The sequence below is a fragment of the Cupressus sempervirens genome, chromosome 6 (assembly GCF_028749045.1).
Source record: "Cupressus sempervirens isolate cs-2001-9-10 chromosome 6, ASM2874904v1, whole genome shotgun sequence".
Lineage (NCBI taxonomy): Eukaryota > Viridiplantae > Streptophyta > Pinopsida > Cupressales > Cupressaceae > Cupressus > Cupressus sempervirens.
The window spans coordinates 21981533-22125711 of NC_143123.1; the positions used below are offsets into that span (position 1 = coordinate 21981533).

The window sequence follows — 144179 nt, forward strand, 5'->3', positions numbered from 1 at the left end:
ATGGAAAGCTTTGGCTAGGCCAGAGTAAGTATGTTGGTAATATTATGAGAAGATTCAATATGTAAAATTTCAAACCATTGAGTGTTTCTGTTACTATGGGAACAAAAATTTCTAGCTCATAGTGTCCTTCATCCCCATTAGAGATGGAAGAGATGAGTCGAGTATTGTATCAGAGTGTTGTTGGAAGTTTGATATATGCTATGGTCTATATAAGACCAGACATTGCCCAAGAAGTGGGAGTACTTTCCCATTACATGTCTAATCTAGGAAGAGCACATTGGGATGCAATAAAAAGAGTTTTCAAATACTTGTGGGGTACCTCAAGGTACTCTATATGTTTCTATGGAACAAGAAATGAGCATTCCTTAGATATTCAAGGCTATGTGGATTCAAACTGGGCTAGCGATGTTGATAGAAGAAGATCCACCAATGCATATGTGTTTACATTATTTGGTGGTGCAATCAGTGGGATAAGCAAGCGACAAGTTATGGTTGCTTTGTCCACCACAGAGGCAGAGTATATTATAAGAATTCTTTAGAATAACTGATGAGGGGGGGGGGCGGGGGGGGGGGGGGGGTGAATCAGTTATTCAAGGTACAAATGCTCTAATAATACTTTTTCACTACTTTTAATGAATCCATACACTTTTCATCCATCCAAACTTAGTTCAACCATATTAGCAAGTTACAGTAAATCAACATGCAGTAATAAAATATGCAAGATTAACACATGACACAATGATTTACGTGGAAACCCAATTTGGGAAAAACCACCAGTAACATGCTACTTGATTCTCACTCTTCTAAAGTGATGCCCTGTTAAAGACTTACAACACATTGTTAAATGTGACCTTGTTAGAGGATTTCACCAAACTGTTAGGAATGGACCTAATCAAAGGACTTTAGAACATTCACTTGGAATGTCACCCTATTAAAGGATTTATCTCATGGCTATTAAACCAACCTAAGTCCATAGGATTTGAACTAACTGTTACAATTGCTAGAGAGTAACAATAATGGAATATTGATCTGATACAACTTACAACATACTTTGCAGATTTCAGATCACTCTTCAATTCTATCCTTTTGCTTGGCTTTAATCACTTCAGCTCTAACAGCTTGTCTTCCTCTCAAGCTTCGTCTCCTTGAGTCTTCTTACTCATCATGCCAATGCAATCATAACTGGGGTCTTCTTATCGAAACAAAGTAATTGTGCTCTCTTTCTCCGTAGCACCTCCTTCAGCACTTCATGCTTTTATGCTCGACCACCTTCTCCTCTCACTTTGCTTCATGACCTTATGACTTCTTAAATAGAAATCGGGTTTGCCTTTGTCGCTCGATTCTCCCTTTCCAACTTTAGGGTTTCAAATGGATTAGGTAGGATACAATGTATCTACCCTATATCTTGCTCTTATCTAAAAACTTCGTCTAGACTCCAGTTGTAATCTCCAAAAATGTTCTACATGGTGTTCTGTGCCACCAGCTCATCATTCTTATCTTCCATTTAATTCACAGATTTCTAGATAACAACCTTGTCGGCTTGGATTTAGTGAATCTTCGATTTTCAAAATAATGCAGCAACTCGGCATTATTGATTTACTAATGCTCGGCATCTCTGTGTTACTCGGCACTATTGGTTTTCTGATGCTTGGCATATGTTTCTGCTCGGCACTTGTATCTACTCGGCACTTGATTTTACTCGGCACCTAAAGTTCACTCGGCATCTGAAGTTTACTCGGCACTTGAAGTTCACTTGGCATCTGAAGTTCACTCGACACTTGAAGTTTACTCGCTTGACTTTAACTAAGAATCTGTTCGGCACCTACTAGCTTGCTCGGCTCCCTCTCTCTAATGAACTTTAGTTAGGCTTTACAGATGTCTTAGCTAAAACCTTACATCTTTGATATGTTTCAGTGTGCCCATCCTCTATGTCATCAATACACTATTTTATCAATGACTTAGCTGATCCTTGTACTTCATTACAACATCATAACTTCAACCTTTCTCTAGGTGTTCTAGTTACAACTTATTGATTGCCTCCTCCTTGTCAATCAACCACTTGACAGTATTTGGATCGCTAAAGCAATTGCCATTCCTGCAAGTAGTAAGTTTGACATCAATGACAAAACAATGATTGAGAACATTCTTTACCAGTTCCATATGATCATTCCAACAATTTTTCTAATGATCTTTTCAATCATTTCCAACATATATGGCAGCTACTCATGCCTACAAGGAAGCTATCTGGCTAAAGAGACTGTGTTAAGATATAGAGTTCAAACAAGGTGTAGTGACAATTTATAGTGATGATTAGAGTGCAATCTATTGTTGGAAGTTTGATGTATGCTATGGTTTGTACAAGACTAGACATTGCCCAAGCAGTGGGAGTACTTTCTCGTTACATGTCTAATCTAGGAAGAGCACATTGGGATGCAATAAAAAGAGTTTTCAGATACTTGTAGGGTACCTAAAAGTACTCTATATGTTTCCATGGAACAGGAAATAAGCATTCCTTAGATATTCAAGGCTTTGTGGATTCAGACTAGGTTAATGATGTTGATAGAAGAAGATCCACTAGTGCATATGTGTTTACATTATTCAATGGTGCAATCAGTTGAATGAGCAAGCGAAAAGTTGTGGTTGCTTTTTCCACTACAAAGGCATAGTATATTGTAGCTAATCATGCCTGCAAGGAAGCTATCTAGTTAAACAGACTGTGTTCAGATATAGAGTTCAAACAGGGTGTAGTGGCAATTTATAGTGACAGTCAGAATGCAATCTACCTGGCGAAGAACTCGATATTTCATGCCAGGACCAAGCACATTGATGTACAATATCATTTTGTGAGAGATATGGTTGCGGACGACAAGGTGAAGCTAGAGAAGGTGGAGACTTTGGTGAATGTTGTCGATGCATTAACTAAGCCTTTGAGCACAAAGAAGTTTAGATGGTGTTTAGAGTCTATAAACCTCTCGACCCCTAGTAATTAAGTCCATGACATTTTGGATCCCCCGACTCTTGCAAGGTGTTTGACAAGTGGGAGAATGTTGAGAATTGTGTCTCAACTTTGCAAGCTTTTTCTGAAAAATTCTAGAATTTGTTTGTGGGAGTTTTCCACATGTTTATGAGTTGGAAAAAGGTGTATGAGTTGTTAAAAGTGTGTCTTGTCCCTAGCACAATAAAGGAGGGCTATTTTTAGAGTATAAACAACTCATTATATGAATTTTATGGGGGTCTAAACTAGAGGACAAAATTATGGACGAAAATGTTATTCTTTGAGTTACAAATGACAAGTGGGTAACATGTGGCATCGTTGTTTTGCCCATGGTTATGTAAGGCCACAAATGGTTTCCAAGTTGTAAATTACTATAAAAAGAGGGCTTGGGGAGGTCTTTGTATCATCGAGTTCAGTTTGCAAGACTAGGTGTTAGAAGGAGTCTCTTTGAGTTCGAGTTCGAGATTGAGTTGTGGTGATGTGCCCTATAAGAACTTGCATTGCAAGTGCATTGTAATCTTCTTGATTTGAGAATACATTGTGCGGGTTTTGGAGGGTGGAATTTTTTTCTCTTGAAAGGGTTTCCCCATGGTAATCATTGTGTTATGCGTTTATTGTTATTATTATGCATTTCTTGAGATCTTAGCAATAGCTAGTTGAATTTGCATAATCGTTCTCTCAAGATTAGTGTAGGAAGTGATTTTGCACATCTTTGCTTCCTTACACTTCATACCTTGTGTCTTGCTAGTTTGAGTTCAAAGATCAATAAGGTAAAATTCAGTCAAAGTCACACGAGTCAGGTATGTTGAGTGTCACGTCCCAATATCATTGGCGAATGGAACTTGAACTCTGAACCAATTATTTCATGGTTCAAAAGTTTGAAGTTCACAAGCTTGTAGCTAGCCCCCCATAGACACGCGATGTTATAGAAATATTCAATTCCTTCCTAAAAAGGTGAAAGGGCATGTATTAAATGGTGATTGAAAATTGTGGTAGCGGATTGAAATTTAGTATGTGTGAAGGTAAATTCTCTCATTAAAGATTATGACACCTTGTCAAATCGATACTTTTCCATATCATTCATCGAGCATGTTGCCCAGACCTGAGTTGTCATAAACCCCTTTTCTGGTAAAGTTGTCATGATTGTATGAATGAGGTCAGCTCACTATGTCTTCTAGGAGCTAAAAGGAAGGGTTGAAGTAGTGTTTGCATCAGAAGATTTTTGTGGATTTGAATACGGTAATAAAAAAACCTGAACCCAAAGCTGAACGCCCTATGCAGAAACTAGTCAGGTTAAAATTCAACTTTAACTGTGGATTATCCATTCACGGAGCCAAAGGAAAAAAGGGCAAGAAATATTTATGGTAGACCTCGACAAGGAGCAAAGTAGAGGTGAACGAGTTGCAAAATCTACTACAAGAAGTCCTACAGAAGCCATGGATTAAGGGAACAAGAAGAAAACTGATGACGTCAACACTTTGAGCTCGATGGTTCCCTTCAGAGCTCCAAACACCTCAAACCAAAGGCGACTCCCTCGCACCTAATTGATTCAACTTTTATGTCAGCAAAAAGAGGAGCATAGTGCATGTGACTATTCCGGTAGAAGACATGGTCAACACGTGTTTAGGTAAAACAACAAAAAGAAAAAAATGCCAAAGTTGAAGCTATGCTCGAGTTAGATGAAAAAATTGGACATTGGGTGGCCAATGTATATAAGCCAGCTAGAAACAAAAGTCGAGATGAAATTTTGCCACAAGACTATGCAATTGAAAGAATTGACCTTGGGCTCGCAACTAGGGCAACAAACATGAAACTTTTCAATGGCAACAATAAGACTATCACGAACAAGATTTGGAAAGATTGGAAGGATAAGAGGGACCTAAAGCAACCTGTGCAATTGATGGTTGAGTACATCCATGCCCTTCAAAATCTTGATCCATTGGCCTTGCAAGATGTTACTTATGTAGTAGACATCACATCCCCTGCTAATAAGAGGTGTTTAGATCAAATGAAGAGGGATAGATATGTTGCTAGGGTGTTCAACAATTCGGTAGAATTAGTAATGACTAATGGAGCAAGGGCCAATTTGGAATAGAGAAATGTGGTTATTAAGCAAGGCTTAGATGAATCATTGGAGCTCTTAGAAGAAATAGAGTGCCTCAAGTAGATCCTGGATAATGACATCAAACACATTGATGTTAGGATAATGGAGAATTAAGGTTGGATTGAGCAAGGAACTAAGGAAATATTGACCTCTTTCTAGGATAAGATGAAAATTATGAAGGAAACTAGAGAAATTTCAGGGAAAGATTTCACTATCATCACCCGAGCTGACTCCATGATGATCATTTGCAGAGACCATCTGAAGGCACATGAAAGGAAAATGAACCATGTTCACAGGGTAAAGGACATATGGAAGCTGAGGCTAGAGCACTTGGGAGTCTCATAGCAAAATGAATTGATCGGATTCATGGCCGCACACAAGGAGTGTAAGGAAGCAGGTGGAGGTCTTGTTGCAAACCAGGACCAACAAGCTAATCCCCCTACCACAACTAACAATTTAGATAGGTTAGAGGCTAATAGCCAATAGGGTGCTTCTTTATTTTAGTTAATTGTTTTAAAAAGTTATGCTAAAATCGTGATAGTTTACCGACTTTGGGAGGAGTTAGTTATCAAAACTGAATTTTGCAAACCTACATGTCTATTTTAGTATGTTTCTAAGACATTGAGAGGGTCGACTCTTTGTTTGGACGAACAAACATATATTTTAATGTTTGTTTTGGATATGTTTGAAACTATATACAATGCAACAAATATATGGAATCCTATTGTTTTATATGCAAATCATTTGAATAGTAAATCTTGTGGTTTGTGAAATGCATTTTGTTTGTCTTCTTATGGAAATGAATGACATGTGAAGCTGGTTCTCTTCTCATTATACGATATTCTCCTATCCAAAGTAGCAGAGAGCAATCATTTGAGTTAACCGAACTTGGTGATTTCATTGTGGTAATTAGTTGTGTGAATTACTATTATAGCGAGGTTTGAATGGTTCTTTAATCTGCACATTCTCTTCATTTTATGAGTTGAATCTTATTGCCTTATACTTTCTGATTAAAAGTTCTATTTTAAATTATTCTTTCATAATAAGAATTAATTGCAAAATCTTTCAAGGAAGCTACACCTTGTAAATGTAGTGAGTTTGCTAGTAAAGAAATTCATTTGTTGGTGTATTAGTTTTTCTTAATATTGCGAATAAAGTCGTGAATTGATTGAGATTGTAAAAAGGAAAAAATGTTCACTAACAAGTCAATTGAACATGAGCAATATTGTTGGCTAAAATACTTTCATAACATATATATTCTTGGTCTTCATATGAGTTGCAACAATCACTTTTGAAACCATTAGATGTGATCCTTAACAAAAGTTAGGACAAATTCATGAGCAAGGGATAAAAGACAATATACTTGATTTATTTTCAAATATCATGTTCTCTTCCTTCTGAATTTTGTATCGAAGAAAAATGAGTTGGAAAACATGGTATTCACTGGATATGAGTAATACACATATATCTGATAGGTTCATCTATATATTGCATTCCATAGACAAGGGAGGCATTATTATTTTCTACCTATATTACTACAGGAGATTACACTACCAATGAAACAAATAGGAGGTTATGTGCAATGCATCCAAGGAGCATCCGTTTAATGTATATATGTACAATGCTCTATTGACTCACGAGAGAGGACAAGCTATTTTTGTGTCAGCAAGGAAGCTACAAAAGATGGAAATGCTGGTTGGGCCCTTCACTTATAGATAGAGTTTCCTTGGAATAGCTATGACTAATATTTGTTACATGTTGTTATTGAGGAGACATGAGAAGACTCAAGCAAATCACTTCTACAACTAGGAACTACAAACAAAAATGCTTCTACAATGAACCAAGATTATATGACATTGTCCTTACAAATATCAAAGTTGTTTATCATATCAAAGTTGTATGTATCCCAAAATTGAGGATCAAGTCAACATAAATCTTTAAAAAAATCTGATCCTCAATTGCAATAAAATCCACGATGAAAATTAGAATAACATCTCTGCATCAAAGCAAGTATTGACATCATGATATCAAGTGGTGCAATCTAGTAAGGAAGAGGCATCACCTTTCACAAAGGGATATGTGGATACATTTAATCATGAGACAAGAATTGATTGAAGGGAATCAAAGGTTTTGTTTTAATTTTTATTGTCTCGATTTGGATGGCTCTACATGAATAGAAGTCAAAAACTCAAACCAATTTATCACCTCTGCACATATTATCATTTTGGGCTCTGTCATCAAATCAATTCATCTGGATAGTCCGAAGTGAAGACTTTTATTATCGATGTTGCATCATAGTGGACCAGGCAAGATTGGTTGTGGCTGGTTTATAATATTGTCTAAAGGGGATTACAGAAAGCATAGGATTTAAGAGGAAGTCATAGGATTGACAACAATTAAAATCAACTTTCCACAAAAAAAAAAGCACTCCCAAAAATAATAAATACAAAGCAGTTTAAAACTCTGGGTATGATGCTAGATATTGGGTCCAAAATTATAGTCAATGACTCAGTAAAATATCGTGCCAATCAAAGAAGATTGATGAATTTGAATCAAACAGAGAAGTGCTAGCAACCAGTTCCTATGATATTGATGATTCATAAAATATCATGTCCATACAATGGATATAGATAGGGCATTAGAGACAATATATATACTCATTATTGATTGAATATAATTCGAGTCTATCCACAATGAATTGCACAGATTGATCAATATAACAATAGCATTACATACTAATAGCCATAGAGCCAACTCACAAGATCAAGATATACATGTGTCTTTTAACTATTGGAGGAACCAAGCTCATTACAAATTTTACCTTTTGAAATAAACAATATAATGATGCATGAAACATAGGAGCACATCACCTATCTGATATTTTGAATTAAGCGAATTAAGATTTTGGTGTACGACTTGGTGATAGGCCTATTTATACATGAACACTATTCTATCCTCGAGCACTCTTCAATTTGTGAGATAATATAATCAGAGATTCAAATCTTTGTGTTCGTACATAGTAATTCTATAAGAAATTATGGTCAAAGCATGTTTTCCACACTAACAAATTTTCTTGGCTCTAGAAATAAGGATAATTTGGTTAAGATCCTTATTTTATATCAAAGATAGCAATGATAGATGTTTATATAGTGTTATGGAATAAAGGAAAAAAAATAGACCAACAAAACATCATCCCCTATAAAAGTAGAGGGATAATGTGTTAGAAAGTAAAGTCCACCAAGATAACTGGTGGGGGTGGGGTGTGAATCAGTTATGCAATTAAAACAACTCTCAATATCCTTATTAATTCTGAAACATGTAAAACGATAGATGCAACAACCACAGAAAGATCGCCATATACAGTAACACAAGATTTGTTAACTAGGGAAACCCTTAATTAGAGGGAGAACCCCAGTGGGGATGATGCCCACAAAATGATGTACTAATATATAAGTTCCTTGTAAGATGATGGAACCTGTTAGAAGTCAATGAAATACATTTAGTACATATCAGTCCCTCTTAGGAGACTTTGAATTCTTGTTAGGAGATTCCAACCGTGTTAGGAGTTGTGCCAACCTTGATAGGAGGTGAATGGAAGACATAAGCTCCCACTATCCAAATAGCTCCAGGGCAAGACCACTGAAGTCACTGTCCAACTGGCCTTAGTACTATCCTTCTCAAACTAATACTAGTATACAACTATCCAACAACTTCTTGCTAAATACAATCACTATGTAAGCTCACTGTGCCTTAGCTACACCAAACACTTCTCTGATCAAAAGATATTCGTTATTAGGTTCACTGGATCTCACATACAAGTTCACATACTCATATTACACAATATCTGCACTGGATGATTACAACCAAAGAAATCATACTTCCTTTATACCAAGTCCTAAAACAAATTATTGAGTCAGCTTTGAGGCTTTCCCGATTTACAATAATAATATAGGACCATCTTAAGATATTACATTTACATGTTACATTACATCTTTACACCTTTCACAATTACAAACTGTCAGCTCGTAGTCTTCAAAACTCTTCACTTGATGGTCATCAGGATGTGCGCGCTTGACCACCACATCTTCATCATATCTTCTACCTATGTCCAAGTCCACATAACCATATTCTATCTCTATTAGGAGATATAATCAAAACATCAGTATTATCCATAAACTGTTTGAACACTATCTTCACTAAATCCATCATATATTTGTCCAATCTTCATGTTTCCATAGCCCTCTAAAATGTAGCATCTAGAAAATCTATAGAACATAAATGCAACTGCATGTAAACTCATCCACAATCCATGAACCTCAAAAAACCAAGCTGTGTTTGTTACTTTGTCAGTTTTCACATAATAACCAAGATGTTGACATCAATGACAAACTTTGTCATGAGTGCAACCCACAACCTCTAAATCATGTCTCCAACAATGCTAGGATACTCCCCCATAGGAATACCATCAACATTCATGCTAACATAAGGCCCAATAGAAACATATCAAGTTAAACACTATTAAACAAAACAAAACAAAATAAATGATCATCATCGATCATAGAAGTATAACCACCACAAGGAAAATTGTCTATAAGTGACACTAGAGAAGGTAAATTTTAGTGAGACAATGAAGCAGGCTTGATTCATCCCCCATTGGAGGTGATTTCTCTTCGGGGACTACAAGGAATTTTGCTAGGATTTAACCTTATTCTCGAGCACCACAATTTGGGAGAGATGTTCGTAGATTGTTGATTTTTATGGTACAATTGACATCATTCTTTGGAGCAACAAACACTTCAGACTCGAGTGCACCCTTTGAGCAAATTTCCATTGTCTTCAAGAAAAATAAATTGGTTGTCATAAAATCAATAAAGAGAAGTATTTCATGCTCTTGAACAATGTTCATAATTTTCTTACGTAGTTAATTCATGCTATAACATTAGGACAACAAATCTTGTATGCTTCTATCATTGATATTTCCCTTCAAGATGGTTTAGTTTTATGAATTATTTGAAAACTCTCTCTGAAATGCTCTTAGGACGAGTCAAGAAGCATAAGAGATTGCATTTAAGGGAGAATGAACTTGATGCTTGCAGTCCTGGGATTGAGTTGATGGCTGAAAATGTTTCTTTGAAACATTCAAAGGGAGTTTGATAGAAATTTTCAGAAGCAACCTTGGATGAGATGATCAAGAGGTTAATGCAAGAACTTGATCTTCAAAGAAAGCAACTAGAGGATTTGCTTCAGTTAATAGTTGAGGATCTGGATCATATTGGTTCGAGAGGTTAAAAAAACCATGTGGAGATGGTTTCTCTAGTGACCAAGAAGTTATAGCACTTAGAGGACTATGATTCATATGATGAAGTTCCATGCATGTAGGCTAGAAGGCCTTTGTACAAATATATTGGTCATGTCATTCCTAGGTAGATGGACACTTGTTGGATCAAGGAGCATTCAAGAAAAGAGCTTGATGTAGGCTAAAGAATAAAGACACAACTTGTTGCCATGAGGTAGAAGGTTGATATCAGATTTAGAGAAAATTTGATAGTTCATTAGAAGCAACCTTGGATGAGGATGTCAGAAGGTCGTCATTAGATTCAGAGGGAGTAAGAGAAAACATCAAAAGCAACCTTGGACATGGATGTCTAAAGGTTGATATCTTCTTAATGAGTTCTTCTCTATGAGGAAGAAGTTTGTGGTGCAACCTCTTGTTGATGAGTTCTTCTCTATAAGGAAGAAGTTTGAGGTGCAATTCCTTGTAAAGCATTCTTCTCCGTGAGAGAGAAGTTTGAGGTGAAAGCCCTTGTTCCACCCTCTTATATGGTTTATGGAAGATGTTGTGTGTGTGACGCTTTGACAATGGTACGTGAGAGAGTCTATGGTGAATTTCTTTGTAAATGTGAAATGAATGTCTTTGTGACGTGACAACCTCACCACGATAAGACATTTGTACACTGTTACCTTCATTCTAAGGCGACTATCTCATAATGATGGATGATATCTACACATGTAACGGATATTCATTACTTCATGGGATATTTTAAAATTCTTTATGGTGGGTAACACATGTGGTGGTATCCAAGGACATGCCATAAGGTAATTTTCTAAATCCACTATGGTGGTTATTTGAGGAAGATGCCATGTGGTAGATATATATTGTTCAATATCACTTGAGGTGGTACTCGATGAACTTAATATAATGGTAAATATCTATTGTTCAATATCACTTGAGATGGTATCCAAGAAACTTAAAATAATGGTGTATATCTAATGTTCAATGTTAATGTTTGGTAGATTCTATCGGATAACTCTATGGTTTTATATATATATAAAATTAAGTTTGTATTATTAATCATTTGTTTATTGAATAGACATGTCTATTCATTCACCCATGCTCAATATAAATGAGAGGATGTTGCATATGAAAAATATATACCTGATTGCAAAGCAATGCCATTACATTTGTAGTAGATCCTGGAAACTTAACATGGTATTAGAGCCTACTGTAGACGTATGGAAGAAGAAAAAAAATTTGATGTCACTTTGGCTATTAAAACCTTTGAGAAGTTGCTAAGACCAAGGAATGCTCAGACTTGTTTGTGTTCAATTGTACCAAAGTCAGAAACGCAAGGTTCCATGGAGGATTCCAGTAAGACTTCATTGCAAGTAATGTCCCAACAGATCATAAGCGTGATGAAGATACACTAAGGCATGCAAAATTCCTTGCTCGAGCTTGTAGTGTATCGTCCATTGTAAATTTCTTGTCTTTTTCACTACACAAATTATGTCGTAAGCTTTCGTCTTCCACATAAACATTGGAAAATATCTAACAGCACATTAAGATACCTTGATAAGAAAAGGTCTTAGAATGAATTCATTAAAAGGTAAGCGACCTTTCATTGGCTCGATTGGTTCCCGCAAGTGAGAAACATGCTTAAAGACTATGCTCATTAGTGGAAAATAAATTAATGCTTCGTATTGGAGGCTCATGCTATGGATAGGGAACTCAAAGGCAATATTATGCAGTGAATTGAGCCTCTGCAATAACAATGACATTCATGATTCAATATGACCAGCCGATGATATTGTTCCTAACGATGCATTCAAATACCTATATCTCTGGTGTATCAAATGTGTCGCAACATCATGGCAATTCAAATTAGATTAGTGAAATGAGACAACACTCCTATTATAAATGAAGATATTGTATTTGTGGATATTGCACCTCTTTGAACTGGTGCCATGAGCTACTTTGTAATGAATTATTATCATGTTTTTGAATGCATTATCATATATGGAGCTTAAAATTTTGGAGTATCGTGCTATCTCCTGGGAGGAATTTTCTCCATTTGTGACTAGCAACTATGATTTTCGTGTGCGAACCCTGCTTGACGTAGAACCAAATTACCAGCACAAATGTGTAAATTCTAGAGAAAGTCATTCATTTGAATGAGCGATGAATGTAGAATTTAGTAAAATCAATTACGATTAAGGGGGCTTGAATTGACAACGATTTACAAGCAAAGCAGAGGAAGATATTAAAAGTTGAAACATCAACACTTTATTGGTGCATCCCTCAAACACATGGAAAATACTTTGTTTGATGTCGAGTATGATGGGACATAGTAGAACTTTCAACCAAGCTTGCCAATATATGGAGTGACTATAGCCACTACCTTGGAAAGGTATGGTAGTTTGAAGATCAGTATAATATTAAATGTTGAATTTTAAATTCTAATGTTATTATGAGATATAAATAATATTAGAAATAAGAATAAGATAAAACTACTAATATTCTTATTTGATTTTTCTATGAGTTATTTGCCTTGATCTTTTCCTCTAAGAATGTTCTTGCAAGAAAAAGAGGGAGATTAAGATTCAGAGGGAGAAGACTGAGGATGTGATTTGGTTAACCTTCAGTGAACCCGACCTTATTGATTAAGAGGGATTATACCATGATGAGATGGTTTCTCTAATGATTAATAAGTTGTTACAGTCAAAGAGGATTGTGACCATGTGACATATATATGGGCCTATCCCCTGTGTGTATCATGAGGAAGTGACGACTTCCAAATGATCATCACTTGTATTTGGGAAAAGTTGTTGTAAGGTGACAATCTTACAATCAACTTGTATAATAAAATGAAATAAATTGAGAAAATGGTGAATATCTTGCATCTCAACATTCTGGGAGACCATTACTCTTAAAGTACTTGGTGAATATCATTGATATTCTGGGAGGCCAATACTCTTGATATCAAATGTGATATCTAAACGTTTTGAGTAAGTGGTGAATATCTTTGATATTCTGGGAGGCCAATACTCTTGATATCAAATGTGATATCTAAACGTTTTGAGTAAGTGGTGAATATCATTAATATTCTGGGAGGCCAATACTCTTGATATCAAAAGTGATATCTAAACCTTGTTTTGAAGTACTTGATGAATATTGGATGTCAATATTCTAGGAAATCAAGACTCTTGATATCAAATGGGATATCTTACCCTTTGTTTGAGTAATTGATGAATATCGTATGTTGATATTCTAGAGATCAATACTCTTGATATCATATGCGATATTAATTGTGGAAAACTTCTAAGATATTCTTATATTACCAATGGTGTAATATTTGTTTTGTGTTTATCCTCCCTTACTAAGAGGGAGTGTTAATGTTTGGTAGCTTTTGTTGGATAACTCTATGGTTATTCATATAATTATATATGAGATATATTATTATGTGAGGTATAAGCTTATTATATATATATATATATATATATATATATAACATAATTAAGTTTGTATTATTAATTATTTGTTTTTTGAATAGACATGTCTATTCATTCACCCATGCTCAATATAAATGAGAGGATGTTGCATATAGAAAACATATACCTAATTACAAGGCAATGCCATTACATTTGCAATAGATCTTGGAATCTTAACATTCAATATCACCTAAAGTGGTATTTAAAGAACATAACAAAAATTTAATGTTTAATATTACATAAGGTGGTATCCGAAGAACATACCATAATGAAAAATATGTAATGTTTTGCATCACAAAATATGACATCCGAAGAACATACCATAATGCTAGATATCTAATGTTCACTATCACATGTGGTGATATCCAAGAACATAATGTTCAATATCACTTCAGGTGATATACAAGAACATAAAATCCATTGTGATGTTTATGGTGAACCATAATGATGCAATCATTATGATTCAACCTAATATGAAAGTATCCCTAGTTAAGAGGGAATGTTGAAGTTAGTTTCAGGAGCCTTACATATCCAATTCACAATGATGTCTCAAATAATACAAATTACTAATTGAGACATTAATTAATTAATAATATATATTATTATAATATAACAATTATATTTATTATTTTAGTATAATTATTATATTAATAATATTATCGAATACTATAATAGCATTGTGCTATAATTATTCTAATTAACTAAATAGGGCCAAGAGTGGTGACCCTTTGGTGAAGGGGCACCAACAATGTATAAAAAGGAAGACCAAATCTTCCTCTTAAATATGTTAAAAAGAATATACATACATAATCTGAAAATAATCAAAATTTTAACAGCTCAAAAAGGAGAAAAGCTTCCAACAATCAACAAGAATCAATGTAAACATGCTAATAAAGCAAAGTAGACCGCTCAATGAAAGGCAATTCAAGATTTTTGATAAAAATGAAATGCCAATTGTATTGACCACCTAGAATTCATGAAGACACAAATTGATGCCTCTGTAATAAATCTCTTCTCTAGCAACTTAATTCTCCAATATGGGATGTAATCTCCTTGGTTCAGGCTTTGGTACCATGAAGAAACACGTAGGACACCATCATGGAGCTGCAAACTTAAGGGATTGAACCAATAAATAAACCACTACCAAAAAATGCTCGAGCAAGAACTCGAATAAAGAGAGAGATTGAACGATAGAAGAGTGCTTCAATAGATGTGAAATTGATATAGTACAATGTACAACAACCTTCTTAATGCAAGCAAGATGTGGGAGTAGGTAGGGTAACTACCCAAACATAACTAAAAAAGACCTAACTACTAAATATTGGTTACCTAAGGAAAATTAGTCAAACATAAACAGGTAAAACCTTGATAAGTAGGAGACACTTTCCACAGCAAGTCAAATTGTGATATTGCTATCAAGATTTAACTATGTAGCATTTAGGTCAAACTCATTGACCCATGTATCATGAGTAGCGATTCACACATGAATCTGTCTCTCATGAGAACAAATGGAACACTTAGTACTCAGACCTTCTCCTCTGTGAGCGTCACGTAGATCCAATGAATACTAAGTGTTCCATTTATTCTCATGAGAGACGGATTCATGTATGAATCACTACTCATGATACATGGTCCCGATGCTTCACCTCTGTGAGCATCACCTAGATCCAATGAGTGCTAAGTGTTCCAATTATTCTCATGAGAAATGGATTCATGTGTGAACCACTACTCATACATGGGTCAATGAATTTGACCTAAACACTACACGGTTAAATCCTGATAGCAATATCATAGGTAAAACCTTATTTGCTCCCGCAAAATGTTGCCTTGTAGTTTTTATAGTCATCTGCTATTTCAGGTTTTTTGTCTATGCCTTTGACAAGACTATTGGCATGTAGGACACATTTTTAAACAGTCAATGTTTCCCATTGAATTTCAAATGAGGTTAATGTATTTCACTTGTGTCCATAGTCACTGTAATTCCAAACATCTATTAAATGTTTCATCTTGTTTAACTTAGATATACATCACAAACATCTTGGAGCATCTGCACCAGATAATGAATATAGCTTAATGACCTGTTCCCTGATTATTTATTTTTAGCAACACTTTGATAAATTACTGTTTTCAATCCTTTTTAAAACTTGTCATGCTTTGCATGAAGCATCATGTTTTTCAATTGAAAAGGAACTTTTACTGGCTAATTTGCAATATGCAATGTAATCAGCAAGTTGCACATCAACAATTTTTTGATTTGATGGATTTCTTTGTTCAAAATATCTGAAAATTTGGATACACTGGGACCAAGGTTACAGATTGCTCTGAAGAAAAGGGAAGCGACAGATGCAACCAAAACAACTTAGCCATTACTGATTGCAAACTGGTCCATTATAAAAACAGCATTTGATCATAGAATGGTAGAAATGAAGGTGACTTTTAGGCCCTGGTCTAACCAGCAAGCCAACTTGGAGCATGAGAAACCCCTTTGAAAAAGGAGCACAGAGGTTTTTAGTTTAGCCTAATGACCAAACTCTGAAGTAACCTGGGGGTTGCCAATCCACCTGCACCATGCAGAGAACTACAACTTTAAGAATCTTTACAAAGGTGCCAACGTTGGGCTATAGATATATCTCACCCATCAAATATAGAAATATTGCACTCATCAAATTTGGAAATTGTTAGAAAAGTCTATATGGTTTTGCAAAGTCTTGATATTGTTAGTGTTACTGAAGCAGGAAGTCAGCATGCAGGTGGCACCAAATTGTGTTCTCTCTGGTTTTAATTGTTAGTATATTGACTTGAAAGGGATGAACTACTTTATTAATTCCCCAATCCAGATGTGATTGAAGCAGATTCAGTAGGCAGATCTTGAAATAGAATCTTTTCATGTTGTTGTCAGCTCTTGAGACCTTAGTAATGTCAAAATCCACATCCGAGTCACAAGTCACCATTCCATAAGCATGTTCAGGTTCTGGGAGTTTGGAATTTTGTTAACTTATTTTTGGGATTCCTGACTACGCTGCCTCGTTTCTTGAGCCTTAACAGGCCTTCTAATGCAAAGCCATTTCCTTGAGATTTGAATTTCATCTCCCCCTGTTATGGGTATGTGCCATGATCCTCTTTCAGACTCCTATATCACAATTGGAAAGGCTGTTATAGTACCAACTGGAAACTGAAATAGATGTTAGAAAGCTCATTCATAAATATAAGAAGAAACTACACACTGAATACTAAAATAGTCTACCTCTTTCTACTGATATCTGAAACATACCTGAATCACAACTGAATACGGAGGTGGCATGTACAACTCTGGACCTTGTGTGGTGAAGGAGAATCGAACCTGAACACTCAACCATATGAAAACATGTAGGAACAAATGGTCACAAACAATATTAGATGTAGAATTAAACACTCGTGTTACATCCTAATATTTGGCTCAATTTTAATAGTTACTCTATAGCCATTGAGGCTTCATGCAAAGTTGAATGATAGGTTAAATTAGTTATTCATTATGGTTTCATGTGAAAATAAAGTGTTGGTTATTCGTTATCATTTCATGAGAAGATGGAATAGTGGTTAATTGTTACGATGATATATGAATTGGAAATGGTTGGCTAATATGATCATATGCTATGATAATTTTGATTTCATAAAAAGATGAGAAATATGTTATTACCATGATAAATTTCTCTTGTAGGAAGTGACGAAGGGGGGAAGCATTGCCAGAAAAAGAATGGGCATGAGGGCACCACCTACCATTGAGAAAAAAGGTACGAGTCCTAAAACACCATGGATAGGAGAAAATCAGACTAGGCAAGCAAGAGTATACCAAGCGATCACCATGAGCTAACCGGGACAACACATTTAATAAGAAAATAAAAGTATTCACTTGAGCATGATATGGACTAAGAACAATTGTAATATATATTAATTATCATTATGATTATCATTAGGAGTAAAATTATTATTCCCTGCAATGCCAAATATTTTTATTGTTACGTCCACCCATTTTGGCATTGTTTTAATATTGTTATTTTGTGCCATCGGCCCTTTGTTTTTCCAGCGGCCTATATTTAAATTCTTCTGTCAGGCCTTTATATTTCTTTTCTAGTGGCCTTAATTGATATTGTTTCCGTCGGCCATTTGTCTTTCAGCCCATTTAGTTCTATGACTCTAAAAAATTAAGCCAAGAAACATAACTCATTTTTTTGTCACTTTTCCGCTCCTTGCTCATAACTCCATTCTTGAATCGAGCATGCGATTAAAATGGTAAGCACTCTCCATTTATGTGATTCTCCTTCATACTAGCAAAAAGGCATTCCATGTCTGAGTTTGTTATGTTGGTGACTATTTTCCCTATTTGTGTTTGCTTACATATTGCCGTTTAATTCTTACCTACAATTGCAACTCGCCATCATTCCCTTTCAGTAATTTGCATTCAGGGTGTTGTTGATGCCCCAATGAGAATTGCATCCATACCAGGTGGGTTTATAACTGGGATTCATATTGCTACCTACGATTTTCAAAATGGGTATCTACATATTGCTCCATATTGAGATTTGTGATTGCAATTGCCATTTTCATATCAGTACCACCGCATCCGTAGTGCCATTGACACATACCTGTGTCTTGCATTTTATATTTGCCAAAGTTTCATTATAGAGAATTGCATACATAGTGTTGTTGATTTATATGTGTATTGCATCCATATGGAGACCTACAATTCGTAGGAGGCCTGGTATACTAGAGTCTGGGAGCCGTGCTAGGCAGTGCAAGTTTCCACTAGCACTTGAGGATGATAATACCTCTATTATGTCGTGCATTCTTTCTAAGTTTTTCTTGCCACTTTGTTATATAAGGCTATGGAAGTTCTAGTTTGGTATTATGAAATAAACATTGCTATATATATTAGATAGAGCCAAATGGACTAGGTCCAAATTGAATGTCTTGATTTCATAAGACAAATTGATTAAATGCATGTGAGATGGGTCGGAATTTATCTATTGATTACTATTATGATTATTCTCTCTGAACTTAAATTAAATTGGAAGGATTCCAACTTTGTGCAACTTATACAGGGGCATCATCTATATGCCCTTAAGTAAAAGAGAAGGCACACTCAGAGTCAAGTAACTGCTCTGAAAAGTCAACATGAACTTTTCTTTTATGAATCTGTTATAAACCCAAGTTGGGTGAGAAAATCTTGATTGTGGTAAACAGAGTTTAATCGAGAATCTTAGACAGCTACAGTAGGATTCATTGGGGATGATCAAAAAGGTCAAGATGAAGGGTGTGGACTAATAACAATTTTTTTTGTGATTATAAATTGTAAGACCAAAGGGTGGTTAATCGGTTTTGCATGAAGAAGGAAATGGAGTTAAACAAATAAACCAAACCAATTCAGCTCATGGTGGTCTAAGGGTATGATTCTTGTTCTTAAGCCAGTTGTGGAATGACACTCTAACACCGGGATGCTTACTGGTAGGACAGGGGTGTCTCATGCCTAATCTCGGGTAGGGAGGGCCTTTCTTAGTAGAAATTGTGTGGGGGTACTTAAGGGTTCATGGTTGGGAGGTTAAGCCCCTGACAATGCTTCTCCTCCCCACCAGATGCCAAGACTTGCACAAAAGAGCGATATGATCTGCATTCAATCATCTTCTATTAACATGTATTTTACTTTCATGAAATTGCAATTCCAGTCAAAGATATGTTTAGACGATTAATATCGTTAAATCAATTATTTTCCTTTTAATTGTTTAGGATTCAGTTATTCTGTTGTAGCCGTTGATTCTCTTTCATTGAAATATGTAAAGTAGCTGTTGTAACTGCCTTCTCATGCTCATGAATATGAAATGTAACTGTATTCAATGATATGATAGTTTTTATTTAAGGCTAAGGGAAATGGGTTGTTACATCATGAGTGCATAATGTATAAATACATATGCAGTTACTACACCTAGATTATATCTGGACAGATTCAGGTCTAAGCAAATCACTATTAGTATCTTATGAAATGAAAATATGTTCGTGACAACTTACTAAACAAATCAACTAAAAGAAAAAGTTCTAAAACTATCAGAAAGCGGAAAAAAAATATTCATGGAAAAATCTAATCATTGAACAATGAAAAGCTATTAGAAATCAAACAAATGACAAGTCAAACCAGATAGATGCAGTTTTCATTAATAGGTTTCTAGCTTAGATTTTCAAGAAAATAGACAAAGTTTAAAGCAGTAAGATAGAAGCTGAGAATGAAAATAAAAGGGTTGTGCTGAAATGCTTGAGCCAGTTCTTTCTGAAAAGTCATGGCTTCTTATGCATGCAAATTGTATCCTGCAACTCTAGAGAAAGAACTTCAATGTCTAAATTTTCAGGACGTTAGGCCAGTTCAGATTGACAAGGTAAAACTCATGATCAAACTATAGACAATTATGTGTCAATTGACAGGAGTAGGCACCTCTTCTATGCTTCTGCCTCTGTCAGGCCAAGGAGAGTATTCCTAGAGAACTTGATAGGACAATTGAAGAGAAATGAAAAACAATTCACATGTCTTTGAAACACCTCATACATAAGAATATCCCAAAAGAAATTCATTAAGCACCCATTGTGCTTGATTGCAGGTCTTGCAGACCAAAGATTTCTTATTAGCAGATTACCATCAGTATCAGGTTACAAATTCAACTCAAGGTGAAAAGTTGATTCATATTTTCAAATACAAAACCCTTTATGGTTTCTCTTCAAGTGGAACTTAGAACCCCAAAACATACATAGCACAAGGAGGACGATTCATTGGTATGAAAGCTTGAAGCCTTACCTTATCCCCACCCATTCATCCTCCACTAAGGCTGACACAGTCTCTAGAGGAGGCATTTCAGCCTTATAATCTGCTGTGGTATTTCATATGGGCTGTTATACTTTCAAAAGGGCACTGTACAAAGCTAGAGTGAGCAGAGGAAGGATTTTTGATTAGCGGTTGACTAGTCTTTAGACCAGGTGAGCAATTATTTAATTAAACATTAAGTTTTCATTGTTGGGTGCAATTTTGACCTCGTGGAGGAATTTTGGACACTAGGTGGAATTCCTTAAGCATCAAGAACTAGCAGTCTAGAGTGCATATGAGACTAGATGAAGTATTTTTATAGATTTGCAAAATCCCATGCTATGATGGAAATGGTGTTCTTGGGAAAATATAATGGTAGGTAGTAGGTAGATTTTGCGACTTTGAAAAGAATCCTTACCAGCACAGGATTTGCACTGCAGGGCACATTTGAGGCCTTGTCAAGGATTTTTACATTTTTCAAATTTTCTCTAATTTAGTGGAATCCATGTGCAAGGGCACACTTTAGCCTTGGAAGGAATTTTTTTAATTTGGAAACCACTCCTTGCCCGAGGAGGAGTTGCACCCAAGAGAACCATCTAGCATGTGTGGAGGAATTATCATTTACTTAACCATTTTCTTGCATCCCTCCACATTCCTGAATCAAGACTTGGTCATTTTCTCATTTTCACTCAACTTATACCCTTTCCAACTTGGCCCCACTTGAGAAGGTGTGACTGAACCTTTTTTTTCTGCCATTTTCACCTCCTCTCAATCAATGTGTGGACGATTTTTCACACTTTCAATCTTGGGCATTTATGATCAAAGACTTCTTCATACTCTGATTTTTCATGCCCTTCCTCTTTTGGGTGCTTTTACAATGATGTTCTTCAGACTTAGCCCTTTTTTTTCCTTTTCATGCCTTTCCACTTTTGGATATTTCAAGGATGTTCCAGAATTACTGCATTTTCAGGATTAACTGCTTGACTTGTTCAACTTTTCATATTTAGAATCAGACATTGCCCTGCTTGTTTCTCTGCTAGTGTCCATTACCCTTGATTGTTTCATCATTCTCAACATCACCGATGACACTTCCCCACCACTTTGGGCTCCTTCAGAAGCCTCTTCAACCAAATCAATGTTGTCACCATGACTTATGCAATTGATAATATGACTTGGGTCTAATCAGACCACCCACTTCAAGTAATTGCTTGTCAGATATATAGATTCAAACTGTAACAAATGAATTTTCATAACCAATTTAAAACACCTAATAATCTGATTTAATAACTGATTCCATTTCACATGATAATGACTTCTATTAACTATGATAAAGTAACTGCTTTCTATTCTAACTGTAATTCATGTTCAGCTGATATAACGAGCTAAATAAATAAATGCAATGCTAACATTTTATCCATTTCTAATTGATAACATATTCAGCTGAAAATAAAGTAACGACTAACTTCTATATCAATGAATATATTCATTCAAATTATGCTATTAGAAAACTAAACTATCTTATTATTCTACTAAGGATTAAAGGTAAAAGTGTAAAGAAACATACAGAAATAACGGAGGAATACCTTTATCTTGTTGTTCAAGCCTCGACATTGGTGAGAGGAGAAGCATTGACATAGGCTTAACCTCCCAACCTCGGACCATACTTATCCCCACACATTCTATCTTAGTAGAATGAGCATCCCTACCTCAGGATCAGGCTTGGGATGTTCTTAAGTCCAGCCATCCAAGGTACCCGGTGGCTTGAGTGTCCCATCAGTTATACCTATATAACTGACGTCTATGGACAAACAAATGATCTCAAGATTGGCACATATGCCTATAACTACCTTGGCCAAGGATTTCAGTTGGGTTTGTGAACCCGATCACCACCACTCGACTTGTCAACAAATTCCATTACCAGGACATGCACAAGTTATTAAGTGTTTTCGTTACATAATTTTTCATATCCGATTTCATTCTTGGTTCTTGCAGGTTAACTCCACCTCTTCACCATTCATGGCTTCTTTGCCAGTGAATCCTAGGTGCTTGAAAGATTATGATCATTCTATTTACTTTACACCTCTTCACCTTTCATGGCTTCTTTGCCAGTGAATTCCTTGGTGTTTGTAAGATATGAGCATTCTAATATTATTCACACCTCTTCACCGATTCTATGGCATACTGTCGGTGAATTCCTTGGTGTTACAAATACTCTGAAAATGTTTTGGAAAATTCTACTAACACATGCATTAATGTTGATTCATGCAATTCAGTTTAAGTTTTCTATCATTGAAATTCATAAATGAGATAATCTAAAAGATACTCGTAATAAATCAGAAAGGATCTCAATGTATTACAGGGAAAAGTAATAGCAAAATACCAAAGATTTTCTCAGTCTACATGTAAATCTGACTAAGGGTGGATAGAAGGGAGTTATGCTCTTGAATACACATTTAATCTCAGCCTATTTGCTTATTCTATAGGCAGCAATATTATAATCAGTGGTAATCCGAACTATGATTGGCATTACTTCTTTGATATATTATTCAGCAAAAAGAAAAGGAAAAGCTGACCACAATCGGTCTTAGACTTAGTCGAGAATGTAAGACACGTGACCTGTGATTTTATGTGGCTCTTCCTCCTGCGGCTAGAACTCAGGTTCAATTGCTAGCTGATATTACAGTCGTCAGAAGAAATAAGCAAAGTTGGGAAGTCGGGGATGATAGAAAATACTGAAGATGTCTGGCTAAGATCATCCAAACTAGTCTTAGAATTAATTCGCAGTAGACAGAGAAAAGGAGAGGATAGCCGAATGGAAAAAGGAATGATCTCCAAAATCGAATCATGGCATTCTTTAATGGTTGTCCAAGTCTCCTCAGCTACCATCAGTTATCAAGATGACCATTCGAATACATCATAAATTCGAATTTGAAAAGGAGAGAAATAAAGAGGGAAAAGAAATAAGGAGTTGAAGAGTTTTAAACTTATTCAATTTATATAGGAAGAAAAGAAATATTCAGTTTCCATTTTCAGAGAAAAGATGGGGGAATTTTTGAAAAATGTCATGATAATCCTCCCAAGTGGCATTATCCTCAACATACTCGTCCCATTGGACCTTGCACTGACTCACCTCCCGATTTCGAAAGCGTAGCTTACGCACCTCGAGTATTCTGAGTGGTCTTACCTATACCACCCCTAGTTCTCGTACCTACAATAATTTCCAATCAATCATATGATCATGGTGGGTAATGTACTTTTAAAGATATGACACATGGAAGACATCATGCATCCTGGCAAGGGCTGGTGGTAAAGCAATCCTATAAGCTATTGGGTTCACAAATTCCAGTACTTCAAGGGGTCCCACATATCTCAGGGCTAATTTAACATTCTTGCCAAACTTGATAGTACTCTTCTGAGGTTTAACTCTTAATAATACCTTGTCCCCTAATGAGAATTCTCTAGGTGTTCTTCTGGCATCAGCATAACTTTTCTGTCTGTCCTTAGGGTCTTTTAATCTTTGACAAATCTGGATTACCTGCTCTTCCATCTCTTGAAGCATTTCAGATCCCACAATGATTCTATCTTCCAACCGATTCCAACTCACCGGAGTTCTACATTTACGACCATACAAGGCCTTAAAGGGAGCCATTTTAATGGTGGACTGATAGGAGTTATTATATGCAAATTCTACCAAGGGTAAGTATGTTTCCTATTGGTACTGTCGGTCCATACAGTATACTCTCAGAAGATCTTCTAGTACTTGATTTTTCCTTTCCGTTTGACCATCTGTCTCAGGATGATAAGCTGAACTAATGTTTAATTTAGTACCCAAGGCTGAAAATAATGTTTGCCAAAATCTGGAAGTTATCCTAGCATCCCTATCGGAAATCAGAGAAAAGTTAAAAGAATCCTTCAAAGAAAAGTACACCTATTTAAAGAATTATCAAGATGTGTTTCCAGAAGAATTTCCTGGACTACCCTCTTCCCGAGCATTTGATTTCACCATAGATTTGATACCAGGAGCAGAACCCATATCTCGGGCACCATATAGGATGACAACTATAGAATTAATGGAATTACACATCCAACTTCAAGATATGCTAGATAAAAAATTGATCCGGCCCAGTGTCTCACCATGAGGAGCCCCAGTACTGTTTGTGAGGAAGAAGGATGGAACCATGAGATTATGTATAGATTATAGAATGCTCAATAAAGTCACCATCAAAACCGGTACCCATTACAAAGGATAGATGATCTCTTTGATCAAATGAAGGGCGCGATAGTGTTTTCAAAAATTGACTTGAGGTCAGGGTACCATCAGCTTCGTATAAAGGATGAAGATATACATAAAACCGCATTCAGAACTAGGTATGGACATTACGAGTTTACAGTATTGCTATTCGAGTTAACCAATGCCCTAGCAACTTTTATGAACTTAATGAACAACATATTTCAAGACTGCCTGGATAAGTTTGTATTGGTCTTCATAGATGACATTTTAATATATTCTACGAACGAGGAAGAACATTAAAGGCATTTAGAAATAGTTCTGCAAAGATTAAGAGAACATAAACTGTATGAAAAACTATCTAAGTGTGCTTTCTATCAAAAAGAAATTTAGTATTTAGGGCAAATTATATCAACTCAGGTTATAGCAGTAGATCCATCAAAAATAAAAGTAATTAAGGAATGGCCTATACCTAAAAATGTATCCAAGGTTAGGACCTTTATGGGATTAGTAGGGTTCTATAGAAAGTTTGTCAGAAATTTCTCAAGGATAGCCTATCTGATCACCTCGCTTTAGAGGAAGGGGAAGAAATTTATCTGGACAGAAAAATGTCAATCAGCCTTCGAGTTTCTAAAAGAAAAACTAACTACAACACCTATACTAAGGGTACCTGACCCACAAAAGTAGCTCGTAATTATAATAGATGCATCCGAGAAGGATTAGGTGTGTTAATGCAAGATGAATAGGTTATTGCTTATGAATCTAGGAAGCTGAAAAACTATGAGCAGCATTACGCACCCCACGATCTTGAATTAGCAACAATTGTGCATGCCTTGCAAATGTGGAGACATTACTTAATCGGAAAACCTTTTGAACTTAGATCCGATCATCATGGTTTGTAGTATATTTTCACCCAACCAAATCTAAATGCTAGACAAAGGAGGTGGCTAGAATTTTTAGCAGATTACGAGTTCGATATAATTTATATTAAACGCAAGGAAAACAAGGTGGCAGATGCCCTAAGTCGGAGAAGACGCATCTCTGCAATAACTACTGTAAACTTCAGGTTAAGGGATCAGATTTTACAAGACTTAGAACGTGATGAGTTTTATGCAGAAGTCAGCCTAGGTCTTATTAGGGACCCACAAGATCCCAAGTATTCAGAGTTTAGCTTAGAAGAGGATGGATTACTAAGATATCACCATAGGATCTATGTACCTAGCAAACCTGAACTTCGAAGATTGATTTTAGGAGAATTCCATTCGGCCCCATATTCAGGACATCTGGGAGTAACAAAAATGTTATCTAATATAAAACTTCTATATTTCTGGAAAGGGATGAAAAGGGAGATAACAAAGTTTGTCACAGGTTGTTTGGAATGCTAGAGGGTAAAAGTAGAACATCGGTAACCAGCAGGTCTGTTACACCCTAATGAAGCATCCGACTGGAAATGAAAAGTAATATCCATGGATTTCGTACAAGGATTAACTATGACACAAAATCGACACAATACCATTTTGGTCGTGGTTGACAAATTGACAAAGGTTGCTCATTTTATACCAGGGAATTTAATTGATGGAGCACCAAAGATTGCCCATAAATTCGTTTGTTACATATGGTATCAGAGCGCTGGGTTCAACATTGAACCTAGGGCACCCTACCTTCTTTGAAACTTGAAAGATTTTAGACTGATTACATAGGATGCAAGTACGTAAAACAGCCCGCAAGAAGACTTGACACCCCATCTTTCCTTATCTAATTAAAAACATCCCAAAATATGACTAAACCTGTTGTTCCATGCCCTGAGACAATGAAACTCTAAACCAGGCAATATAACGGATGAAGAAAGAAAGAGTCAAGTGGACTCCTGCTAGCAAAGCAGCATACAGAAACAAGTTGATCCAAAACTGGAACGCTCGGCAAAGCAATTCTCTTTTACAATTCCATATGGTGCGAGACATGTACCAATCTGAGCCAAAATCAAGTGCTGCAAAGCAAGACTAATTAACTTTGATGTAAAAATCCTTAGTAGAGGAAATTTTGTAAATAAGGTTGCTCTAAGTGAAGCAACGAAGTATTAAGTTAAAATAAGTTGTTAATTCTTGCGATTCATGTGTTTGCAAGACTCTTTCTTTTTGTGAACATTTCTTCTTTCCTCCACTTAATTGACACAATTTGCAAATTAATAGGTGGGAACAATAAACATAAAATGAACAGCAATGAGAACATTGTAGATCAAGACATAATTCGTGAGAACACCCAATCTTCTAATGACTTGTTACTTCAGATCTTCCAAGAAACGCAACTAAAGTTAAAAAACATGGAAAGAAGAATGAATGAAATGCAGCCCAAATGGGGCAGAACCATGAGGAAACTCAATCCTCACCACCTCCTAGAGAGGAGACAGAAGTCTCCGAGCATAACAAGAAAAACTCCTCACCTAAACAATCAGAGAAACAAAAGAAACAAGAAATAGTGGTTGATCTATCAATAGACATTAAGAAAATAAAACCACCCAAGTTTTCCGATTCTGAGTCCGAGAAGGAAGCAGAAGCTTGGTTAACTGAGATGGAACAGTATTTTGAAATTAGAAATTTCTCTAAAACCTCAAAAGCAGTTTGGGGAATATATCATTTTACCGGAGAAGCTGCAACCTGGTGGGGAAACAACAAAGTTGAGTAGAACATAAAAACCATTGACATCACCTGGGAGAAATTTGCGAACATTTTCCGGAACCGTTGGCTGCCTCAAACCTTTTATGATCAGAAGCTTTTAGACTTCCAAAACTTAAAGCAAGGAGACATGTCACTACATAAGTACTGGGAGAGGTTCACCTGATTGTTAAAATATGTACCACTGTATCAGCAAGATACCAATCTGAAAGTGAGGAAATTCATCATGGGTTTGAACAATAGGATAGGAGGAACTATTGATGTTCTCGCTCCTCGAACCATGGAAGAAGCTCTAGAGATAGTTGTTCGGCAAGAACACAAGATCAGGAAAGATGACTCCATCCGAGACAACAAGAGAAAGACAACCTGGAATTCAGAGGGTGCTGATTTCAAGCCCCAGAAAAAACAATTTAAGGACTACAAGTACAGCAAACCAGAGACAGGGTAATGGAGTTAAGGATGTTAAAAACAATTTCAATACCAATAAGAATGACAAGAATAATGAAAAGAAGGGACCATTGGGAGGATGTTTTACCTGTGGAGGAGATCATTATGCTAATAGGTGCCCTAGTAAACCCAACACCAACCAGCCACAACAACCACCTTTACCACAACAACAACAAGTCTTTCAGTAGAGGATTCATGCGGCCCTGGATAATAGACAGGCAAAACAGCAGATAGGCCCCATTGAAACTTTGGGTAAGATCTACAGAAACCCTGTATCCATTTTAATTGATACTGGAGCTTCTAAATGTTTCATATCACCTAGACTGTTAAGTAGGTTTCCAAAAAGATCTAGCTTTATGGCAAAACCATGGATAGTCAGGTATGCAAACTAGTCAAGGGCTAAGGTAGAGCAATGCCTGTTTGAAGCTCAGGTTGATTTTTCGAATTTTTCAACAAAATTGAACTTATATGTAGCACCTCTTGGATCTTACGACATTATCATAGGAATCAACTGGCTCAGTGAACATAAGGCCAAGGTAGATTGTCTTGCTAAAATTGTAAACTGTGTGGATGATTAGGGTAGACCCACAAGCATTATAGGGATTAAACATGAAATTAGATCAAAACATATTTCTGCAATGCAACTTAAAAGATATGGAAGAAGGGGCTGTGAGATTTTTGCAGTTAGGATTGAGGACACAAGGGAACCTCAACCCACCACTTATGGAGATGACTATATCTATGAAGATGGGGAAATTAGAGAAAAGTTAAAAGAATTCTTCGAGGAAAAGTACCCCTATTTAAAGAATTATCAAAACGTGTTTCCAGAAGAACTTCCTAGACTACCCTCTTCCCGAGCATTTGATTTCACCATAGATTTGATACCAGGAGCATAACCCATATCTCGGGCACCATATAGGATGAAACTACAGAATTAATGGAATTACAGATCCAATTTTAAGATATGCTAGATAAGAAATTGATTCGGCCCAGTGTCTCAACATGGGGAGCTCTAGTACTATTTGTGAGGAAGAAGGATGGAACCATGAGATTATGCATAGATTATAGAATGCTCAATAATGTCACCATCAAAAACCGGTACCCATTACCGAGGATAGGTGATCTCTTTGATCAAATGAAGGGCGCGACAATGTTCTCAAAAATTGACTTGAGGTCAAGGTACCATCAACTTCGTATAAAGGATGAAGATATACATAAAACCGCATTCAGAACCAGGTATGGACATTATGAGTTTACATTTTTTCCATTCGGGTTAACCAATGCCCCAACAGCTTTTATGAACTTAACGAACAACATATTTCAAGACTGACTGGATAAGTTTGTATTCGTCTTCATAGATGACATTTTAATATATTCTAAGAACGAGGAAGAACATCAAAGGCATTTCGAAATAGTTCTGCAAAGATTAAGAGAACATAAACTGTATGGGAAAATTATCTAAGTGTGCTTTCTATCAAAAGGAAATTCACTATTTAGGGCACATTATATTAGCTCAGGGTATAGCAGTAGATCCATCAAAAATAAAAGCAGTTAAGGAATGGCCTATACCTAGAAATGTATCTGAGGTTAGGAGCTTTATAGGATCAGCAGAGTTCTATAGAAAGTTTGTCAGAAATTTCTCAAGGATAGCCTCCCCGATCACCTCACTTCAAAGGAAGGGGAAGAAATTTATCTAGACAAAAAAATGTCAATTAGCCTTCGAGTTTCTGAAAGAAAAACTAACTACAGCACCTATACTAAGGGTACTTGACCCACAAAAGTAGTTCGTAGTTATAACAGATGCATCCGGAGAAGGATTAGGAGGTGTGTTAATGCAAGATGAACAGGTTATTGCTTATGAATCTAGGATGCTGAAAAACTATGAGCAGAATTACGCACCCCACGATCTTGAATTAGTAGCAATTTTGCATGCCTTGCAAATGTGGAGACATTACTTAATCGGAAAACCTTTTGAACTTAGATCCAATCATCGTGGTTTTAAGTATATTTTCACCTAACCAAATCTAAATGCTAGACAAAGGAGGTGGCTGGAATTTTTAGCAAATTACAAGTTCGATATAAGTTATATTAAAGGCAAGGAAAACAAGGTGGCAGATGCCCTAAGTTGGAGAAGACACATCTCTACAATAACTACTGTAAACTTCAGGTTAAGGGATCAAATTTTACAAGACTTAGAGCATGATGAGTTTTATGCAGAAGTCAGCCTAGCTCTTATCAGAGACCCACAAGATATCAAGTATTCAAAGTTTAGCTTAGAAGAGGATGGATTACTAAGATATCACCATAGGATCTATGTACCCAGCGACCATGAACTCCAAAGACTGATTTTAGGAGAATTCCATTCAGCCCCATTTTCAGGATATCCGAGACTAACAAAAATGCTATCTGATATAAAACCCCTATATTTTTGGAAAGGGATGAAAAGGGAGATAACAGAGTTTGTCGTAAGTTGTTTGGAATGCCAGAGGGTAAAAGCAGAACATCGGTACCCAGCAGGTCTATTACACCCTAATGAGGTACCCGAGTGGAAATGGCAAGTAATATCCATGGATTTCATACAAGGATTACCTATGACACAAAATCGACACAATACGATTTTGGTCGTGGTTGATAGATTGACAAAGGTTGCTCATTTTATACCAAGGAATTTAACTGATGGAGCACCAGAGATTGTCCATAAATTCATTTGTTACACAAACAGAGATATTTTTGGTGTAGTTCCTAAATGATGTCTTTAGATATGTGCACCACTTTCCCTTGACAAGGCTAGTGCTCAATTAGAGTGATGCAAATATGGATGAAAATATGAAACAGAAGTAATCGTGATGCTGACTGGAATGATATCGATTCTCTTACATAACTATAAAATCAAATGGATGTATCTTTTTCATTCTATCCCTTGATCACACCTCAAATGACTAATCAATGATTAGTTATTGTCAATCCCTCTTCTTTCACATTGATAATGATATGCCAATAGATTATGTGCTGATCGATGTAAACATATCTTCTTCACATCACATCTTTATTGAGAGACTCTTCAGCACACACCTTGCATTGAATAACTAATCTGCCTTAGTCTTAACAATTGATTAACCATTCTTGGCAACACGACTTGCCAATCGAGATTAATCATTCTTTTAGAACAATAATAATATAGTGATTTTAAAGATCATTCTATCATACTACCCACAGTATGTCCGTGATTACAATTATCTCTTTGGCAGTCAATAATTGGTATGCTTAACATATAGTTCAGTTATTATGTCATTATCTCTTGCTACGGTGGGCTCATCAGTCCTGGACACTGTAAACATGTATGTTACTTCTTCATATCTGTAGAGGATGATAAGGGTATTGATTGCCTTCGTATATGGTCAATACAATAGATGGATACTGCATGATTATAGTGATTACTCTTAATAGAAGAGTTCATGCTTAATGTAATCGTGACTATCTGCTATGATATATATGTTCATGGCATTGATATTATGATCTCTGATTATTGCTAGATCACTATCATATCTTCAGTATTTTGTCTTGATCATGATCGATATAACTTTATTATTGATTTGTGGGATGTCATCTCATGGAATTGGAGGATATGAATTTACCATTTATTATGTAGATCACATTGGTTCGATGCAATCAATGTTAAAATCATGATCTTCATGTTGATTAGGTTGGTAAATACTAATTGCTATACTGTGAAGGGTTCCAGATCACACTTGCTTATTGGTTAAGCCATCACAATGGCAAATCATTTAACTCATTGGTGAAGGTTTCTTGTTTGGATGGGATGGCAACAGCATGCCCCCATCCCCAAGACATCCCAAAAATGGGGAGGCATCAAAAAGGGCTTGGGATGCATATATGAATAAAATTGATAATATGTTCACAAATTTTGCCAGCTATTCTGCAGGTTTTCGTCAAGTTCAAGTTTTTGAATTTTTTAGGGTCAGCTGAGTTATTGACAACTGACAAGTCTATTTTTAAAATATGGAATATACTAACAACCAATTACATACCTGATGCCTTTCCTTCCATTTGGGAAAAAAATCATTCCCAAGCATTGCAAATATGTGGTCTCTCATCTCATCACAAGTTACGATCGAGCATTTAAACTTTACAGCTGCATATAACCAGTACCTGTTAAAAAAATAAGTGATGTAGTAAGCAACCGAGGAGCTTAAAAAGAGAATGTACAAAAAATAATAGTACAGATAAATTTATCTTGAAAATTCACAAACAACCAAACTCTAGGGAATTCACCACTAATACAAGGAAAGTTCCTTATGCTCTATGAGTAATGTATAAAATATAGAATGTAAGAGAGGCCAATGCAGGTAAATAACCGAAAAAAGACTAAAGGTGAGTAGGAGATATTTTTCCAAATAAAGTCAACTTTTAAAATTTTAATATTTTTCAACAAAAAGACTAAAGGGTAAACTTTAAAAAATTTATCCAAAAAGCAAGAATAAGATGCATTCATAAAAAGTGATCCATATCAAAGGATATGGAAAGTATCTCGTAAATTGTCTCAGGAGGCAGCATTGGGAAAACTCAATAGCCTGCTACAACCATTAAATTGTCAAATATATCTTCAAAATGATGGAACACAGTATTAGAATGAAGATTGAGGAGAACATTCAAAACAAAAGACAGAAGAAGACAGTAACATGTCTATGACAACACTCAATCATTTACAACATTAAATGATCAAATTTTGACACCCTCAAAGTCTACGCCAAAACAGAGAATGTCAAAACCAAAATCATTTCTCTCTTAATTGAGCCACATGGAATTTTCTGAATTTTTAGTTTATACCTTCTTGACTGAGATGATCAGCATGACATCATCCTCGCTAACTTGGATTAGTTACTATTAGTTGGTCAACTAATCAACCTATTAGTTGAAATTCAAAGTTCTGAACACCAAAAACATGGAAGATCACAGAGCTACTGTTTGACCAGTGAACTGATCCAGCTTTGGAACTGCCGAGTTAACAAAACACCAGAGCTTTGAGTTTCCAGTGCTGTTGACCAGTGGCTTTCAACAAACTAATCGAGGAAAAGCTTTCATGCATTTTACCTTGTCAAGAATAGCTTGACCAGATAATAATGTTGACGTTTCATTTTGACTAAGGTATTTTGACCATTGGTCTGAATATTTTGAAGAGGCATGCATAACCTTGTGCATACACTTTGATTAGATATTTAACTTTAATGCAAAATGGTGCAGCTTGGATTTATTAACTTTAATTGAATATTAGTAAGCCCTTTTGCCCAAAAAGTATGACATTGAAAGGAAATCCATACTATTGGGTTTGATCAAAACCCATGATGAATGATTGATTGGGCATCAATTGAAACCCATAAAACCTGATAATAGTTAAGAGATTAGGCATTGAGAAACATTGAAAACCCATGATGTTTCCACCATAGTTGGGTGATCAAGTGTTGATGAAAGCCCATGCAGGTCCATGATCGCTAGCTTATTAGATAAGGACTAAGTTGTAAGATTTGCACCTTGATCCAAATACACTCCAGCCTAGATGCACAACATGTACTTTTTCTCTCAACTCATTTTGTCTCCATTTTGGCACTTCAAACAACGCGTGCATATATTTCGAAGAGGATTGTTCATGGAGTGCCAAATAGCTTCCACAAATGAGATTGAAAGTTTAAACTTCTAAGGCAACCAATTGACCTTATTCTTTAGTCTTTAAATGACTTTTTAAAAGTTTTTGATGAATTTCTAAAGCTTAAAAAAAGAATCTAAATAAGAAACAAGTTTTAACTCTTTGTTGTAATATTTTTGTACTTTAGTTTGCACTTTTATGCTTGCATTTATTATTTTATTTCTAATTTAAAATTGTCACACCCCTTTTATTTGATACTTTTACGCTTACACCTTTGTTAATAGATGCCCTAGACAAATTTACTATTCCAATGATGGTTTTGTAAATGTTCCCTAAGCGAGAAAGACCTAATCTAACAGTGGTTTTATTGCCCTAAATTGTTTTGATTACAATGGTTTTATTACCCTAAATGGTTTTGATTATAATGATACAATGGTAGAACTTTTGTGCCCTAGGCAGTATATGTGGACTAACCATGGTTTTTGCAGACTTGCCCAAGGCAGATTCTGGTTTCGGAATTTATGATATTTCTAACTCAAAACTCTCAATTTGTTTAAATGACTATAACTTAAATATGATCGAAAACCCTCTTGTTTATCATGTGGATTAAAATTGATGATTAATAGCAAGATGCTCATTGATATAACAATGATGTTGCATATAAAATCTTATTTATGAATAACTCGATTTAACGAAATCTTATTTATGAATAACTCGGTTTAACCATCTATTCGGATTGGATGCAGGAAGAACGTGGCATAGACTCGAAGGGGGAGGAGGTATCACCAGGAAATGGAATGTGGGATGATCAAGCTCTGAATCGTGGAAGTGGTAAGACTTGACCAATTACACCAGTAAATTGGAGGGGCTCATCATTTCATTTTATCCTAATCTATGATTTTTATTATCTCAAAAACTATTTCAATCAATTCTGAGTCATGGGGACCAACTAGTAATCTACTCTATTTGTTTTATTCATTCCGACTCCTCCAGTCTTGAGAATTTCTCTCTTACTCAATTTTGAACTAAATTAGACAGAGTCTTATTATAGAAAAAACATTTGAGAATTATCTCAATCTATGCCGACTTGGTTAGGGTCCTCATGTCACCATTAATTATGTCATGGAAAAATTATTTCCCCTTAATTACACTCTCCTTCTTCCTTTGGACTCATGTATTATTTAAATTATCAATTCCAAACTCTAGCAGGGGGAATATATAAGTTTTGGAGAATCACCTTCCGCATCCCCATTTTTCTCACGTCAACCTATTGAAATCTCTTGTCCTTGATTCAAATTTTAGGGAGTCAATATTCACCATGCAAACATTAGAAAAGGCATGTTTTATCAACCTTTGCTCAGAAGGCTAGCTGCATGATGGAGCCACGTAAATGATTGGGTGGCCAGGATTGTTAGGGGTTCCAAGATGTTCAAAGGGAGGAGAAAATTACAACATATGAACTTGGGAAATATTCATTGTATCAACTTACAAGAAGGGGTCAGTTACGTGGTTTTGGCACAATAGGTGAAGAAAGGTGAAGAGCTAACCAGTAGGAGACTAGACTGAGGTGGCTGTTAAGAGAGCGGCTACGAAAACAACATTGAACATTCCTTGAGACATTGGCATTTATCCAAGCAAGCCATTTGATATTCTTTTGGTTGTGCTGTATAGTGGCAAGAAACTCATTCTTGTTTTGCTGCAAGAATTTTTTTGAGTCTTGAATCATTTATATTATCTTTGATTTACATACTTTCATAATCCTTCCTCAGTACATAGTTCGACCTTCTCTGCAACTAAATACCAGCAAGAAATGCTCTTTCTACGTACTGGAAATGAACATGAATAGACTTATCGGGTTATTTAATCTGTTGCTTAGTTCTTCATCACTTCAGTCAAAATATAGCTTTCTATAAATTTTAGACAACTTTGACGTTCAAGAAGGAGAAAAGATTTCCCTGTCTGAATGTCACACCTTTCCAGTCTTGCACGTGGAGGTGGATAATCTGTTAACAGCATCTAATGTGGAAAGTTGTCACCAGCCACTATATTTCCTGAAGCCATTTCTCCTCATCTGCGACGTTCTTAAGTAAACACCAGACAAATCCTTTCGGGAAACGAAAGAGGTGAAAACATTAACACAATTTCATAACTCCTAACTAGAATACAATTGGTCTTGTTCAGTCAAACGATACCTATATAAATCTGTACAATATTGAGTAACACTCTTGCTCAATTTCGTTTAAAACTATGATGCCTGCAGGGTACAAATCCTAGAGGAAATCACTACTCCCGTCAGACAGCAAATAGTTGAAAAGAATCCAACTAAGGTCCCATTATATCATCTGTCCTGTTACATCCCAAATTTTGACCTAATTAAAATAAGTTTATAGCCATTGCAATGATTAGTTAAAACTGTCAAATGTCATGATCATGTGAAAAGGGAAATTATAGTTAAATGTTTATTTCATGTGAAATTGATTTGTTAAAATCTTGTGTATTGGAAATTGGTTAATTGTTTATCATGTTTACTTATTTATTGATAATGGTAGTCAATCATTGTTACATTTATCAGTTAATATATTCTAATGTTTGATTTAAATGGAGGAACTGTTATTATTGTGGAAATGTTGCACTAGTGGTTGCCAGAGCAGACAAAGTGGAGAAAGCATTGCTAAACGGGATTCAAGGAATGGGGCACTATCCTAGTCCATCACCAAATCATCAAGTATGACCTCTAACTACCTTTATAAAGGATTTAGCGACTTCACAATAGAGTACACCATTGGACAATCATGAGCTACTTGGTCATTTAAAATCAGTAAACATCTAAATTTCTTGTTTAGAAAAATTACCTCTTAGTTGTTCTGAGATGCCAACAGTGTTATCATTATAAGTTATTATGTGTGTGTGTGTGTGTGTGTGTGTGAATATATAGAGGGAATATGATGTTAGAAAAAAATCATATGTATTCTCTAAATCACACACATATATAGATGTACATATACATGTAGGTACGATTATAGATATAACAAAATAGCATGATGATACATTATATATATAATTTTTTTTTAAAAAGAAACCATGGAAAAATATAAACTTTATAATTCCTCTTGTTAAGAGGTGGCCATCTCAAGTTGGCGTCCATCTGTCAAATCGATGATCCTTTAAAACCAATGATCTTTTAATAAAACCGATAATCTTTTAAAACTAATGATCTTGGAAACCGAAAACATGGTACCAAGTTGGAGAGCTATAAGACTCCGCAATTGCAGATGAATATGAAAATCGTATTAGTATTGCGTGTGACTTCAGACCAGTTCGGCACTGTTATTCCCTTTCTAATTCCCTCTTTAATTTCTTCTCTCCCCATTTCACCAACATCTCGGGCCGATAGTTCCTACCACACAGGTGGAGATATCTTCCTGAGCCGATTACTATCGACCACTGAAAAATTTCATTACAGGTTATGTTATTCACTCCATTCTAAGTTTCCCATTCAGCATCATTGCTAGTATAGTTTTGTTACAGTTGCATTAGAAGCACATCTATGAGCATGAATTAAATATGTTTCTGAATCCCAAACTTGATATGCAGATCCAACAACCACAAGGACATCATGCATTTTTCTTGTATACATACACTTGATTATTTTCCTTATGAGAATTTTGATATAGAATCTGATTGCAAATTATGATACACTGATATACATGCTAGTATTCATTGTATACCAGCTATGGATCTTATTCAAGAAACCATGTGATAAAGATCTCAGTATTAAGTGGTAGTCTCTTGGGATTCACCCAAGGCTAGTGAAGCCAAAGTTAGTGGGTGAAGAGGAGAGGAGTCCTGGAAAGGAAAAGAAAACAATATGATCAGAACTTTCATACATGAACATTTTAAAAGAGGTTATTAAAAATCAAGTTAGCTCATGATTGTCCAAATTATACTCTATTGTCAAGTCGGGTGGTGGTGATCAGGTTATTTATTGCCCATCTAAATCCTTGGCCAAGGTTGATTAGAGGCATGCTTGCCTATTTTTGTTTTATCATAAAGAGGTCAGTGGTGCCAGCTACGCAAAGCAATGGTTGGAGGAGGAATATCCTCAACTTTGCTTATTGCTAAGCAGACACTCTAGCACCGGTAAGCTCAAATCGCTGGACTACAGTGCCCCAAGCCTAACTCGGAGTAGAGAGGGCCTTTCTTATTTAAAGATTGTGCGGGGATAATATAAGGTCCGCGGTTGGGAGGTTAAGCCTATGTCAATGCTTCTCCTCTTCTTCGAAAGCCGAGGATTGATCAACACAACGACAGTTATTTTAGTTACATGTATAAAATCTGAATTCTTATCTATCTCCTTGTTAATTTATCAGCATAGATTTCATTTCTAGTTTCCTTTCAAATAAATATAAATGGTTTAGATTAGAATTGTTAGTTTCTTTTAAATGATTATAAATGGGATAGAATACGTTATCTTTAGCTGTAGCCATATTATCATATCCCAAAATTTGGCTCCATTTGAAATGTTCATATAACCATTGAGGTTTCATGTGAAGTCTGTTGACAGGTAAAATTAGTTACAATCATGTGAAATGGTAAGATGGCTAATTGTTATAATTTTATATGAAGATTGGCATACTAGCTAACCGTTATAATGATATTTTAATGCTATTTGGAAAGTTGGTTATTCATCATGAATTCATGGGAAGTGAAAAGGCGGTTAGCCATTGTGATTATTTATGATTAATAACTTGTTATGGTAATTATTATTATATTGAGGAATATGATTTAATTGTGGAGAATTTCCTTGTAAGGAACACGTCAAAGGGGTGGAAGCATTGTTAGAAAAGAATTGGGCACAGGGGCACCACCATCACTGGGCAAATATGTACGAACCTTAAACCACCATGGCTAAGGGTAAACAACTAGGCAAGCAAGAGTGTACATTGGACAATACCATGACCTACTTGGATAACATATAAAACATTTAAATATTTAAACATAATCAAAATTCGTACCTTTGTTGGCATCCTCATCATTTCATTATATATATATATATATATATATATATATATATATATATATATATATATATATATATATATATATATATATATATATATATATATATATAAACGCACATATGTATAAAGGTATGATGCCACCATGGTATTAAATTATCCAAGCTCCTCTCTATTAACACACACACACACACACACACACATCTATATATATATATATATATATATATATAACAGGAGGATATGGAGATAAAATAAATTCTTCGAATTATGCACGTATATAGATATGCGTATCCTAATAGGTATGACCTTGGACACAATAATATTATGATGACATCATTAGAAAATTATATATATATATATATATATATAAATTCTTCTTTTAATAAGGAGTCTTTCGAATTCTGCTTTTAAATTATAAGTCTTTGTGAGGGATAATGAGTACACTTGGCGATATTCCTTTCTTTTCGAATCGGTGAACCAAGAAGCTGATGATCTTGTTTATAACTGCCATCTTGAGCCGTGGCTTCAGTTCAAGCTTTCTCTCTTGCCTAGACATATATTTTTGACTACTTTCCTTTCAGTTTAACATCGATACTGCTCTCTCTCTCTTTTTCTTTTCATGTTCTCATTCCTTCCATTCAGCTCCCAATATTGAATGTGAAACTAAGCTTGCTGTTTTTTTTGACGAGGCACTCTGTATTAGGCATCCGCCTTGGCTATCCAAATCATTGAGAGCCGGCCAGTCGAGACTACCTAAATTCATTCCATCATTGATCAGGTTATGTGGATACTTCTATTTTCTTATTTGGTATATATGCATCCGAAATCTAGATGCAAGTTGGTTTTAAGTTTGCCAATGTTATTTCCTCAATGCATGACTGTGAAACAAAAAGATGAATAATGAAAAGTTCATTCGATCAAGCTTACCATGTAATTTGACCTGTTCGAATTTGAATTGGAATGAATATGTAATTTATATGTTCTCATTCTTGAATCAGCTTATCCTTTATTTCTGAAATATAATCTTCTAATTTTTATGAGAGAGAAGTCCTCAAGTCAAAAGGACGGCTTCATGCCAGTAATAAATTATCATCTTTACATCAGCTGAGTTTCAGTAAATGAGCTGTTAATTGAAGAATTTCATTAATGAACAAACACCAAGGATTCACCTTGGTTGGATGGCCAAGAAAGAGGGTGAAGAGGTAAAGGAAGTTTTGCAAAAACAAGGAACAGAAATCAGATTTGTCATGATAACTTAATCACTCAAACTTAAAGAACTTTCCAATAAGCTCATGTTTGTCCAATGTGTACCCTGTTGCCAAGTTGACTGGTGGAATTAAGAACCAGAATGCTCAATAACTGAACAAGGTGTTCCATGTCTATTCCAGGTAGGGAGGGCCTTTCTCGAATGAGATTTGTGGGGATATTTTGAGGGTCTACGGTTGAGAGGTTAAGCCCCTGACAATGTTTCCCCTCTCCACAAGATACCAAGACATGCACCAAACAAAGATGAGTTATGTATTCAAACATTTGTTGGTAACAGGTATTTTACTTTTATGATGTTTTTGCAAGTAGAAGATATGATAGATTGAGTTATATCATTGAATCAATTAAATCCTTTGACAAAAACAATTTTTCTCATTGATCTAATTGGTAACTAGTTAGATCAGTTGATCTTCCAACTGAACATTCAGTATATCTATATGCAAGAGATAGGTTTATCTGATGGATTGTTATTTTTGTCTTTCATTTATGTGAATTATGAAAATGAAGGTATTTTCTAATTGTATGTCATTGCCATAGTTAGCAATAGAAAGAAAGGGAATGATACAATAGTATTTGATGCCCTAAATGATACAATGGTATTTGATGCCCTAAATGATACAGTGGTATTTGACGTCCTAAATAATACAGTGGTATTTGATGCCCTAAATGATATAGTGGTATTTGATGGTATTGTCATTTCGATAAAGTGGTATAGCTACTTGTTCCTAAGCAGTATTCATGGACTAACTTTGAGACCTAACCCTAGGGCAAAATCATCTATTTTTACTTTGGGAAAATTTGCATTTACATGTCTAAGATAAAGTATAACAATCAATACGTGTCAAAGGGCTATTCTAACTTACGAACAAAATTAAACCTTCCTTCCAGAGAGTGATCCAAAGCACATTGTATAACCAGTTCGATTAATCCAAACCTATAGAAGAAATTTGAAAAATTAGATTGGGCCATAATGAGAAAGCCTTCAAATGACGTTCTCAGGAGAGATTAATCCTATAATAGGGTCAAAAAGGGAAGGTGAGACGATGACTCCATCTTAAAGAAAATTCTTGGCCAACGTAAGACTAATGGATGTTAGAATAGAGTTGCTAGATACATCCATGACAAAAGTTGTACTAGGGTAGCCATGGGCTACGAGCATCTCTACACTAGATTCCCAGGAACTTGACTTGATCATCCACCATCCCTTGTAGAGGGCCGGGTCTGCTTGGATCTCTAGTAACCTAGGAGGGATTGACTTTGATCCATGGTTGGGTGGTTAAACGCCCAAGTGATGCCTTTCCCCCAGATCGTGATTCAAGCCAGAGACTTGGTACCATGTTCATGCCACATTTATTCTATCAGCTCAACCTCTGTACACATGTGAGTACTTTGTTTCCCGTTAGCTGCATATTATTTTCAAATTATTACCAAGAAAGAAGTATGTAATTAGATAAGTGGTGCTTTATTTATTAAAATGGTAGGCCATGTAATCCTTTTCTTTTCATAGTAGTAAATTTTGAGATTACAGTTTGTTTCAAATATTTAATTCTTGTTAAAGATATATTTAGCGTAGCATTTATTATGACATGTATTCTTTCCTTTAAAAAAATTGTTACATATTGTTGTTCATTCCAATGCCGAATGCAAACAAGTCAGTTTCTCTTAAACAAATAGTAAACTTACTAAACTTTTGTTATTCATTTTTAGCTTGTTACAAAAATAATGTGATTTCTTATAATGGCAAAAACTCAAATTGCAATAATGGCTAGTAGTCATCATTTGGTAGGTGTGGAAGAAAATCAAAGATTCAAATTTGATAAAAGGATCTCCTTTATAGACATTCCACTAGAATTTCACAAATTCCAAGAGGTGCAAGATATATTTGGAAGTGTAATTTGTGTAATACACAATATAATAGCTCTTATTCTTGAGTGAAGCTTCACTTGATGGGCCCTTCTTGAAAAGGGATGAAAATGTGTGAGGGCCCAATGAATAAGGGTTTGTCGTAGAAATAGTAGCATTCATAAAAGAACATGAAGATGTTGATAAAATGATTGCAAGAGGAAAATGAAGTGCTTATCCTTTTGGAAAGAAGAAAAACAATGAACTTACCCACTAATAGAGTGGTGACCTCGAAACATCCTTTTGAGCATATACCATCTACAAAAGTTGAAGATGAAGTAGAAATCCTCACTTATAAGAGAAATCCATTGGACAAGGCTTTTAAAATGGAAGCAAGAGTTTTTTCTGAACAAAATATTACACATTGCCTCTATGCCAATGGTCTTCTATTCAACTTGGCGAGATCACCATAATGGTGTCAACAATCAATAGTGCACCTCCTAGTTTTACAAATCCTAGATATGAAAAGGTGTGTACCACCTTATTGGGAAGAGAAGGATTTTGTAGAGAACTCACTGAAACTAATTAGAGATTCTTGGGTTGAATGAGGTGATTCTATTGTTTTTGATATATGTCGCAAATACCGTCCATTGAATTTTTTTATTGTGATGTCCCTCAAAGGAGCAATGTTTTTTAGGGCAACTAACTGTGTAGAGGAAATGAAAGATTTTGAATTAGGGTAGAGTCTTGGAGTATGGAAGTAGCGGAGGAAGAGCAGAAGCAAAGTGGGAAGGGGAAGTTTATCATTGTGGATCGAATTTGTATTGTAATGTTGGCTGTAACCCAGAAGGCCTTACAGTTGGGCATGTATTTGATGAATCTATAAGACATTTTGGCTCTTCTATCTCCTCTGGTTGTTATTTTGTGTTGTTTTCCGTTGTGTATACTCTCGTAGGTGACTTGGATAGTTGGGTGTGCCTTGCCCTAGTTATCTCATCTATCCCTACGTCAGGTGGTATCAGAGCTTGAGATTCATCCTTGTGGAAATTGGATTGTGTAGAACCCTAAGTGAATTTGGTTGTAGGGTTGCAGATCTGCGGATTTGGCCTATAACTTGCAGAAGGTTATGATCTTGCAAGAACCTGATTGTAAAGATAGTTCGAGGTAGAGGAAATGCTGACAATGTTGTATTGGATACATTGAGACAATTTGCAACCAGACTATTATAGAGACAGCCCATAGGAGAGGAGCGCATCTTGATGATGTGAGTGATGATGAAGCAACAGCACCAAACCCTAATTCAGCACCTAAAGAAGATCAAGATGAGGCAAGATTGTTGAGAATATTATCTAGGGAAAATTCAAAACTTGTTGTAGAAGTTGTTCCGTATGATGGAAAATTAGATACCAATATTGTGTTGGATTGGATCTCTAAAATGGAGTTCTTTGACTATGAAAACACTTCTGATAATAGGAAGGTGAAAACTGCAGTCACTAGGTTGAAAAGACATGCCTCATTATGGTGGGAGCATTTGCAAACTAATAGACAAAGGAGAGGAAAGGAGAAGGATTAGGACTTGGCTGAAGATGGTGAACAAGGTAAAGAACAAGTTCTTTCCTACTGATTACCAAGTTAGCTTGTTGAGAAAGATGCAAAATTTAAGAGAAAGAGACATGATTGTGAAGGAGTATATTGAGGAATTCTATAGATTGGACATCAAATCTAGACATGTGGATGATGATGTTGAGAAAATTGCAAGGTACATAAATGGATTGAGATCTGGGATTCAAGATGAAATAAATTTTGTGAAATTGGAAAGTGTGGAGGAAGCATACCAATATGCTTTGAAAGCTGAGGAGATCTTGACAAAGAAGCATGAACAAAGACAAAGAGGTAGAGGTGGTAGATTCTAGAAAGGCAAAGGTAGATCTTATGAAGAAGGTGACAGATCTAACAGTTCTGTGCAAGAGAAGAGCAAATCTGAATGGAAGAATGATGATAAAGGCAAGACCAAGTGGAAAGGTGGTGATTCTTACCAAGGAGGTATTGGTTCTTACCGAGGAAGAGCTAATTCTTATTCTCGAGGTGGTTTTTGTGGTAATTGTTTTAGATGTGGTAATGAAGGGCATAGATACTTTGAATGTAGATCCTTTGAAAGTGGGCAAAGTAATAGAAATGTTGTGGTTCAAGAAGACATGTGGGTTCACCAAGTGGACCTGAGGTTGGAGAAAATCTGATGGTGAGAAGAACCTTATGTAAATAAGGGAAGTGATGAACCTGTCCTAAGGAGAAGTCTTTTCAAGACCAACTATAAGATGGCTGGAAAATGTTGCAAAGTGATCATTGATAGTGGAAGTTCTACAAATTTGGCATTAGAAGATTGGTTACAAAGTTGCAGTTGCAGAGGTTGGAGCATCCTAAACCTTATCATGTTTCATAGATCAAGGATGAGCATAAGATGTTGGTAAGTGAACAATGTATTGTGAAGTTCAAGATTGGACATTATTTTGATGAAGTTTTGCGTGATATTATGCTTATGAATTGTTGTCATATTCTGTTGGATAGACCTTGGCAATATGATAGATATGCTATACATGATGGAGGGTTGAATCAATATACTTTTTGGGTGAATGGAAAAAAACAAATATTGTTGCCTTTGATTGAAAGTCCAAATGAGCTTAATTGTACCACTGTGAAAATTTGCATGGTTAATGGCAAGCAATTTGAAAAGGAAATGACGAAGAATCAAATCTGTTTTGCCATAATTCCTAGGAGACCGAGTTGTGCCAGTAGCAACCGAGTATCACAAAATAGTGTTGACCGAGTGCTAGTCACTAGCGACCGAATGACATAAGGTAGTGATAACCGAGTGACAGCAGAAATTAGTAGTGTTGACCGAGTGCCAGTGGAAATTACAAAATTGCTGAATGAGCATAAGGATATTGTTGCAGAAGACATACCTGATGGTTTACCTCCAATGAGAAGTATAAGTCATTGCATGGATTTGATTCCTGAAGCTAGTTTGCCAAACAAAGCACCATATAGATTGACACCTATTGAAAATAAAAAACTTAACAGACAAGTGCATGAGTTGTTGCAAAAAGGTTTGATGAGAGAAAGTTTGAATCCTTGTGTTGTACTTGTTGTATTAGCACTTAAGAAGAATGGAGGATGGAGGATGTGTACTGATTCCAGAGCTATTAACAAGACCACAGTGAAATATAGGTTTCCTATGCCGAGGATGGATGACATAATGGATTGTTTGAGTGGAGCAAAGTAATTTACTAAGATTGATTTGAAGAGTGGTTATTATCAGATCAAAATTAGAGAAGGTAATGAATGGAAGTCTACTTTCAAGACAAAAGATGGCTTGTATGAATGGTTGGTAATGCCTTTTGGTTTGACTAATGCACCTAGTACTTTCACGAGGTTGATGAATGAGGTTCTCAAAAGATTCTTAGGTAAGTTTGTGAATGTTTATCTAGATGATATTCTAATATTCAGTAAGACTAAGGAAGAATATCTTGAGCAAGTTAGATAAGTATTGCAGAGATTGAAAGAAGAAAAGTTGATGATTAATCTGAAGAAGTGTTCTTTTATGCAAGAAGAGATTGTGTATTTGGGATTTGTGATTTCAACTGATGGTTTGAAGATGGACCCTGAGAAAGTTAAAGCAATTTTGGAATGCCCTACACCTGAGAATGTGTGTGAGGTAAGATCATTTCATAGTTTGGCTAGTTTTTATAGGAGATTTATAAGGAATTTCAGTTCTATTTGTAATGTGATGACTAAGATAATGAGAGGAGATAAAAAGGAATTCAAGTGGACACATGGAGCTGATAACAGTTTTGAGACTTTGAAACAAAAGGTTGCTAAGTTACCTGTATTGGCTTTGCTTGATTTCAATAAAGTATTTCAAATTGAATTTGATGCAAGTGGTACTGCAATAAGAGTTGTATTGAGTCAAGAAAGTAAGCCCTATTGCTTTATTTAGTGAGAAATTGAATGATGCTAAAAGGAAGTACTCTGTGTATGACCAAGAGTTTTATGCTATTCTTCAAAAAGATTGTTAGATTGCATGTATTACCAAAAAGTATTATTTCAGTTAGAGACAGTAAGTTTGTTGCTTACTTTTGGAAGACTTTGTGGAAGAAGATGGGTACTGAATTGAAGTTTAGTTATACATTCCATCCACAAACAAATGGACAGACAGAGGTTGTGAATAGAAGCTTGGGTAATTTGTTGAGATGTTTAGTTGGAGATAAGCCAAGTAATTGGGAGCTGGTATTAGCACAAGTTGAGTTTGCATATAACAATTGTGTGAATAGAAGTACAAGGAAAACACCTTTTGTGATTCTCACTGGAATACAACCTAAAGGGATATTAGATTTAAGGGATATTGCTGGTAAAGAGAAAAGAAGTGTTGCAAGAGAAAAGTTTGCTGATTTTATCAAGTCTCTGCATAAGTAAAGTTAAGATTGGAAAAAAGTAATCTGAAGTATAAGGAGAATGTTGATAAGTCTAAAAGACATCATGTTTTTTAAGTTGGTGATGAGGTGATGGTTCATTTGAAGAAAGGAAGATTTCTTGTTGGAACATACAATAAGATGTAGATGAAGAAGTTTGGACCTTGTAAGATCTTGAGAAAGTTTGACAGTGGTAATGCTTATGAAGTTGAGTTACCTAATGACATGGATATATCTCCTACATTTAATGTTGTTGATTTGTACAAATATCATGAGTTAGATGATGAAGTTGTTGTATCAGATAATTATCCTAAGAAGCAGATTGAAGAGGTTGAACAGATATTGGATCAAAGAGTTGGTAAGAGCACAAGAGGGAAAAATTACTATGAGTATTTGGTGAAATGGAAGAATAGACTAGTTGAAGATGCTACATGGATTTCCAATCTGAGTTGGATTCAGTGCAAGTTGTGACCTCTCAATGATTCAGGAGAATCATTTTTTTCAACCCCGGATGTTTGATGCAAAAGCATCCTTGGTTGCATTGCTATTCTGCATATTTGCTGAGTTTCTTAGTTTCTGCCGAGTTGCAATGTTTTGCCTTGCCGAGTTCATAGTTGCTGTCGAGTTCCTTTGGTTGTCGAGTTCGCCAAGTTGCAATATTTTGTTTGGTCCTTCGTTTACCAAGTCGTCTGTGTGTTGTTTTTTGTTGGAGCCAACCTTTGCATTTAATTTTGTGATAGGTATTTGCTAAGAGCCGACTTGTGGCTTGTTTTGGCATTTAATGTAAGGGATTGATTAGTTGATATTTGCATCAAGCCGACTTGTCGCCATGCATGTATTTAATGGGATCTTGGGTGGAGTCTTGGAGTATAGAAGTAGCTGAGGAAGAGAAGAAGCAAAGTGGGAAGGTGAAGTTCATCATTGTGGATCGAATTTGAATTGTAATGTTGGTCGTAACCCAAAAGGCCTTACAACTGGGCATGTATTTGATGAATCTATAAGACATTTTGGATTTTCTATCTCCTCTTGTTGCTGTTATTTTGTGTTGTTTTCCACTATGTTTACTCCCGCAGGCGGCTTGGATAGTTGGGTGTGCCTTTGGCCCTAGTTATCTCATCTCTCCCTACATCATATATATAATATATTATATGGTTATTTATTATTAATATATTATTATTATCTAATGATGATTAACCATACAGACATGTCTTTGCTTGAGACATGTCTCCTCTCATATTTATAAGTCTTCAAATCTGCATTTGGAACACACCAATAACAATGGCAGTGTTATTACATTTGCAGAAAACGATCCTTAAAACATTAACACAAACAAGTCAACTCTAGAGTTACCCCGACAGTCTCTCTGGACCCAGGCTCCCTAGTGACTCTTTGTGGTACCAATAATTCTTTCATACAGACAAGAAAAATCAACTATGTAAGACCTCAATCAAACATCTTCTCCCACTCCCATCCTAGCATGTACTAGCACTCAAAGCATGGACAAAGAACACAATTATCTTATTAATGTTTTATCCCAACCCAAAGCTTATTATCACTTATTGAGTCAACATGCAATGAGTTACCCTAGCAACCTTTTTAGGGCCCTGATCCCCATTGCAAGTCACTTCCCCTCTGTGCTCCTATATAACCTACCCTAATGCTCCAATCAAAAGAAATAGAGAGAATGCAGAACCAAAACAATAAAAGACTTCTCATAAATTGTCAAGTCATGAAATCCACCAAAGTAAATGTTGGAGTATAATAAATAACATATCACCCAACACAAGGATCCAAAACAATCCATCCCATAATGGACATCTCAAAAATCAAATCCAATTCCTCATAATCTCACATCACAAAACAATTATAATCAATAACATCAAAAGCATCTCTCTCCAACATGAGTAAGACATAATCCAAAAGAAAACATATCACAACTCACAAATGTACCTCAAAGCAACACATAAATAATCGAGACATCAAAATGGTTATCAACTCTTTGCAATATGAAACCAAAAAAGAAGCATAAAATTATGGAAGGACGCAATCCCCTCCTAAGGCTTAGCACTATGTGTGACTAACAATCAATCATAGAAAAGTTAAACCCCAAATATAAACTCTCATTTAACCATAGAATACAATCAACATTATTATAACTCAACTTAAATGTTGAATCACTACCACCTGACCATGTGGAACCAAAGGTCCACTCCCGCCATGTTGAGGAGATAACATCAGGTCCCACTCGGATATCAAACCACAACATCTCAACATAGAAACTAAGTGAAGAATCCCAAAAGCTCTCTATCACATGGGTACTACATGTACAATGTTGGTGATACAACTAATCCTAGAGACAACCAACACATGTAGGAAACCTAGAATGCATATAGGATGTGTCGTCACATGAACCAACTCTAGAGGTACCTGACAGTCTCTCTGAACCCCAACCCCCTAGTGACTCTATGCAGCATCAATAACCTCTCATATAGACAAGGCTGCTAACTATGCAAGACCTCAATCAAACATCTTCTCACACTCCCATGCTAGTCTATAATAGCACTCTAGGCATGGGAGAGGAGCACATTTATCTTGTTAGTTCATTTTAAAACCACATTTAATGTATTATGTTATCACTTGTTATACAACTTACAATGAGCTGCCCTGGAAACTACTTTAGGGCCCCAACCCTCATTGCAAGCAATTCCCCCCATCAAATTAACTTCTAAAAAAATAAACAAATAAATTTAATATATTAAAAAAATTGAAGGGGGTGAGGGGGACCTAGTCCCCCACCCCCGCAACACTACTTAATAGATATATAATTGTGATTTTTTTATATTTTAACAAGAGTTTTAGTGGAAGATGAGTTATTGTATATGCTATAATGTATCATTGTACCTTATGGATTGCACCTTTTCTCATAAGCATATAAAAAATGTAACTTGATTCCTTCTATGTCATGTATAGGTTATAGTCTACTTCATTGATGTGTGTTCGTTATATTATGGCTAATTAAAGGATTAGGAATATTTAATTTGGGTTTTAAAATTAACTTAGGATATATCATGTGATTATGTATAGTTGATCTTAGTAGTTTAGTTAATGTAGTCAATGATAACTATGTCTTGAAACCTTTAAAATAGTTAATTGAATTTATGTATGCTAGTCTCATGTCTTATCATGTGTCAACATTGTCATTTATACTTATATTTGTACTTGCTTTCACATTTGTAATGTATAATGTATGTTAACCATTTAGAAATAAAAATGTTGCATTAACTTAGCGTAAACATAGGTTAATTTCTCATGGTTTGCAGGGTGGGGCATTACAGAAGCTCATCAACCCACTGTAATACCATGTTATGGTAAATAAAAGTTATATTAAATAGAGGAGACCAAAGCTTCTTATCTATTTACAAAGATGTTTCTAAAAGAAATAATCATGAACTAAAGATGACATAAGAAACTACCTAAGACAACTAAGATGACCATTGAAGAAATATTTCATTATTTTAATGTGTATCACTTAAAGTGTTCCCACAAATATGTTGACAGTTTTTCTTATACCCAACACTACAACTGAGCTCATCGCAGCTCCATAGGACATATTCAATTCCAAGCTTTCTTTAAGTTCCAACATTGAAACTCATCAATGTGCAACTATTTGTTGCATTGGATGAGGTGTCACCACATACAAAAAAGAATTGGATAAGGCTACCTAGCTTGTCAAGAATATTTAATAATTTAACAATCATTTCATGCAATCTTGCAGATAACTAGTAATAGCACAAGTAATAACATAGTCATCATTGTGATTCATCCACTTGTTCGGTTGTAACAATGTCTACATGGCAAGTGGCGACAATATGAGGGTTAGGGTTTTAGAAGGCACTGATGGAGGCAAGGGAAACAGAGAGGATGCAAAAGCAGATGGTGTTACTGCAGGCAGCTATTTGTTTTGGATTCCTGTTGGTTTGGAGTTGCAATGCATGCCTTTTTGCCCTTGGCCGCCGGTCCCTTTTCTAGGAGTGCTACTCTTGTTCCAGGTCGCCCATGCTCCTTCGTGCTCTGAATGCTTAGCAAACCTTTTGTCGGGTTCATCTACGGATATTTTTGGTGCGACAATTGAGAGGGGGTTTGTTGCCATCCGGCGTTTGTGGTGTTGGGAGGTTCTCTACCTCTTTGTGTCCATCTTGCTCTTTGATAGGTGTCAAAGGCTGTTGAAGGCCTCTGTTCTATGCAACTGGAGTGGGTCCAATGTTATGGTGGGGTTTTACCCCACAGTGTTCTTAGGGCTTTTTCAACTGATGGTTCCTGTGTTGAGTCTTTCTACATAGGCCTTATTCTTTTTGACCCTGTTTTTCCTTGCGATGTTTATCTAGTTTTCTTCTGATCTTGGTTGGAGCCTTCCTGGTGTCACTTCCCTTTTGGTGGCTTTAATCCCTTTGGAGAGGGGATCTCACTCTTTTGCCCTGTTGTTCCCCGTCTTTTTATGGCAACTTCCTATAGAGATAGAATGTCCTGTTGAGGTGGAGGTTAAGCTTCTTTTTGTGGCTTAGTGTTGGTCTAATGAGGAGGGAAGCACGTTATGGTGGTCTGTCATTTCTTTGGGCCTCTCTGTGACAAGTTGGATATGTTCAAGATTGTTTGCTTCTTTGGCCCCTCTCCCCACTTTCCCTATTGAGGTGGATCTCTCCTTTTTGGAGATCAGGTCGAGTGCCATTATTATTTAGGGTTCTTGTTGGTGGCTTCTTGTTGGCGCTAGGTGCGATTTCAAACTGGTTGGGTTGGAGACAACTTTTTAGAAGGATGTTTCAAATTTTCAAGGACCCTTCCTAGCAGCTATAGGTTTTCATTTTAGGGGGAAGGCAGGTGTTGGGTTATCTCTTTCCCTGGAAGAAGTTAAAATCCTATTATGACATATGTTCTGAGGAATTTCAATGGTTTGGCTCAATGGCTCAAATTGTCATGTATGTCTTGTTTTATGGTTTGGGGAGAGCCTTAAAACCCTTAGTTATCTAAAGAGTCTGATCTTGGGTTTCGCCAATCTTAGTGTTGGTTCTCATTGGGCAGCAAGTTCCTTTTCTATCATTCCTTCTTTTGGCTGCAGCTGATTGTATCTAGGGCTACTAGGCTATGTTTGGTTTTATATGTGGTAGTAATTCATGGGGTTGGGATTCAAGATCCCCAGTAAAATCTTTTTGTAACGGGTTTTGGGTCCCCTCAAAACCTATTTTTACCCTAGTTGAAAACATAGTTGTGTACCTCATTAGTTTCAAGCGGGTGACAAAGTATGGCTACACAATGAAAAAGAACAGCTTCAAGGCCCAAATAGAAAACTTAGGCCTTTTTAATATGGTCCAAAAACCATTCCAAGGTGGTTAATAATGCATTCGAGCTAAATTTTCCATCTCTCGTGTTGTAACATAGGATTACTTCAACTATACCTTCTACTACTATTGGGCACATCATATGTTGTTGAATAATTTCAAATCACAAAACTAAATCTTGATATCACCACTCTTGTAGTAACAGACTAGATCATTAACGTCAAGGAGACTAAGAGTGCACAAATGCCACTCAATCCAAGACAATTCTCGTATCAGGGTAGGAATTCACCAGGTACAAAAGTCATAAAAAAAAATCCTCCATCTAATGCAGAAACTAGGAGCAATAGGGCATATCATTGAGGTGAAGGGTCTAAAAAAATGCCATATCACCCAAGTGGCAGTTTTGGACAGCATTCTAATTATTTTCAAAAAAAAAATTTTAAATATGTTCTACATTTTTGTATTTTACATTCTGAGGCTCTTTAGAGCAAAATTTGGCAATGTGATAGTTGGACCTGCTTGTGCTACGGTCAAACATAGATTGATTGGGTCATTAGCTAATATTTTCAATGCATACACCATCTTTGAATTTTGAGAAATGGGCATCTTAAATACAGCTATGTAAAAGATGTTGAGAGATATCAATATTGAGGTGCCTAATTTACAAATTGTTGCATAGCTTAGAGATTGATATCTCTTGCTGTTTCTTACAGATATATTTAAGAAATTCATAAGCTAGCTTATAGCTGATTAAATTATAAATTATTAATACATATTATTATATCATCAATATTATAATATCTTAGTATTATTAATCAATATGTAATTACATAATACTACTTATTATATAGATTACATTTTACAATTATAATATAATATTCACACGCGACTGAAGTACTTCTCGTTTAAATTCTATTCACAACATTATTAAAGAGATATAATTTAAACATCTAAATAACCCATACGTATAATACGTAATATTTTCTATTTTCCATTTCAACTTCCAACAAGTAAATGGGTCACTACCAAGTGTAGTGACTATTTATTTCTTGTTGAATATCCAAATTTATTATTTTTAATAAGTTCTCAATTTCTTGGACAAAGAACCTCTATGCTAGCTACATTTTAAGCGTACATTGAGGAATAGAGAAAGAAAATACATCAATGTCCATGAATGATCAAGAATAGGTCAATGGAATTGGAATGTGAAAATATTACAAAAGAAAAGTACTAGGGCAAAAAGGGGCCTAGATATAAAGGTAGCAAAATAAAGCAAAGAAAACAATGAAAAAGAGAGGTGAATAAATCTAAAACAATAACTTTGAACTAAGTACAAGTTAAAATGGCAATGTAAAATGATATCGGACGATAGAAGGTTATATATTGAAGTATCTTACCTCCTATCCTTTGACATCCTTTTAACATTGCCATGTTATATTATCATTTATCCTTGTACTAGCAGCAATCTAATGCATATTTTGTAATGCTGATTGAGACTGTGTAAAAAGGATTGAACACTTATAGGAATCCTAGAGCAGTTGTTCGTGATTCTCCTCCTACTAGGTGGGTAGAGAGGACGACCTCCAAAATCGCATGACGGTTTCGGCAGCACGCTGACAAGAGGAAATCCCCTTCTCATCTTGTCAACTGCTGGAATGGTAATGGCTCTTTATGGTCATTATCTAGTCTTTTTTACGATGCGATGGGGTCCATTGATATTTTGGCCGTTAATGAGACTCACGAGAGTCCCATGCGCTCACTTCCTGGATACCGTGGGTACCAGTGGTTGTCAGTTTGTAGGGATGAGGTCAGTACTTCTAGTGGGGTCCGCAAATCAGGTGGAGTTGCTTGTTTGATCAAAGATAATATTTTCAGGCTTACTTTAGTGGTACACTCTAATGCTTATGCCAAATTCATGTGGGCTACATTGGGTGTCGTTGTCACCGACAGAGAGACATCTTTCTTGCGGTTTGTTATTTTCCACTAACCTCTTCTCCATATGTTATTAATGATGCTGAGGATGGTGACCCTTTTGGTGACCTTTAGGAGTGTATCTCACAGTTCACTGCCTTGGGTGATATCATTATTCTCAAGGACTTCAATGCATGCACCAGGAACCTCCAACCTCCTATACATGACCATGGCTCTGATTTGATCTGCACTTCTGAGATTGATCCGACCAGTATGGGACTACAGCGCACCTCTGATGATGTTTTTGGACCTCTTTCTTGTTATGGTCATCATCTCCTCCAAGTTTGTGAGTCTTCTGGTTTGTTGATTCTGAATGGGTTATCCTTCTTCCCAGGCTTCGATCTCTTTACCTGCTCGCCTCACTATGGTGGTGCAAGTGTTGTGGATTATATCATCACCTCTTCTTCTTTCATTCCCTCCATTCACCATTTCACCATTTCTCGCCTCCCCTTCATTGACCATGCCCTTCTTAGTATTGTTATCCACTTTTCCTCTCATTTGTCACCTTCCTTGCAGCCCTCCCCCATCCAGTCAACCCTTGTCTGCACTCCTGCTCGTTTTTGCTATTCCAAGGGTGATGGTGAGCTCTTTTCCTACCATCTTAGGAGATTCCTAACACCAGCTAGTTTTAATGATTCGTAGGCGGCCTCTACCATGTTTGGTTTACTTGCTTCTGCCATTCGTGAGTCTGCCCTCCTCTCTGTTCCTCACCGCTCCCTTCCTTCTCTTAGGTCTAAGCGTCAAAATACATGTCTTATGAATAAATGGTTTGATGACGATTGTAAAGCTTTTCATCGGTCTATTCGCCCTACTTTTGAGTCTCACTCCCCTGTCTTCGCCCACTTGCGTTTATCTTATCTCCGCTTTCTTTGTCACAAGAAGCGTTCTTTTGCTTCTTGTCAATGCAAATCCCTTTGCTCCATGCTTATCCAGAATCCCCAGAGTTTCTGGCGTACCCTTTTCCCTTGTTCCCCCCCCCCCCCCCGTCCTCCATCCTCGACTCCCACTCTTTGACTTCCCACACCATTTCGCTGTATGAAATTCCGGATCAGCCTTCTCTTCACTCCATTCCACCTCCTTACCGTCATTTGTTCACTTCCTCTAGTATCCTTGAGGCCATTAGATCCATGAGATGCAGTAGAGCTGCGGATGAGGATGGTTTCCAAGTAGAACTTTTCAAACTTGGTGCTTTTGTCCTTAGTTCATATCTTTCTACACTCTTCAATAGAGTGGTTTGCACTGGGTTTCCTGAGACCTAGTCGTGGCATGTGATTTGTCCTATTCATAAGTCTGGGCCTGCTTCGGACCCCAGTAGCTATAGACTATAATGATGGGACATACGTTTGCCAAACTTTATACCACTGCTCTAAATACCATGTTATCTAGAGAGTTGGACAGGAAAGATTGTAGGGCTAAAGGACAGGCTGGTTTTCGTGCTGATTATCAAACTACGGATCACATCTTCACGATGAGGGCTATTATTGAGGAGGCTAGGCATCGCTCTGAGAAAGTCTACTATTGTTTTGTAGATTTTCGTAAGGCTTTTGATTTTGTTCCTAAGATGGCCTTATTTTAGAGACTTAGTGAGATTGGGATCTCAGATATGTTATTGATTGCTATTATGAGACTGTATGAGAAGGTGACTGGTAGACTCAGGACTCCGGAGGGTTTTTCTGATCCGATTCAAAGCACTATTAGAGTGAAGTAGGGCTGTCCTCTTTCTCCTACTGTAGTGCCTGCCCCTAGTTTATATTTTATTATTATTGCCGAACTCTTTTAGGCCAATTTTATGCCTGATGATTAGTAGCATTATCTTTCAGATTATTAGATATTGTTTCATATTCAGTTCATTTTATGATGAGACTACTTGGTACTATTTATTTCATGTATGCATGATGATGATTATTGTAGTGATTTCAGCTATTGATGATGATTAGTTAGATAGATTATTATACTTTTTTTATTATGGATACTTACTCCATACTGCATGTGTATGGTGTGCATGTATATTTTCTTTATGTATGACGTTTCTAATGTGGTTAAGGAAGGGAGTCGTAGTCACCTGCTAGTTGGGATCTACACGATGCACCACTTCTTGCCATTACCTATTTAGTTTAGTATATATGTGTTTGTACATGCGTGGATTTTATGCAGATTGTAGGTATCGGGTATCGACTTCCTTGAATTGTCAGGATGAGCGTACCCTATCGCATTATCTCAATGGTAAGAGAGGGGAGATAAATTATTGAGTCAAATCCTAACTTTTAAACCCATTTGTCCTAGAAAATTAGGACAAGTATCTGAGATGATTACCTTCCAAATGTGTTGTGTGATGAAAATTCGTGATTATAACCCTTTAGTTTGATCTTGTATGTGGTATTTTATGATGGGCTTTTGTATTTCGTCCTATAGGCCTTTGGTGATTTTTTTATTAATTAAGTCAAATTAAAAAATTAAATTAATGATTTAATTTAATGGAAAATTATTATGGTATTTTTAATATTTAATTATAATTAATTAATTAAAAAATTAATTAAATAAAAAGAATTAAATTTAAAGATAAAATTATAGTTTAATTTAAGAGCGTAATAATATTTATTTAATTTAATAATAATATATTTAGGAGTTCATTTTTAAATAAATGCTAAATAATATTATTACTTTAGTTAATATTTATTTTATCAATTAACACTTCGAAAATAAATTAAAGAATGAAAAAGATATTATTTTATTAAAGAGTTTTAAAATTGCATTAAATATGCATGAGATTAAAATATAAATTAATTAATTAAAAGAGAAGGCAAGTGAATTTAAAATTGCATAAAGTGTGCAAGAAGTTTCGAAAAAGATAATAGGGAGTTAAAAAGTTGTGATAAAAGAGTTTTCTCGAGTGATCGCATAATTAGTGCCCCGAATTTAGGAGAGAATTCCTTATCAACAATTGAGGGTCCATTTTTTAGGGACAGGAAATTTTGGAGAAGGAATTTTCAAAGAGAAGGTTTTGAGAGAAGAAATTTCTCTCACAATTTTTTGGGTCTTTGCAATCTTAGCATCAGAACCAGGTAGATTCTTGTGTTTTGATTCATCCAATTAATTACGTTATTTAAATATTCCTATCTTCTTCGTGACTATGAATTATTTATCTAAGTTTCTTTGTGATGAATCATTCAATATTGTAATTTGGAATTACTGGTATGCATGTGGGTTTCTTCTGTATACGTGAAAGATTAAAATATCATTAGAACCCTCTTTCAATAGATTTAAAATTGAAAATTAATATTTTAATCAAGAATGGTTTGAAATGGAAATTTTTAGATTGAAAATTCGAATGGTTGGTCATATTTTCCCTATCATGTTAAATTTGCATTGTTTATAATATATATATATAATGTTTTGGGTGGGGGCTTGTTTTGTTGTTAAACAATTTTTATTAAATAATAAAAAAGAAAATAATAGTTTGGAGGAGGCGGGACCACCAAACCCCCACTCCCCCTTTTTACCTTTTATTCCCCCCACATCGAAGCAATGTACCATTGACGTAGTAGTACCCTGTTGCGACAGCAGGTTATGCTGGCCGCACGGCAACAGGCCTTGGAAGGTGGGTTGTGCAGGCCTTAACCGCGATTTGCATATGTGATTTTTTTAAATAAATGTTAATTTTAATTTATTATTTATTATTTATTATTAAGTTTATTAATAATTTTTATTAATTTAAATTATTATTTATCAATAATTTTGAGAATAATTTTTAGTAATATTTAAATAAATTTTATTAAGTTAATGGAAATAATTTAATGAAATTTTAAAATTTATTTTATTATTAATATTAATAATATTGATTATAATAAAATTGTAATTATTTTATTTGAAAATCAATAATTATTATTTTAATAATTTAAATAAATAATTACCCTTAAATTAATTTGGAATAATCGACTTATTATTGAATAAGGGTAATTGTGCATTTTATTCAAAAATATCAGAAATGGGTTAAAACTATAAGGGTAAACTGTGTATCTCACTTACTTGAAACATATATTGAAACAAATACTTAAACCTTACTATTAACTCAACTATGTATTTTCAAATCAAACAAAACTATGAAACTACTCTGTTATCCATATGTTGTCCATGTTTTGGGTTTGAGTTGACTAGAGTGTTGACAAGTTTTAGGACGTCTACTAGAGGCTTTGGGAGTTCTGTGTTTGTGATATTATGATGAATTGATCTTGATCTTTTAAACTCAACCATGGTAATGTGATTGGCATGCTTTATGATGAGTTTGGTTATATTGTTGGTTATTGCTTTCAGTGTCCTTGTAGGATAACGAGATGGATGTTATGACATATATGACTTAACCTTTTTGAATCTTCGATCAGTATTTTTGGAATGTTTTCTAGTTGTTGGTAAAGAACTAATGGGTTATTATGAATTAGCTTTTGATGCTTTCCAGTCACTTGTATAGGACTAAGGTGGTATACTATGATTCTTTGATTTGTGATTTTATGAGCTTAGGGTAGGTTATCTATATGTAATGTTGGGAAGTGGCTTGCAGTGGGGCCCAAAGTGGCTTCCAGGGTAACCCATTATAAGTTGTTTAATAGATGAAACACTATAGTAAATGGGAAAAAAATGAGCCTAATAAGAGTCTTTGTATGTTCTCGCCCATGCCTCGAGTGCTAGTATAGACTAGGATGGGAGTAGAGAGAATGCTTGGTTGTGACCATGCATTGTGAGTATGCCTTGTCAGTACGAAAGGATACTAGTGCCTCATAGAGTCACTAGGGGGCCGAGGTCGAGTTAGACTGCCAGGGTAACTCTAGCATTGATTCGTGCAATGACACTTGCTCGCTTACATAGTAGATTTCCTATGTGTCTGTGTTTTCCTTTGGGTCTGGATGTCAATTTATCTTGGAACCTTTGAGTTAGATTACTTTTAGGATTTCCTTGACTTAGATATTACTTTTGATTTTTGGATTGATATCTTGTTTGGGAATTGAGACTATCTCCTTAGTGCGGTGGGAGTGGACCTTTTTGGGTTACCACAAGGTCGGGTGGTAGTGCATTTTACTCTTACCATTGAGATCCGTCTGTTGTTGTCATTGCTGGAGTTTCTTGTCTGCTTTTCCTTTCATTCTATCTTTGTGTATTATGATGGATGGTTATATCTTTATGATGGATGATTTCACTTATTGTATTGTACTTTGTTTCATGGATCCGAAAGGGATGATGTAACCTATTTTATAAATGTATGTTCTTTCAGCCTTTCATACCCTGTGACATGTACAGTGGATGATCGTGCATTCCGAATTTTATTGCCAAGTGGCATTCAGAACAAATGTATATTATTTAAATGGACTTTGACTTGTAATTATTCTTTCATGTGGATGTGGTATTTATTAGACATAGTATTATTTAAATTTAAATGTGATTCAACGTCTTCGGATCCTTAAGGAATGTAATCTGTTATGTTTGCTTATGTATGATTGGATGTTATTGCTTCCATTATTTTATGATTGATGTGTATGTTATTCTTTTTTTTTTTTAAATGTTTGGCAAACTTAGTAAGACTTTAGGTTAATTCTTTTGGATCCCTTGGCGGGGTGTGACACCTACTCTATTCGGATTGTATATTGACGAGCTTGAGGGTTTTCTTGTGAACTCCTCACAATCTGGTGACTAGTGTTATTTGCATCAGGTTTTGATCTCCATTTTCCTTTTTGTTGATGATGTGCTTCTCCTGGCCTCTTCTCCTGATAGCTTACAGAGACTTCTTAATGGTCTGGCCTCTTTTTGTGATCAGCGTCAGCTTGTGGTCAATCTAGCTAAGACTCGTGTTATGATCTTTAACTACTTAAAGACCTTTCATCTTCATTTCTTTTTCTAGGGACAGAAGGTTGAGGTCACTTCTTCATACATGTATCTTGGAGTTAAATTTTCGGGACCCCACTTCAGTTTGAGACCGGCTATTCAATCCGAAATCAATAAAGGAATTGGGTCTCTGGCCATGATTGAGAGACATTGCTTCAAACATCATTTTTCAAGACATTTCGTCCAAGTTGTCCCTCTTAAGACTCCTTGGTTAGACCGACCGTTCTTTATGGCTCAGTGGTTTGGGGGACTTCTCTTCTTGCTTCGAATTGGGCTTCTATTGAGCATGTTCAGACATTGTTTTTATGGCACATCATTAGATGTCATAGACTCACCCCCCACAGTATTCTCCTAGCCGAGTTTGGTGCTCATCCTTTTAGACTTGCGGCCATTTTTTACTTGATCTGCTTTCTTCATCGGCTTTGTGGTTTCATGGATTCTGATGTCGACCATCATAGATACTCTCATCTGGCATATTGTTCTTTGGTTTGGATTACAAGATCCGATACTAGCACTAGATCTCACTATTGGTATGCCCTGGCCACCTCTTTGTTGGGTTCGATCGAGATTGATATTGATCGTCTTCCTCCATACCAGTTCTCATTGGATGCTCCTACTCATCTCCTCCCCTCTCGGCAAGTGTTGAATGAGTATGTAAGACAGGATATTTACAAGCAGTATATTATCACTACTTGGTGTAATCCTCCTGGTGGATTACACCCTAAGATGGCATTTTATGCAAAGCATTTTCTTGAGATTCAGAATGGTATTATTGTGCGTCCTGGTTATCTCTATCGACGTTGGTGTCACGCCCTTTGATTCTCCTTGGTCTCCTTCAAAGTTGGTTCTCATCATCTTCGGGTTCGGACTGATCACCATTTGGACAGAGAAGATCGGGTTTGTAGATTGTGTACTTTGGCTGAGGTTGAGACTGAGACCCATTTCTTATTTTGTTGCCCTATCTACTATGAGATTAGAGGGAGATATTATTGTCTTTTCAAAGATTGTTTCTCTCTCTTCAGCTATGATGATCAGCAGTGTCTTGCACTTTATCTTTGGGAGGCCACCCAGCTTCGTGAGCATACCCTTCAGTCAACCACATCTCAGAACCACACCTCAAACCAGCTCATCACCGCCTTTTTCTCCCCCTTGTCTCAGTCACGGATCGTGAAAAGGACTTCCAACATTACTCTTTCTAGATCGGTCAGACATTGCACCAGTCTTTCCAAACAATGGCACTCCTCCAACGGATCTCCACAACGATCTATCACTTTGTATCGTCCATGGTTATATCCTTCTGTGACTGACTACTTTGTGCCCAAGAAGGATTCTTAGTCCTTACCTGGTGTTTCTTGCTCCTATTTCTTGTTTTGTTGTTTCTTTTCTGTCACCGTTTAGTGATCCTACTGTTGCCAGCTCTTCTGTTTGTATGCTCAGTCCCATAAACCTTTTTGCTTTTTTGTTGGACATTAATATTATTATCTTATCTTATCTTATATTAGTGTAGATTGTGTAACAGGGATCAAAGACTTATATTAGTGCAGATTGTGAAGGGACACTCACCATCCAAGGTGTTATTCCAGTTTTCTGTCCAATATTGTTGTTAATATTCGAGGTACTTAAATGTGAACATTATATAAGCTTTCGCATTGCCTAATTTCCACTGTCAAGAGTATTATTTATGTCAGCTACAATATATCTACTTATAAGCAATCCAAATACAGCTGGTAATCTATGCAGAGTTATTTGATCTGAATATTAAAATTGAACTATGTTGTAGCTATTTTCAATACCAAAAGAAGTTTGCATTAGTAATATTCAAGAAGTTTACATTAGGCAAGATGGCATATTTCACAATAATAGCATGTTTTTGTTTTTTAGTTGACAATATGCACCCAACTGTTGTGGGTGTCCCCACATGGTCTAGGGACGTTTTGCCTATTTCCAGCAATTTTTCGTGTAGGGGGATGTTCCCATAATGTCCTGCCATTCCCAAAACATCACAAGGATGGAGACACTAGCTTCCAGGGCTAGGGATGTGTCCTCATGTATCCCTAGCAATATATCTCAAGGGTGAGTTTATCTAATTGATCTTCCCCCCTCTTAGCATGAATAACCTATATCCAAAGGGCACTTAAAGCCAACAACGTTTGTGATGAACTGAAGGTAGCAATCAATTTGGCAGTTTTAGGTTCCCCGCATAGCCTCATATGCCTGAAAGTTGTGACCTAAAAGAAAAAGTGGTGAGGACTGCTAGAGAGCCCTTGATGTCAAAAGCAGGTAAAATCATGACCCTTTTAATGAGAGCTAAAGTGGCAAGGAATCCTTCTAGTAATAGATCACAAGGTATTAATCCTCCCCACTATTTGCATGAATCAACAACATCAAAGGGTTGCTTGATGCCACCAACATTTGTGCTTGCCTGAAAGAAGGAACAAATCAGTCTAGTAACTTTGGGCCGCCACATAGGGTCCTATGCCTGAAAGTGGAGACCTCATAAAGAAAAATGGCCATCTCTGATCAAGCAGGTGGAAGAAAGTGGATAGAGAACCATTACAGTCTCTATACAAACAATGGTAGCTCCCACAGATTTCATAGTAGATAGCTGTAGATGCCAAAAAATAAAATGCTCCCCAGCCTCCACCTCTTGGAGAGAAATAAGGTAGGAGACACTTTCACTTTGTAGAGTACAACTTGTCAGTCTCAATTCTTATAGGATTTGCCCACTTTATATAAGCTCTTAGCTGAAAAAAGAATCTACTTTGTTCAGCTATTCAGAAATTGTCAATTTTGTTCTATTTAAATTTGTTTGCTTGCCTCTTACAATACTCCTCAACAGTGTTGTCCCCTGAATTACCAGCTTAAATCAGTTAATGTATGTGTTCTGACTATGCTTCAGATAATACTTTAATTTTTCGTCTATTGGCTGGGAACTTCGGATAATACCTGACTCCCATAAAAGGGGTATTTGTCAGCTACTGTCCAAATGACTACATCCTGTTGGAAGCCTTCCTACTATGTTGCTCATGTTCACTTGCTTGGGTAGCTCTTTGATGCATTCTCCCTGATTACATTTTGGTCTACATTTGGATATTTTATGTGTATGTGCAATTTTATACAGATGGTGTTGTAAGTGTTACTTGTAAGTTATGTTCATCTTCTATTTATTTTTCTAATTTGCTTGAGAAAACTCATTTTCTATGCTCCAAGGTACATGAGAGTCGGGCTGAGACCATAGAGCAGAAATGTTCATGTGAACTATCTTACTATAGATGTAAACCATGCACATGCACATGAATAGTGTCAGTACATAATGTTGCAAATTGGTCTGTAGTGAAAAATAATCGAGACAATGCAGAGGTGTAAAATCCTTGGTTGGAAAAGCAGACTGCATCTGTTATAGCATGGAGGCAAATTGAAATGCTACTTTTCTCCTGGGTACCAAAATGGATAGATTTAGTATATCAAAGTTAATGTCAAAGTTTCTAATATAATAAATTTTATCTGGACTTTAAAATAAATGCATGTGTGTGTGTGTGTGTGTTCTAGAATGACACATAAATATTAACGTAATGAAACAAGTGGCATTCTTTAAAGAATTTAGCCAGATTAACTACAATTGTATATAAATAATTCTAAATATCTTTTACAATAGGTTCAATGGTTATTCAAATTGGATCTCTTAAGTGACCACTCTCACCCTAGAAATATCTTGGTGGTCTTTACCTTCATAGCTTTGGCACATTATAAGAGAAATAGTTCTAATTTAGAACACATGTAAAACATGCTCAATAAAAAAAACTGCCCAACACAGAGCCATGGCTAGGCCAATCCTAGATAGACTTTATAACAAGCTGGACATACTCTGTATGCCATTTCTCCAATGTCCATAGCCTACCAAACCACCTTCCTCGTGTGAAATCCATGCCATTTCCCTGTTTCCAAACCATCAAAGCTTTTCACAAAGGTTGTTTCTGTTTTATAGATACAATTATTCCTCCCTTTGAAAAGGGTTTTTACAAATATCATCATTATTTCTCCCTTTTAACTAAAGATTTGCAATAACCTTATTTTTTTAATCTGCTTTTATTCTTAAGGGTTATGTCATGGAAAAATAATTTTCTTTTCAGATCAAAGAAAAAGTCCCATAACACAAATTGTGTTAATGATAGTTCTAGTTAACAGGAGGGGGTAACCCCACTCTACTTTTCTCTAGATGATGTAGGTATAACTGGAGAAAGTACGATAAAATTGAAGATAATAAAGGAATACCCCATTTGTCTCAGGAATGTGAAGAGACGTTGAACAAATGTCTGTATCTAACATGATGATGTTGTGAACATACAACAAAATGGTTACTAAATGATCCCAGATAATCCTTTCCCTGTTGTGTTTAGCTGGGAAGGGAGTTGGGGGGGCAGAGTGCTTCCATTTGATCCTAGTATGTAAAACTTAAAACCAAAGGTAAACTAAAGTGAAAGCTTTTTACGTAGCCATGCACTGCACAAGGGTCACATCTACTTTTGTAAGGGAAAATCAAGGGCACGTCTCTCGTCTTTGGGGCACACCATGGTTGCCCCTTGGTGAGCAGAAGAATCCTATCCATAGCCACTGTTCTGTAGTTGACACATGTTTTGGAAAAGGAATTGCTTGTATGCTAACTTTTCCAAAGTCCTAAAGACAAATAAGATTCAAGACTGCAAAGACTAAAACATACAGTGATAGCCAGTTAACTTCTGACAGGTTTCTAGAAATGGGAGAATATAAGGAGAAGCTTTTGGAACAGCTTAACAGTCAGACCAAATTCTAAGAAACAAGAAGTGACTGGAGAAACAGGGACAGCATAGGATGTAGAAACACGTCAAGGATGACACAGGGTATGATAATCCTTGGAAGTTGAAACAAAAGTAGCAAATAGAATTTTAAAATATTCAAATAGCAAACTCCCTAAATGAATATGCACATTGGAAACATAAGATTAGAAAATTGTTTGTAAAGTGGCAACTATCGATTTCCAAAAAAGTTTAATTACTCATTAGCATCAGTTTTGTAATTAATAATTTTTTTTTTCATTTGTAGGACTGTTTTTTCCCTGTCAGTCCCTAGGCAGAGGAATGCCCATATATCTCTAGAGAGGGCAGCCACATTTTACAATGCCTCAACTATCACCTGCAAAATGGGGACACAACATAAGTTGTACCCCTATATCTATTTCCAAGCATGTAGGGAACATATCCTGGGCCCCAAGAATGCTTCTCATGTAAAGCTAACTATAATGATTGACAGCTATTAAATATCCCATAAATGTCAAATGTAACTCAGGATGCCGAATACTAAAAAGTTAATGGTGGAAATAGTCAAAATCAGAACAGAAATTACTTTTCTCACCAGTCATCATTTGAACCTGTTGGTGTAGAGTATAATGCACCAGCATCTTTCCATTCATTGATTAATTGTTTATTGCTAGGTCGATTTGCAGGTGCATCTCTTGTACGCTTATGGTGCATGATGATCAGTGGCCATTTCTTGGATGGGCTTCTTTCCCTTATGCGGTTGACAACAGCATTCAACTACAACAATTGCAACCATATTGATAAATATCACATGCTAAGGTCTTGGTAATAAACTGTTACTTTTTCAAAAACACATTTACTCCCTTGCTGTTATTTCTAACCCCCATAAAGCTCTTTGAATCAAATGAAAAGCCAAAGTTCCTAAATGTGGAATATCTACTTGCCTGTGAGAAAAATGAACTAGGAATAGGGTTTTCAGGATACAGGCCCACATTTGCACCATCAACAATAGCCTCGTATGGTCCATGATTGTCTAACCATTCCTACATAGATAAGAATGACATAGCTTATTGGTTAGAACTCATTAAATGGGTAATTTTTTGACATTACCAGTTAAGATGTACCATTTCCAAGGCATTAGCTACTTGATCAAGTATGCTAGCATCATTTTCTGAATACATAGTTATCATCTGCAATCTATCTGGAAAAGGCAAAGGTAAAAAAGATCAAGTAATAAATTCATCTTCTTTCCCTTGAATGACCAAAGCTCATCAATGACACAGCAAAGTACAACCTTTAAACATGAGAATATCATGAGATTGTCTAAAAGAGGTCAGTATAACACAACAATACTTGGAATAGGAGGAGGATAAGAGGAGATGGCAATGGCGCAGCAATACCTTACGTTATTGACATTCTGATTTAAATATTAAATAGTTTATATAGGTTTTTTAGAACCGAAAGAATATTTATTGACTAACCACATGCTGCACTTACGGACGTTGAGACTAGAGATTTTTCGCTTTGTCTACTGTTGTTTGTCTATTCCTGGAATTGAACTCCCACAGACAGCCGGATGCCCCTGACAATGTAGTCACTAGGACCATAGTTGGAAAACTCGGAGTCAGCAAAAACTCGCGAAGCCCTGAAAACAATTTGGGAAAAATTTGGCCAATTTTTGAAAAAACTTGGGAACTTAAAAAGACAGTTAAATTTAATTAGATATGCATTTTTTTTTGCAAAATTAAATGAGAAGATGCATCCAATGAGTTACTCAATGTAATAATGACAACACAACAAAAACAAGCTGAGTTTATATATATATATACACATAGAAATGTAAAGTGGGTACAAAATCACATTCTCGTGCAGAATGTTGACGGCTTGATGGCTGAAAGCAAAATAGTAAGCAGTTTCTATGAAACTAGAAGTAAACACATCGTCACAATTGCATCTTCCTCTTCCCAGCACTACTAGCAAATAAGGGAGAGGAACTAGAGAGTCTGGTCCTAGAAGTAGAACCCTGCGTTGGGTTTGACTGCCTCCTCACTCCGTATCTCTTCTGATGTGTGTGGCTTGCTCTACATCTTGGATGTAGCTCCTACTGGCACTAGAAATAACTCCTTGTCTAACTCCTCATCGTCCTTCTCCTCAATGTTGTCCAATGTGAAATCCAATCCACCCCCCTCCTCCTCTATAGCCTACCTCTCCAAATCAATGATGTCGTCCTCTATAAGTGATGGAGGTTGCTCCTATGTTGTCCAATCACTGTAAGGATCTATATAGTCCAAATCAATTGGACTAGTTGGTGCTTCATGTGCCTTTCTTATGCGCAACTAAAGATTATATTGCACATTAACAAGGTCATTGAGGAGTTTTCAGGCTAACTTTTTTCTCTTTATTGTGTGGATGGACTCAAATAAGCTTCAAAGTTTGCTTGCAATGGGATGAGTTACAAAGCCGGCATAAGACTCTAAGATAAAATTTCTTTAGATGTGGGGTATTTCTACCCCAACTTTGCCACCAAGCATCTGCAAAATAAAATGTTGAGAAGCTAGAAAGAAAAGAGCAAAGTGAAAATATAATTTATCAAATGGCAACCGCAAAATTGCAAATGTATTACCTAAGATTTGAATGCCTCTTGCTCTCTTTGTCAACTTTGATGAGAATAATTTACCCTTTGATTCTACATTGATTTGTTGTTCCATCATAACAAGGTCTCTCTCTGCAACATCAAGTATCATCTTCTGAATGCATACAGAGAGTCCTTCCATGAGCTCTCCATTAGGATCTAAAAAAGAATTATCAAACCTGAAATGGGGGTTGAGGAAGTACCCTGCTAAATGAATGGGTTGGTGGAGCTCATTGTTCCATCTCCTATCAATAATTTCCCAAATGGGATCATATTTGAGTCTATCCTCTTTGTAGTATTTTTTTATAGACTCTTTGGCCCTATCCATGGCCTCATAAAGATAACTTATTGGGGTTTGATCCCCATCTACCAAGCGCAAAACTCTAACCATGGGCTCGAACATCTATAATTGAAATTTGAAAATACAAATTAGTTTACAAAAAGATTAATTGTTAATGTTAGCAAGTTGCAAATTAATAATGAGAGACTCAAATCAAGAATAACTAAAAATTAGAGTTTTGAAGTTACCTTCACAATCTCATAACACGAAAATATTGTTAAAGACATGCCATAACCTCTCTTTCAGCCTTCTTTGAAAAAGATGAGTCAAGCCATGGTTGACTTATAAACATTTGTTTCAAAGAAGCCAATGTACCAATAATGTTTTGCAATGTCAAGAGAATCATTGCAAACCCTGTGACAGTAGGTCTCACCAAATCTCTCCCATGAGTGTGTGCTCTCTCATCAAATATAGAACCCAAGGGTCATTGTAGATATACTTTGTGATCCACCTTGCATCTTCCACAATTGGAGTCACCCAATCAAGTTTTCCTATGTCTTCCAAAATAAGATCAAGGACATGTGCTACACAAGGTGCTCAAAAAAGAGTAGGGTGCCTCTTTTGGACAATTCTACTTGACATATTCGTAAAAATAATCAATAATCGGTTTCCATAATTTAACTCAAAACTAAATTAAATATAAATCATTAATATTTAATCATATGCAACAAAATGTTACCTACTGCCACATATTTAGTCGCATTATTTGTGATCATTTGCACTACATTCTCTACTCGCACCTCCATGACAACATTTTCCAACATTAATGCCAATGTGTGTGCATTTTTATGGAGGCATCAACCTATTTCCAAAACAACACATTGTCCTCACAAGTAACCAAAAAATTAATAATGGTTTGGTTTTTTCCATTTGTCCACCCATTAGAAAGAATGGTGCAGCCAAATTTACTCCACTTTATTTTTTGGTCCTTCACCACTGCTCTTGCCCTACTAACTGCATTTACGAGCAACCAACAAAAACAAAGTGAAATTAAGTCTTAGTACATGTTGCACAATTTTGATTTAATAATCAAGAAAAAATAATTTAAATTTAAAAATGAAATCAAGTGGTTACTAACCTCCTACCCAAATCCTTGCAAGAAGGATCATTGTACCATTTTCCTATAACTGTCATTGTTGTCACCAAAGTTAGCCAATAGGGACTCTCAACCATACGCAATGGGAGACTATTGGAATACCAAAACTCAACACATCCAACATTTATTTTCTCATGTGCCTCCTTGTTCCATCCACTGGCCTCGAATGATGGTTGTGCTCCAGGTGAGTTCTTGGGCACAAAATAATTTTCTATCATTGATGCTGACTTTGATGAAGAATCAGACACTCAGCTAGAGGAAGCATAAGTGATAAAAGAGGAAGCACTCAACTAGAGGAAGCATAAGTGATAAATGAGGAAGCACTATGTATGCAAATGGGTGGACCATGAAGAGAGCCCGCTATGTTCTCAAGTGTTGCTTCTTCTTTAATGTTAATTGGAGCACCTTGAGTTTCAGCTATGGTTGCCCTCATAGCTAATCTTTCCCTCTCCCTTTGCAATTTTTTCTTTTCCCCAACTGTAAGTAGGTCATTAATAAATATTTTTATCTCTTTTGTAGTTTTGTCACATGGATTTGTATCATGTTTCCTAATGTCTGCGAGGTGAGGCGGTTTATGCCTCCATAAATTTTCTCACATTTTATGCAAATCACTTTCCCAGGTTCATCCGGTTGTTCATAGGCATACCATCATGCCTTATCTCTAGGATTTTTAAGCCAGATACCTATATATTCAGAATGAAATGGTATCAGTGCCCACTCTTATGCCTTACTAAATTAATCGTTAACTGTTAACTGCTGCCCTACAAAGAGAAATAAAAAACACAAAATAAATATTTTAGTTAAAAAATAAACAATGTTTACTATGTAAATTAGTTTTAATATTTTTAGACATCATTCAAAGTTTTAAAAAAACTAAACAAACTACTAGAGTTTGATATTTTCTATAAAAAAAATAGGCATTCTTCAAAAACATGGTGAAAGATTCAATAAAACTTGCTAAAAATAGAGTTGAATCTTGGTCGAATGATTCAAAACCATTTCGAATTACTTAGGAATGATTTTAAATTGATTTAGATGCAACAAAAAATGAATACAATATTTTAAAAAAACATGATAACAAACTCAGCAAACCTACTTGGGAATGTGAATTTTCTTGAAAAACATTTGAAATCCACCTTAAATCCACTTGAATCCGCCTTCAATACTTTGCAATCAGCTAGCAAGGGCTTGGAAACCTCCTTTCCTCCTCCACTCAAAAAACAAAACACTGCAAATACCAAACAACGAACAAAAAATGCCATTTTTTGCATTTTAAGGTAGGCACGCAAACACGGGTGAGTTGTTTTTAACAACTTGCAGGTTCTTCATAAAAACTCGCCAATTACTCAATGAATTTTTCCAAAAACTTGGCAAATTTTCGCTGCGATTTTTTGGCTGAAAAACTTGTCCAATTGACTTACTTGGCAAAAACTCGCGACTGGCCGATTAATCAGCGATTAGTCCAACTATCATTAGGACTGAGGTAATACCCCTTCACTGCCATATATAGTTTTATTATTTTTCGTAATCCAAGTGAAGTGGTTATTTTTGTTAGTCATAAGGCACTTGGCCAGCTGGGAAACCTATTCTAAGGAAAAGGAAGAAAGGCCAAAACCATTAGGCATGAATCCCTTTTCTCTATCCTTGTTTGGAATGAAATGAGTCATTAAAAAGTCCTATGAGTCCCAAAGAAGAAAGTCAATAGGCAAATATGGGGTATTGTCCTAGCCTCCTAGGAAATTTTGGTTATAACTCGTTGTATATTGCAGATGAATGCAAGATCTAGTATTTTGAGATCTTCTGTTTAGTTCCTGCAACGGATATTTTTATAGCAGTCTCATCACATTTTTCCTATTAGCAAAGATGCAAGCAAAGAGCATTTCACAGACAAATTCTTTATTGCATTATTCCTAGATCTTGAGTAGGATTACGTTCATGCCAAGGCATCAAAATCAGGTAACTCATTTATGTTTGGTATTCTTGTGTTTTATCATTTATGGTACGGGAACAAATGGTGGATTTTTTACAATAGGTGCAGAATTTGGCCATACGGCAAACTTCAAGAGATGAAAAAGGCCAAGATGACTTGTGGCATGCCTTAGACATAAAGTTTGCTAGGGGTCTACATTTCAATTTGTAATCAAGATCTTGATCATTTTCATTATACAAAATCTTTATCCTTTGGAAACAACACTGCTAAAGAAATATTTAATTAAAATGTATCAAGAAGTATCAATAAGAATATCAATGAAAAATACATAGAAGAAAATATCTCTCAGAAGTTTTTCTTCCATTGCAAAATAGTGTAGAACCTGATAGAAAATGCAAAGAGCTATCTACCAAATACTTTTTAGGTCTCTCTCTCTCTCTCTCTCTCTCTCTCTCTCTCTCTCACGCACACACACACACACATTCCCAAAATGCAATAGTAGAGACATGGATAGATGAGAATCTTGGTGTTGGATCATGTCCAGCATATCCCCTAGGGATTTTGACATAGTATAACAGCCTTCTGTGAAATCCTTAACTGGGATGGTAGCTTTCTTGAATAGATGCATATTTTGGGGGAAATGGCCAACTCAATTCTCTACAAGCGGCATCATAGTGAGGTTGCAGGTTCAAATTCCCCTGGGTGATGCTGAGGGGGAGATTGTTGGAACATGTCTAGCATAAACCCTCAGGATTTTGACATAGTCTAACAGCCTCCAATGAGATCCTTGATTGAGATGGTAGCAATTTCCTAAATAGATGCATCTTTCGGGAGAAGCAGCCAGCTCAACTTCCTACACCTTGTTTACCCAATTTCAGAAAATTAAATTCAACAGTTCCAAGCATTTGAATTGGCTATGGTATATAAGTCAAAGGGAATATGTGATGAAAGAGCATCCTGCTTGGCCGTGCCAAAATGGGAGCATCAAAACAGGGTATGAACATCTTTCGAATGGTAATACTCTGAACCGATGCAAGAAAAGAAACAGTTGTGGAATTGATGAAAGGCAGATACAAAAAATTAAGACATGATATGCAGGGCAAGGCATGTGTAGTGAAAGCAGAAAAGAAGAATAACAATCCGCAGAAGGTTGAAATGCAATAAAGTGGGAAGGCATCAGTTATTGGTGAGTTATGTTTAGTTACTTGCATCAGTTATTGGCTACAATAAAGTGGGAAGCCATCGCCTGGAATAAAGTGGGAAGGCATCAGTTATTTGGTGAGTTATGTTTTGTTACTTGCAAGTCATAATTATAATATGCAAAAAGTGTAGGCCTCTTAACACAAGCATGTGATTCGAGGGTTAGTTCTAACCCATGGTATGTTGTGAACCCAGGCTAATTTTCATCCCGCTTAGTCTATAAATCAATCCTAGTTGCAAGTAATAAGGATCTTTGGCTGCATGATCCAAACCAGTCCAATGGTGATCAAGAGTTGTCCAAGGGTGTTCCTCGAAAAGTCTGATCCAGAGCAGTTTGGGGGTGATCCAAAAGAGCAGTCCGAAGGTGATGCAGAGCAGTTCAGGAGCGATCCAGAGCAATCCAGATTTGGCATAACAAACAGAGATGGGCAAAGCGAAAAATCTAATTATTTGGTATTTTCTATGTTTTACTAATTGGCACTTTCAGAGAACTTTGGGGTTGGAAGTGTTGTCAGTCACTTAAATCAATAGCCGAAGGCATAGTTTTACAATACTGAAATTAGATCTCTTCTATACCTTTCTAACAATGTAAGCAGTTTCGAATTCTGGGCACCAAATCGAAAGTTATGACTCCACCAAGTTGGGGTATCCAGTTTCGTAGTTTTCTGGAATTTTGTAATTTTGTAGTTTGTTTTTTTTCTCCAAGAAACTCTTCACTTTGAATTGGTTGGAATCCTGAGTGTTGGGATTCTAGATATATGTATAGAACTCATTTTGAGTAAGTTACTGGGGGCTTTTGATGCATACAACTCTTGTTACGAGTTTTGCTAATGCCCATTTTGCTCAATATACTTGCAGTTTCCACATACCTATTTATTGCAACTGAATTCACCATTGAATTAAGATGACTGCAGGCAGAGAATGAAGAGATAGCAGAAGCCAAACAGCCCAGTTGAAGCAAGAGTTTGTAGATTTGGATTTGGCAAAGGAAGGAATGAAGGTTGTATTGAAATTTGCAGGTGGATTTTGTGTTACAGTTTCTTTTGAAGGTGGTTTTGATGTTGAATTAAAAATTGAAGGTGTTTTGTGAAGCCTGCGGAGAGTCGCAGACAGTTATGCCAGTTCTCTTTCAAATTTAAAGCTTATGTGAGGTTGCTGTGATGGATCAGTTTTACATCAGTTTGTGACAATTTTATCAGCCTCTATGGCTGTCGTATCAATGTAATTTCAGCTTTCTTTGTTGACATATCAATTCAAGTGGTTTGGTCTGAGTAATTTCCATTGAAGTTTGCAGGTTTTTTACAATTATTTGAAGCATTTCTGTATTGCAATGTATGTCTAAGAGAGGTTGCTGATTTATATAAGTATGGTAATGTGGTGTTGTTTGAGAGCTCATTAAGGTATCTCCATCAGCGGAATTTGCAGCAATTGTTTTGTGGTATGTACAAGGAGTCCCCTACATCAAGAAGAAAACTATAATGTTTTCTTGCCTTGTGAATCTCATGGCTGTTTTAAGTTTTCAAATTCAAGTCAAGTCAACTGAATGACTTTTGCAAGGTGTGTGTGAATTTAGAGAGAGAGAGAAAGAGAGTTTCCCCTGCATTAATATGGTTAAATTCACAAAAAACTGGGACCGTTACTAGAGATGTCACTCTTTTTGAGGAGCCACGTGATCTGGAAAAAGAAGTTAACGCTAAGGCGATAACCAAAGAGAATCACAGGCCTACCTGAAATTTGGTGAAGTTGGATTCAACCTCCTTCTGAGTGGCCAGAGCCATAATGGATTTGGCAAAATATTCTGTCTCCAATGGATCAATATCAATTGTAATCAATTGCTCACCACAGCATCTACAAACACCTGTAGGGGTCATGCTGGTGTGTTCAATTTTCCATTTGCCTTTATTTAACCAGCCCTGGCCATGCCAGCCTCCCCCTCTAGATTCCACGGCCGTTCTTATTGTTTCAATGTTCCAACCAATCGTACCCACCTTTGCAGCCACTTTGCTCTTGAACCATTGCTCTATTACATTTGCAGTAGATGGAGATACCTGCAGGGACAGTTTTGATAAAAAATAGATGGTGAATCTTTCCATTAAGAAAATACGCGATGGCTGCATTACAAGATAATATTCAAGAAATAATATAGAATTCACTAAATCCTAACAAATCACGATTCCATAAACCTAACGTCTGTTTGAATCTCTTTTGGAAATTAGACTAGTTGGCTAAACCATAAACTTTAGTTCTTTGTGTTCTATATAATCCAATCACTTCATGTCTAATCGTATTCTTCTTGAATTTGCAGATGGGCTATCACTTAAGAACTAGTATAGAATTAATTAATTGAGAATAAATAAACCATAATTGTTTTGATTCAGATACCTGTCGAACGCTTGCTCTAAGCCTATGCAACAAATGATAAACCTTTTCTTCTCTGCCAGCTTCAGCACTGAGCTTCAGGAGTGCTTCTAGCTCTGGTTCCTCTGCTTCCACATTATTAGCTTTCATGTGCTCATCCACCTGATATGCTCTTTCCATCTCCATATTTTTGCAGAAAGCAAATAACACGGGACTATATGAACGGAGCCTTGGAGTTATACCATAAGATTGCATTTGTTTCACAATATCAAAAGCCAAATCTCCGTCACCCTTTCCTAGGGCCAGTCTTGCCAAGGAAGTAAATGCGGCCTCATTTAAAGGGATTTTCTCTGAACACATTTTTTCATAGATTTGAAAGCCCCTATGGAGGGCCAATCCCTTGATTTCCTCCGAAACCACTGCTAGTCTTTCAACAGTCTTAATTGAAGGCTGGTGATTTTGTTCAGTTGAACCTGAATTAGTGCTGTTACTTCTTTTAGTGCCACTCTTGGCAGGGCTCAAGACACCCATGGCCGCAGAAGAGCAGAGATAGAGAAGCACATTGTAATTGTGCTGGTCAAATTTCACACCAGCTGACAGAGCCTTTTCATATAACGAAATGGCTTCCAACAAATCCCCTCTTTTGGAACACATGTCCAAACCATGTCTTAACTGCCCTTGTGCAGACTTCCTCATCTCCTTCCTTAATTTGGTGGGTACATTTTTCTTCGGCATTTCAATATTCACGGAAGGGGAACGATTGTACTGTGAAGCAGAAGCTTTTTGAGCTAAAACGAAATAGTTATAATGCCATAAGAAAGAGTCTCTATACTGAAGTTTTATGCTGATATTAAATGGACTTAAGAAGCTTTTCATGGGTTTCTGTGCTATAGAACAGCAGAAATTTGTACGGAGATTGTTAGAAGGTAGGCGGCACCTGTAGAAGACAGAAGCCTTTGTCATTTGGGTTGTTTTGAAACTCATTCTCAGATCAAAATTTTCTGCCATAGACGGCTCGGCTATTGTCCGTTGCCCCCATCATAATGCTTGTCATGAAATCCAATAGATTCCCCTGCCCAATAGATTCCCCTGCATACCTTTCACATTACAATTTCCAGAGGCCCAATTGGATAATGGTCCACTAAACTACTGCATATTCCTGGTTCTCTAATCCTTTTTAGATGGGCGTGATTTCTATTGAAAGATTTTTAATGACGTTCAGCGAGTGATAATTTTAAATTATTTTTACTTGTGTGGAAGTTTGAAACTTTTATAAATTGTAGTAAGAAAATAGTTAGAATACTAAGTTATTTTTTTCTATTAAATAGTAATTTAAAAATTTTAATTTTAATTATTTGAACTTAAATGTTAAGTTATAAATTTCTTTTAGAAAGTAAATAAAAGATGCATTGTATATAATTTTTCTTAATTAGTAAAATTTATAATATATTATTTAGTTAAACAATATTGTAATAAGAATTAAAGTATTATTTAGTTAAACAATATTGTAATAAGAATTAAAGTGAGAGACAGATAATAAAATAGCAAAAATGATTGTCTTAAAATTGAATTATTCTGCGCTATTGTCAAAAGTAGAAATCATGAAACAAAATTAAACCATTCCAAAGCAAATATGGAGCTTATCAAAGATAGCAAAAAATACTCCTCCCAAATATGCTCTCGCCAAAACCCTAAAGGAATCCTCTCACATAGCAAAAGGCAGAAATCTTCTACAAGGATCCACGTTGTTAGCAATCTTCAACAAATTTGCAGTACTCTCTGAAACAAAGCCAGTAAATTGAATATTAATACCTTCAACAACATAGTCAAAGCATATGATGAAAGGAGGGCTTTAATCAAAGCAACAGGCAAATCTGGAACAATAAGGAAAACAGAAAAAGGATGGCAACTAGTAAAAAGAAAGAAGGAAGAATCAAATTGCCCCAGAAAACATTACCAAATCTGAACAAAAATGGAGAGGATGGAAACCATATCAAGAAACAAGAAAGTTTCCACCTACAAACCAGATACGCAAAAGCACAAGAGGAAAGGGTTTATAAGAAACAAGAAAAAACTATACAGGAAGAAGCCAAATCACAACCGATATTACCTCCAAAGAAGATTTCAGTTGTCAATGGTATTCCATTAGGTCAATGGCAACAAAAAACGGTGAACACAAAATCTCTGAATATTACTGCCAAGGGTCACAATGTTTATATCCCACCACACAAAAGAAGCCAAGGCTCGATAGATCTCAATCCTAGAGGAGAATCTCTGATAAAAACTAACAAATGCTCTAATTTTTTTATTATTAGTGATAGGTATATAGAAGAAAAATGGATGAATTGCTCAAAATAGGGAGTCTATGCTCACTGGGGTGGACCAAGCAAGCTTATCCTAAACCTTCAAAAAAGATTAGAGAAATATTGTCAGCAGTAGGTAAGTATCTATCCCTTCGCTAAAAACACTTTGTTCATGTTGTGTAAATCTAAGTTCACTAGAAATTTATTAATTTCTACAAGCAATTGCTATTATAAAGGATTCCTAGTTAAGTTTTTAGCTTAGGAGCCTAATTGGAATGAAGAAAAAATTAAATTTACCCCTATCTGGTTAGAATGCAAGAATTTTCCTCCAAAAATTAAACACGTTAAAACCCTAGAAAAATAGGAAATTCAATAGGTCGGTTAACTGGCATAGATTTAGATTATTACAAATCAAGTGACATCAAAATGCTGGTTAAATATGATATCATGCAAAGGGGTTCCATAATCAAAAAACTTATCACTAATAGATCAATTTAAAATTTAAAATTCACTAAATATAAGGGTGAAATCTCTAGTATCATAAATCCCAACTTGGAAATAGGATTCAATGCAACTAACATTAAAGAGACTCTTAGTTGCATAAATAGGAACAAGAAAGAGTTAAAGATATAAGTCAACAACAACCAGGAATAAGACAGAAGGAATAAAAGTGCAAATTAAGGAATCAGAGGATCTAATAGAAGAATTAAAATTAGAAAAGCAAGATAGAACCAGAAGAAGGATGGAACCAGAAAATAAAGAGAAGCTAGTGGAAATGGAACAAGCACAAAGGGCCAGAGAAGAAAACTTCACAATTCCTTCAACTTAAAAGAACGTAAAGATTGTCGCAGAAATATAGAGGAAGCATAAGCCATCAAGAAAAAGATTAACATTCTAAAACATGAGATTCTACTCCTCCAGAGCGACATAGAAGACCAACTTATCATAGCAGAACAAATGCATACGGACCATGTATTAGCTACTAGCACAATTCCTAAAAATAGAAACTCTTCAGTAGAATCAAGAGATAGAACAATAAGTAAATCAGAAGAAAGAAAAAAGGAAGTGGAGGAAGAGAAATGAATAAAAATCAGCACAAGCAAGGAGAAATTGCAAGTAGTGAAAAGGAAAACCTGACTGGCAGAGAAACTATAAATACAAATGCACAAGTCCTAATCAACACTATTCCAACAACAGATTTAGAACAATGGAGCAATATTACCATCCGGAAAAAGTCTAAAAGGAAAAGTTACAAATTATGGTAGACACCTTCAAATGGCAAGGATATATTTGGTTCAGAAAGGAAAGAGAGTAATATCACAAAACAAGAAATGTTCAAGGAAACAATAATTCCCTTAGAAATTGAAAGTATCTTAGAGGATACAAATCTAACCAGTAGCGAAACAAACAATCTAGCAAAGCGACAGGAAAATGACATTCAAAAATGGGAAGAATTTGGAATCATGGAGGAAAGTCCATTGACAAAAAGCAAAGTAGTAGAAACAATAGAAATAGAGAAGGATGAAGGCAATACAGAGACAAAGGATGATGCAAATGTGAATCAATTCATCAATGAAATTCTTACAGAAGCCTTAGAAATGCCTGAAGAAATTAGTGAGCAGATAAATCTGAATAATCTTGAGATATCCATCAATCAAGATGGCATTAAAACACCAAAATGTGGAAAACCAAAAGCTAGAAGAGGAAGAAAATCCCTAAAAGAATTAAGGGAAGTTGCAGGTCAAGCAAAAGAACAAACAAAAATCAATGAAATCCTATAGACTGGGAAGGGGAAGATCCTTCCCAAGTCCCAATGAAGATTACAACTTGGAATGCTAGAGGCCTAAATGCCTCTAGCAAGAAACGCTTACTAAAGTGAAACTTAACAGCATTTGAATTAGAAATTATATTAATACACGAGACAAAATTAAACACAAAAGAAAGTAAAAAGTTGGGATTAAAATTAGGGCAATGGAAGTCAAAATATAAAGAATCAGATAGAGCCTCAGGTGGTCTTGGAATAATATGGAATCCAAGGAAAGTGATCCTTAATATGATGACTATAAACACCAACTAGATGGGATGTAGAGTATCAAGCCTAAAAAATAACATAGAATTCATATTAATCAATATATATATGGCCCTACTCCAACAATGGAAAAATTTATAGTATGGAATGGAATCAACACCTTCATTCATAATCACTGAGATATGACAATCTTCATAGGAGGTGACTTCAATGCAATAATGTCAAGAGAAGAAAAATACGAGGGACTACAAGGCACCTTGCAGGCTTCAAAAGAATTAAAAATTGGGCAGAAAGAAACATGTTAGCAAATATCCCAACAAAAAATGGGATTTTCAGTTGGAATAACAAAAGAAAAGATTTCAGCTATATCGCAGAAAAGCTAGATATATTCCTTTTCATGGGAATTTAAGTGTAATCAACATGGAGATCAAAGCTGATATGCTACCAATAATAGGTTCAGATCACTTCCATGTTACATTAAACATTATGGAACCAATAAAACCTATTAGAAACTCTTTTAAATGTGAAAAAATGTGGTTTTTAGACCAAAATTTCATAGGAAATATAAAGAAATGGTGGCAAGAAGAACATGTCCAAGGATAAAAAAATGTTCTATTTTGTAACAAAAATGAAAATACTAAAAATAAAATTAATATATTGGAATAAAACTCAATTCAACAACATATTCAAACAAAAAATCAACCTTGAAAAATGAAAAAAAATTGAACATAGAAGTTATTAAAAATGGAATGAATAACGAAAAATATATGGAAGAAAAAGAACTATTGGCAAAACAGGAAGACATCTTAGCAAAGGAGGAAGTATTTTGGAGACAAAAATCTTGGGAAAAATGGCTGGAAGAAGGTGACAGAAACACCAAACTCTTCCATAACAGTACTATACAAAATAGAAATTTTAGAAATATTACAAACATTAAAAACAAAGAAGGTAACATGGAAATAGATCCAAACAAGATAGCAAAAGAATTTGTGGACTACTTCAAAGACACTCAACAACTTTGATTCATCAAATCTAAAAACCCAAAAGGAAATGCTTAAAGTAATCCCTAAACTCATTTCTGAAGATGATAACAAATCTCTAAATAAACTCTTCACGTTAAATGAAGTTAAGACTACTCTCTTCAATATTAAACCTGAAAAATCACCTAGACCTGACGAATTCCAAACCTTCTTTTACCAAAAATGTTAGGATATAATTGGGGAAGATCTATGGGCTACAATTGAAGCCACCAAAAATGGTGGGGCACTACTCACAGAGATCAACCACACCTTTATCACATTAATCCCTAAAAAGAGTAATGCATAAAAACTTGGAGATCATAGACCTATTGCTCTTTGCAATACACTCTATAAATTTTTCTCAAAAGTTTTAGCAACTCATCTTAAAGCTTTCCTACCCAGACTGATTTCAGAAGAACAAATAGGATTTGTACCAGGGAGATCCATATTGGATGGGATTTCCATAAACCAAGAAACAATACACTCAGCATTAAAAAATAAGGAAGCATGTATGTTAATGAAATTGGATATCCAAAAAGCTTATGACAAAGTGGACTGGAGATTCCTATGTAAAAGTTTAGAAGCTTTTGGACTTTCGCATCAATGGATCAACCTTATTTACTAGTGCATCTCAACCCCTAAAATTTCTATACTAGTTAATGGTACCCCTGAAGGATTTTTAAGTATCACACGGGGTATCCAACAAGGGGATACTATATCACCCTTCCTCTTTATCATCATGGCTGAAACTTTTGGAAGATCTATTAAGCATGCCCAAAATATGACAAAGATCCAGGGTATAACGATAGCCAATAACATTGAAAATACCACACATCAACAATTTGTGGATGACACGATTCTAGTTGGGATTAGCTCTAGAACAAAAGCAAAAAACTACAAAAATATTATTAACAATTACACAAAAGCTTCAAGACAAATGATCAACACTGAAAAATTAGAAATCTTCTTCCTTAATACACTCAAAGAAGAGGAAACTTACATCTTTTCTCTTTTAGGCTATAAGAAAGGCACATTTCCACGTAAGTACCTTGGCATCTTTCTTGATAAAGATGCTAAACAGAACCAAGGATGGAATAATATAATAGAACGAATAAACAAACAAACAAAAGCTTGGAATGGAAAATGGCTAACAAAAGCTAGAGGAACCATTGAAATCAAAGTAGTGCTTACAACACTACCCACAAATCAACTATCATGCCTCTAAATTCCTAAAAACATCAATGAAAAAATTGAAGCAAAACTAAGAGACTTCTTCTGGAAAGGAATAGAACACAAAAATAAAGTTACCTTAATTTACTGGGAAAAATTTTGCAGACCAAAATAGCAGGAGGATTAGGAATAAAAGATTTAGAATCACAAAACGAAGCTCTAAGGGCCAAACAAGTTTGGCAAATGCTTCAAGAAAGAGATAGCAAATGGGCCAAAATTCTATACAACAAATATCTAGACTCTGGAGATTACACCTTAGTTCTTAAAACCAAAAATCCCCCTAAAGGCTCTATTAACTAGAACTTTATACAAAAATGTTGTCCACTAATATCTAAATATGTAACCTAGGACTTAGGAAGAGGAGATAAAGCCCTCTTTTGGGAGGACTCGTGGAATGGAATCCCCTTCTTAGATTCGTATAATTTCTCCAATAACTTTAAAAACACCCTATCAACAATTTGGGGAACTAAAGTTGCAGATTATATGTATTTTGATCATACCTTCCACTAGAAGAACAAGTAAAGTTAGAGGGTATACTCAAAAATCGTCCTATTTATTATCACAATGGAGAAGATAAGTTCATATGGGCAACATCAAATGGTGTAACCTATAGAGTGAAGGCAAGATATAAGCTAATCATCGACTCCCAAAGATGGGATGAGATAAATATACCTATGAACCTCTATTGGGATCCAGCGGGACTTCCAAAGGCAGGAATCTTCCTACGGGTGGTAGTCCAGAACAAAATCCTTACAAGAAACAAGATAAGGAAATTGGGTTTTGAAGGTCTAACAAGATGTGTACTTTGTAAAGAAGCTTCAGAAACAATTGAATGCCTTCTTTACCAATGGAAATACTCTAAAGAATGTTGGAACTGGCTCAAGGGGAAACTTAACTGGAATCCCCACCCCCCACCTAGGGATTGGCAATATCACCTCTCGGGTTGGCCTATAGATAGGGATAAAAAAGTGTATGATAAAATATGGAATATCACCTCATCCATTCTAGTCTGGGAGATATGGAAAGAAATAAATAGAAGATTATTTAACAATACTAAAATGAAAACACCCTTACTTGTTAACAAAATCAAAATTAGCATAACAAAAGTCATGAATAATTATCTGAGAAGAATAACTAATGAAGAAGGCTCACTCTAAAAATGGGACGCAGAAATAAAAAAGAATTGACATCACTTAAATAACCCTCCACTGTATATCAAAACAAAGAATAACATAGCTAGAAAGGAATGCAAGTGGGAACCACCTCCATAAGGTTGGCTAAAACTCAATTTCAATGGAGCTTCTCAAGGAAACCTAGGGGTCTCAGGAATTGGTTTCATTTTAAGTAATGACTCAGGAGAATGGATACTCAAAAGAGAAAAACCCTTGGGTATAACCTCTAATAACATCATCGAACTAGAAGCAGTACATGATGGCCTCATATGCTGCAATAAATTTAAAAAAAATAAAAATTGAAGGAGACTCCCAGATAATTTTTAATGCTCTAAGGAATAAGAAGCACACCAAATTGGATGATAAATTATAAATTAGAAAATGCAATTAAAACAATAGATAAATTGGAAGAAGTAATTATAAAACATGTTTACAAAGAAGGAAGCATAGAAGTCGATCTTCTAGCTAACAAAGGCACTGATGGCAATGATATCCTACTAACAATCCCTGATAATGACTTCTTAACAAGAATTTAAAATCATAAAGTGGTATATCACTTTCTACTGCCTATAAATGGCTTGTCTGATTCTCTTATTAATGGCTCCGGACATGACTAGTATTGGTCATAGTATGACTATTAATTGTCCTTTTTTAAAAATCTGCAACTCTTGCCAATATGTTATGATTATTCCTATATTTGACAACAATATATTGACAGAACAATTAAATCAATTAAACTAATGATATTCATGGACTAATATCTTCACCTAGATCAACAGTTTACGAATGTTGGCATTAATTGGTTAAGATGATTAAGTTCCTGAACTTTATTCAAAATCATTTAGTACTAATTAGAAATTGGATGTATAAACTGCTTGTTTCCATCTAACATATCGGTTTTTAATAATACATACATTCTACAAATACTAATCTAAAGAGTGAATATTCTCCTTTTAACATTGTAGGAACAATAGCCTCCCCATCAAAACAAGAACAATTTGGTGGAATTTTCTTAGGAAAACAGTATTATATGACAATTTTGTAAGAATTCACCTTAGGGAAAAATCACCCAAGATCAAGGAACTCAAGCACAAGTAGTATGATCAGAATAACAATATCAACTGAATTGATGTAATGGCATGTACAAGTACACTAGGAGTGTTTGTATATAAAGGCCTCTGCAATGCTTCTAAAATGTCTAAGAGTCAGCACACTGATAAGTCTTACAACCAAACACATATCCACCAGGAGTGGATTATCCTCCATTAAGCATAGAAGTATGTGTGATGATGAGAGGATAAGCCTACAAAGGTGTAGCACGTAAAATTATGTTGTAGACACCATGTGCTTAATTAAGAGTGCAAATAACTATATTGTCAATATGACAACTTAGTTAATTATGCAAACTCCAGTGTTGTAGACACCATGTGTTGAATTAGAGTTGCTTACTCCTGTGTTGTCAACATAACAACTCATAAGAGTATGCAAACTCCTAAGTGTCTCACTAATAAATAATAAAATAATACTTTGACCTAAGTAAACTTAAGTAAAGTGTAATAAGTAAATATGTATTTACACCAACACCCCCCCTTAAGTGCAACTTAGGGGAATGCACTTAAGCTTATGAAAGCTAGTATGAAAATGCAAGATGGGTCCCAGCTACTAGGCAATGTTAGGTACCCATGTACAAAGCAATACAATATCTCATAAAGTGAAGATAGAAGGAAAACCCCATGGGAAAAACCCTCCCCCAAAAAGAGAGATGAAAAATCAAGATGCATGGATGGATGAAGTAATTAAGACCTCCCCCTCTCCCCCCCCGCCCCCATTATGACATACATCAATTATATACAATAGAGAAGTATGAGAAGAACACAATCCCAAAAGAGGAAAAGGTCCCCAAAAGAGAGAAGAAGAAAGGAGACAAGGTAGTCCCTTTCCCCTCCAAAGTAGAATGTTGATCAGTGATAGCTACTCCAATGTAGAAGCTGATCCATGACTGTTAAATAATGTTCCTCCCCTTTGGAAGAAATAATATCATAGGTACAAATGAGATGCTTCCCCAATGTGTAGAAAGAATCCTAATGATGAATGGTGTCTCTGAAACCTGCTCAATTATCCCTATCCCAATACTGACTGTCACCCCTTCCAATGCTGTTGAAAAGAATAATGTCAGATCTAGCAAGGATGGATGTAGAACCTGTCCCAAAGAACCAATTGTCTCCTCAAATGATAAAGAGACTTCCTACAACTACTATACATAAGGATCCACAATCATATCAACCTGTGAAGACTAATCATGTAGAGAATAGATAGGAGGGTCAGAGTGAGCCCTCCCAACAACTAAAGAAGGATCTTCTTCATCAAAGAGAAGATGTATATCATTAATGATGTCTCCCAAATCTACAATGTGTGACTCCACAAACAAACCTAAAATATTTGTTATGTAGTCATCTCCTGTTGTTGGAATTTGAAGACAAGGTGTACCCAACTGTACTGAATGACATGGACCTATCACTGTAGCAACGTATGCATGTGGAATATGTTGATGCTATGACCTCTTACTGCAACTATCAATAGGACCCCATATATCTGAATCTGTTGAATCATTATCACTGGTGTCACTACCAGTTTCCACAATGTATGAAGTATGAAGAAGATTAGAGGATAAGCTAGGTGAACATTCCTCTCTACAAAAATCTCATGAGTCTCAGGATCCATTAGTCTATATGCCTTAACATTTTCTTCATATCTGATGAAAGTACAAGGCCTTGGTGGTGGTGCCTTGCATTCCCTAGAAGATATGTTTGCCCATGCTGGACAACCAAAGACTCTGAAGTGTTTCACAACTGGTTTTATGTCGCATCATGCCTCAAAAGGAGTCTTTCCATCTAAGGCATTATGAGGAGACCTATTAAGTATGTGATTGGCACTGCTTATAGCTTCAACTTCAAGTGATGGATCAAGAGACTTGGCTGGAATCATGCAACTTGTCATAGACTTAAGAGTTCTAATCCTCATTTATGAAACACTTGTCTTTTGCAAACTAAATGCTATTGGATTCTGAAGATCAATACCCTCAAGTTTACAAAAGTCTTTAAGTCTTGAGTTCACATATCTGCTTTCATTGTACATACAAAGAACCTTGATGCCTTTCCTTGATTGCTTTTCAACATGACTCTTGAAGGCTAGAAACTTATCAAACACTTCATTCTTATGCTCAAGAAAGTAGACCCATGTGCAGCGTGAAAAGTCATCAATGAAAGTGAGAATGTAGCAACCCCTGCTAACTAATGCTACTACAAAAAGACCTACTAGAACCATGTGAACCAACTAAAGAACAACCGATGCTCTTGAAGACTTCCCTTTATCAATCTTCTCTTCTAGATGCATATCCTTGGAACAAGTTGAACATTCACCTTTAGAAAAATTGATTGTAGGTAGACCTTTGACCATATTGTTTGAGCTAAGTTGATGAAGATAGAAAAAGGCAAGATGACCATACCACTCATGCCATAATGTACTTTGTGAATGAAATTGAGTCAACAAGGCATGTGAAGAGACTTAGGCACAAAGTGGGAGAAAGAATAAAGCCTTTTGTGATGATTGAATTTACCCATTACAACCAATGAATCATTTTTGAGATTGTGCACCATTACTGAATCAGGAAGGAACTCGACTTTATTTCCATCTCCATAGTGAGTGATTTGGTAGATTGAAAGGAGATTAGAGCTAAGGTTGGGAACATAGAGAACTTCTTTAAACTCCCCATTTTCCATCTCAACTTGTCCTTTCCCTTCAACTTCCATTTTTGTATCATCTCCTAAAAAGATGTGTGGTACCCTAGACAACTTCAATGAAGAAAAGTCTCCTTTTGAAGAACCCATATGATATGAGGCACCTGAGTCAAGAATCCACTCTGCTAAAGAACTTGAACCGGCCATAAGTGCTTGCCCTTTCCCTTTGAAGTGGGCGGAGTTGAATCCTTGGAAGCATTTGGCACATTGATTTTGTTCTTCTTGAGTGGGTTTCCAACTCATCGATTCTCTTAGTCTTGCAATGATGCTCATCATGATTCGGTTTCTTGGAATATGCACAAAAAAATTTGTCCTTCTTATCATTGTTTCCCTTCTTGTTGGAAGAAGAATTGCCTTACTATGAGGAGGAAGATTGTTGTGTCCCTGATTGTGATTTTTGCTTCCACTACTTTTTCTTGCTCTTGGTAGAACTTTTGCCACTTTGATTTGATTGGTTCTCATGAGTAGCCACCACTGCTTTGGTTGTTGATGACTTGAGAAATCCCATATCCATCAACTTGGATTGTTCCAACATCAAAATTTCTACAAATGCATCAAATGTAGGCTTAGTGAAGGCACTTCCCATGGTCAACCTGTGAGTGTTGTAACTCGACACAAAAGATGCATACTCTGAAGGTAGCCTCTTCAAAATGTGATGAATCAAGCGATCATCCTTCATGGGATTACCACAACCTTTAAGTAGTGCTCTCAATTCATTGGATTTGTTGATATAGTCTTGAATTGTGTCAAAATTCTTAGGATCCAAGAGAAGTAGTTCATCCTCAATCTGGTATCCCTTTTCCTCATCCACCTTACCATACAACCCTTCAAGTTTGTCCCAAGCAGGCTTGGCTTCCTTAAAGCTAGAAATGTGGAAGAAGAGATCTCTATGAACACAACTCCTGATAATTCATAAAGCTTGGTTATCTTTGATTTTCCAATCAACTAGTGTGTGTGGCATCAGTGGGTTTGGTAATTGTACCATCTACATATAAATTTAAACCTTTTTCCATTAATCTACTCCATACAATATCTTTCCATGTAGTATAATTGTGTGAAGTTAAAAGTGGAGTTTTAGGTGAACCCATGATGCAAAAAATGAAAAAGAGCACAAAAGAGAGACACGAGAACACAAGAGACACCCCCCCATTCACTCAATCAAAAGACCTCCCCCAAAATGATGTTTTTTGCACTTTATATGCAGTGCATGTACAATAGGCCACTTGTCAAAATGTACAAATTGGACTTCTAATTTTGTTGTTTACAACTGCCTTTTGAGGCTCAAATCTATCATTAAGTATTGTAGCTCAGATGTACAACAATTTTGAAAAGTAATCAAAATAATACAATGTAGAAAAGGTCCTAATTTTGAAAGTGATATTTTTGTCCACACAACCCATAATTTGATTGTAGATCTAAAAAGTAGACAAAAAATTAAGCACTTAAAAAAAATAGAACATGAAAACATGTCCAGATGAGCCCGTACAAAGCATTTGAAGTTGTAAAATGCAAGATTGGATAGGTACAGTCACCAAAAAATGCAATTTCTGACAAATTCATGCACCAAAACTAGAAAAAAATAACACAATTAAAAAGTTCAAAAAATTCTACCCAAAACAAAAAATAATTGCACTTGATTTGGAGTCCAGATGACTAAGATATGGCCTCCCAAAGTTGGACTATCAAATCAAAGCTACACTTGGAGAGGGGTCTTGTCAGCAAAAAAACTAGGTTAAGTTTGATGGTCAAATGGCCATCATAGCAGTTCAATTTTGCTAGGGAATGATGGTCAGATGACCATCAAATTTAGCATAGTAAAATGCCGACATTAGTGAAAAATCCCCCTTGTTGACGTGGCAGGATGACTATGCATACAAATGGATGACATCACTATGTACAGACGATACAGCCTGTGATGTGGCAAGGTACACTGTCTACTAACTATATGGTATGACCAAGTGAGGTGTTGGGTGAGGTGTCTCCAATGTGGCATGTACAACATGCACTGATGTGGATACTAACAAGCTACTGAGGTCACCATGCTGGATGGAGTGGGTCCATGTCCAACTATCATCTGAGGTGGCACCAACGGAAGGAGTCAGTCCACGTGGAGGGGTCACTAGAAATCTGTAGCAAGGATGGCGAGTGGGGGTCCACGTAGCTAGGGTCTGTGTTGCTATGAAAGTCATGCCTTGTGTAGTTGTGCTGGTAGAGTCTGCATGGGTGAGTGAGCTATTGCCACATGGTGACTCTGAAGCTGCAACTGGGCCGAAGAAATGGAGAGTGCAAAGAGCCGCCAGGAGTTGATAGAACCATATTATATGTACACAACTCCCAAAAAATCCTAGAGACTAAACTATCATAGAATTGTCTTTGTTTTGCTCCTTAAAATTATTTCTATCTTTATGCATTGCTACTGTTGAAGACACCTATAATTCAACATTGTAGTAAATATTAGTATTATGGGCATTTAATATTAAGTACAAGTATAGGAATATAAGTAACATATGAAACTAAATTTAAAGCATATAATGAACATATGAAACCTTGTTGTGAGTTAGTATTACCTAGTGAAATGTTCCTAAAGGGTCATCTCTCTGCTCAAGGGTCTCCAATAGGGCTATGTGATCAGCATTACTAATAGTAAAAAGTTCTTTTACTTTTGGTCTTCCTTGATGCTTCAACAACTTTAGATTTTATTCTATAATAAGATGTGAATATATGAGAATTGTTGTGTGCTCTTTATAGTCTTCAAATGTGAGAATTCCATTCTTTTAAAGCATGTATGTCCACAACCATGTTCCAAAAACAAAAATTGAACTAGTAGGATATGTGAATCCATCATCATCTATAATCAGTTGTGCAAGCTTTTGTTTACCTCTTACACAATGTGATAACCAATAGTCTTATTTCTCATCATTCCCCTGTGGTGTAACCAATGCAAAGATCTGTCCTAGCTAAAGAATATATGATAGATGGTTATGGTAAACAAAAATTTCCATGTCATCATTTTTTATAGAGAACACGAGGGATAATAGAGTGATGTAATATGGAGCCCATGTATCCACCCACTCATTCAACTCACAGTGATCCCAATCACACTGAAAACAACTAGGAAAAAAACAAGCTAGTTATTGTGTTCAAATGGTCCATGTACTACAATCAGAGCTATGGAATGAATGCATCTTTTAAAAATCTTTGACTGTAGCACAATCCAATCTATCACCTAAGGAACCCTCCTCAACCAACCAAAAGAACCTACACACTATTGAATCAAGAGTCCCCTCATTTGTGATGTAATGCAAATAATCCCTCAAATAGAATCAACAGACAGTGGGGTGTGAAGAATAAAAAATCAATCTAATTTTTGAAAATCTGTAACTGAAACCTTGTACATGACCTTCTCCATACTTCAATTCCTCATCAATTATCCTCCAATGTACACTTGATGACTCAAATGCTCTCAATTTCATATGGTTGCAGCACCATATGATATTCTACAATCTTTCAAGTAGATAAGTTGACATTCTATGAATCTAGGATTCAGACTAATACAATGATATTGAGCTTCTTGATACCTATGTACTCACATTGAACATTCATGTAAAGTTACAATGATAGGGTCTTGAACATATGCTAACTTTGTTAAAATAACAATTTGTAAAAAACCCCTTTAACATTCATGCATGAGGTAAGAAGATCTTATTAAATTATAATTACAAATATGTGAATATACTAGCAAAGAAGCTGACAGAGCATGCACACGATACACAAAAAATGAATCACATTTATTTACCACCAATTTTGCACCGTGTTCTTTAAACCTCATTATGCTAGTTCACGATCACTTCCACAGTTATTGACTCTTGTTATCATTGCACTCAATCTCTCTTTTCTATTGCAGTCAGTTTCAATAACCGCACAACCCCCAATGTTATCGATCTACAATTCCATTCTATAACATTGCAATCGGGTTGCACCCTCTATCATTACATGTTGACTCCTTCCTTTCTTTGCACAATGATCTCCTCTCTCCTCATTACCATTGGGTTTCTATCTATTATCAAGCCCGTACCCTCTAACTGCCATGCCTCCCCTTAATGCAAATGTATTAGACCTTATTGGATTGGCTTTGTCGTTCCCTTCCAACTTGGGCCTTCTTTCCCTCCTTATCAGATTTTTCATCCCCCTTTTCAACAAGCCGGATCCTCATCAAAAGAAAACCCACCATTACTAAAAACCACCTAACCACTGACTTTTCACTAATTTAAAACTAACTAAGCTAATTCTAAAAATTGATGCCAATTCCCTGTAATCAGTCCATTTCATGGATCAAATCTAATTTAGTTGCCATCGATTCCTATCTTGAATACCCACATAAGACCATTAAATGTATATTTGGATCCTACAATCCCCTATAATGATCTAGAAAGTCTCAGTACAATATCAGTTTTACCATAGGTAGGTGATCATCTGAAAATTGAATTAGGTCTCTCGATGCTCTTCTAATGCTCCTGCATCACTGCGGTAATGTAGGCATACACCAATAAACTATGGTACAAACATCAAGAAATTTTATTGTTGAAATCTTCATTTTCTCCTTCACTAGAGCTCTCTTCACACATGCGCCCACTCCAACATACTCCCCTTTCCCATGTCCAAACTAAAAAAAACTCCAAATATGAGGTACAATCAATAGAGAACGGAGAACGGCAGAGAACAGAGTTTGGACTAACAGAGCGAGAGACATCCGGGCCTAATGGAGCGAGTTCTCGTGGGTCTCTACTACAGTGGGGGCGTTTTCACTTGCTTGTCTTTTTGCAGGAAATGAGGGAAGAGGAAGCAGATGTGACCCGTTAAAGAGGAATTTGGGTGTTGAATTTCAATTTCTATTCAATAGCGTGCAGCAGCCAAGGTAGGGCCAGCGACAACGACAATCAGTGCAAGGGAAGATTTGGTTTGGTCAGCAGGTTTGGCAACCAGTGGGCCCATTCATCCAGTGCTAAAGGCTTTGCTATTACTAGTGGGTCCATATTTGCAAGATTCCAGAGGTAGATCCCAGGTATGCCTTTTCCCTTATTCTTACCTCTTACATTTCATTCTACACCTATTTAGGCTTCCTGTATTACTTCTCCTGGCTTTGGTAAATTTACAATGGTAAAACTACATAAAGAATCTATATCAAGGCACTAGTAGGTACGATATGGTCCCCATGGAAGGAACAAACGAGGAAATCATAGAAACACCTGCAAAGAAGACACTTGTACAAGTATCATTGATTGATCAACCAAAGATAATAGAGGCACATCCAGAACTAGGTGGGTCCACCTTGCAAAACATAGGATCTGTCAGTAACAGGGTGGCAGAGAATTTGATAGTCAGGGCACCTGTAACAGTAGAACAACAAACTAATCTAGGAGAAGCTACGAAACACAATGACATCCCTGGTAACAGTGGCTTGATCCTGACATACGGGGATAGTTTAATGCACAACAACAAGTGGAATCAAGGGAGCTTCCTCATTCTTCTAGGACCCTCAACCGTACACGTGAGTTCATTCAATCTTGGACAGACAAATGGTAATTTACCCACAAACACTTTGAGCCTCTCACAAGCCAGTGGAACACCCATATGAGGAAACTACACCTATGTGAACGCCAAGCAATATAAAAGAATAATTAGGCAGAGAAAGATACGAAAGTTTAAAAATGCAAAAAGAGGGAAGTTAGCAGCTTTACTTTCGAAACTGATTCCACATACCTCAGACAGCTCAAGGGAGGGAGAAATAAATTTGAGGTCGACTGAAATCTCTAAAACAATTAAGAAGTTTGATAATATCAGATATATTAATGACAAAGAGAAGACAAATAATTCTCAAGTGATAGACACAGTGGAAGATGGGCTGCCAAATAATTATAGCCCCACAAGGACACCTATGATGTGGTATCTAGACATCTTTGTGAACGATTTGGTAGCTATGAAAGAAAGGGTGTGGGCACTTGAAGAGAGGAGCCAGATAGAAAGTATCACAATGAAAAGAGTTACTGAGGATAACTGGAAATTGGCAGTGAAGGTCAAGTCACTTAGAGAATAAATTCAAAAATTGCAATTTAATATGGAAAAAGGAGAATATGAATTATTATTGTTAAAGAAAGAAGTACGAGAAAAGAGGACAACAACAAGTACTACGGGAGAAGGAGAGGCTACATAAGGAGATAAAAATTTGCAAATGAAAAATATACAAGATGCCATGGCCAATATGGAAATAAAAGAGAATCAACTCAGAGAACAAATTGAAGAAGTTAGATCATGGGCTAACATAGTAAAGGGACCAATAAACACTCCTATTGACAACATAGAAAAGCAAGTTCGAAGACAGATTAGAGAGGAAAAAGAAAGAAATGAGAAAGCAAAAAATATCGTCGTCAAAGGGCTACGAGACTATGGAGAACAGGAGAAAACAATGGATTTAGTTAAAGACTTCTTTAAAGACCAATTAGACTGGCATGGAACAATCATACAAGCAAAAAGAATCGAAAAATGGATTAGAGGAGGCAAAGACAGACATGTTAGAGTGACAATGAGAAATACAGAAGATAAAAACAACATTTTCAGCAAGAGGTAGTTTCTTAGAGGCACACACATATATCTCGATGATGACCTCACCGTAACTCAGCAAGAAGAAAGGAGGCAGGAATGAGAAAAAGTGAAAACAGCAAGAGATAACAGCAAGTGGGCGTGGCTACAAAATGGCAAAGCCCAAATCAGCGACAAAATCACACGCAATAAATAGGAACTCGAGCCCACCCAAGAACATTTAACTATAGTTAGCTGGAACTGTAGAGGTTATCCTTGGAGAAGAGGACTTGGGTTAGGGTCAATAGCTAAAGATAATGACATCATTATGCTTACCGAGACACATGAGCATGATGGATGTAGGGTTCCAGATTTTGAAGGGTATAAGAAGGTATCACTGTGGAATGAAAAGATAGATAATGGTAAGGGGCATGGAGGCATTACTGTTCTAATAAAAGAAACTTGGAGCAGATTAGTAAACTTAGAGAAAGAAGATGTAAACAAGCAATATATTTGGATTAAAATAACAGAGAATCAGATTTCTACAAGGGTGGTTGTTTGTTACTTCACCCCAAAAGGCTCAAAAATGTATAAAAAGCATAGATTGGATCGAGAAGACCCATTTGCTACACTCAAAAAAGACATAGCAGCTTTCAACTCTCTAGGGGAAGTAATGATAATAGGGGATTTCAATGCTAGAACATCAAACAACCAAACTCTCAATCTTAAGGAGAGTTAAAATGAAAGCAGAGACCCAATTTGGCTTGAAGAAGAAGGGACACAAAAATGGGAAAGATCTTCACAGGATAGCATGGGAAAGATTAATCATTTTGGTGCGGAATTACTAGGTTTATGCTGCCTATATAAGATGGTCATATGTAATGGTTTGGAAAAGTGGCCTAAATCAGGTGGAATCACATGCAAAAGATACAATGGACAAAGTGTTGTTGACTATGTAATATGCTCGCAAGAATATGTCGCAAAGATAATTAACTTTGAGATAGAGGACTGCCCCATGCAGCTAAAATCTGATCATAACCCCATCTTGATAAGGGTGGCCACTCACTTTAAAGATCAACATATTGTCCCAAAACCTTTACAAAAGAGGAAGATGATTCCGATTGGCAAAGTTTTAATGACATAAGAAAACCAGGCTACCTTCCAAAACTCTCTTTTGCGGCTGTCTAGGTTTCCAAGAAACCATCTTGAGTCTGATAAACATCATTTCATGGACAAGAATAATCTTGTTCTTACTATCATTAAAGCACTGGAGGAGTGTAAAAGATCTAGGGCCACAAGAGAAGCCAAGAACACTTTTCCGGCCAATCCGTGGTTTGATGAGGAATGCAAAACAACAAAAAGAAATTGGAAAAAGAACATAAATAAAGAAAGTAGAAAGGAGTATGATTAGCTAATTAAAAAGAAGAAAGGAGAGTATGTAAACAAGAGAAGAATCGAGTTGATTAATCTTGGTAAAAACAACCCCAGAAAGTTTTGGAAAGAACTTCAACAGAGAAAAATTCAGATAGAGAACAACATAATAGGAACCAAATGGTTGGAATATGCCAAGACTCTCTACGAGTGTGATCTAGGAGAATGTAGAACCATGGAAATAGAGAATACAGGGGAGTTATTCAGCGAAAAGGATATTATCCAAGGCATAAGGAGGTTAGCTGCCGGTAAAGCGCAAGATATAGATGGGCTTCAAGCTGAATACTTAAAATGGGGTGTTGAAACCCTCACACCACACATCACTAAAATTTTCAACAGTATCAATAGAGAAGGTTTCCCTGTAAAATGGACAACAAGTGTGGTGATCCCACTCCACAAAAGTGGAGATATAAATAATCCTTCTAATTACCGAACCATCATGATCAATCCACTATTTAGCAAGTTATTTGGCAGCTTGGTAGAATAAAAAATCAGCAATTGGGCTGAAATGGAAGGCAAACGTGCAATAGGGCAAGCAGGCTTTAGACCAAAACACTCTACTATAGATCATGACTTCACTCTTAGACACTTGATTGAGAAAGTTTGGGACACTCCGGGGAATGAGGCTTTTTGTTGTTTCGTGGACTTTAAAAAAGCATTCGACACAGTGCCACACAATAAATTATGGGATAGAATGGAAGAGTTGGAAGTTCCTAAAGAACTTAGGTCAGCGGTTTACAGATTATATGAGTAGGTCAAAGCTAAAATCAGAATGACAGAAGGGCTATGAGAAAATTTTGACAGCAACATCGGGGTTAAGCAAGGGTGTCCACTATCTCCAACATTGTTTGGGCTCTATATTGACAGGTTAGAAGAGTGGATAAACAAGACCAATGGTGAGGGGGTGCAGCTGGCCCACTTTGCGATAAGATTGCTCTTATATGCAGATGATCTCATAATTTTTGCTAGAACAGCTAAAGGTTTGAAAGAGCACTTGACAACACTAGAAATTTTTTTTCATGAAGTAGGAATGCAAGTTAACACTAGCAAAACCAAAATTATGATCTTCTCGCTGAAGAAGAATAGGAGCATACAAGATGAGTTTCTATTTGAAAATAGACCACTTGAGATTGTGGAAGAGTACAAATACTTGGGCATCGATTTTCATAACAAACTCAATTGGGATACTTGCATATCAAAAAGGATCCAAGGGGGCTGGAAGGCATTATACTCTTTACAAAACAAGTGTAAGAACGTAGAATTATGGGATTGGATGACCATGAAAACTCTTTTTGGTTTGCTAGTCACTCTGATTATTCTATATGGATGTGAAGTGTGGGGAGGTAGTATGTCTGAACAGAAATGGCGGCAAGTAGAAAGAATTCAAAAACACTTCATCACATGCAATCTTAAAGTCAAGACCACAGTTCCGTATGAGATCCTCTTGGAGGAGGTGGGTTCCTTTCCATTAGAGGTTGTTGCTTTGGTCGAGATGATAAGCTACTTAAGGAAAACCCAAGGGCTGGAAACACATCATTGGCCCAAGTTGATCATAGAGGAAAAACTTGTGAGGTGAAAAAGCACATGGATGAAGCAAAATGACAAATGGATGCGAAAATGGGATATCAACATCCAAACTTGCCCGGATAACATTATAGAAATAAAAAAGTTTGTCAATGAAAAATTTTGCAATATTTTGTGGACAAGACGCATAGGGCAGAAAAAATCTTATTACATTAAAGAATTTAATCCCACTTCTAGTCATGATGAAAAGGCCTATATAAGAGCACCTATTAACTGGAAAGCAAAAATGTTGATGGCACAACTTTGAACTAGTTCACATCAGTTGCGATGTGAAACTGGTCGGTGGCAAGTTCCAAAGGAAGAGTGGGTAGACAGAACATGTTTATTTTGTAATATGGGAATAGTTGAGACAGAGCAACACTTTGTCAAAGACTGCCTAGCTTACAATGACATCAGATCTGGTTATACAAAAATACTGCAGAACAAGGACTTCAACTATTTATTTGAGGAAGATCAAGTGAAGAGAGCAGCGAATTTGATTACCAAACTTCAGAGAAGGAGAGACAAGTTAACCGAAACTTTACAACTGACTAGTTTCACTCCTAACTCGGGAGGGTGATTGCATGGGTCCCATAGACTACTTTAGTCTCGTGGATGTCATTAAAATCTTTCATATCATATCATATCAATCATCTTTACATGAATTCTAAACAATCAATAAAACATGTGAACATTCTTGATTTGACTTTTGTAATTATATGACCAAATGAGATGTCTATCCATAGTAATATCATGTTTTTGCAAGAACTCAAAATAATTCTCAAAACAATGTTGGGTAAACTCGTGAGAGTGAGATCCACCGTTGTTCATATAAAAGTGGGACTCTCTAGTTATCTTTCAGTTATCTTCCGCACTATTAGAGGCATGCCTATATGTTATGTGGACAAAAATAGCAATCTGAATGGAGTTCTAATATTCAGATTTTGTGTCATTTAGAGTTGTAATGTATAATTCTCTATAAATTCAACAACTGATATAATAGTGCCAATGGGGAAAGTATCCTTACACATTCTAAATTGTTGATCCAACCACTGAGACCTATGACTATGCCTTGCATACTTGTAAAAAATATTTTTCTTAAAATCCAAAATAAAATCAGCCACATACATTTGTTTTGCAACAAACTCACATCTAGAGCCTTCACCTCCATTCTTCAATGTGTATTTCATTGTTTCATAAACCCTCTTTGAAATTAATGTCTTTCAAACATCTTCTTTGCACTCCTCATGCAAACATGTCAAAAAAATTAATAAACCACCACATTGTAAGCATTTCTTATTTAATCAATCATTTCTATAAAAGAAACAAACACCATCTCTAGGACATAAGAATTGATCTAGTAACAATCTTGATGAATTTGGAAGGCAAGAAGCACCACAAATTTCCAATGTTTCATTAACCTGAAAAGCAGAATGGATGGAGTGTAATACTTCATGATGGAGTGTAATACTTCACGATGCATAGAAAACTCCACATGATATTTGTAACATGTATTTCGAATCTTAAGAGGCACACAAAAAATGGCTTCATTAGTTCAAAAGCCTTTTTTGATATATGCAATGTTGGATTAGTCTCACAAAACTGTTTGAAAACCATTGTTTGACTTACCTTCAAATAATGTTTTGGATGCGGATTATGGTCTTTATTACCAATTCTCAACTTCAAAAAATCCTTCGCATTTGGTGACACTCTTGAGCTAGAGTGTCAAAATTGTGCAATTTGTTCCTTCACACCCTCAGTTAGTTTCTTATCCAAATGTGGAAGTTTCCCACACTAAGCCCATGCATTAGTTTGAAGAGGATCCTCAACTCTCTCTCTTCTTTGAAGTGCTCTACTAAAAGTCATATGACTTATGTTTAAGCCAACACAAGTTTGTCTGATAAATCTCACTTTTCTCAAATGATGACTTACCAAGGAAGTTGTAATAACCCTACGAGAAATTGTCTTGTCCTTTTCCTTGCTCTTTTTTCCTATTCTATTAAGAGCACTGAAAAAGATTCTTTACAATAATGACATATCTCTCCATTTTCTTGTTCACATGAATTTTTAATTTTGATAGCATAGATCTTAAGTTTTGCATCCTTAAAAATCGCACCAAAAAGTTGGCATTGCTCCACCAATGTCTCGTTGCTAAAAAAAATTCATATAGCCTTGAAGCCCAAAACTGAACCATATTATGTGATCTCTTTCCTTCTAATGTGCTCAAAATGGCATCATTAATCTGTAATACCCACTTCGGTGTTCTATTAGGTTTAGGGTCAGATGTTTATCTCTCTTCATTACAAGGAACCTCATTTTGATTATAACGAGGAGATGTGTAAGGTTCATTTGCAACATTATCACTATCATTCTCAATTGTTATATTTTCCCTTTCAAGCTCTGCATTTTCCTCTTCGATCAATACATTGTCATTCACAACATTAAGTTGATTCATAATATCAAATTCAACATCATCTTCACTGGAAACTAATGTTATGGGCTTGACCTCATTGACATTTAACATACCTTTCCTCTTTCTAAGATGGTTTTCCTTATATTTTGCCCTATATCCTTCTATTTCTTCATTCGTCACCTTCCTCTTCCGTTTAGACTTTTGCCTACTACTGCTCCCCATAGTGTTGACAATTCAGGACACCAAATTAATTAATTCAACCACTTTTTTAAATTCTAGGGCGTAATTTTTTTTTTGCATGCATAACCCTCAAATCCCATGAAAAAGTGATTGGATATTTGGATATCTTAGGTAAGGGGACCACAATCATTTAAAAAAAAGGTTTACCAGTAAACTATCAGGGATTTGATATATCAGATACCTGATATCTCCCACCTAAATATATAAAGGAATCAAATGGAAAATGGAGGGTTGGGATTGAAAGTTGAGGAAGGGTCATCATTATCCCCTCCATGATCCATGTGATGTGTTTTAACTATCACAAATTATATTTTTGTTTGTGTGTTGTAATATATTCATATTATTTTATTTTATTTAATATTATAATATATTATATTATATTATTATGATATATATATATATATATATATATATATATATATATATATATATATATATATATATATATATATATATATATATATATATATATATATATATATATATATATATATATATATATATATATATATATATATATATATATATATATATATAATAATATGAAGTAAATTATATAATATTATAATTGACCATATGGGTCAAAAAGGGGTTCTAGGACCCCTAGGGACATTTTTTAATTAATTGTATGGGTCGAAACTCAACACAATTGATGACAACATATGTCCCTAGGACCCCTAGGATCCCTATGGACATATTTTAATTGATCGTATGGGTAGAAAAGTGTCATTGGTTAACCTATGACCCCTTTCAACACATTTGATGACAACATATATCCCAAGGACCCCTAGGGACATATTCTAATTGATCATATGGGTCGAAAGGGGTCATAGTTTAACCTATGATCTCTTTCCACACATTGGATGATAACATATGTCCCTAGGGGTCCCATGACCCCTAAGGACATACTCTAGTTGATCATATGGGTTGAAAGGGGTCATAGGTTAACCTATGATCCCTTTCGACACATTTGATGACAACACATTCTAATTTCTTATATGGGTTAAAAGGGGTCATATGTTAACCTATGACCCATTTCAACCCATAAAATCAATTAGAATATGTCCCTAGGGGTCCTAGGACCCCTACAGATATATATTGTATCATATAATTTAATATAATTTATTTTATATTAGAATATAATATAATTTAATATAATCTAATTTTTATTATATTATAATAGAATAGAATATATTATATTAAAACATATATATTATATACACAAACAAAAATACCATTTGTAATAGTTAAAACACCTCACATGGATCATGGATGGGATAATGAGGACCCTTCCTCAACTTTCAATCCCCACCCTCCATTTTCAATTTGATTCCTTTACATATTTAGGCAAGAGATATAGAGTATCAGATATATTGGATACTCGATATATAATCAAGTATCTGATTAGGCTTGGTAATTACCAAGCCTCCTTAGTAAACTCAAAAAATGCAATTTCTCCCCATTTAGGTGACTTCCAGACTTTGAGGAGGTACCTAGCGACTTTTAATATGACCAAACTTGTTAAAACAAAAAGGGCTTCTTGAGATGTTCTTAGCTTTCCAATGATATAATTGTTGTCAAAATATGAGTTCGATAAGTAATTATTACTTATTTTTAAATAAAGATATCTATAAAGTATTGATATACATACTGATTGAAAAATGACTATAACTTTCAAGCAGTAAAATATTTTTGAAATCCAAAAGATGGATCACATTCTATGCTTTGCCTACTACAATAAAAAGAAAGAAATTAAAATTGATAATTTTTTGAATTAGTTAAGATGGTTAGACATGATCGTTATTTTTTTCTAAAAATGTTGTAGCAGAAAATCCATAATTAATTATGTTTTGGAATAAAAATACTCAAAAATATGCGTCACATACAAGCATGAGTCTACTTATATCTAGGATCTTATAAAAAATATTATTATATGATTGTGATTAAGGTGGTTAGACATACACCTACTTCTTATTTTTGTCTTGAAATTTTTGTACTACTGCATTAAAATACAAAATTTTGACCAATTAGATTAAATTATTATCATATAAGGCCTAGTAGTTTAGAAACTACATTCAATTTCCTACATATCCTATACATACAACTTTTTAATATAATTTTCATAAGTAGCTCATAATTGCATGTCACGTTGATATAATCCTGATTTGTTGATTTTAGATTGCCACTTAAGGGTATAGTTTGGCCCACCATGATCTTGCACATATCCTAAATGTAAAGGAAATGCTTGCATGCAGTAGATCTAAATAATATCAAGTGAAAGATACAATTACCTCTATAGATGCAATCACCTTTGATGTGTGATCAAGTATGTAAGTGTAATAGCCTTGACTCAAAGAAACCATAAGGAAATCAAAGAAGCCAAAACCTCATGTATGGAAATGTATGTGACATGTCATGAATACGTAATGGAAGAACTTAAATGAATAGGAATGATGGATCTTCTCCTTAGAGCCAAACTCCAGTGCCACCTTGAAGGAATAAGCTTGATGCAAGAAGTAGATGCTTAGACTTGAATGCTTGAATATGCTTGCTTGAAGAATGCCTTGAATGCTTTCTTTCTTGAGAGGAGATAAGTTTATATTGAAATCATTTAAAAATCTTGTGCTTATTCAAGCAACAACATGAGAATTACAAACTTATTCAAGCTCCTTTCGAGTAACCACACTAGAAACAATATTTGGAAGACCAAGAGTCACAACTTAGAATCCACCATTTACAATGAGACAAATACAACCAATAGAAGACCAAGAGTCACAACTTAGAATTCCACAAAGAGAGGAGATAACTTGAAAATGAGTTGATATAAAAATGAAGCCCCCAAGTCCTCCTTTACACTAGTTTTTAGGTGGGAAAATAACTCAGGTTGACTACGTAACATTCACAAACTAATTAAACCCCTGAGGCCTTTCAAGCCTTGAGCTCCAGAACTGTCAGGGATTAGGTCGATGGTTACAAACCAATTAAACCCCCAAGGACTTTTAGGCTCTGAGCTTCAGAACCATTAGGGACTAGGTCAACCTAGGTTGACTTAGTCTGAGACTATGTCGACCTGGTCTAGGAGGATAGGCCCTGGGTGCCACAGAAAGCTCCACAATGTGGTGCAAATAAGACACAGAGATAGTAAACTAAACATGAGATATAGTCAAAAGGGTATCAATACAGTACCTAGAAGACCATGTCAAGAAGCAAGAGATGATGAATGAGCGTGAAATGGAAGAGGAAAGGAGAAAAAGAAGAAGACAAAAGCCACACTAAGGAGGGTTAAAAGGTCTCAAATGAAGTGCGTCTATTTTAATACGATACAAAAAGATTTGTCTACGTCATGTCTTTATGTGTGCTTCCATAATGTTTAATTGATTGTATTGATTTTTGGATAAAGAATTATGTTGTAGATTTTAAAAAGGAAAATATATTGATCAAGAAAACTTGACTAAGAAAAATTGTAGAAATTTTTTAAAAATTATTATAACTGTATTCTTTTAAAACCCTTTCTAATATAGGAAAAATTCAATTATAGGAAATTAGAATAAAACAACAAATTGAACAACTAGGGTTTTAACTCAATTTTTCCTTTAGAACAATGTGATTTTCATGATTTTTCTAAATAAAGATAAATATTTTTCTTCTATCTAAAACAATTTAGTTGCAAACTTTATTGTAAAACTAAAAAATTAATTGAGAGGAAAGCATTTTGTAACTAAACTTATACTATGTGTGAAAACAAATATACTAAAGATAGAGAATTAAGTATATTATACTTGCATGATTTGAGAGATCAAAGACATATGGAAATACTAGTTGAATGTTTATTTTTAGTTTATAAAAATAAAATAAAATATTTTAGATCTTAAAAAAAATAAAAAATTTATTGCTAATTATTAATTTTGAAAATTTATAAAAATATTTTAAAAATTTAAAAAAGGAAAATATTATTTATAATTTATTTTAAAAATTACATATTTTCTTATAGTGGATTTCTAATGTTAATGTTTTTTATTTTATTTTTTAGTGGTATATAACTTATTAGATATTCATTATGCAAGTGAGTTACAATTTAGTAAATATATACTTGTGATTTAATTATATTTTAAGAGGAGTTATAGTGGAATTAACTATATAATCATCTAGTTATGAATATTTAATATGACGAGAGAAATTATAAATAATTTAATTATAATTATACTTTCAAGTTTGAGTTATTTATAGTTGCATTATGAATTAAAGGAAAAGTAAATATAAATTTTAGACTTAAATAGGAGTCATATGTTAGAAATATAATTGATATTAATATTTAAATCTAATAATATACATTAATAACATGATAATATTATAAACATGTATATTCTTACTTTATTTTTAAACTCATCTTTATGAATCAATCTACACATAGAAAATGATGGAATTAAACCATATGACTTTAAAAACTACGTGTTTTGTTATATTCTCTTTATAGTCTTGTGATGTTTATTTTCGTGATTTTTTTTTGTGGGTTGGTTAGTTGGCCAAGTTAGGATGTGCCCAGAGGCATCTTTGAGTTTTCTTTTATGATGATTATTTGACTGTATGTCATGATGTATTTTATGAGTTTTTTTTTTTATGAGCATTTATGAGAACTTGGGTTTTGAGAACCAAAGCTCTTTTTGAGTTTCATTTTAAGGAACCAAATTCAATATTACTTTTGTGGTATGGGACACAATTGTGGTTTATGAGTTTTTGGGAAGGTGTCATAGGTGCATTCTATAAGAGTGGCTTGCAATGGGGGCCAGAGCCCAAAGTGGTTGCCAGGGTAAGTCGTTGTAAGTTGTGTAACAAGCGATAACATAGTAATTAAAATATCTTTCCTAACCCTTTCCTTGAGATACATTAAAAAGATCAGTTAGAGATTTTGCCTCACCCATGCCTTGAGTGCTTGTATAGGCTAAGGGTGGGAATGGGATGATACCTTGATAGGTATGGCTAGTTTCCTCATCTTCACAAGAGGGTATTGTGGTTTCACATAGAGTCAATAGGGGGGCAAAATCCTGAGAGACTACTAGAGTAACCTTAGAGTTGGCTCATGTGATGACACTCCCTAGTATGTAGCTTGAGTCTCCTTCATGATTTTTTATTTGCCTCTAGAGGTGTATTTGTTGGATGTTACTTTTGATGGCGTATTCATTGTGAGTGGTTACTTATTGAATGGATGTCATTTATTGTTGACCATTAAATTTTACCGATGAGTATTGGGTGGTGTTTTTATTATTGGAGTTAGAGATTGGTGATTTACTTTTCATTGATGACAGTTGACATCTATTGGTTATTTTGGTATGTGATGTTGTTTTGGATGAGTGTCTTTTCAATTTTGATTATCTTACTTCTTCATTATCTTCCCTGCATGGTGAGAGTGAGAGCCTGACTAAGTGACCACATGGTCAGAAGGTAGTGACTCCTTACCATTTGAGTCCCCTTCAATTTGACAGATGTAGGATTTTCGTTGATGCAGTTATACCATTATCATTCTTATTCTTATCTTGGAGAGTTCTATTCATTTGATGTATCTATGTATAATATATATCTTGAGATCCTATTAGATGTTGTATGTATATTGATGTTCTTGTATTTATTCTTGTATACCCTACAACATGTGCAATGGATATTAATCTTTAGATGTATTGCATTTTATCGGTCACACTTATGCATTTTCTTATGAGATGATGTATCTGTTATCTCTTTATGACCATGGGACATTGTACTTGAGATTTTAATTAATTAAATAAACTTCTTAAACATGACTCAACATGAAGGAACCCTTTAGGAATGAGATATGTAATGTATTTACATAGGTGTAATCAATGTGTATGTGTATATTGCTTTTGCATTGTTGATTTGATATTGTTCAATCTTTAAAAAAAATAGTTTAGTAAACATTGTGACATGTTAGGTTTATTTCTCTTGGGTTTCTGAGTAGGGTGTTACACTTTTGCCATGAAATAGGAACACCAAAGAGGATTAATTAGGTTCTACCCTGATTCTGCTTAAGAAAAATGAGAAGAGAGAGAAAGAAGGAGGAGAGATGCAAATAGATGATGATCTCACATTAAATGGGTACACTTTGTGCCTATGGCAATATGGAAGCCTCAAAACAAACATCATCTTTTCTTTTGCAATGAAGGGGGATTTAGAGCAATGATAGGTATCCATCAAAATATGGAGGCATAAATAAGGCTTGAAAATGTCTTGCAATGTTCATTAAATCTAAATCGATGTCATGGAAGTCATAACTATAGGTAAATGAAAAACATTTAATAAAAAGGCTTCATAAACTTTCATACAAATGGAAATAATTGTAGTCATGTTGATTTCCACAACTTTCGCATGTATTTTCCTTGACATTGTTAGTATGAAGGATATATATAGGCTTTGGGTTTCCATTAATGCAAAGCACAAAAGTGATTCAAATTCATTAGATGAATGAATGCACCATATAAAATAATTTGATTTGGTGAAAGAATTTAGAAACTTTCAATTAAATGTCATTGTGGTGCAAAATAGAATAGAGACATTGTAAGCATCCCCATCTCAATGCAAGTTGTTTTATAAGATTTGAAAAAGTGCATGGACATATCTAGCAAAGCACAGAGGATTTTTATTAAACTATATAGTTACAATACACTCTGATAACATTTGCAAAACTTGGAAGCACAAATTAGGCACTAAATTGTTTGACAAAATGCCCAAATGAGTTGTAGTCTCATAAGATGTAGAGGTTGTTGTAGAAGCTAAAAATTGAATTGTTAAATCATAATCCAACTTAAGATTTCTTGAGTGATAAACAATGTATGATGAATCACTAGAACTAGATTCATAGAAAGTCAAATTCCAATTAAAAATTAAAACCTTATTCCAATTCTAAATACAAGAACCAAATGTAGAAAATGCATCTTCTTTCTCATTTTCCAAGTGAACCAAATAGTTCCAAACATATTTGGAAAACTAATTTTCAGATTTAAAACTTCCTAAATTGGCCAATTCCAACATTTTTGTAATTCCAACAACCAAATGGGCCCTAAGGGGTCGTAGAAGACGAGTGAGAGAATATAAGGAGATCCAATAATTTGAGATGGAGAGGTAATGGTCATGGAAGGATAAGGAGTCTAAGAGAGAAAGGGAGACACTCAATTGACCAAATCGGCAAGGAGAACTAGAGACTCACCCTTTATGTAGGATTGGGCCATTTCCAAAAGGAATTTGAACAAAGGACCACTAATAACGATTGGGAGGTAAAACACCTATCAATGCTCCCTCTCTCTCTCTTAGTTATTGCAAGAGTTGTACAAGATTTCCACTATGAAAGAAAACATAGTAATTTCCTTCTCACTCTTCTTTATGCATTTACTTGAAAAAAATATAGTTAAATCTATTGCATTGTTATTATTCCAATTCATGTGATGATAGTTTAATATTTTATTGGGTGATATTCATACTCATGTGAAAAATAATTCAATTTGATTTTTAGTTTAAAATGAAACGTAAAGACAAAGTTATGATTCATCAATTCTTATGATATAATTATGACTATTATTTATGTAAGATATTTTACTCTATTACATTTTGTATCAGGGCTATATAAGTTCAATACTAGACCTAGGAGCTCACTACCCTTTCATCTATAAATCTAAAACTACTTTTTTGGTGTTTCACAAGATGTGGATTTGTACACATCATAGAAGAAGGTCCATGACCCAAGAATCATTCATTCATAGAAAACCAAAACAAAGTATGATTACTCATGTTATTCACTCCTAGGAGACAATACAACTTTAGTTGATTAATGCATCTAACACCTTCAAAAGGAGTGATGCAAGTGTCATCCATCAAATAAAAAACCAATATAGACCCCTATTAAATTGAGTCATCATCTAAAACCAAAATTTCAACTACAATTGTATTTGAGAAAAAAACATTATACTAGGAGGTCATGAAGACCATTGTAATCCTATCCTTTCTTGATACCATCACATACCCTCTTATTTAAATGGGCAAGAAGTGCCCATCATTGATGAAAGCGACTCATAAATTGAACACCAAATTTTTTGGTATTATCTATCAATACAGATGTAAATATTTTGGCTTGAGCAATAAAAGATAAAAAAATATTTTGCGAATAATTCAATGACTATTCTCTTTTTTATGTAGTTAAGAATATTTTTTAAAGTAAAGAACTCAAAGTATATCTTAATTATCTTTAAGATATTATAATTTAAAATTGGATAACTCAAGAAACAACAATAGGGAATTTGATAGCACGAAAACCCCAAGGCCAAATTGGACTAGCTCCTCCTTTATGATGAACAAAACCTTGACTAACTCATGAACCTAGAATAAAAGGTTGAGAGTCAACCAATAATTGTAAGAGAAGAACATGAGTCTTGATTAAGAGAAACTCCGCATAGGCTTGAATTGCCCTTGAAAAGTGAGAAACAAGGGTAATTCCTTAAGGCTCAAACTCATTAAAGTTAAGAATAGTTAGTCAATGACTAAAATCTCCAATGATATGAGGAAGGTCCAACAACCTAAATTTAAAGGTTTTGTATCTAGAAATACAATGAAAGAACGGATGATGGATATGGAGAAGTGCCTTGAGACTTGTGTTTATTTATACAACTCTAAAGTAGGTTGGGGAGCATACTAACTATCCAAGGAGGCATATACATGATGGGAGAGTAAGAGGATTGAGTTAGTATTGAAGATAAAAAAATCCACCTAGGAATAATTCATGGATATTTAGACAAAGGTGGCTTCCAAAATTATTTTATTTTATGAAAAAAATTTGATACATCTCCAAAATTTGAAACAAGGAGATGAGCCAATTTCAAATTCAACTAGGATTATAAGGAATGAAGTGCTTATTCACTAAGCCAAATTCGATGATTTTTTGAAGCATGAAACCCCCTTACATGTGAATTGTCAAATGGTGATTGTGGAGTGACTTGTGAAAGAAAAATCATGGGGGATTTGACATTAGATTATGACTCAAAAATTGTTTATGATGTTCAGTGGATTCATAGATTCATTGGTATATTAGATACATTTAAAGTTTTAAGGTTTTGGGTGAATTTAGGCAAGATCCTCATTTCTTCATTCTTTTTCTTTCATTTTGAATTTTAATAGTTGAAAATGTATTGAATTATGATTTGATGTAATTAAATTAGTTAAAAATATCTATTTAAATTAGTAATTTATTTATTTAAGATTAATTTCATAAATATTGTATTTAGAAATATAACTATACCAAAAAAAATGAATGGACAAGCTAATAATTTTATTATAAAAATATGGTGTTTGGTGCATATAGACCAAAAGATATTTTACATTTTTTGATATGTGAACTTAAAAGATTTAGTGTTCTTTAAATATTCTTAACATTTCTTTTATTTTATCTAATATTTTTTTTTGTGTTGTTCAAACTATTTTTATGTTGGATTTCATTATTCACCAAGTTTTTATGAAAGTTAGAATTTGTTATAAAGAGGATTTTTTGAGACATTTTGATGTGACTTTATGTGTAAAGATGGATTTCTAGTATGGATGTTTTTTAATTCATTTGGATCTTAAAGACTTATGTTTTCCATAATCCATCAAATAGTAAGTTGTAGTTTCTAGAAATGATTGTGTTAGAGATTTTTGTGACGCAAAAAACTCTAACACAATCATTATCTAGAAAGTACAACTTATCATTTGGATCTTGTTTCATGTGATTGTTGAACTCAAGGAATTTGACTCATTTTGTGAGTAATTTTAATACCAAAGGTTATCATTTAAATTTTTTTTTTAAAAATGTTTATTAGAACATGATGAGCCGAAGGTATTTATAAATTCAATAGTGGTAATGATTCTTAATGTGTCTAGCCCAAAATGACACACTAGCAATCACACCATGTGTGGAGTTACTTAATGAAGTGATAATTAATAAAATGCGGGTAATTAAATGAGCTATGATAATTGGATGTCTCTCCCACGCCTTGAGAACTCATATAGGTTAAGGATGGCATGGGAATACCTTAACACTTATGGATCATCAAATTACACAAGTTGGAGTCTCCTTTTTTATATTAGTGGACTACTTAATTCTACATAATTCATCCCTTACAACTATAGAATTATGCTCCACTCTCTTACTCTTAGTGCCTACTCATGTAGTTAATTAACACATGATGGATATGCCTTCCCAATTGGTGTTGATGTGTGGACACCTATGTGAATGTCATTTATGATTGGAATAGATGATTGTGTGGTCTACCCCATCCTTGGATGTTATATTGTGTGCATTGATGGTTTGTATTCAATGCTTTTGGATTGGGTATTATTCAATGCTTTTGGATTCACAACATGGTTTAACAACCTTCTATGTCGTCTATAAGTCTAGTGGTTGTATTAGGCATTGATAGGTCAATATTTAGGTGCAACGACAAGCACTACTTGTAACAAGTGGTATCAAAGCTTGGGCACATGCTAAAAAAATACTGGTCACGAATAGTAATATTGGGAGGGGAGTTCTTAGTAGTGGGTCAATGTACCTTGCTAGATTTGTGGTATGGTTAACAATCTCTCATGTCTTCAATAAGTGTAGTGGCTCTATCAGACTTTGATAGGTCAACCTTTTGGTGCAACGAAAACCACTACTTGTAACAATTATATCTCTCCTTTTTGATTTTTGTGTCAAAGTGTTTGTGGCCTTTTTGATTATATTCTAGAATAGAGGGGTTTGATCTTTTATAGCTATGTGGTTAGGTAGCATGTATACCATTGTTGGAGTATGGAGGATATTAAACTGATTATGCATAGTTGTTTTCTCTCATGATTTTTCTTATGCTTTGTACTTATTTCTATGATATGTAAATATTTATTTTAAATGACATTTGAATCCTCATAGAATTTAATGTTATTCACCAGACCTCATATTTAGAGGATATGTATTAGGATATCTTATTTGACAAGATGCAAGTTCATTTATGTGTCTCTAACTCTCTATGTTGGTGTCAAGCACAATCGCCTTGTAATTGATTTTGATGCTTATGTTAATTTAGACAATGCTAGTAGGAATAATTTATCTAGCTTAAAATGAACCTAATTGTGTTTGAGCTATCTTGAATGGTATTTTAGTCACCTCTCAATGTTTTCATACCCCCTTGTGGTGTTTTGAGTCATTATGGGTTCATTTAAGGACTTTTTGAACATCTTGTTTAGTATGGTAAATATAGAAAATTTTGTAATACAATATCCTCTTATGTATTTATTTACAAAAGAAGTCTAGAATGTTGGAAACATCATTGTGCTCCTTCTAATCCTCTCCTATTACAAGCATGATGGTGGCTTCTAGCATATGAGGTAAAAAAAATTCACATTAAGTCCCCATTGTTTTTGGCATTCTTATGTTCATGTTATGTAACTAGAAGGTTTTATTCTACTCCAACACAACTATGACATTCAATGACTAATCCCCAACTTTAGTTTTCTTAGTGGGTAGGACAATGCATAACTAGATGATGACATTCTGAGCATATGGTTACCAAGGATACTAACACACCCAAAGGATATTACAGTACCTAGAGAGGACTATCATATTTCCATGTATCTATAGTGATAGACACTAATGTCTTGGGTAGGCACCCAAATCTACCTTGGGTGCCATATTCTATAGTAGTTTCTCATGATCTTTTCAAGGCCTCAAAAGATAGGTCTAGGTCACTAAAGTTTCCAATTATGGATTGGAGTATTAAGGGAGCCTCTAAAGTGGTCCAAGTATGTTGTTAATGAGTTTTAGTGATGTGAATTGCATTAATTTGCATGATTGTGTTTGGTTAAGAAGAACACGCCTAAGACCTAATAGAAACCTAGTTTTCTAAGTGACACGTTGTAGTCTCTTGTGAATTCTTGCTAAGAAAGCTAAGGTAGGGAAATATTCTTAGACTAATCTTAAGAGGAGGGTTGTTCAAAAAAATCTTTTCTCTTTATAATGGTTTGAAAAAATTAAAGAAAATAAACATAAATAGCATGCTTACCACAACATGATAATTTACATGGGAAAACTCTTTTGGGAATAAAACCTTGCACTCCAAATATCACTCAATATATTATTAAAAAATAAATAAAAAACTACAACACATTGAAAGAACAAGGATCTCGTAGAAGTATCACCAATGAAGATCTATAGGCAACTCAAGAACTATTAGACTCTAAAAGTACATCAAAATGCACTTAACAAACCTAACATATATAAGATAAAAACATGAATTTTTCAAACTACATTACATTTAAAAATTGGTTGAAACCACCCAAAAAAGGCACATAAATATCCACCATTAGACTTAGTGTTAGTGTAGTTTTTTATTTTTCCTATTTTGCTAGGTTTTTCCTACACTTTTAATAATCTCACTTAGGTTAATAAAGGATGTCTTATTAGGTGAATGGTTGTGAGGTGTCACCTTCCTACATGTGAGCATCCATTAGCTATCTTGGGAAGATACGTTGCTATCTTTAGTCCGATAGATAGTTGCTCCTCATTGGTTGATGTTGCCACCTCCTCCCTCTTCCTAGCCTATATAAGCATGCTACCTGGCTTGTATTTGTATCTCTTATTTTTTGCATCCTCTTAATGCTATTTTGCTTCCAGAATTTGCATTACTCTCTTGGAGACTAACTCTATGATGCTATTTTGATTTTGTATCATTTGAATTCATAGTTTAGATATTTATTCTTTGCACTAGTTTTATGGGTTATTAATCTTATCAAATTCTAACATGGTATCAGAGCTTTTCTATGTGCAAGAGTAGATTTTAGTTTCCTTATTTGAGAGATTCGGGGGGGGGCTAATAAACTTTATTGTAGTTTTTTGAAAGATGAAGTATGCTCTTCTCTTGCATCTTTGGATGATCCTGAGAATCAAAAAAGTTTTGACAAAAACGGTTTTTCTCTGGGGTTTCAATCTCAAATCTGACAACCAACTTGCATATTTGAAGTTTTCAATCAATATTGCAGGTTCCAGCATACCATTGATGGACTTAGGAAGCTGATCCAACATTTGCATGTGATATTTTAGTTGCTGGGGTCATTTTTTTAATTTTTGGAGCCATTTTTTTTACTGTTAAAGGTGTCCAATTTACACTATAGCAGCATCTTCTGTACATCAAAAAGAAAAACGCTTTTTGGGTTTTGTTCGCAGCCCTGAAAAACCATCTAAGTATCTTTTATATTTTGCATGCAAGCTGTATATTTTTCAGAATCGAGCATGAAAGGCTACAGCCATACTCCTCTCCGTTGGCAATTGCAGATTTGAATGCAGTTTTCAAATGTCTCGTTCTTGCTCATACGGACTCCGATTTTGATGATTCTTGTTATGAACTTGGCTATTTTTTTGTGCTCTATCCACTAGTGGAGTTGGTTTTTGATTTTCATGCATGAATTCTTTAGAAATTGTAGATTCTCAGCCGTGACTGTGCACAGTTCTTGTTTTGGAAACTTCGGAGGATCATAACTTTCTCATACGACCTCGTATCGAGGCGATTCTTTTTTTGAAAGTGCATGATTTTTTGAGTAGATTGCAGTGGTGCTATTTGTTTCCTTGATTATTGTGCCCCAGTTTCACTTTTAGCATATGCTCTTCATGAGGAGGCCCTGTCGATTTTTCTTCCGTAACTTGAGCATACAGACGTATTTTTTTGATCCAAAAAATGCATTGAAAAGCTGGTTCTGAGACAGAGATGATGGTACAAGTTTTTTTGATTTTTGCTACAGTCTAGTTGCCTATTTTGGCAGTCAAAGCCAGATGTTTTATTTTGCCTTTCGGGAGCCATATCACGCTCATTCAAACTCTTTTCTGGGCTCGCCAGATATCGTTGGAAAGCTGGTTCTATGAGTTATTCAGTTGTAGAGGTCTTTTATCCAGATTTTGCTCTAGGTTCTTTCTCCTTTGAGTTTTGCACTTTTGTACTCTGGTGGATTACTTGGATTCTACAGGTCCTGGAATCTCTTCTTCTGTTCTTTTGGCTCACTCTTCTTTCTGACTTCTGAGCATTGTATGCTTCTATTCTGTTACATTCCTTTTTCTGTAAACGCACTGAGATAAAGTTCCTGCTTTTTCATATCTGGGATCTTGTACACCTTGTGTTTGTTTGTACTCACACTCAGTTATAAAGTACCATGGGGGGTCATGATTTTTTGCCATTTTGTGCTCATCCACCTTTGTCAATTGAATTTTTTTTCCACGACATTAGCCCATGTAGTGTGTCGGTGACACCGCCCTTTATCCTGTGCTTGTACTTCTATTGCACTATTGGTGTTCCTGATTCTTCTTCTTGCAGATGTTTTTGGCATTGCATTTCAGTGTTCCTGTCACCCCTCTCCTTGTTCAACATTATGGGGGGGTTCACCTGTTGGCTCTATTGCTTCTTTGGTTCGGTTGAGTGATCTACGTGTTCAGTTTTTGTTCCTATGTACTAGGCGGATGCAATGGCTAGGCACCTATGCATTTCGGTGAGATGGTTCATCTACTATATAGAAACTCATTCATTCCTACCTTTGGAGGTCACCTCTTCGATTGATCAGCTCTTCAGACTTTGTCTTCTCTACCTGGTCATGCACTATTTCAATGGGGGTTCCAGCAGTTTCTTCTGATAGTGTTTGCAGCTTCATGCTCTTTTTTGTTCCTCTCTTTGGGACATTTCCTAGATCGGAGGCTTAGTTTCCTTCATCTAGTTCTTTTTCTTGTATTGGGTACCTGATCAGGCCTTGTTGTCGGGACCCATTTTCTTGCTTTCGTAGCTTTTCTAGGTTAGCATCCACCTAAGCTTCGCTTATGGGGGGGGGGAGGGGGGGGTGTGTTAGTGTAGTTTTTTTATTTTTCCTATTTTTCTAGGTTTTTCCTACACTTTTAATAATCTCGCTTAGGTTAATAAAGCATGTCTTATTAGGTGAATGGTTGTGAGGTGTCACCTTCCTACATGTGAGCATCCATTAACTATCTTGGGAAGATACTTTGCTATCTTTAGTTCGATAGATGGTTGCTCCTCATTGGTTGATGTTGCCACCTCCTCCCTCTTCCTAGCCTATATAAGCATGCTACCTGGCTTGTATTTGTATCTCTTATTTTTTGCATCCTCTTAATGCTATTTTGCTTCCAGCATTTGCATTACTCTCTTGCAGACTAACTCTATGATGCTATTTTGATTTTGTATCATTTGCATTCATAGTTTAGATATTTATTCTTTGCACTAGTTTTCTGGGTTATTAATCTTATCAGATTCTAACACTTAGGACCTAATGATAACATTCAAGATTCATACTGATAAAATATATAAGAAATTTTGTTCATAGCCAAGGTACACTACCCATGATTCCCAGTTGGAAGTGACCAGAGGCCACAAGGTAGGTTCCCCCCTTAAATCACTTTACAATCAACAAAAACCCTTTGTCCATAATATATTTTATTCATGCGAGCATAAAACACAATTTCTTGATAGTATTATAAGGGCCAAAATCCCTTGTTGACTACCCTTATGGTGTCTTGGGTCTTCTCTAGTGGTTTGTTAGCATTTAGGGACATCAATCTTCTTCTTATGCATTGTTGATTTGTGTTAGGATTTCAAGTATGCTTACAATCAAGCTAGTGTACTCATGCATCTATCAGAGTGTTTGCGATTAAGTTGGTCAACCTATTTGGAAGTAGAAATTCTAGAGTTGGCTATTTTCCCACCTCACCATGGTGTAATTTAGTGAGAGAATGCAATTAAAGTATGTTTCAATCATCCTCAAAAAGGTTTCTTTCCTCTCACTCTCTAATATCATTGTGGCTAGTGGTTTTAATGTTATTCTTTGATTGTGGTTAGTGGTTTCAATGTTATTCTTTCATTGTGGTTAGGTTGCTTGTGTAATAGTGAGGTCTTATGTAGATGTTCATGTGTTTCATGGTTATCCTTGTGAGACTTTTGCACATTTTTTGCAAGTATGAGATGTTGCATTGTTTGATGTTGTAAGTAATCAAGAATATATATTTTAAAAGCACTCTAGATTTTATTGCTTCTTTTCCTTGGGGGTTCTTTAGTAGGGAATTATATTTTATATTTGAGTTGAAGTTACAAGACTAGGATCTCTAATTATGTCATTTTATTTGAATTTGTTGCACTTGGCATATAGTTGTATGAGTACTTATGTTGCAAGTCGATTGTTTTTTCCTTTCACTTGGGTGCCTTGCAAGGCTTTTTGATGAGTTTGATTAGAAATTTTCTAGATAGAATTGTTTAGAAGGAAGGTACATCCTAGGCCCTTCTGTACCTAATTGGGAAGGATAAATACCCATACTTGAGAACCTCTAGATATGAGCATTGATCAATTAGCTACTCTTGAGTGGTTTTGTTTCCTTTTCCATGCTTCTTGTTGGGAGATTGAGATATCTATATGACTTGACTTCAATGTCTGTTGATAGGCTCCTTTGTAAGCAACATACAATAACCAATTTTTAACAAGTGATTAGAATATACAACTTTAACCAATTAAATTTCATCAATTTGTTTTGATAACAACATACTTCAATATTGGATAACGTCAAGTTGTAAATTTTTAACAAAATAATTTTTAGAACTTAATTTTTTGAAATCTAACTGGCTAAAAGTTTTTAGCCATATGAGCCCTTTTTTCGAAATACAAGTATAAGATAAATCTTCAAAAGAAACCATGCTAAAGTACATTACAATTTTTTTTAAAAAAATTATACAAAATTAAGAGAAAACATTTATGTGAAAAATATATCAACTTATATTAGAGTTTTAAAATAAATTTAACAAGATATTTATATATAATATAATATATTTTAAAAATCAAATATTTAAAATTTATTTACATATTTATAATATTTGAAATTCTTACAAATGTATATAAATAAATAATAACTATTTTAAAAATAAATGTTTGGATATGTATTATATGTAATAGTGCATATATTACATTAAATATGTCTATATTATATTTTTATTTTATATATTTATATTAATTATATATTTTATGATATAAAAGATTAATATAATATTAAAAATATAAAATAGTAAAATAATCTAGTATTATTCTTTTTTATTCATTTGTAAAACTTTTAGCTTTTAGATTTCTTTTAGTAGAATAAAATAATGATTATTAATATTAATTTATGTAACAAGATCTATTTTACATATTTAAGAATTTCTCAATTTTGTTCATATATATAATTCTGAATTATGCAACCTTGTTTCTCTTTCATCTCATACATTGTATATATATATATATATATATATATATATATATATATATATATATATATATATATATATATATATATATATATATATATATATATATATATATATATATATATATATATATATATATATATATATATATTAGTTTAGTATTTGATCAATGTTGGAAACTTACAATTGGGACAATTGTTGTTTTGTCATTGATGTCAAATCTACTGATAAGACATATTGCTATCTAATCTAAATATCATATCTATTTGATTGATGAAGAGGATTTGAGAAATTGTTCATAATAATAGCACCTAGAGGAAAGGTTGAGTTATGAAAAGCAAGTTACAATGGACATTTGATTAGTTAGACTTTGATAAGACATAGTGATTGTTTATATCAAGAAAGTTAAGCTAAGCCGATCAATAAAGTAAAAGGTTAAGGAATGTTGAGTGATGCTAGTGTCAACTGAGCCATAGTAAGTGCTGAGAAAATCTAGTGTTGACCAAGCATCAATATTGACCGAGCAAGAGAGTTGATGTCGAGCCACAAGTTTTACAACTACTGAGTGCTTAAGTGACCGAGTGTCAGAACTTAGTGATTATTGAGTAATAGTGTTAAGAATAAATTTAAGGAAATCATAATTCCTAGTTGCTTCAGTTAATTTATTGGGAGATGTAAATTGTGTTGAAGATAAGATTGATGTGTTGGATCATAAATTCAAGGTGAGGATTATGTAAAGACCTAGTAGACAGATTCTAGAGAAGTTTCTAGAGGAAGATCAAGAAGGTGGACAGATACAATGAGACATGTTGAACCTGATCATAAACCCTAAGATCTATGGTGATCATGGAAAATGACAAAGTAAGAATTACCTATTTAAAGAGATACAGAGCCAAACTCAAGGAGAGTGTGAGTGTAAGTGTGAGGCACATACAAAGGAAGGTTGATCAAAGACGCACAATTGTGAATGTGAAGCTAAAGGAGTTTTCTTGCACATATGTTGTTGATATTGATAAGTGAAATCAAAGAAGATGGATTAAGTTTTGTTGGAAGGAGAAGATTGATTACTTGAAGGGTTGCCAAGCAAATCAAGAATAGAGATGACAGTGGAAAGCTTATCAATGAATAAACACATGAACTAAATAGTGATCTAAACTTGCAAAGTGATTTGTAATCATACATATCAAAACCCTACTATTTTCTTTATAATCATTATAAATAGTTTGTATTGAGGTCCTTTTAATAGAGTTTGACTTAACGATTATTTGAAGGACTTCAGAGTCTATGTAAATCCTTTAACAAGGTGACATCCTAAATGGAATGATCAAAGTCCTCTATCAAGGCCACTCCTAATAGGGTGATTAAACCCTCTAACCAGATCACATTGAACAATGTGTATTAAATACCTACTACTTTCTGAGCTCTATTAAGCCATTATGGAGGTTTGTGTTGAGAGTTATAATCAAGTACATTTCCTCGACATGAGATTTGACCGCCTCTACACCCACCATTTTGTGCTTCTTAACCATTTTAGGTATGGGGCAAATATATCTATTCCTTTATTCCTTTACTCATCTATTAATGATAATATTAATGACTATAATGAGAAGCACTTAAGTAATCCATCCTTCCATGAAGGGCTCTTGTTGTTAACCTACGAATTTTTTAAGGTGAGGTTTATGGGGAAACAAATTAAGAATAAGAAGGTGGGGAAAAAGGGTAGAGATAATTTAGATGATTCAAGAGAGGACTATACTCCTTTAGATATTGAGGATAGCTAAGAGATGCACTTAGACATGGAGGAGGATGCTTACCCATAGTACAATATTGGGAAAAAAGTATCAAAATGGAGAGAAAAGAGAAAAAAGTAATTATTGAACCTAAATAGGGCTTTGAGATTTCTTCTGATAGGGACTACAATGAAGGGATAGAGGGCATGGACACGAAGGGCAACAATGTTGATGGGGAAGAGGAGACCAATCTCAGAGAAGGGGAAGACAAAAAGAGGACATGTGGTAAGAGAAACATTACCATAAAAATGTCAACCAATAGAGAGGAGGGTTATGAGGACAAGGCTTTTAGGGGTGGGAAAAGAGGGAGAAATTTTGAATCCAATGAAGAAAACCAGGAGGTGGGAAAGGGTAGTGATGAGGGTGATAAGAAACAGGGGTGTGGGGAAGAGCACGAGTAGGAATATGAAGAAATGGGATCCCCCCATTACAAATGCATGATTATGGGAAAAGATAGGAATGTGGTGTGGAGGAATTTTGATATTGTTTCTACAAGGATGGGGGTCAATAGAGAAATGATTGGAACTATGGTCAAGGAGAATAAATAGGGCAAAATTCAAATGAAAGAGCTGATTGACCTGACCCTTGTTATTATAAGTGACACCACTAAGGAAAACTCTCAAATGGATGTGCTCAACAATGCAAAAAATAGTGTGGTGGATAGCTATAAGACCACTAAATGGATTTTCCATGAAATTCAGGAGCTCAAATACAAAGTGAGTAGTTTGGAGAGGGAGAATTACAACTTGCAGAACAAGAAAACAGAGGAAGAAAAGGAAATGGATAACAGAGTGGAGGAAGTGAAGAGCAAGGTTCAAACCATGGAGGGCTCTATGCAAAATATTGCTAAGCAAAGCTACAACATCCTCAAAGAGGCTAATGAGAACATAAAGGTGCTCTCAAAAAAATTGAAGAATGTAGGGTCAACAAAGAGGATGATCTTTCTCCTAATAGTGCCAAAGATAGGTCTCCTGAGGATGGTTGGAGGAAGAGAACCAAATCCAACACAAAGAAGAAGGATATCCATGAACCTGGCAAAGATTTGTCTGACATGAAAGAGGCGGTTGGAAGAATGTTGAGCTGGAAATTCATGCTGCAAAAATACTCAGAGAAATAACTTGAGCAACCTTCCTGGCTTTTGGGCCTCTCCTAATTTTTTGTCTTGCTCCCCTATTTTTATCTAGTTTATATCTTTTTCCTGAGGGGGTCTATTTCAGTTTGTAGCTTTTAGTTTGACTGATACTTTAAGCATTTTATCTATGATTTACTTTTGAAGTGTAAGGGTTTTAGGGCCCCATTAAAACCTATTTTTCTTAATAAAAAATAATGTGTATTGTAAACCTTTAACAGGGTTGGCTCCTAACAGAGCTCACTTTGAAAGAGTGAAAAAGTGGTGACATGTTGCTAGTAGGTTTTTCCAAATTGGGTTTCCATGTAAGATCCTAGTGTCAAACATGTGTTGAATGCTTTATATGTTTTGCAATTTATATTTAGCAAAGTATGTTATGCTTGAGACAATAATTTTATCAGTACAATAGAGACCAAGAAAAAATAGGATAACTAGAATAGTGAATGTTTTATGTTTAATTGTTCAAATGGTACTTATGGACCTTGAGTAACTGATTCAACCCCCCCACTTAGTTATTCTAAAAATTTCTAACATATTCATTATAGCTTTTTTCCTTCCCCTTTAAAAAAAAGAGAGAAGTACTATTTAAACCAGACTAATCAAAATGTTCAAAATAACTTATATTGAAAAATAAATAATAAAAATAAAATATCAACATTAAATAACTTCAAAAAATTAGGCCTTTTTCATTTAGAGAGCGTTTTTTTTTCAAATTATTATTTTTAATTAAATGAGATAATAGAGACCTATATGGGTGAATGACATATCTTACAATATTAAGAAATAAATTCAATGATATCCATACTCACCAAGAATTACTATTATATAATTCTTGTACATGTGACATCTAAAAAAAATTAGAAAATTAATAATAATAAAACTATTAGATGAAATAGACAACTAGTTGTAACTTTTGTTTCTAAGTGTGACATTTAAAAATATTAGGAATTTGACAATAAAAAATGTTAGATGAAATAGACAACTGGCTATAGCTTTTCTTATTTATTTTTTAATAAAATAAAAAAAATTACCTCCAAAATTATAAGTCAAAATATTGATAATATATATTAAAAAACATCAACATTAATACCTTTTTAAAATTGATTTAATTTTTTTAAAAGATATTTTATATCATATTATAAAAAGGAATTAAAATAAAAGATGTCACTAGTTTTGACCTTCTGAAGGTTCTCTTGGAGGTGGAGATGGTTCGTCTACCACGATCCTACTTGTTGTCTTCTAATAAGGTGGCAACATTTTGGGGTATTGAGATCTTAGGTTGCTCAACCATGTAGGTTGTTTGTATGGTGGATTTTGTGTTGTAAATACCCTTTTAGTTGTTTGTTGTCAATGTCCTTTGTATTATAGCCTGTTCATTTGTGGCCCTTCTTGAAATTTTATTTCTTTGGGGTGAGCACCATAGTATTGCTCCTATTGTTAATAATAATTTAGTAATAACATACACATCTTGTAAATGTGACATCTAAAACTATTAAAAGGTTGATTAATTTTTATTAAATGAAATAACCATACAACCTATAAATAATACAAACCAATTCAAATATTAATAATAATTAATTTGGATCAATCCAAACTATTATTAATATTAAATAGACTAATCAAAATGTTAGGTTTTGAAGGTATCTAAAACCATGTACAAAGTTATTACATCAAATTAAGCAATAAAGTTCCCCAACATGAGACATACCAAAAAATAGAATGATCAACTAAAACAAACCCACCACATCACCAAGAGACAACAAAAAGCCAACAAACAACTAACAGATACAATAGCAAAGTAGAACAAAACACAGAAGAATCAACCACTACCCCATAAACTCCAAGATCTCAACGACCTCTTCTTCCCATTGAATCATCCTCTAGACAAAATTCTTCTGCTTCAACATTTCATTCGGAGTGGACTATACCTTCTTCTTCACACTAGCTCTAGTTCTTCTACCCAGACCAACACAAGCACCAACACTATCTAAGGTACTTTCTCTATATCAACAATGGCCTTAGATTGTAGAGAATCCTTTGGCTTAACTACCATGGTTCTCATATTGTTAGCAATATTTTCTAGGACATTGTGGGAACCATGCATTTTCTTCTTCAGGATAATGTTCATCCTATCGGCTCTTGATCCGAGGGATATTTTCACCAAAAATTGAAGTATCTCCAAAACTCCAATAAATGGCATAAGTTTTAAGTCCTCAAAATTTTGCACCCAATGCAACTCGAACGGGCAAAAAAGGAGTTCGTACGCAAAAGTTATAGCCAGTCAAAGTTTGGTCAAACCAAGTACAGAGGTCATCAAAAGGTGAAAAAAATCATCTCGAAAGTGGTCAACAATTGGTTTCAAATTGAAGATCTCATTAAGAGCTTTCCAACGACGTTCGTTTCGTCAAAAATGGAGTTCGTATGCGAAAGATATGTTCGATTGAAGTTTGAGGTGGAAAAAAATAATAATAATAAAAATTAAAAAATAAAAATTTAATAGCGGTGCCAGGTTTTGAACCCTTGACCACCGGCCCCTAAAATCCAGCCGGTGGCCATTACACCACCAACAACCATTTGAAACATATGCAACCGATGTTTGTTTTATTGTTTTAAACGCCGCTAAATTGGGCTAAAAGCCAAAGGCCGGTGTGATGGTTGGAACCACTGACCTCCCTCTATCATGCGCGTCCTCAAAATGCTCATTACCATTGCGCCATGTGAGTGGCTTGTGATATTATTAGTGCAGATTTTATTTAAAGTGTATCAAAACCCAATCCCCTCTTGTCTAAGTAAAGGCAATTAGATAAGGACAAATTTATAAAATAGAAATAAGTCTCATTTCAAGGAGAGACTATTGTAAGGGTCTAAATATATTTTTCCCTATTATTAGACATTGTTTTGTATAAAAAGAGGGGTTAGGGGTCTTTTGCAGGCATGGAAGATGAAGGGAGAAATGAGGCAAATGGTGAGAGAGATATTATGTATTTGGAGACTTAGTGATTTTTCCTGCACATAGAGGAATTTTGCTGCGTGTGCTTGAAGGGAATTGTCACAAATCATTTGTATTGATTTATTGGAGTTAATCGGATCGGTCCCCCTATTGGAGCTGGACCCGGAGACGTAGTCCTTCCTAGATGAACTCCAAAATCAAATGTGTTGTGTCTCTATCTCTCTTTCTATCATCTCATTTTGTGTTTTCTTATTTGCAATTACATTAATTTTTCTTTATTAAAGCTTTAAAATTAACTTTATGTAATTGGTTAGCATTCTCTGTAATAGTCCTAGATCCTAGAAATCAGATTCAGCTCTCTAGTTCAAATACTCCATCTCTCCCTCGTATATTTTCTTATTCTTTTCCCCAGCCTCCACAAAATCTAGCATCCTCTTTTTCTCCTCTAATGTCTACAGAGCACCAACATCAGGAGGGGGAGGGATCACCATCTGCCTCATCAGGTCCTTAACCTTAGCTGAGAGAGAACGATACTTCAAACTAAGGATTTTAATTTCATAAAAAGTCCATTTCATAAGGTGAAAGGAATAGATAGCTCTCACATTAAAGTCATCTACAAACCCCAATGGTCATCTCTTATTTCTTGTCCTCAAGATCTAAGCATAAGACAAACAAAGGAGGGCCTAACATTTACATCATGCTCATCTTTCAACTCCTATGAAGAAGTGTTAGACATGTAAACATCATGATCAACCCACCATCAAAATCCTCCAACAAAGGTGCCTTACCTTTACCAACATCTTCATTGTCATTCTTAGGCATAGAGGATCCTAGAGCCGCCTTGTGTATACTCTAGGCTTTGCCTTTTTCCAAAAGAGAGGGGAGACACATCTTCTTGAGAACAATTGTCTTGGTCATCTTGCAAACTTTCTTCATCCTTATCTTTTGTCTCTATTGATGTAAATAAGTATTTACTTATTACACTTACTTAAGTTTACTTAGGTTAATGCATTATTTAATTATTTTGCATTATTTTATTATTTATTTAAGTGAGACATTTAGGAGTTTGTGTACTCTCATAGAAGTGCACAACTCTAATTATGCACATGGTGTCTACAACACATGAGTTTGCATCATTCACTAAGTTGTCATGTTGACAACACAATTATTTGCACTCCTTATTTAGCACATGTTGTCTACACCACTGATTTGCATGCTACACCATTGTAGGCTTATCCTCACATCATCGCACTTAATTCCATGCTTAATGGAGGATAACCCATATCTGGTGGACATGTGCTTGGTTGTATGACTTATCATGTTGCTAACTTCTATGCATTCTAGAAGCTCTCCTGAGGCCTTTATATACAGGAACTTCTAGTGTACTCTCAAGTGGGCATATTGAATGAATATTGCCATTTTGGTCATACTCTCTCTATTTTGGTCTATTGTGTGCTTGTGTTTGAGTTTCTTGGTCTTGGGTGAATTCTATCCTAAGCCAAATTCTTACATGGTTAAGGCTTACAGTGATCACTTCTGGTGATCTACCCTGTTAGGAGCAAGTAGGACTGCTAGATCCACCTTGTTAGAGGATTTACAAACATACAGTGAAGTATGCACTCTATTAGGAGATTTTAAAAAAGACTATTAAGTCTACCCTGTTAAAGGATTTATAAACTGATTCCCCTGTTAGGATGAAGCAGTGGATCTGCTTACAATTGTTTGCTGATAAGATCCCTTTTACATTGATCACCTGATGTGAAAGATATAACTTTTTTGCTCCTACGTTGACCTTACTGAATCCCTTTTAGTTTGCTGCTGATTTGCAATACCTTCTTTACATGCGAACATCAATCTCTTCCTTTTTATATCTTTTTCACACACATCATACTACAAATGATATCATACATTACATATATACCATTCCAATATTTACAATTGCAAGGTCGGCCAAAACACAAGTGAAAAAAATATTACTGAGTCGGCCAGATAGTAGAAAACTCAAGTTCCTCAAGCTGACTCGGTGACCTTCTGATACTTGGCATCCACTAAATTACTCAGCATCGTCATGCACTCGGTAGAAGTAGAGGCTCGGTTCATACTAGCCACACAACACTGCTTGGAACTCGGTAACCATTGGTGACTCGGTAGATATAGTGTCACTCGGTAGAAACTAACTTCTTCGTTTACCTTGCTTTGCTCGGTGAACATTGAGTCCTTTGTTTACCTTTTTCACTTAGTATTTACTAAGTCCTTTGTTTACCTTTTTCACTCGGTAAACACTGAGTCCTTTGTTTACCTTTTTCACTTGATAAACACTGAGTCCTTTGTTTACCTTTTTCACTCGGTAAACACTGTTGAACTTCTCATTCACTTGGTATCCTTTGGAATGCTCGGTGAGAACTGTTTACCTGCTGAACTTATAAGGTAACCACTGAATGCTCGGTATACACTGTAGACTAAGTGATGAGCTAGATAAGCATTCAAAATTGAATAAGTGTTTGCACTAATGACAAATATACCATAATTCCAACACTCCACAATTTTTGGTTGCAAGTCACACACATTCTGACAGGCCAATATCAACTCCGGTGAGAGAACCCTCCCCGTCTGCTTGTTCACCTTCGCTGTACTGGTTAGTTCTTTTAAAGAACTTGCGGGTATTCTCCACAACACATGTGGGATAAAACCCACAAATTCAGCGACTACGATCAGTGATCCCGACAGCTGACAAAGATAAATCCGGTGTCGAAAAAATCAACCACCGGTGATCGCTAAATTATTTCGGCTTCACAGAGTGAAGATTCCTATTGGAAACATACATAATCTTTGACACATGGCATTCTGCAGTTCGAAAAAGTAGACACGTAGCTGCCCACACAACATCCACTTGGCGTGAATCACCGTTTGACATGTGGACATTGTTTGAAGCCGCAGAAAGTCATTGTATGCCACGCCACTTATCTCTGCACAATTAGCAATGACTCAGACCTACGTCAACAACATGTGGTGTCCACATCAATGACACACACAAAAACTATACCTCCAGTTAGCACTTGCATGGTAGACCCATCATTTTTTTCTACCTCCAGTCCGTACAGTATGGTAGTATGGGTCTGTACATGCTAGCATCACCATCCATACATTGATGTCATCACAGGGGCAAGGTGCGCTGACATCATCTTTTTATGAGCTTAAATGTAATGTCCCCTTTCTAGCATTCATAGCATGATGTTGTCATTAGCCTATTTCCCCACAGTCCTGTAGGCTAACTAGGACATTAATGGGGCTTAGAGGCCATTTGGCCTAGACAGTTTCAGTTGCAGGTCTTTCTGAGGGGTTTTGGGGCAACTTTGGGCATACTTACTATTTATAGTAAGTCATCTTGGACATGGCCGGACATTCAGTCACAGTGGTATGTCGATGGTAATTTTTTAAAATTGATAAGAAAACTTATTTATCATTGATAAGATTTGTTATGCATTGATAAAGCCATTTTATAAAGTTAAATTTAAATATTTAACTTTATTAATGCATAGACTATAGTTTGTGGGAAATATTTAAATTAAAAGAGTTCCCTTTATTTTTATAACACATTGGAGACATAAGGTACATAAAGGGAGTTATGTTTTATCCCACATTGAGAAAACGAAGGATTGAGCTCTTGTGAGAACACTATAAAAGAAATGGAAGAGCTTTTTTTTGTATGCTTGGATGAAGATTAATGTTATGTTGCTGGATATCTGATTATTAGGCTTGGAGGATGGAATCCCTCTTTGCTAGCATTCTCTTCGCTATTGGAAGACACAGTCAGGAGGATCAAGGGTGTTCTCACTTCAGGAAATACACTGGGTTTCATTTGGGGCGTTCGCATAAAGAAATTTACAAGGGTTTGAGGTGCAGATCTGAAGTTAGTTATTGCTATAGTGCCGCATGAACAGTATTTTGCTATAGTCGGCATGAACAATATTTTGCTACAGTACGGCGTGAACAGTGTTGGTATCAAGTTTACTTGTTTTTTTGGCTGATTAGAAGTTTGGAGGGCTGCTGACTACATCTGAAAAATACTACGGCAACTAATTCCAAGTTTCTTCTGTCAAATTTTGATACTTTGCATAATAATTGTTGAATACAAGTCTGAATAGTTGTTGCAGCCTTTAAGGCAGCTGTAAGTGCACATCTACATTTAAAAATCACCCTTTTATCAGCAGATTGAAAGAGTTTCCAGATTTTTCATATACTGTTGAATGTGTGCCAAGTGTTTGTGAAAATGTTATGATGTGTATTATGCATTTTAATGTCACTTCATAGTTGTTCATAAATCTACTCATTGGAAAGCAATTTATTAAGGAAATTAGCTTTATGAGTTTGCATACAAAGTGTTTGACGATATTCCTTAAGTTAAATTTCTACAAGTCAAAGTTCAAATTAGGGGAGGATATTACAGTGGTATCAGAGCTATAAGTCCTGCCATCCTGTGGAGATCTTATAGGAAATTTGGAACTGGCGGATAGAGGGGAAAGTGTTTGATGAAATGTCAAAACACTAAAATCAGAGCATTTATGTTTGAGCATGCGACAGGGGCCTTATAATTTCCGCAATACCAAAGCAAGACAAAGTAGGAGTTTAGACCTGCAAAGCAAACAGTCTAGTTCATCCGTACAGGGGGGTATAGAATCCAGTCATACAGACACAGTGGAGGTATTCTTTGATCAAGACAACAATATGGGTGGCCAAGATGACAGGAATACAAGATTAGGTGGAGGCGGGAATGCCGATCCAGAGCCTGGAGAGGAAAGATTCTTACAGTTATTAGAGACCTTGGTACAGGGTCAGTGAGTAGCAGAACAAAGGGCACAGGAACAGAATCAGAGATTGGATCTTATGATGCAGATGATGGCTCGTCAAATGGGGTTGAATGCTAACATGGGTGGAGGAAATAATCAGAATGGTAACAATCAGAATGGAAATGATCAGGATGGGACACATAATGGAGATGAACAAGTTGGGAACAATTTCGGTCATGCACCCCAGCGAGCTAGGACAGTGAGTTCAAGGCCCATGATTCCTACATTTCCTCCTAGAGCTCCAGAGCAGCTCGTACCAGAGCCCCAGATTACCGATATACAGGACCAGTTGAGGAGAGATTGGGAAGCCGGAGGGCCAGATTTTACTGCTGCAATTACCTTTAGGGAGTATATGGATGTGCGGATGAAACATATGCCACGTGGACATGATAGGAACCAGAGCTATGAGCTACAGAAGAAAGTAGGGAGACTTGAGTTACCATATTATGATGGCTCAGGAAAGTCTACAGCAAGAGCTTGGGTTCAAAAGCTTGACACATACTTTCAATTGAACCCTATGCCTGAGGAAGAAGCTATTAAGTACGCAACAATTCATCTGGATAGGTTAGCACACGAGTGGTGGCATCATGGTATGGTCACTATGGGACATGCACACATTACCTCATATGTGGAGTTTACAAAGAGGCTGATTGAACGTTTTGATAGGAAGGATCCAGAACTCCATTTCAAGGAGTTAGCTCAGCTTAAACAGTGGGGATCATTGGAAACATACATTTCAAAGTTTCAGAAACTTGCAGTGTTAGTAACAGATGTATCTGAACGGAGGATACTAGTTCTATTTATGGATGGGTTAGCTGATCTGTTGAGAGGGTGGATTAAAGCTCTCAACCCTCCCACTTTGCAGGAAGCCATTAAGAAAGCTCGTGACATGGATTCCTCTTCATCTTCAAAAAATAAATTCCAGGCAAAGAGTTTCCCTTCAAGGAAAGATAAGGACAGGAAACCTTTTCATAAAGAGGTTCAGCCAGCTAAGGAGGAAAGTAAGAGGTTGGAAAATGAGACACTTAATGATCTCAGGAAGAAGAAGCTTTGTTTTCATTACAGGGAGCCTTGGGATTTGTCACATAAGTGTCCATTGAAAGCAAAAGCTAAGCAGATGGAGTACTTTTCAGCCGAAGAGTCAGTAGATGGAGATTCAGAGCAGTCATCTGAATCAGATGGAGATGATGATAGTTCTTCACAGGAGGAAGCACGCGGTGATAGAACGATAGCTCAGTTGTCAAGTATACAGGAGGCCGTCACTTTCAGAGTTAGGGGAACCTTGGATGGACAGAGATTTGTGGCACTCATTGATACAGGGGCGACACATAACTTCATTGATGAGAAGTTTGTGACACGCAGAGGGATACATACAGAGGAGCATAGGGGATTTAAGGTGATGGTTGCCGATGGCTTCAAAATTGAATGTACCAAGAAAATCTCCAACTTTCAGCTTCGTTTGGGAGATTATGACATGACAGGAGATTTCTTTGTGGTCAACATTGGTGATCAGGATATGGTGCTTGGGATGAACTGGATGAAGTCTCTGGTGGAGTTTACATTTAACCTTGAGAAAATGGAAATGAGGTTTGAGGCAAATGGTAAGAAGATAGTGCTCAGAGGTTTTTCAGATGGGAGACTTCGAGTGGTGTCACTCAAGCGGATGCAGAGTTTCTTTAGACATGATCAGGTGCAGTGGGCAACGGAGTTTAGAGTAATGCCTGAGATGACAGAGCAACATAAACAAGAGTATCCACCTGATGTACAAAAAATAATAACCAAACATACTAAGGTGTTTGGTGAGATACCTTGAGGGAGACCCCCGGATAGGGGAATCAAGCATGTTATTGAATTAGAGGAAGGGGCTAAGCCAGTTATCATCACACCTTACCGCCATCCGAAGAGATGTAAGGATGAAATAGAAAAGGCAATTAAGGAGTTGATTGACATGGGGCACATACGGCCAAGCAAAAGTCCTTTCGCTTCTTCAGTAGTATTAGTGAAGAAGAAGGATGGTACAATGAGGATGTGCATTGATTATAGGGAGCTAAACAAGAAGACAATCAAGAACCGATACCCTATCCTGCACATCGATGAGCTTATTGATGAATTGCATGGTGCATGCTACTTCTCCAAGATTGATTTGAGATCCGGCTACCATTAGATACGGGTTAGAGAGGTGGATGTGGAGAAGACAGCTTTTAGATGCCATTATGGACATTTTGAGTTCTTAGTCATGCCCTTTGGGTTGACAAATGCCCCTGCCACTTTCTAGTCCTGTATGAATAGAGTGTTCAGAGATCAGTTGAGGAAGTTTGTGTTGATATTTTTTGATGATATACTGATATGCAGCCGTACTTGGGAGGAACATTTGAAGCATATTGATATAGTGCTCAGTATTCTAGAGAGGGAGTCATTATATGCCAAGATGAGTAAATGTGAGTTTGGGATGACAGAGTTGCTCTATCTAGGGCATATTATTAGTGTAGGAAGTGTTCGGGTTGACCCAGACAAGATCAAGGCCATTCTGAATTGGCCACCACCGAGGAACACTTCACAACTCAAGGGATTTCTTGGGCTTTGTGGGTTCTACCATAGATTTGTGAAGGGATTTTCACAGATAGCAGCACCACTTACAGATTTGACACGGAAAGATAGTTTCAAGTGGTCAGAGAGGGCTCAGGATTGTTTTGACAGGTTTAAGGAGCTGATGAGTACATATCCTGTTTTAGCCATTCCAGATTTCACCAGGCCCTTTGAGCTGCAGTGTGATGCCTCGGGAGAGGGCATAGGAGCTGTTCTCATGCAAGAAAAACATCCCATCGCATATGAGAGTAGAAAATTACGAGGTGTGGAGAGAACCTACAACATCTATGATAAAGAGATGCTAGCAATCATGCACGCGCTAGCTAAGTTCAGGCAGTACTTAGTGGGAAGCCGGTTCACAGTAAAAACAGATCATAATAGCTTGAAACATTTCCTTGGACAGAAGGACCTTAATGACAGGCAACAGAAATGGGTGAGTAAATTACAGGCCTATGATTTCGACATAGCCTATGTCAAAGGGAAGAAAAATATTGTTGTAGATGCTTTATCTAGAAGGCCTCATTTGCTTGCTGTTGGGATAGTCATGGATGATTGGAGAGAGATGATCTTGGCAGAATATGCTAAGGATAGTTGGGCATCTAGCATTATTGAGGGAGCTATTCAAGATAGTCGATACACTGTCGTAAATGATCTGATCATCTACAAGGAAAGGATTTATTTAGTACCCGGGTCTGCTATGAAGTAGAATATTTTGAGGGCATTTCATGATTCACCAATGGCAGGACATCCCAGATTCTTTAAGATATATCGGCAGGTGAGAGAGCGCTTCACTTGGAATGGACTCAAATCAGAGATGCTTCATTTTGTAAGGGAATGCCCTGTGTGTTAGCATAACAAACAAGAACATTCTTTTTCGGGTGGTTTACTACAGCCCCTACCCATACCAAAGAAGAAGTGGGATAACATTTCCATGGATTTTATCACAGGCCTCCCCAAGGCACAGGGTCGGGATTGTATCTTTGTTGTGGTAGACAAATTGACGAAATTTGCATATTTCTTTGCAATTTCGTCTACATATTCAGCAGCACAAACAGCAGAACTATTTTTTCGAGAGGTATTCAGACTACATGGGATACCACAGAGCATAGTCAGTGACAGAGACAACAGATTTATGAGCCACTTTTGGCAGGAGTTGTTCAGGTTATGTGGAACAGAGCTCACTCCGAGTACCAGCTACCACCCCCAAACTGATGGGCAGACAGAGATAGTGAACAAATGGGTTGAGGGGTACCTTCGAAACTACATTGCAGGAGAGCAGAAGGCTTGGGTGAAGTGGCTACATCTAGGGGAGTACTGCTATAATACCTCTTTCCATATGCCTATTCAAATGTCCCCTTTTATGGCACTGTACGGGTATGATGCTCCTAATTTTTTGGATTTGTTATTTGGGGACAGCAGGGTGCCTAAGGCCAAGGATACTTTGCAGGAGTGCCAGGACATTATGCGATCCTTGAAGGAAAATTTGCAAAAAGCACAAAATCAGCAGAAGCAATATGCTGATCAGCACAGGGTTGAGAGGTCTTTTGAGGTGGGAGATATGGTGTACCTCATGTTACAACCGTATAGACAGTCCTCTCTCAAGAAGAGAGGAGCAGAGAAATTGAAACCACGCTACTATGGACCGTTCAAAGTAATCAGGAGAATGGGCAAAGTAGCTTATGAGTTGGAGTTGCCTGCAGACAGTAAAGTGCATAATGTGTTCCATGTGTCACGCCTTAAGAAGGCATTGGGTCACAATGTGGTGCCTTCAGTAGTATTGCCACCTCTTGATGATGAGGGAAAGCTTATCTTGGTTCCCGAGGCCATACTTGACTCCAGGGAGAGGGTGCTTCGCAGGAGGACTATCAGGGAGTATCTAGTGAAGTGGAGGAACCTACCTATCGAGGATGCTACTTGGGAAAATGAGCAGATATTGCAGCATCCAGAGCTGAAATTGCTTGAGGACAAGCAATTTTGGGAAGGGCGGACTGTAATGTCCCCTTTCTAGCATTCATAGCATGATGTTGTCATTAGCCTATTTCCCCATAGTCCCATAGGCTAACTAGGACATTAAAGGGGCTTAGAGGCCATTTGGCCTAAACAGTTTCAGTTATAGGTCTTTCTGAGGGGTTCTGGGGCAACTTTGGGCATACTTACTATTTATAGTAAGTCATCTTGGACATGGCCGGACATTCAGTCACAGTGGTATGTCGATGGTAATGGTTTAAAATCGACAGGAAAACTTATTTATCATTGATAAGATTTGTTATGCATTGATAAAGCCATTTTATAAAGTTAAATTTAAATATTTTACTTTATTAATGCATAGACTATAGTTTGTGGGAAATATTTAAATTAAAAGAGTTCCCTTTATTTTTATAACACATTGGAGATATAAGGTACATAAAGGGAGTTATGTTTTATCCCACATTGAGAAAACGAAGGATTGAGCTCTTGTGAGAACACTATAAAAGAAATGGAAGAGCTTTTTTTTGTATGCTTGGATGAAGATTAATGTTATGTTGCTGGATATCTGATTATCGGGCTTGGAGGACGGAATCCCTCTTTGCTAGCATTCTCTTCGCTGTTGGAAGACACAGTCAGGAGGATCAAGGGTGTTTTCACTTTAGGAAACACACTGGGTTTCATTTGGGGCGTTCGCATAAAGAAATTTACAAGGGTTTGAGGTGCAGATCTGAAGTTAGTTATTGCTATAGTGCCGCATGAACAGTATTTTGCTACAGTCGACATGAATAGTATTTTGCTACAGTACGGCGTGAACAGTGTTGGTATCAAGTTTACTTATTTTTTCGGCTGATTAGAAGTTTGGAGGGCTGCCGACTACATCTGCAAAATACTACGGCAACTAATTCCAGGTTTCTTCTGTCAAATTTTGATACTTTGCATAATAATTGTTGAATACAAGTCTGAATAGTTGTTGCAGCCTTTAAGGCAGCTGTAAGTGCACATCTACATTTAAAAATCATCCTTTTATCAGCAAATTGAAAGAGTTTCCAGATTTTTCATATACTGTTGAATGTGTGCCAAGTGTTTGTGAAAATGTTATGATGTGTATTATGCATTTTAATGTCACTTCATAGTTGTTCGTAAATCTACTCATTGGAAAGCAATTTATTGAGGAAATCAGCTTTATGAGTTTGCATACAAAGTGTTTGACAATATTCCTTAAGTTAAATTTTTACAAGTCAAAGTTCAAATCAGGGGAGGATATTACATTAAAATTGACAGTCGTCTGACTATCAAAATAGGCCAAATTAGAACTATTGCAATGGCCATATGACTATCAAATTTAACCCCATCATTCGTTGATGGAACCCCTCTCCATATTGATTTTGGTTTTTGCAGTCTAACTTTGGGAAGCCATAACTTGGACATCCGGACTCCAAATCAGGCGTGATTTTTTTAAAAATTGGGTAGAATTTCCTAATTTTTTAGTGGTGCAGCTCTTTTTTGGTTTTGGTGAAAGGATTGTTCAAAAATTGTGTTTTTTGGTGACTATACCTGTATAATCCTACATTTTGCAACTTCAAACGCTCTGTACAAGCACATCTGGAGTCGAAAAAAGGTTCTATTTTTTTGAAAGTGTGTTAATTTTTGTCTACCATCCAGATCTATAGTCAAATTGTAGTGTTGTGTGGACAAAAGTGTCACTTTCAGCAACAGGGCCTTTCTTTGCTTTGTATTGCTTCAGAATTGTAGCACATTGTAAAGTTTTAGATTTATAATCCATCAAGAGCTTGTAACAAGAAAAATAAAAAACCCACGAAGGCCAAAATTGGCAAGTGGTCCATTGTAATCACACTATTGATAAAGTGCCCAAAACATCTATTTTGGGGGGGGGGGTTCTTGATTTAGTGAAAAGGGGGGGTGTTATTCGTGTTGTGTTCTCTCCTTTCTGCACTTTGCTTTCATTTTTTGAATTAACTCCTCATAACTATGCTTCATGGTCCATAAAAAAGTGGTATCACTTAATGCATAATGGAGTTTCACAATATGTAGATGGTACTCTTCCTAAACCAGTAGGTGATAAAGTTTCAAATAGTGATATTTCAGCTTGGGTAGCAATGGGTAGGAAAGCCCTAGGTGATATATGCTTGGGGGTAGATGATAAGATCATGTATCAAATCAAGAAGTTCTACATCCAAGGAAGCTTGGGATACCCTCGAAAATCTTTATGGTAAAGTGTCTGAAGAGGATGTGTTCAAAATTGAAGATGAGCTTGTCTCCTTAGATCCTAAGTCATATGACTCCATACAGAATTTCATCATCAAGGTGAATGAACTAAGGACAAAGCTTACTGATTGTGGGAGTTCTATCAAAGATAGACTGATCTCTCTCATACATAACAAGCTACCATCGGAGTATTCCACATTTGTATCTTCTTTTAACACCTCAAAGACTACCTTAGGGTCTGCCTACAAGAAAGTCACTTTCGATGAATATGCTAAACTGTTGGATGATGAAGAAAAGAAGTTAAAATCAATGGGGATTCTCAAATTACCTCAGTCTAAAGCATTGGTGGCCAACAATGAGTGTTCTCAAAATTTAGCTGGACAGTCTTCAAATAAAGGAAAGGGTAAAAAGAAATGGAAGAGCAAATCTGAGGATGCAGAAATGAAAACACCACAATCCAATCAACAAGGCAAGTCCTCGAATTCCAACAAGAAGGGGGACAAAAACAATAAGGAGAAGAAGAAGTGTGCTTATTGCAAGAAATCGGGTCATGAAGAGCATGAGTGTTATCTTAAAAAGATTGATGAGTTGACCAACATCATGAGGAAACATAATGTTCCAATGCCTAATCCTTATAAGGATAACAGGTCTTCTTCAAATTCAAAGGGCAAAGGGCAAGCACTCATGGCTAATTCAAATTCTTCAAAGGAATGGATGTTTGACTCAGGTGCCTCATATCACATGGGTTCTTCAAAGGAGGATTTTTCTTCAATGAAGCAATCCAAGGTACCACACATCTTCACGGGAGATGATAGCAAAATGGAAGTTAAAGGGAAAGGAAACGTGGAGATGGAAAATGGAGAGTTTCAAGATGTTCTCTATGTTCCAAACCTAAGTTCCAATCTCCTATCAATCTACCAAATCACTCACCTTGGAGATGGACATAGAGTTGAGTTCCTTCTTGACTCAGTAAAGGAGCACAGTCTTAAAGATGACTCCTTGGTTGCAGTGGGGAAAGTGAATCATAACAAGAGGTTATACTGTTTCTCCCATTTTGTGCCCAAGTCTCCTTCAAAGGCCTTGTTAACACAATCAAATTCAAACATGCAATTATGGCATCAATGGTATGGTCATCTTGACTTCCGCTACCTTTAGCAACTTTGCAAAATTGAATGGTCAAAGGTCTACCTCAAATCAACTTTTCCAAAGGTGAATGTTCAACAGATTCAGTGGATATGCATCTAGAGGGGAAGTTACAGAAAGGGAAGTCTTCAAGAGCACTAGGTGTTCTATAGATGGTTCACATGGTATTAGCAAGTCCTTTTGCATTTAGCCAGGGTCGCTACATGCTTACCTTCATTGATGAATTTTCAAGGTTCACTTGGGTTTATTTTCTTCATAACAAGAATGAAGTGTTGGAAAAATTTCTAAACTTCAAGACTCATGTAGAACGAAAATCCAGAAAGGCCATCAAAGTACTCCGAATGGACAATGGAAGCATGTATGTGAATAAAAGACTTATGGACTTTTGCAGACTTGAGGGCATAGATCTTCAGACTCTGCAAGCATTTAGTCCGCATAAGACATATGTTGCAACATTGAGGATTTGAACTCTTAAGTCTATGGCAAGTTGCATGATACAAGCCAAGTCTCTAGAACCATCATTAGAAGTTGAAGCAATCACTAGTACCACTCACATTCTTAATTGGTCTCCTCATCCAGCCTTAGATGGCAAGACTCCTTTTGAGTCATGGTGTGGCAGAAAACCTATTCTAACACACTTCAGAGTCTTCGATTGTCCTGCATGGGCAAAGATATCTTCTAGGGGATGCAAGGCACAATCATCTCGGCCTTTTACTTTCATTGGTTATGAAGACAGTGTGAAGGCATATAGACTTCTAGATCCTGAGACACATTAGATTTTTGTGGAGAAGGATGTATACTTTGACGAGAGTTCACCCAGCTTGTTCTCTAATCCTCTTCGCACATCATACAATGGGGAAACTGATAGTGACACTAGTGATAGTGCTTCAACAGATTCATACGCGTGGGGTTCTATCAACAGTTACAATGAGAGGTCACTACATCAATTCAGTCCACATGCATACATCGCCACAGTGATAGGTCTAGCACAACAGGGTACATCTAGTCTTCCAGGTACAGGTTCAGTGACAGATTTGGGGGATAATATTGACGATCTGCCTCTTCTTCTTGATGTAGAAGCACCTTCTTCAATTGTCACAAGGGCTTCATCCAACTCTCTTGTTCATTCTCTACATGATCAATCCTCACATGTTGAAGTGATTGTGGATACTTATGATCAACAGTTGCAGTAGGGTTCTTCATCAGTTGTAGAGACAGACAGTTCTTTGGGACATGTTCTTCAGTCAGTTGAGCAGGTTTCAGAGACATCACTTATCCATGGGATTCTTTCCACACATAGCGGAAGCGTCTCATTTGTACCTTTGGCATTGTTTCTTCCTAAGGGGAGGAACACCATTCTATAGTCTTGGATTAGCTTCTTCATTAGAGTAGTCACCGCTCAACATTCTTCTTGGGGGGGGCGGGGGGAGTCTATCCTATCTCTCTTCCTCTTCTCATCATTCTCTTATGTGTATACTGGATGTATGTCCTAATGGGGGGGTCTTGATTACTCTATCCATCCATGCATCCCTATTTATCTCTATTTTTGGGGGAGGGTTTTTCCCATGAGGTTTTCTCTCTTTCTCCGCTTTATGAGAGATTGCATATCATTATGTACATGGGTACCTAACATGGCCTAGTAGCCGAGACCCATCTTGCATATCATCTTAGATTTCGTAAGCTTAAGGGCATTCCCTTAAGTTGCACTTAAGGGGGGGTGTTCGTGTAAATAAGTATTTACTTATTACACTTACTTAATTTTACTTAGGTTAATGCATTATTTAATTATTTATTTAGGTGAGACACTTAGGAGTTTGTGTACTCTCACAGAAGTGTGCAACTCTAATTATGCACATGGTGTCTACAACACAGGAGTTTGCATCATTCACTGAGTTGTCATGTTGACAACGCAGTTATTCACACTCCTTATTTAGCACATGTTGTCTACATCATTGATTTACGTGCTACACCATTGTAGGCTTATCCTCACATCATCGCACTTAATTCTGTGCTTAACGAAGGATAACCCATATCTGGTGGACATGTGCCTGGTTGTATGACTTATCATGTTGCTGACTTCTATTCATTCTAGAAGCTCTCCTGAGGCCTTTATATACAGGCACTCCTAGTGTACTCTCAAGTGGGCATATTGAATGAATATCATCATTTGAATCATACTCTCTCTATTTTGGTCTACTGTGTGCTTGTGTTTGAGTTCCTTGGTCTTGGGTGAATTCTGGCCTAAGCCAAATTCTTATAGTCTCCATTGCCTTCTCTTCCCACTCATCCCTATGCTTGGATGATTTGATAGGGATATCTTCCCAAGTAAGTCCTTTTCTACTTGGAATCCCACTTAGGCTTTCTTTCTATCATTCCTAGGGTTTAAAAACCAACCCCAAATTTTGAGGAGTAACCTCTCTAACTCCTCTCTACCAATTCAAGATTTCACTATACCTTCTTGAACTCACTACACTAAGTTCACTCCAAAACACTCCATGACCAATCACAAATTCAATATAGATGGAAAGGCTTCTAAACCACCTAGTACAACAATTCTTGGCATCATTTTTTTCAATCTTACAATAATGTTTCTACGGATATCATGAATCCCTATATTTTAGGGCTAGTAGCCTTTTAGGGCTAATTAGGCCTCAAAATCAGGTTTTTTCCTAATAACTTTGAAACTTTCCAAAGGAGCCCAAAACAAAACTTTCATCCAAATGCCCTTTTGGAAGGACTCATAGATTTTTAGGGTTTTGGTTCCTTAAAGTGTCCGTACACCACAGTTCGAAAATTGGCCTATTTGCTTAAGAGTTTTAACTATTTCTTGTTTCTTGATTCAAATTTGGTTTAAATGGATTCACCAATCCTTGGGATAGCTCATGTAGGCTCTACACACTCAACCAACACCCTGAAACTCTTTGAACACTATTACCAATCCATCCATTCGCCATTTCTTCAATTGTGACTGTGCTTTCTCCTAGTTGGGTACCCATTGTCTCGCCTAGGGAAAACCATTAAAATAGAGAATTTCTTCATTTGGTCCCCAAATTGATTATATATATTGTACATTGAGTGTACTTTCTTATCCCAAATAGCTGTGATGGTCCCACAGTGGGATTTCAAGAAAATGCCATTATTTGGCATCAAACCCTCACAAGGCCAGTAAACTGGTAACAAAAGGATGAATTTTATTTAGCTAACCAAAATTTATTAACTAATCCTACCAACACACACAAGGAAAGAAAATAAAGTAATCTAACAATGTATAGTAGAAAAAAAGTGCATTCAAACCATTAAATAGTAGATGCTTGAGTTGCAAGCAATATTGTGACAAAATTGCAAAGAATTTTGCCTTGTTTTCTATTGCAACGAGATCAATACATCAACCGACCTCCTATATAGGTTGAGAATATCCTTATATCCCTTAACATGACATGCCCCAACTATTGGGTGTGACCCATAACTAATTCTTGGAGTTTTGCAATTTCTTGCTCAAATGTTGTCATGCCAACATTGCAAAGTTGAAAGTTGTAATGTTGTCAATGACAACTTTGCAACTTTTTACATTTTGACACTCCTCCATACTCTAATGCCCCTAAACATTGTAGAATGGATATTTAGTCATTTATAGACTTATCTAACTGCATCCCACTCATTCCAAGCTATTTGGGGCCATTTTACACGCCATGCCAAAATTTGCTAGCTTAGCAATTTGTTGTGAACATTGACAAATTTTTTTGCCAACTCTTGGCAACTTTTTCCCAAACACATACTTTGACACAAAAATCACACTAACACACCCATGAGACCCAGGATCAGTTACAAGCCAAAAAGAGTTAGGGTTTTAGTTTAAACCCTAGGTGCTCCCGCACCATGATTCCACCTCAACCCCATGCTTAGAAGATTCCATCTTGATTGAGGAGCCAGTAACACTTTTCTTTAGAGGGGAAGTAGGGCCCTCCTTAGAATGATCCTTAGTTTTAATTCCTTTCTCTTCCCATTCAACCTCGCGCTTCGAGGAATCCTCTTTAAGAGTATGAGAAAATATCATCTTTTTAATAGAAGGGTCAATAGACACCTTCACTTCCTCCTCTGTGTCCACCCTCATCTTATTCCCATAATGCCCACTCAAAATAATATCCTTCCTCTATTTAATACTAGAGCATGAAGTAGTAACCCTAATATATGCACAAATGAGGAGAATGAGGCCCTAAGGTAAAACTTAGCTCTTAAAGTTATGGTTATGCGTCTTGATATTAAAAGTTAGGGCTGACATTAAACAAAATGGAAATGAAATATAGGCCTTATGCAATAAATGGTTAGGCATCACAAACTGATACCCATGAATCATGACACATCTGTCATCTAGAGTGAAATAGTACATGATGAGCTTCAAAACTTTGCTCCATTTTTTCTTTATTTACTTGGTTCATGAAAAGAGGAATCATCGTTTTCCATAAATTTCCTCTCCTAGTCCATCTTTGAAAATATGATGATCACATTATTAAAGGTTTTTATGTCCCTTATAAAACTTCATCCCTTTCATTGAAAGCCCAATAACCTCTAGCCATTGGCTCCTCATCAATCACCATCTTTTTGCCCTCTAAAATAATAGAGACATTATTCCATCCTTCCAAAAACTCCAAGATAAACAATGCATCAAAGCCATGTAACTTCTCCATACACTCTATCATCCCACCTTTCTTCATTTTCTTCCAAATATCTAGTTCCTTCTTCTAACGATGGCATGAAGTGGGCTTGATTCTCTTCAACTCACCTCCCATATTCACAGTGCAACAATGGCTTTGCTTAAGGGAATTCTCAAAACTTGAAATGAAACTAAAAACTAAAAGAAGCTCACAAAATGCCCAGAAAGTGTTTGGAGAATAATGATGAATTAAGACGTACAGCCCTTTCAAACTAATGACATCATTAATGCAAAACTTCAATGAGATTATATGTCACTGCAATGATTGTTTATTTTTTCAATTTTGCCACTAATTTGATCATATTTAAGGAGGGCAATAATATCATTATTGAAATTCTCTTCTCCTTCCCATGTAATAATTTCTTAAATATGAACCACGATGTTAGTAAGATGATCGACCACTACATTGGTTTTCCTGTACTAGTGCATACTATGAAACTTGTCTGAAGTTTGGTAATGCTCCTAGTCTCTCTAATTAAATGATCTATTGTCCATAAAACCTTGTAATTTCAATAAAGCACTCTCAATCAAAACATTTCTAAAACGACTGAAAATTTTGGTGGTTTATAAGACTCTCAAAGCTTATGCAAAATGATTATTCAAGATTCCAAAAAAAGAGTGCCACCACAACAAGAATGATCTATTGTCCACAAAGCCTTGTAATTTTCAATAAAACACACACAATCTAAACATTTTTACAATAAAAGCTACTTGGATTCTTGATAGTTTCCTATTGTCCACAAAGCCTTGTAGTTTTCAATAAAATACTCTCAATTTAAACATTTCTACAATAAAAACAACTTGTAATTTTGATAGTTTATAAGACTCCTAAAGCTTATGCAAACTGATTATTCAAGATTCCAAAAAAGTAAAATGAAAAAACAATGCCACCACAACAAGACATCTACCATTCTCATCTTCATCTCACTAACATTTCCTTTTAACACACTCCTTGTCGAATAATAGCAAATATTTAATCCAATAGGTAACAAACAATACACACAAATCTTCATAACGACCTTGCATATGCCTAAACTAAACTTTCCAAAGAGATGAGTCACATGCACAAGTTCAGAACTGTCCTGTATAGTTTTCAGATGGTGGAAGAGACGGCAGACGTTTACCCAAAGAAAATTGAACAATAGATCTTTATCATCCTCCAGGCTATAAGACAGCAAAATGTCTCTGAAAAAACAGGGAGATGTTTTGTACATTTGTAATTTTTCCCCAATTTTATTTTTCCGTTTTGGACGTTTGTAATTATGTCCAGTTATTTTATTAATGTCATTTTTGTCCAGAGGCCACAAGCTCACCACTGACAAAAAAAATCGAATTATTTCCCAAGATTCCATCTCCATTATATTTTTCTATATATATGTTCAAGAATCCTTCAGTGCCCTACATCCTCTGTTTTGTTATCAACAATGGAATTCGAATTAGCAGCTGCTGCACTTTTAGTCCTGTCCCTCCTGGTAATTATAAAGCAATTCAGGAAAAAGAGCAAAAAAATCAATCATGCCCCATGTCCACCATCATGGCCGATAATCGGCCATATGCATTTGCTGATGAAAAAACTGCCGATTCACAGAACCCTGCATTCACTTTCAGAATGTTACGGACCGGTCATGCAACTCCAATTGGGAAATCGCAGACTCTTAGTCGTAAATTCTTCAGAGATAGCGAAAGAATGTTTTACCCTAAATGACAAGGGTTTCGCTTCGCGCCCAAAGCTTTACATAGGAAAACACATGGGCTACGACTACAAAAATCTCGGTTGGGCTCCTTATGGTTCGTATTGGCGGAACATTAGAAAAATTTGCACGCTTCAGCTCTTCTCTTCAAGCAGAATCAAATCTTTCAAAAACGTCCGCCATGAAGAAATTTCTGCCCTAATCAGTTCGCTGTTTGAGAGCTGTGAAGAAAATAAGGGCAGAACTACTGTGAACATGAGATCCAGGCTTGCTCAATTGACTTTTGATATTATTATGCGTATGGTGGCCGGTAGGGTTTCTCTGGGAGCCGAGGAACATAAGGCGGTGCAGAGATTTAAAGAGATGATTGACGAGAGTTTCCTTCTGGCGGGAACTTTCAATTTGGGAGATTATCTGCCCTTTCTCCAGTTCTTTGATTTGCATGGATTCCAGGCGGCTGTTCAAAAACTGAACAAGAGAAGAGATGCTGTTGCGCAGATGCTGGTCGATATTCATCGTGAGAAGCGAGGAGGGCAGAGGGAAGACTTTATTGATGTTTTGATTCAGGCCTCAGAGGAGGGGGAAATCATGGCGGAAAGTCAGGATGATGTGGTCAAGGCCACAGCCATTGTAAGTTAATTTGTTTTTTTTTTTGGGGAGTTTTGAATTGATTGTATATAAGATGTTGATAAGTCTAAAGCAACAGGATACAATTGTGGAGTTTCTTAAGTCAAATTCAATGATCATATTTCTGCACTTATTACATCTAAGTATTCTCAGAGGTGAAAAATGGGAACTTCCAGAAGATCACCCATCCCAATTATACTCCCAACTCAATTTCTTTACTATTAAATTTTGTCACCATAAAATCAGTTCATATTGAAAAATCTTTTATCATATTTCATGATTTATCAGATGGAATCAGTCTGTATTGAAGTTCTCTTCTGTGATTTGTGAAATAGAATCAGTCCATATTAGTAGGTAGTTCTAGTTTTGCAGCTAAGTTGTTTGATCGAGTATTTGATGTTTTCATATTACTGTTTGGTTTAATACTGATGTTTTCATATTATACTCTCTGGTTCATTATCAAATTGGCTGATAATAAACAAATCTTATACAGTTGGATTCAGAAATTATTTCGACATCTTATCATAATTTCACAAATCATACTCAATTTCACCGTTGTTATACTGTTGGGTTCGTATAAGTTATGAATTTGATTGTGTAAGATGTGTTTAGTATTGAAGTTATGAATTTTCCATCCTATTTCGTGAATCATCAGATGAATCAGTTCACATTAAAGTTTCTTTATCATACTTAATGATTTATCAGATAGAATCAGTCTGTAATGAAATTCTCTTCCAAGATTTATGAAATAGAATCAGTCCAATAATAATAGGTATAAGAAGTCCGTGTAAGCAGTTTGGATTAGCATTGATGTTTCCTTATTACAGTCTGTGGTTCTTCATTAAAGTAGTTGATATTAAACAAATCTTAAGCATCTTATTATATTTTTACAAATCATACACAATTTCACTCTTGTGATAATGTTGGGTTCGTTTAAGTTTTCAATTTGATTGTGTAAGATGTGTTTAGCATTAAAGTTTTGATTTTTCCATCATATGTGTATGATTCATCGGATTGAATCAGCTCCCTTTTCTTTTTCTAGGGCTCATGATGAGATGTGCAAGTGGTTTCTGGGTTCAACAGTCTAAGATTTGTTTAATATATCCACTGCGATGATATGTGCAAGTAGATTTTGGTAACATTTGTTTTGCAAGTTCCTCTATTTATATGTGTGAGATTTATTTAGTAACCGCTGTGGTGCAATGAATTTCTGGATTCATCTGTGTAAGATTTGTTCAATATCAAGACAATCATAGATTCCATACAAATCTTACAGGACTGAATTCAAACAAATCTTACACGACTGAATTCAGAAACTACTTGCACATATCATCACAGTTCACAGTTCCCAAATTCAAAAACTAGAAGACCTAAAAAGTAGTACTAAACAAATCTGATACAATTAAATCCAGGAACCACTACTTACACGGTACCCATTATTAATAATCATGACTGAAAATTTAATGGCTTGTTAACTGGGGTGCTATGCTTTGGGCTTGTGCAGAACATTATAAGCGGAGGAAAAGATACATCCTCTGTTACCATCGAATGGGCAATGGCAGCTCTTTTGCAGAATCCCCATACAATGATCAGAGCACAGGAGGAGCTTGACGTTCATGTGGGGCGGGATCGAGTGCTTGATGAATCAGATCTTCCACGATTAAAGTATCTGGAAGCCATTGTGAAAGAAACTCTGCGTCTATATCCTGCAGCACCTCTCTTGGTGCCTCATGAATCCATAGAGGACTGCATTGTTGGAGGATTTAATGTACCCACAGGAACAAGGCTCATGGTGAATGCATGGGCCATACACAGGGATCCTGCCATTTGGGATCGGCCAGATGAGTTTGATCCCGATAGGTTTTTGAAGAGTGCAAAAGAGATCGATGTGAAAGGTCAGAACTTTGAATTGATCCCGTTTGGTTCAGGGAGAAGAATGTGTCCGGGCATGTCTCTTGCGTTGTGTGTGGTGACTTACACATTGGGTCGGCTGCTACAGAGCTTCGAGTGGGGCATTGGAGATGGTGGGACAACAGTTGACATGAGGGAAGGGTTTGGACTCACAATGCCTAGGGCTGTGCCACTGGAGGCCCTCATCAAGCCTCGCCTTTCATGCCATCTTTATTGACTAGAACTCCTTGAATATTGTAATTGAATTATACGTTATCAAATAAGTGTCAAAGAATGTAAGTGTTTCGATAGTATTGAAGTAATAATATATGTTTTGTAATAATGTAGTGATAGTATATGTGAGACATCTTGTGGGCGGTTGATCTCACTTATGTGGGATTAGTCTTGTCCTAGCTTGTATCAGCCTTTCGTCATTGTCGGGCTAGGTTGTGGGGACATTATATGTAAAAATAAAACTAGCACTTGCATCCAGAGGAGCAAGGGGTACGCCGATAGTGTCAAAAAGTGGATTCTTATATACGATGGTTTCATATATATTATTTTTTGTATAATATGGACGGATTATTTTTGTTATAATATGAAGGGAAATTTAAAAGAGGAAAATAAAATAAACATAGTTTAATAATAAATAGTGGGTCACATACATATTTTGTTCTTTAATTCATTTGTCATTCTTATCTATACCACTAGTTTGTTGTAGAAAAGGATTTCTCTATCACTTCTTTGTAGAAAATTGTGAACCTTTGATGCAAGAATATGGACGTGGTATGCAAGTTATTAATAATTTTATTTGTGTTATTTTTTACTTTTACGGATAGGTGGAATGCCACTTGAAAATAATTATTAAAATTCTGGCCATTTAGTATCCACGACATAAAGGTGAAGAATAGAGTAAGGGATTCTAGTTAGTTCATCATATGTATTTGAAATCTCACCACAATATTTTCTCTAGTACGCTCAAGTTCCCCACAAGGAAAATCCAAAATGCATCTTTTCTCTAGCCAATTGACTTTTGGGAAATTGTTGTATGTGGATGCAAGGTTTTTACTGTGGTTGGGATGCAATCGTCTAGATTTTTCTTAACAAACGTATATAAATCATCAAAGAAACCTTAAAAATTAAAAATAAACATGACACCCCTTCTCACTCACCTTAATTTGACACTTCTCCAATAAATGAATATAATATTGAGGGTCTTCAAGACATGGCTTTTCCTAAACTCTTCTCGAATGACACTGTATTACACTTGAAACCTTGATGTAAACAAGTTGAGATATACGAATATGTTTTGTACTTGATGAGATTTCATGATAATAGATTGGCAAGTCATTCAAGGTTCAAATATTTTGATTTGAATCTTATTATGGGACATCATAGCTAAGGACTTTCTTCTATTTCTGATGAAGAAAAGTATAGAGGTTACATTCCCACACCCCTTGATAATCTTTACCTCCATTGATAACAATTTACCTACACATGATTAGATGAAGATACTTAGAGTAAGCAATTTATTTTGCAAATCTCATTACTTGAAAAATTTAAACCAATGTGAAAATCTCAGGAATTTCTTAGCGAGCAAGGCAAAATCTAAAGTCCTTGAAGATCTACTTCTATTAAAGTTAAATGTTAGAAGATCAAAACCATTCAAAATGGTGTGGACATGATGAAAGGTAGAGTTGCATCTAATCCTCCATTTGTAGAAGCTCAAAAAAAAGCCATGCCTATTCTATCTCAATCCATA

The 144179-nt window shown here is 35.8% G+C and overlaps 2 protein-coding genes and 1 long non-coding RNA gene across 5 annotated transcripts; 1 reads left to right on the forward strand and 2 right to left on the reverse strand.

The window, feature by feature from the left end:
- Positions 1-16096: 16096 nt before the first annotated feature.
- LOC149550867 (proteinaceous RNase P 1, chloroplastic/mitochondrial-like) lies at positions 16097-75026 on the reverse strand. 3 transcript variants are annotated; one of them, XM_089786452.1, is made up of 8 exons: positions 74751-75025; positions 73838-74578; positions 73183-73503; positions 65202-65300; positions 64853-65034; positions 32082-32202; positions 17137-17205; positions 16097-16995 (listed from the first exon to the last, which is right to left on the reverse strand). In XM_089786452.1, exons 2-8 carry the CDS (start codon positions 74546-74548, stop codon positions 16861-16863), a joined length of 1638 nt encoding a protein of 545 aa, XP_089642578.1. In that variant the 5' UTR covers positions 74549-74578; positions 74751-75025; the 3' UTR covers positions 16097-16860. The 3 variants fall into 3 exon arrangements, with proteins under 3 accessions (XP_089642578.1, XP_089642577.1, XP_089642576.1); XM_089786451.1 differs by having other exon boundaries at positions 73838-74601; XM_089786450.1 differs by having other exon boundaries at positions 73838-75026.
- On the reverse strand, positions 66883-69074 carry LOC149550868 (uncharacterized). Its single transcript, XR_016352631.1, has 5 exons — positions 68308-69074; positions 67909-68183; positions 67418-67800; positions 67093-67292; positions 66883-67004 (listed from the first exon to the last, which is right to left on the reverse strand). It is a non-coding gene; the product is annotated as an uncharacterized LOC149550868 (long non-coding RNA).
- A 64244-nt stretch (positions 75027-139270) lies between the features above and the next one.
- LOC149550869 (xanthotoxin 5-hydroxylase CYP82C4-like) lies at positions 139271-142989 on the forward strand. The gene is made up of 2 exons (XM_089786454.1): positions 139271-140530; positions 142032-142989. Exons 1-2 carry the CDS (start codon positions 139634-139636, stop codon positions 142653-142655), a joined length of 1521 nt encoding a protein of 506 aa, XP_089642580.1. The 5' UTR covers positions 139271-139633; the 3' UTR covers positions 142656-142989.
- The last annotated feature ends 1190 nt before the right edge of the window (positions 142990-144179 follow it).

What these genes read in the sequence shown, in the direction of transcription:
- LOC149550869 (XM_089786454.1), top strand. Translation starts at nt 139,634, where the DNA reads ATGGAATTCGAATTAGCAGCTGCTGCACTTTTAGTCCTGTCCCTCCTG. An exon ending in TGGTCAAGGCCACAGCCATT is followed by an intron (nt 140,531 to 142,031) that starts GTAAGTTAATTT and finishes GGGCTTGTGCAG; the next exon opens with AACATTATAAGCGGAGGAAA.
- LOC149550867 (XM_089786450.1), bottom strand. Translation starts at nt 74,821, where the DNA reads ATGGCAGAAAATTTTGATCTGAGAATGAGTTTCAAAACAACCCAAATG. An exon ending in ACAGGTTCAAATGATGACTG is followed by an intron (nt 32,203 to 64,852) that starts GTGAGAAAAGTA and finishes TTTTTTTAACAG; the next exon opens with GTACTGGTTATATGCAGCTG. An exon ending in CGTATTCAGTTGTGATTCAG is followed by an intron (nt 16,996 to 17,136) that starts GTATGTTTCAGA and finishes ATTGTGATATAG; the next exon opens with GAGTCTGAAAGAGGATCATG.